This window comes from Gavia stellata, chromosome 16, assembly GCF_030936135.1.
Source record: "Gavia stellata isolate bGavSte3 chromosome 16, bGavSte3.hap2, whole genome shotgun sequence".
NCBI classification, from domain to species: Eukaryota; Metazoa; Chordata; class Aves; order Gaviiformes; family Gaviidae; genus Gavia; species Gavia stellata.
The window spans coordinates 7,043,651-7,162,283 of record NC_082609.1 but is presented as its reverse complement, the minus strand read 5'-3'; the positions used below and the strand labels follow the sequence as shown (position 1 = coordinate 7,162,283).

The window sequence follows — 118,633 nt, the reverse complement described above, 5'->3', positions numbered from 1 at the left end:
TCTTCACTTCATTCCTCTGAAAACCCCCGCCAGGGTTCGTGCCATGGTGTGGATGATGCTTTTATAAACCAGAGATACAAATCGGACTTGATGGCATCCACTCGTCCTCGCATGCGGTTTCCTGTGCTTTCAAGCTGCTGAAGAAGCAGTCAAAAGGCACATGCCATAGAGGCTACACCCCCAAACAGTTTATGTTTGCACTTCCCCCCAGCACTCAGGAGAAAAGAACTGGAATTTCCAAAAGTGGGAAATTCCAGCACTTTCAATTGTTTCCAAGTCGGAACAAAAAGTCTTGAATAACCAAGTCTTCCTCAGAACAGCTGGGTGAGGAAAGCTTCACCTTCAAAATATCAAAGCAGCGTTAGGAATAATAACACAATATTATTGTAACACTTCAAAACCAGCTGAGGTCAAGAAGCAGCAACATGTAGAGACAAACCAGGGAAGCTGAAACAACTCAGCTGGGTGTTATCCCACTGAAAATTCCCTTGATGCCTGCCTGTAAAACATCCCCTTGCAACAAAATCACCTTTCTCAGGGGAAAACAGCCCAGCTGAAACTTTTTCACCCTCTCCCATAGAGATTTGGGCTCTTCCATGTTGCCCCTGTGTGTAAGTAGGAATAGGCATCCCAGTCCTGGTGGGATCTGGTGGGACTGAGCCTGCAGCAGCTCACAGGTCACCTGCTGCAAAGGCTTTGAGCAGATACAGAAGATGTTTTGAAGGGAGGATATAACCCCAATCTTCATCTGCCTGTTTCTTCCTGCGGCTCAATGCTGCAGCTTGCAGCAGAGGCAGAAGGCTGCCGGAGAGCTGGTCACGGCACGGGAACCACAGGGAGCAGAGCCAGTCCCATACAGGGCCACGTCCCCACAGCTGGGAACAGTGCTCTCAGGGACCTAGCTGCAACATCCAAGGACGTTTTGGGGCTCAGGAGACAAACCCCAGCCCAGCATCCTTGGAAGAGCTGGATTTGGGGCAGTGGAGCTCTGCTCCTCCAGAGCAGGGTGGTAAATCTCAGCATTAGCACAGGGCCTCGACACGCGAGCCATCATCCTGCCTCCTTCTTGTTGCCAAAACAGAGGCTCCTGGGGTGCATACAGGGGGTGTATTCCCTGGGCACAGGCGTAAACGCTCCAGTGAATTTTCTGGCCGTACCAGGACTGCTATAATCCTATGACCGATGATTCCGTCACCCACAGCCCAGCTGCCTCGGAGCGGCACAGGATGGCGAGTGAGACCAGGCAGCCCTTTGGGGCCGGTCCCCAGCCCGGCTTGGGGCAATGCCGCCAGCAGGAAGCGCGGCTGACCCCAGCGCACTGGTCCCAAGGCCAGGAATTTCCCTGGCACACGCTGCCAGCTGCTCCTACGATGAGGGCAAGATACCAGAGTCACACAGTGTTTGGGGACAGGGAGGGAGAGCGAGATGGGATTTCCTCCTTGGAGCAACTCCCTCTCCTGCAAAGTCCTGCTGCCAAAAAGCCTTTGTCTTGCCCCAGCGCCATAGTAATCTGTCTCCAACAGCGGTTGCTACAGCTGGAGCAGAAAACAGCCAGCTGCATTTTAATCATTGCAAATACTTAAGCACACTCAATATCCTATTTAAGCACAGGATATTTCAGCATCCTGCCTCCATGCTGCTGGGGTTGGCAGCACACCTGGGGCTGCTCATGGTGGGCTGCCCTACCAGGGAGAAGCACGAATTGGACTGAGCTCAGCAGAGCTGCCCACCCCAAGAGCAATGCCAGGAGGGTGACGGCATCTTGGGAAGCACAAGCATGGCTGTGGGACTCACACTGCACCCGGGACATTTTCTCCCCATTTCTCACCCTGATGCTTTCTTGCAGAGGTTGATGAATTTGCAGCCAGCTCCTGTTTGGAGACCTGCTCCCATCTGGTGTCACGCATCACAGTAAATGTATCTCCCACTGCCAACTGAATGAAACTCCTGCTGCCTTCCCATGCTGGAGAACCCGAGGACTCCACACCAGGCCCAGAGAAGTAAGACACTCTGTTTAAAAGCAGCCGTGAGGAAGGAGTAGGCACTGGGCAGGGGTGTTGCTTTAGAAGGACTCCAAGCGAACCAGGAGGAGCCTGGGGACTGGCAGCACCAAGACAGGCTGTGGACCCTGGGACACAGAGAAGCACAGAGTGGAAGAAACCCAGTAAGAAGCACAGAGAAGTGGCAGCAGAAGGTTACAAGGGACCTGTCACCTTGCCAAAGGATTTGGGACAGAGTGACTATAACCTGCAGTGAAACAAGGAACACTTGAGTCTAGGAAGGGGAAAGAGTATGTTTGGCCCAAGCCAAGCCTGGGGAAGGAAGAACTCTGGTTTTGTTTAATGCCCAAATCACTCACTAGTGATTTGTGTTAACTGACAATAAATTAAATAAAAATTCCCTGAGTGAGGACTGTTTTGCCCACGAAACCCTCTATATGTGGGCAGGTCACAGACCCTTCAGACAAAGCAGCTGCATCCCTGTAGCATCCCGGTCTCTAGAGAAAATGCACTTCATAGCACCGCTTTCCAGGAACACCTCCACTCCATCCGCTGGCTCCAATCAGCCCCATCTGAGGGCAATCAGTGGCAAATCTCATGCCTTGCCTCTGTGATCAACACAAGGCAAGCAGTTCAAGGAAGGCAAGGAAAAGAAAGGGGAGGACAAAATGATGGACACAAAAAAGGGGAAGAATTAGAAAGGCTGTGAGCAGGGCAAGGGCTGGAGGCAGGTCTGTGCTGGCCACCCACGCTTCAGCCTTCAGGGCTGCCGCAGAAAAGCTGCTGCCGGGGTCTGGGATTTACACACCAGCACCCGGCGCATGGCTGTTCTGCACATTGACCAGCAATGCCGGGGGCAAGGGCTCACTTCCAGGCAAAGCCAACGCCAGATTTCACAGGTTGCGACATCCAAAAAACCCCACGAGCCCACTTTTGGTGTGCAGAGGGTTGGACCTCTCCCTCTGAGTCAGCTCCAGGGGCCACTGCAGATCTTTACTACCAGACCCTGAGAGGAGCCACATCTGGTGCAGAGACACAGGACATTGGTCTCAGTCCTTGGCCCAACGCTGCAACATCAGCGAGCCACTTCCATCCCACCCACTGTCCTCCCCTGCCTCCAGAGGTGAGAAAACCAGCCTTGAGTCTTGGGAGCTGGCAGAGGTTTCTTCTTCAGCTCTTCCTCTTCCCAAGCCGAAGGAGGAAGAAGCAGCCTTGCCCCTCACATCCATGTGCCTCTCACTGGACAGCCTGTTCCCCACAGTGAGCTGAGGCTGGGGAAACAGCTCAGCTCGACAAGGCTGCTCTCCCCACACTGTCAACCCTGGAGTCGGCTTTCAGGACATGATGACTGCTGAGAAGCCCTTTTCTCAGGCACTGCAACTGGATGAGACATGGCCTGGTGAGAAAGGAAGAGGGGAAAATCCCCTCTGTGCCTGTTGTTGATCTTGCAAATTTGGACTCTGAATAATTCAAAGCTTAAGGCACGCAAGGAAATCCATTGAGCACTCCCGGACCTGGTTCCCACACCTCTTAGCACATCTGCTGTGGGGCTGCACCAGGTCCCACCATAACCCATCCCCAGCTGACTGTGGAGGAGGGACGGGGAGGATGGTGAAGCTGTGGAGGAAGGCAGGAGGTGGTGATCTTCTCCTGCAAAGCGGGTGACGCTGAGCCTTGCCTCACACGCCAGAGGCAGAGGGAGAAGGGAGCTCTCGTTCAGCAAGAGGGTAAACCCAGCAAAGTGAAAGCAGGCAGGCATCCCTGGAAAGCCACAGTGTGACTCCGACCCCCTGTGAAGACGGGGCACTGCGGGAGGTCTGGGGCGAGCGAGATTGCTCCCCAGCACCTCCCTTCTCCATCCCTCTGCTGATCCCTTGCCTACCCCAATCCCTTCCATGCTCCCTCTTTCCCTCTCCCAGCAGCCTACTCTTCCAGCCTCCCTCTCCTCCCTCTCCCTTGCCCTCCATCCCAGAGCCCTCCCATTCTGCCAGGTTAATTTGAGTTCCTCATTTGCATAGGCAGCAGATCACAATGTTCTGGAAATCCCCTCCTGCGGCCAGAGCTTCCTCCCCACTCTCACAGCGTCACTGTCAGCTTTCTGCTTCCCTTCCCTTGTCAGAGCACTGGGACCCATTCGATCAATGCGGCACAAGCAGCAGCCCCCAGCAAAACCTGCTGCTGATGCCAAGAGGCACCCATCGGTGGCACCCCACAGCCCCCTGCAGAGCTAAGCCCACAAGTGGCCCTGGGATGCTGTGCCAAACCAATTGCACCCGCCGTCTGCTCTGCAGCTGCCCCTCTGCTCCCACCTCGCTCCAGGACCAGCTCCCCAGCATGGCCACCCGTGACAGCCAGGCCCTGGCTGGACCCGTTGCCCCGGTAGAGTTGAAATGTGCTCCGTTTGCCCAGCAGCACTGAGGGCAGGCGGATTTATTGGGTGCCTCGGGCTGCTGGGCCATTTCCACTCGGGATTCACACCACCAGACACCCACAAGGACCACCCTGCTCACCCTTGAGTGGGGTCAACATGAAGGAAGCTAATCCTGAGCTGAAACAAGCAGGAGCAGAGGACAGGAGAGCTCCACCACCCCCACCCACGGCCTGGGCTCCTTCTGGACCCGTTTCCTGCAGCATTGCCACAAACACAGAAGCAATCGGGTGCCTTCACACGAACGAGCCTCTGCTGAAGGTGCTGAACCCAATGCTCCATGCCAAAAAAAAACCCTAGTATGTAAAAGTGTCAGCTATGAACGCATCTTCACAGCCACGCAGGCATGCTCATTAATCATAGCTGCTGCCAGGTGAGTCTTCTCTCCTGGGAGCACGGCAAGACCAAAGGAATGAGGAAGGACCAACGGGACCAACAGCCTTTGGCTTTCATAGTGAAATTCATCCTGGTGTTTGGGCCCGCCCAAGCGGGAGACCTCAGGTAGAAACACAAAGAGCAGCTGGCTAGAGAGGTGCAGAGGCATTGGGTGAGAGCACGCCATCGACTGACCACCTCGTAAGGGAACCTAGGCTGCAGGCAGGCCCCAGACCCCATGGCTCCTCACCCCTCCTGCAAAGCACCCATGCTCCTACACCCAAACCAGCCGGACTAAAGCAAAGCGCTTTTCAGGCCTCGCAGTTCACGCCTGGCGAGTGTAGACCAAGCACCCTGCCAGGTACAACTTTGTGCCTGCTGGCAAGGAGCTGGGGAGCTGGAATCAGCCTCTGTAAAATAGAAACATGTAAATCCTTGGTGTTTATTCCAGCACCAGCTGGCTCCAGCCTTGGTTCTGACCATCAGTCGTCTTAGTGGATGGTTCCCAGGGACCACCTGCAACCCTGGCACACCATCACCTGTCTGGCTCCATCAGCAGAGCCAGCTCTTCCCCACTCCCCCGGGAACACGCACCCTGTTCTGACTCCAGAGATGGACGATAACGGGATGGAAACACTCATGGGACCATGACAATGCCTCTCGCAAGACGATGCAGTTTCCCTGGGGAGAAGCACTATGTGTTTGCAAACCCGGTGAAGTGGCTCAGAAACCAGGCGAGGAGAATGATGTAACCAGGCTCTCCAGCTGTCCAAAAGTGAATCACAGCCTCCACGACAGCCCCCCCTCCTTTTGCTGACTAATACCTGACACAGCTCGGCGGCCCCTGGAAGGAACAGCACAGGAGAGCCCTTTAAGCACTGCCTGGCTCCCTATCAAAACCACACAGAGGCTGTCTGGGACCTCCATCATGGGGAATTCCCCGTCTCCATGCCTAAAAGTAAGCTCAGCTGGGCCAGCCTTCCTGCATTCGGGGATCGCAGCCGGAGAGCGCCTGACCCAAAGCGCTCTGACCCCCCCCAAGACCCTCTACGACCTGGCAGGGTGAGTACAGCGATGCTTTTTTCGGTGCGAGCATGCCAAAGACAGAGCAAGGGGAGGGCAGGCAGCTTTTCAGGTGTCAGCCCAGAGCACTGCAAAACCAAACCATGCCATCCCCTCCTCTCCTCACAGAAATAGACCACGGTTTGGCTATTTTTTGCAGGCTGAGACATTATCTTATAAACAAGATGCTTTCTGGTTCTGCTGGACTGCATTTAGCTTTGAAACCAGGTTTTCTGAGGGTTTACAGAATAGCACTGGGCCTCTGGGGTGAAACAAGCCCTTCGGGGAACAAAAGGGCAGATGTTGCCTGTGCGTGGGGTCCTGCTGTCTCATCCCCACTTGAGACCTCGGACATGAGCACAGCCAAAAAGCATGTTGGGGTCCCAGCACCCGCTGAGCTGTGTCATAACCCAGCCAGGCTGCCAGGGTAATGTCCTGGTCAGAGTGAAGGGCAAGTCAGGGAAAGGAGTTTGGGTTTTTTAATTTTTACAACCCAAAAAAACATCAGATCACCAAGAAGCGGTAGAACTGTCTGAACTGAGCAGAAAGCCAGGACTGGGACAGCTGGAAACAGCACAATCGCCAGTGAAGGACACCTTTACGAGCCCAGTAGCAGTCACCTACAGAAAGGAGGAAATGTTTAGAGTACAGGCACAGAGCAAGCAGCATGCCTGCTTACAGCAGGCTTTCTTTGCTTCTGGTTTGTTGTTTTTATATACATATATAAAAAACCACCTTCCTTGTGGCAAAACCAAAACAAGAAAGAAAATCAGGTAGCTACAGAGCAAGTCCCAAAGAGCTATGTGAAACCAGAAGGCATTCCCTGTGGTTCCTGCTGCTATGGCTGATTTCTGTTGTTCACAAATGCACAATAATCAAAGCAGCAGCAGAGAGGAAAAGGATCCCTGGTAATAAACGCTCCAGCTGTGGGGTGTAATTTCCTCGTGTAACAGAACTTAAGAGACACAGGCTCGGTGCAGAATTCTCCCTGCCTCAGAGGAAAGATCTGGTAAGCCCCAGCAGGCCCGCGGGAGCACACAGGCCTCTTTCCCACAGCACCCGGAGCAGAGGGGAGAGCCTGGAGACCGGCACAGCCCACCTGCCAGAGCGGCAGAGGACCCGGGGTGCCCTCAACACAGCCTCCCAGCACCTATTCCTCCCCACCCCAACCAGGCCGCGCCGGGGGTGCAAGGGGGTTCCTCTACCCCCGGCTGCAAAGCGCCGCGGCTGGGCCCTGCCCTCCCCTCGGCCCCGCCATTTTGTCTCTCGATAAGCCGGGGGAGCCGCTGCTAGGCTCGGGCCTGCCGCACCCCAACGAGAACACTCCCTCCCCCGCCTAGGGCAGAGACAGGCCGGCTCCTTCCGCCCCTCGGGGCCCCACTGTGCCAGGTGGGTCCGCAGGACCCCGCACCGTCCCAGGGAACCACAGGGAACAACGGCACCAACAATCGCTGCCCCATGACAGAGCGCTTCCCTCACCTCGCCCTCCCTTTTTATACACTCCGCTCCGCGCCGATTGGCTGCGGCGCCTGTCCGTCAGGCTGGGAATTTCCCGAGGGTGGAACCGCCGCCCTCCGCTCCGCTTCCTCCCGTGCTGGCGGCGGAGCGGAGCGGTACCGGCGGTGGGACCGGCACCTGCCCCGCCTCGGGGGTGCGCTGGCAGGTGAGCGGGGGGCGGTGGGGGGCCCTGCTGCCCTTGGGGAGACGGGCCCTGCCTGGGGCACCGGGGTCTTACCGGGCACCGGGATGGCGCCTGGGCACCGGGTCGCGCCGCCCTAGCGAAGGGTCCCGCTGGTGGGGGGGCGCTGGCGGAGCTGTGTGTTGGCCGTATCTGGCCGGTTCGCGGGCCCTCGGTCTGCTCGGGCGGTCTTTGTGAAACCCCGGCGGGGGCCGTGGCCGCGCCGTCCCCCCGGGGGTCTGCTCCGGGGCAGGCCCGGGTGCCGCGGGCCAGTCGCGGTAGTCGTACTGCGCCTCAGTCGCCTCTCTCCCGGGGCGGGGCAGGGGCTGCCGGCTCCCCTCGCCGCTCCCCGAGGGGCAGGCTGCTTGCAGCGGAGCCTGCGTTCACCGGCGGCGGCGGAGCCCGGGGGAGGAGAGGAGACAGGCTCGGAGGGTGCCGCTGCGGGGGTCCCTCCGCCCCCCGGCCCGGGCGGACTCCGGGTGCCGGCCCCTTGGGCCGGGCAGCCCCGCACCGCTGCTGTACCCCGGGCCGAACCCCCGGGCTCGCTCCTCCCCTTGCTCTGCCTTACACAACCCCGGCCTTCCCCCGGGCCCGCACATCCGCCGTCTGACTGTTTCTGGGCTTGCGGTCCCCCTCGGGCAGGGCCGGTGCCTGGATCCCGCCCCGGGGGCTGAGCGCGGCCGCGGCTCCACGGAGCCTCCGGTCGATGGAGGAGTCCGCATCGGCTGCGGATCCAGAGGCTGGAATAGCCGGGGTGGGGACGGCAGCCTCCCGCTTCTCCTTAGGGGAGGTGGTGCACAGCTTGCCTCCCCACCTCCCCTCCCTCAATTCCAGGCTAAGGGCCCCGCTGAGGGCGGAGGAAAGATGCTGCTTGTCAGCCCTGCTTCCGAGTGAAAATCGCTCCGGATGGGACTTGGTGGGGACCTGCAGCCTCTTGGAGATCTGGCAGTCCCATTCCTCAGTGCCCTGGGCACAGGTTGCTCCCTCTATCAGGGAGGCAAATGCAACCTTTCCCCCTTAGCTCGTTATTTCCATCTGCTTGGGTAAGTAAGAGCTGTTCTGCTGCCACAAGCTCTTTTGGAGTGCAGGTTTCATTGAGAGCGCTGGCAAAGGCAGCCAAAGCATGCTGGAGCCGGGAGACCGGACTTTGAGCGCTGGAGTGAGTTCTGGCAGCAGGAAAGCTCCAGCCGTGCACGTCCTTGAGAGCTGTCTCTGTGGCGAGGCAAAGTAAGCAATAAGAAAAGAGGAGAGGCTTTTTGCAGCCTTTGGCATCATTCCTGGCTCTGCAAGAAATCCTACGACGCCCTTTCAGCCTGACCTATGCCAAACAGACCTATTTAGCACAGGGTTGTGGGTCGTTGCTTGCCAGCAGCTGGTACAAAACACTTGTGGGTGGAGGAAGCTGAACCACGTACTCCCGTGGCATTGCAGATTTCATTTTAAAGCAACAATTCTTACGCTTTGGGTGACGGAGGTAGCTTTGCTGGTGTAGCTTTGTGGTGCCACTTTTCTGCTGCTTGGTTGTTGCCTGGCTGAAGCGCACCAGGTTGGACAGCAGTAGCCCGGGTTTGTGCTGGAGCTGCGGGGAAAGGGCTAGCTGTGCCTTGCTCTGCTTTCGAGTGCTGTGACAAGCAGCCATGATGTTACTGAGCTCTGCAGGGGGGAAGAAACAGAGCAGGCAGCATGAAGCGGGATGTTCTTGCAGCAGAAAACAGGGTCTTGTGTAAAACACCACTGTGCTGCCCAGGGGAGCACCACCACCAAGTCTGGCTGCCTGTCCTGTCCGTGCCAGAGCTTGGACCTGTGGCAAGGAGCTCTGCAGCTGCATGTGGTTACCCGTGTTTGTAAACCTGGCTCCAAATGGGGAAATGCTTTATTTCCTTGCGAGCAACCTCATCGGAAGCAGGTTGTTTTGTGAAGCCTCTGCGGGAGGTGAGTTTCTCAGGCGAGGGTGGAATTTCTGGCTGGAGCACATCTGTAACATCTGCTGTGTTTCGGATGGGGCTCTTGCCTTTCCCACCTTCTGTCTGCAGCTGCCCAGGCTGGGAAGAAAAATGCTTCAAGCAGAAGTTCAAACCTTTCCCTTTGAGACCGAAGCCTTGCAATGCCTGCTTTCCTCTTCTTTTATTGCTCCCAGCCCAGTGGACTGCAGTGCCCAGAAACTCTCCTTATTACTGCTTTCTCCTAAAGCCAGTTATGCTTTTGCTTCCCTGCAAACAAGACCAGCCCAGCAGCCCGGGAGAGGCTGTTCCTCAGGCTGGGGAGCTGCTGGAGCTCCAGAGAGAAAAAAACTGGGCTGGGGGCTGTGGCATTTTGCTGAATTCTAGTAAAGTGATCAAACAAAAAAAATCCTCCGTAGTGTCTGTCTTGAGTGACTTTTGCTTTTCCTCTGAGGAGGAGGGGTGCTGGGGACCTGGCAGCCCTGGTCATGGGAAAACGATGCTGGCAGCCTGTAGGGATTGACTTTCGCCTTGTGTGATCCTGGCGGGGAGGAGACTTCCTGGGAACGTTGCACACAGGGGTAAGGAAAACCCCATTCTCCTAAGGGCTGGGCTGAGCCCCCACCATGGATTGTGGGATGGGAATTGATGGGCTGCCAAGCCCACGGCTTTGGGAGGCTGGTCTCAACCCCGGGACTCGTGGCCGAAAGCAAACCTCCAGCCGTGCCAGCCCACTCGCTGCGCAGGATTCGCATCCTCCGCCTTTGTGTCTTCAGCTGTTAAGTAATTTTAAAGCAGGAATTGTTTCCTTCTACCGCTTCTATGTGGCTGATGCAACGATGGCTGTGGTGCTGGTGGCCACGGTGGTGATGCACGTCTTCCTGGGTGACAGCAGGGAACAGTCTGGCCATGGCTACGCAGTGCCAGCTTGCTCCCAAGCCGCATCGCAGCTATTTAAATACAACCCTGCTTTGGTCTTCGCCTGGGAGTCTCCCCTGCCCTCTTGCTCTCTCATTCTCTCCTCTTGCTGAGTTGTCATAAAAACTTACTAGTTAAAGGTCTCGGTGCCCCCCTTGAAACCAGCAACAGCCACGGGCGACCGCGGCGTCTGGCAGCCTCTGCCAGTGGCTGCACGGAGCCGGTGAGCTGTACCTGGGCAGCCATGGTCCGTGGCTAGCCCTCAACCCCAGGGGCTGTGAAGTACAGTCAGATTAGCTTAGAAACTGCTGACTGGCAAAAAAAATGTTTTCTGGTAGTTCGGTAGTTCTTCTGGAGTTTGTGGTAGTCATGTTTTCTTTGTGTTTCTAACCATGGTTAGGCACTCATCTATAGTCCTCTCTCTTCTTCCCTGGTGATTTTATTGAAACATGAGATGTTTTTCACTGCAAATCTCACCTTTCAGAAGTCTTAAGAAAAAAAAAAAAGCCAAACCAGGACTGGGAACAGTGACCTGGTCCAGGGTCCTGTCCCCAGGGTGACAGATCAATCCCAGCAGCTCCTTGCAGAAATGGGGCTGTTCCTCCACCCCGGGCAAACCTGCCCTGACCCCAGTGATGGGCTCGGATGCTGTGGAAACCCTCCCCTCTTGCTGGGCTGTCTTTGCTGGTGAATTCGTGGCTGGTCTCTGCTTGTATCATCTGGGGGTCGTTCAATTCCTTTTCCCAGCTGCTGTTTGAAAACAGCTCCTGCGACACCTCTGCTGCTGTCTGCCTGGCAGGATGTAGACCTTGGGTAGAAAAATTCTTGATTAAAACCATGAGAATTGGGAATAGCAGAGGCTTTTCAGTGGCTCCATCCAGCTGGAAGAATATGGGGTTGCCGTGAGTGAGCTCTGCCAGTGGGCGAGGCGGTCAGTGCGGCTTGAGTTCGGGTGTTTGGTGCTGCGTTGCTTTGCGGGCAGGGATGGGCAGGGGACCTCCTGCACGTGTGCCGTGGGGCAAGGCAGAAAACTTCCCATTTTGGGGTCTGGAGTGCAAGAACTGGGGGCTGGTATTCCAGGCTGCTGCAAACCCGCACACGGAAAGACTTCCTTGTGAGAGAGCAGCTTGTCCCCACTTTCCCTGACCTGTACCCGGGTTCATCCCAGTAGAGGACACGGACACCCCACAAGATGCTTGCTGCAAGATCACTTTGCTAACCAGCTCCTCCCGAAGCCACAGGTTTGGATCTGGAGCAGCACACGGTGACCAGGCACTGGTGAAAAACAGCATCAGGTCCCCAGCCTGCCTGTGACACTGTCCCCATCCTGCACCAGGCTGATAGCGTGGCCGCAGGTGACAGCATTTCCCTGCAGTGGAGGTGCTGCCGGGTTCCCAGGCCATGTGCGTGCTGCCGCGCTGGGCTCTGTCCTGCCCACCGGCAGGTCTGCTCCGGGAGTTTTCCCCATCCCGTGGCAAGGCGCTCGGGGGGGATTTCATACCAGCTGTGGCGATGCTGCCTGGCACCGGGACCCTGGCATGGAAACTGCCCTGGTTCTTCTGCAGCTTCCTGTCAGCTGCTGTGGGCTCCAGAAATAGCCGCTGCTCAGCCTGCCCTGCACCGCAGCTGGGCAGATCCCGGTGGTCACCACCTCCAGCTGCTTGGGACAGGGCTGCCGGCTCCCCACGAGGGCCATGGGTGATGGGGGGGCTTGGCAGCACCTGCAGAGCAGGACAGTGAGACCTCATGGGGGACATGGCTCCCAAGGCAGACTGCGGCTGAGGCAGCGCGTAATTACCTGCCGCCAAGGTGGGCGTTAATTGCCGCTCTAGTTGCAGATGCTGCCAGGTGGCAGTTGTCATCTGGAAAGTCCCTGCCGCTCCCTGGCAGGCAGGTCATCTGAATCGGTGATCAGCCTGGATCGTTCGTCATATCAGCATTAGTCTGAGGTAGAGACAGTTTCGAGTATGGGCTTCCCCCCCTTCCTCTTTCAAAATGGTCCCCCCTTGGCCACCTCCTGCTCACGAGCACCCAGCTGCATTGGCTCAGGGGGAGAGCACTTGGGGGTGCCCACGGGTGCTCCCAGGGTGCCCCCCGGCAGCTGACACTGTAGGCAGCACACCAGCTCTGTGGCATCGCCCCCAGGGCCGTCTCTGCTGCAGCACTGCCCCGCTTTGTAGCGAGCTGGCATCAGAATCAGGGGGGAGGGTGGTATTTTTGATAAGTTGGGCCATAATTCACAGCAGCTGCTTTATCACCCCCAGGAGATGGGTGAAACCTGGGGCCGGGATGCTGCCTAGCTGTCCCCAGGACAGACCTCAACAAGAGGGAGGCTTTGGGCCACCCACGGATGCAAGGAATTAAAAAAGCAAATAGCACGCTGCATGCGGGCGTTTCTTCTCCTTGTACTTTGCTCCTGGCCCGGCGCGTGCCTGGCTGTTCCCTGTGCCCCGATTCGGGAAGCCATGCCATTGGCAGCCGGTTTTTCTGGCTGAGCTGGAGGGCAGAGCGGGTCCCTGTGTGGCTGCTGGGGCTCATCTACACCCCCCCCACCCCTGGTGCTGCCCAAACAGCCCACTGACTGTGGGTTAAGGCTTTTGCGGCTGCAGACACTGCACTTCCCCAAACAGCCCCTTGCAACCCTTTCTGACCTCCTGAAAATATCCTGCAGTGAGTGGGATACTTCGGTGACAGTCCCCAGGTCCGCTGGTGTGGGTGGATGCTCCTGGGCTGGACCTCCATCCCCCTGGGGATGCAGGGGCAGGCAGCTGTGACCTCCTTGGGGACTCCGGTGCCGGGGTGAGAGCCGTCCCCAAGCGGGACTGCTGGTGATGCCTCCCCGCATGACACTTCTCATGTCTGTGAGTCACCCCGGCACGTTCACCCCAGGCAGGGCTGGAGGGGGAAGTGCCTTCACCTGGGACACTTCTCCGCTGGCGAGCCGTGAGGCAGACCCTGGACCCCTGCACCGTAGGGACCGGGGGACTGCAGTGCCGTCCGGGGCCAGAGGAAGGTGACGCCGTGTTCTGTTGCCTTGCAGGAATGCCCGGCTGGGAGGTAGGCGACTGAATGGCGGGCATGGAAGGGAGAGGACCCTACCGCATCTATGACCCTGGTGGGAGCACGGAGGAGAATGGATCCACGGCCTTTGAGCGGCTGGTGGAGGAGAACACCCGGCTGAAGGAGAAGATGCAGGGGATCAAGTCTATCGGTAACTGCTGCGTGGCTGGGGGAGGAGGTTTGCCTTTGGGCCCACTGAGCCTGGGGGTTTCTCACCCTAGGAAGGGTGCTATAAGAAACTGGGGGGTCTTGGCACTGGGGCAGTAGCAAAGCTCTCCCTGTCCTGGGGGCTTGGGCAGGATGTCTAGGCTTTTTCACACGTGCAGAGGGAGCAAGGCTTTTGCTGAACTTCTGGGGTGCTTTACGGTGGGATAAATGGCTGAAAAAAAGGCAAGCGATTGAGGAAGGTCAGCTTCCCGGTGTCCTGCAGTGGCAGGTCGCAGATGCCGGGATCTGTTCTGCCTTTGGTGAAAGCCCCCACCTCCCGCAACCCCTGTCAGGTCAGGGGCTTTTCCCGGGTGCTGTTCAAAGACCCTGGCATTGGGTGCTCCCCGCAATGGCAGGGACGTGCCGGCATTGAAACACCCCAGCTGAGTCGTGCCGCCCCCTTTTTCCTCGGCTGCCTTCCCCCACCCGCCCCCAGTTTTGTTTTCGGTCTCGTGACCCAGCTTCCGCTTTCAAGTCCCACTTCTGCAGCCAAATTTCCACCTGCCTCGTGATTCCCGTCGCATTGCCATGCCCCTACCTGGGACCAGGACCCACTGATGTGGGAGCAGCTGCCTGGGGTGGGGAGAGGATTGCATTGCTGGTGCCAGACCCCAAAGTGGGTGGGCTGGACACCTAGGTTCACCATCTAGGCTTAAATTTGGCTCTTCTGGGAAGCAGAGGAGACCTCAGAGATGCAGTGCTGCCCTGCTGCCTCCTGTAACCAGTCCTCTGTGTGTCAGCATGGGGGACTCTGCAGCCAGTGAGCCACGGATATAGCTTTGCCGTTGGATTTGGCCGAGAAAAGTTCTTTCTGGATGAAGAAGGGCCATGCTGGGCACTTCTCCACCCAAGCAGGGGTCTTGGTGCTGGTGGATGGGGCTGCTGCAGGGCAGGCACTTGAGGAAGGAGGGTGAGCATCCTTCTGTTACCCACAACAGGAGAGCTGCTGGAGGAGTCCCAGGTGGAGGCATCCAAGTTGCGGCAGAAGGCGGAGGACCTCGTGAAGGACAACAAAATGCTGATGGCCTCATCCTCTTTGCAGGACCTGGTGGAAACTGGAGGTAGGAGGCGTGAGGCTCGCTGGGGAGGGATGACCTGATGGCTCAGAATTCTGAGCTCAGGGGAAAGGAGAGGAGACTTTCATGAAGGTTTCTTGCAGCCCTGTCATCTCTGGAGTGTATCAAACCACTGCCATCCTCACTTCTCCTGGAGGGAGGTTTCTGTCCTGTCCCCATAGCTGGGGTAGAAAGCCTCCATCAGTGCACAACCTTATGGGGTGTCTGCTGTCTGCATCCCTGCATCAGGCGGGGAAAGGCCCTGCTCTCCAAAAGGCTCATGGCTACATCCTCTCCCCTCTCCGCAGCCGTCGGCCCTGATCCCAACTCCACACGGGCCACCCCAGGCAGCGCCCAGCCGGATACAGAAGCACGGAAATCTCCTCCAAGTGTGAGTCTGCTGAATGCGAGAGCTGGTGCTGGCATGGCTGGAGGGAGAGACTCTCCATCTAGTTAAAGCAAAAGGAGGCAGCCTTTAAGCCTCTAGAAAGGGGGATAAATCTGAAAGGAGGGGTCAACTTCCCTGCTGTGCTCCCATCCCAGCGGTCCCTGCCTCTGTGTGGTGGGCATCCTGGGTTGCCATTCCCTGGGAACCTGACCTGGCTGCCTCCCCTTGCAGGGATCCTCCTCGGAGTTCGAGATCGTTGCTGTTGAAGCACAGGGGTTTCCTCAGGAGACCGGGAGAGCAGTGAGTGGCCCTGGTGCCTGCGGGATTTGGTGGGCAGCGGGTGGAGAGTCGAGCTGGTTGATGCGGTGGTGGTGGTACCAAGGGTGTGGGAGGGTGTGCAGACACGCAGCAATGTGCCCCGGTGGTGTAGCTGCCGACGGGCAGGGCTGGGGGACCCGTGTCAAGGCAGCCCTCAGGCAAACCGCAGAGGAGGGATAAACTGTGCCCAGGCATTTCCAGGGGAGCAGAGCCAGCCCCACGTACAGCCCCCAGGACAGTGCTCATGCTGCAGTCCCTAGCCTCCACCACCGTTGAAGATGAGGGGACCTGGCCGGTCTGTAGGCAAGAGAGAACCACACAGCCCCGTGGCTGGTCCTCCCCATGTCTCGCTGGGGCCGGAGGGCTCGGGAGTGGTGGCAAGGGTGCCCCAGCATATACTGCTCCTCTTGCCTGATCCAGGCGGGGAGAGGGGACAGTGTGCAGGCTGCCCTCCAAGGGCAAGGGCTCCTGAGTACAGGTGGGCTGCCTGGGCATGGGGCCAGCAAAGCAGCCCCAGCCAGATGGGGACACCAGTGTCTCCAGATGCCATGTGACAGTGACAGGAAGGGCTGTGATGACCCAAGGAGCTGTCAGCGATGCTCTGATGCTCACCTCCTGATGCCTGCACTGGGTGGGAGGACCAGGTCTCCAAGCCCTGTCGTTGTTGACAGGGTCTGCCTTAGCCAAGGCACTGCCATGTGCTCTGTTTGCTGCCACCTGAATGTCCTCCTGGCTGGCACAGCCCCGTCCTGTTGTCCTCTGGCTTTTTGTGTGTGCTGGAACGGAGGGGAGGAGGGATGGGGAGCCCAAGCAGGACGAACATCAGCTTACACCCCACGGTGCCAGTAAGGGGACATGCTCTCATTGCACATCCCTGTTTGCATTGGCCAGAGAGGCTCCAGCAGGGGTTGAGTCTCATTGGACCCTCCTAGGGTGCAGCCATGGGGTGATGGAAAGCAGGGTGGCATCCGCTTGGCAATCGGCTGCTGGCACCTGAGTGGAGTGCTAGTCCCAGGCTCACACCTGGGCTCTCCCAATCGCTCCAGCTGGGCTCAGGTCCTCACTGCTTCCCCCTTGCCAGCTGGTGGAAGGAGCTGGCTGTGCTGTGCCCTGCACGCACCCTCCCATGGCAGTTTCAGGGCTGTAAAGGCCGGGGCACTCCTGGCCCCATGTGGTGCTGCCCAGGGCACTCCCATGAGCAGCAGGCTGAGTCAGCAGAGCAGGCAGAGGTGTGCCAGCACGTCCCCACCTCCTCCCCAGCAGTGCCACATGCACTGGGCCAGGCTCTGTTGTGCCCTGGTGTCTCCTAGGCAATGGAGGAGTTAATCAGCCACACCAGGGGAGGACAAGCCTGTTGGGGACACCACTCCTGCATGGGTCGGGTGTGCCCTGACCTGGGCTTTCCCAGCCACCCTTTAAAACCCATGCATCACCATCTTGGCTGCTGCCTGCCAAAGAGCCTAGGTTCCCGGTGCCTGGTGTGCCACAGCAGCAGGGGAGCCACAGTCAGGGGAGCTGCAGAAGGGAGGACAGGAGGAAGGAGAAGCTGGGGACTGGGGTAAGACCACCACGTGGCAAACCTCACTCTTGGCACAGACCAGAGCATACGTGGAAAGGACAGTCTCAGGAGCTGGGATTTCTAGTCTTGGTGCCAACGGGGAGAGAAGGGGGGAGAAGGGACCAGGGGTGGAGATGCCTCCGTTGCTATCAGTGAGCTGGGACCGTGGTCTGCTCAGACTGCTGAGGAGCATGGGGGATCCACGGGCTGGGAGAGCTGCTGCCATGGTGTCCCCCTCCACCTAGGGACTTGGTGTCCCATGTCCAGCAGCTGGGAATTAAACCTTTACAAAGCTGACACAATTTTTCAGTGTACCAAGAGCTGTTGCGGGGTGTTTTGGTGCTGGCCCAGCTCCCCCCCCACAGCCCCGGATGGGAGACCAGGCTCACCTGCCCCGAGAGGGAACTTTGCAATGCTCCTTGAACTGATCTGACTGCTTCATCCTCTCCCCATCCCCAGGACTTGGAGCAGCCACCGAATGAGGATGCCAACCTGCTGCCCCAGCTGCAGCAGCTGGAGAGCACACTGAGCGGCTGTGCCAAGGAGGCCAGCAAGGACCAGGTCTTCGTGCGCATGGGCTACATGGCCTCCGAGCTCAAGCGCCTGGCCTCCAAGGTGCACAAGAACGAGCAGAGAACATCGTTCCTGCAGGTGAGCAAGGGCTGGCTGGGCTCCTCATGGGGATTTTCCCCTTTTCTTTTTTTTTTTTCCACCAAGCCTCTCCTGTCCACCCCGATGTGGACATCCACCCGCATACCAGGGCTTGGTGGGAGGTGGGTGGTCAAGCAGGCTTCTGAGGCTGGCCGCGGTCCTCATGCTGCTGGCATTCACCCCCCAGACGCTGTGTGAGACGCTGCACAGTGAGAACAAGGAGCTGCGAACCAAGCTGGAGCGGGACCTGGAGCAGAGAAACCAGGCACTGGAGAAGCTCAGGTGAGGGTGGGTGGTGGGGAGGGGGACAGGGCTGCCCTGGGTGCTTCTTCCCACTGACCTGGCCGTCCCTGCCCGCAGGTGTGAGAACCAGGAGCTCCGGAGGATGGTGACGCTGAGCAGCCAGGACAGTGGGAAGAGGGAAGCTGCTGAGCAGCAGCAGGTGAGGAGGCAGCATCGCCCTCAGAGAGGGCTGGGAAGGAGGCAGGGAGCCCGCTGACACATCAGCAAATGTGGCCTCATTTTAATCAGGTCCCCAATTTGTCCCGGTATGACCAGCAGGACTTCTCAGGGTCTCAAGGGGATGGGGGAGGCCGTGGGAGGGGAACTGGCTCGTGTTTAGCCAGCCTCGGGCACAGCCTCCACAAAAGCCCTGAGGGTCCCCCCCGTGCGCGTCCAGCAGAGCGGGGTCTCGGTGGAGAAGGCGCCGGGCAGAGGAGAGCTGGAGGCCAAGGAGAAGAAGGTGAAGATCCTGGAGCACCAGCGCAGGGAGGTGAGGACCAGGCTGGGAGGGAGGCACCACCAAGGAGGGGGGGAGCGGGCAGCAGGGGCGTGTGGCTGGGACGGCATGGGGAGACTGGGGCAGGGCTCCAGAGCCACAGGGAAGCACTGCTGGAGCCAGGATCTCCATCCAGCTGGTCCCGGAGGTGCTTTTGCAATGGGAGGCTGCTGGGGACTGCTAGAGCTGGCTCGGGGCAGGGGTTGGGCTCCCATTCAGCCATCCCTCTCTCCCTGCAGCTGCTGGAGGTGAATAAGCAATGGGATCAGCACTTCCGAGCCACAAAGCAGAAGTACGAGCAGAAGGTAGGGCTGGGTGCTCTGGGCTGGGTGCTTGGGGGGGCCTGTCTCTGCTGGGTGCTGGCTGGGGGGACTCAGAGGAGACTGGGTGCAGGGGAAGGTTTTGGGGCTCCCTGCGCCTCCTTTCCCCCACCCCAGCGTGGGTCCTTCCAGGCAGGCCAACGTCCCCGCTCCCTCCTGGCAGGTCACAGACCTGCACCAGGAGCTGGCCGAGGCCCGCAGGGCACTGACCGAGCTGGAGTCGGAGCGGGAGCAAAAGCAAAGGGATTTCGACCGCAAGCTGCTTCTGGCCAAGTCCCGGATCGAAACAGAGGAGGCAAGTCCCTCGGGAAGGGTGGCAGGGAGCTGCCAGCCCTATCGCCCTGCCCTGGCTGATCTCCTCCCCGGGTCCTGCAGGCGGAGAAAGAGAGGCTGGCCATGGAGGTGAGGGACCTGCAGCAGAGGATGCGGTTCCTGCAGGAGCAGCTGGCTCCGGTCACCCGACAGCGAGAATACCAGGAAAAGGAGATCCAGAGGCTGAACAAGGTGGGGGCCAGGGCACAGTCCCTCCCTGAAAAATGCTTTTTATGTTCTCTGGTCTCTTCTCCTCTCTAAAATCTAAAACTGACCCTGATCAACCCCCTCCTGCCCAGCTCCTTGCCCAGGCAGAAGCTCATGTCAGACGATGCCCAGCACATCACTCTAGGCTCCCAGGAAAAGGGGTGTGCGGAGGGCCTGTAGTCCTCTTGCTCTTGCCCAGTTATACCTGCTTCCCGTGCTGGGCACATGCCCATGGCCCTCTGGAGATGTCATGGGCATAGCACCTCGCTCTGACCCCCGTCTGTGCTGCTCCTCTTCCTCTCTAGGCGCTAGAGGAGGCCCTGAATGTCCAGGCCTCCCCACCACCCATCTTCGCCAACACCATGGAGCTGGCAGGGAAGGTGCCGCAGCAGGAGCTGCTGACCCAGAACGAGCTACTCAAGCAGCAGGTAGGGCAGGACACGGACCCACTGGAGGCAGGGAGGGAGCTACATGCCTTGGACCTCCCGGGCAAAGAGGCCGGTGTGGCCAGGAGCAGCCCTGCAGCCCTGGCAGGTGTCTGTTATGGTGCTGGGGAGTGCGGGACTGAACTCAGCATCCTCCAGGCCTTCAGCTGGAAGGACCACAGCCATGGGCTGTGCCAACCCACGTGCCTGAGGCTTGGTGTAGCTGGTGGGGTCAGAGATGGCAACACAGTGATGGGGGGTGCTTGGGGAAGGTGTCTGCCCTCAGCCAGGTGCACCCACATCCCTCCCTTGTGCCAGGTGAAAATTTTTGAGGAGGACTTCCAGCGGGAGCGGAGTGACAGGGAGAGGATGAACGAGGAGAAGGAAGAGCTGAAGCAGCAGCTAGAGAAGCTGCAGAAGCAGTTGGTCCTCTCCAACAACCAGGTGAGCAGCACTGGGTGCCACTGGCAGCACTCTGGGAGCCCTGTGTCCGCTGCGGGTGTGTTAGAGGTGCTCATCCCCAGTGTCACAGCCCCCATACCCGTCACAGAGCAGGGGCTGAGGGGGGGACAGAAAGGCCAGAGAGGTAGTTTTGCTGCTGCTTGTCCCTGACAGAACATCTCCTTTCACTCATCTCTTCCTTCTGCCCCTCTCCTGGGGATCTGATGGAGGGGACTGGTGCAGGCATTCCCACAGGGCATTGTAGCGACCCTCGCCCCATGGACATGGTGGGTGGCAGGGTGGACTCTGCACTAACCTCCCTTGCTCCCAGCTGCGAGCCTCCAAGGACGACTGCCAGAGGGAGAAGGAGGAGAAGGAGAAGCTGAAGAAGCTGCTGAAACAGCACAAACAGGTGGGGATGGGGGAAAAAACCCTTCTTGGGCGGAGGGGCTGGGGGCTGCGGACCTGGCCCCAGCCCCTCGTCTCCCATTGGAGGGGCAGCTCCAAGCCAGATGATGGGTGGTGGTGGTGGGCTGCCCTTGGGGATCTCCCTAGCATCTCCCCTGGCTCCTCGCAGGCTTCCGGAGAGAGGCTGCACCCCGAGCCGCTGCCGGGGCCACTGGCCCCTGCCTGCCCCATGTACCAGTACCAGTACAGTCCCCCCGTGGCTCACCCCATGTACCATGGCTTTGATGAGTGGCAGCAGATCCGATACCCGCCAGCGATGCCAGGCGAGCACACGCCAGGACAAAACTTCCACCATTTTCCCCCGGTGAGTGTCTACCTGTGCCAGCAGGAGGGAGAGCAGAGGGTCCCACACGAGCAGGTCTGGGGCTCGCTGCCGAGCGAGCGGCTCCTCCAGGGCCACCGAGCAGGGAGCTGAGCACACATGTCCTGTGGCATGTGAATCCTCAGCCCTCTTCCTCCCCCTCTTCCTCCTCCTCGCAATCAAACACGGAGCACAGCCTCATGACTCACATCCCTGGTAATTTGCCGTTTCTGTTCCATCTCCTCCTGCAGCCCGAGTACCCGTGGCGCCCACCCTGCGCCATGGCTCGCAGCCAGAACGCCCAAGCAGTGGCTGGGGTGAAACCGGTCCCCAAGGACTTGGGTAAGGCTTGGACCCTTGGCAAGGGGAGCGCCCCTGTCCTTCACCCTGAGACCCTGGGCAGTTGGCTGAACACTTGGGGGAGGGATAGGGGGACAGCTTGCCAGGCAGTGGCCGTTTCCCTTCAGCCCCCGCCTCTGATCAGCCGAGGGGATGATTCTGCTGTGGGCTTGGTCCCTGCTGCATCCCCGCAGCATATGAAGACAGGCGCAAGCCTGAGCCTCAGCAGCCCGTGGGGTTATGGCAGTCGGTGCTCAGGGTTAACAGCCATCCAAAGGCTGGCATCCCTCCCATGGGGCTCGTCTGGGCACGAAGAGCTGTGCTCACCCTATGCCGCCCCTCTTATGTCTCAGAACAGGCAGGTCCCGGATTGCCCTAACGCCAAGGACCAGCTGCGCTGCGATACCAGTGGAAGAGGATTAGGGTGTGTGTGTGTGCCCGTGTGTATATATCTAGGAGCTTCCTCCGGCTGCCTTCCCCCCATGCGCGGACATGCAGTGGACGTAGCCGCACCTATGGCCTGGAGCGGCTCGGCAGCGCATCCCCCAGGGAAGGTGCGAAGGAAGGACTGGAGGTGCCATCACGGTGGTGGCCAGCACAGGGTCAGCCCACCGTGGCCGTCCCCTTCCCCATGAGGTGTCATGCCTGGTGTCACTGTAGACCCGAACCAGGTCCTCAGTGAAGAGGAGCCAGAGTTTCCCAGGAGCTGCCCGTGTCCAGGGGCTTCGCCGTGGGTCTTGGCCCAGTTCAGCCCCTGGAGCAGCAGCTGACGGTGGGGGACTCTCCCAGCGGTGGGAGATCCCATGCTTGCAGGCGGGTGCCTGCCGAAGCCACAGCCCAGGCTGAGGGTGGTTGGTGTCTTTGTATTTATTTAAGGACTGAAGTGTAGCTGAGTCTCTTTGGTTTTATCTTGAAAGCTGCTTCCTCTGGGGGGGCCTGGGAGGGGTGCTAGGGCTGCTGCTCCCCATGTGCTCAGGTGTAGCCGCAGGGCCAGATCGAGTGCAAGGGGAACCCAACCCTGGTGCGGACACCCCAGGATCTATGGCCCCAAGTGCATGCCCTCCCTCTGGCCGCTTGGCTCAGCGCTTCCCCTCTCCTACCCTGCTACCTTTGCCAGGGCTGGGACACCCCTGCTCCCCCCTTCTGCCTTTCCCTGCAGCGCTGGCCTTGGGCCCAGTTTCTCAAATTGCATGGAGCAAATCTTGTTCCAGGAAAACAAGTCTGGAGGGGAGGGAAGCATGTCTGTCACGTGTGTGACAGTAGAAGGCATGGTGCCCTGGCATGCTGCTCGTGGAGGGGCTGGTTTCCACTCTCAGCCCCTTTTGCCCCCCGCCGTGCTCTGCACAGACACCCCACCCCTGCCAAATGCTGGGCTGTGATGATAAATAATGTGTTTGCAGTCCATGTGAAAAAAAATTGAGTTTCTCCGGCTAGGAGCCATCCCTCCCTGCTGGGACCCCCAGGCTGGCCACTGTGCCCCCTACTCTTCCCCCCTACCCCTGGCCAAGACGCAGGGCTGCATGTTTGCTGAGCCTTTATTTGGCGTTTCTATGGCGGGGGGCGAGGGGTTGGCCAGCCCCGGCTGGGAGAGGAGCACGTCTCTGCACCGGGACCACGGGCAGCTTGAATGCACTGAAGAGCTGCTCCGTGCCCGGCAGGATCAGGCCAGGCCCGCCCCACGCCAGGGGCTTTCGGGCCAAGCCTTCATGGAGACGTGATCTTCTGCTCCGGGGGTGGCTGACCCCTGCCTCCCCCCGCTATCCGGCAAGGCAGAATGGCAGAGCGGGGCGGCAAGCTGGTGGCCAGGAGGAGATGTCACTGCTGGGGGTGGAGGTGGGACACGGGGTTATTGGGAAACGTCCTCCTCCCATCGCCGAGGTCTCTGCCACTGTGTTGCCCAGCCCGGTGTCCCAGCTGGAGGCGTGGCAGAGATGGGAGCGATGGAGGGGGCAGCGTCCTGGCTCGGCATTCGGCTCCTGCTGCTGGGGAGCATCCCTGCAACAGTGAGGGGGGTGCGAGCGGGGGTGAGAAGCCATCCTCTAGGCCAGTGTCCCCCGCATCTACTGGCTCTGCTTCTGCCTCATGTAGGTGATGATGTCGTTCTTCACGACGGCGATGTTGGCACGGTGGTACCAGCGCATGACGGGCACGCCATCGGGGCCCACCAGGAACTTCTCGAAGTTCCACTTGATGTCGTGGTTCCGCAGGGGCTCCCAGAAGAGGTTCTTGGGGTTCCCGAACTCTTCCGCCACCGGAGGACAGGCATTCTGCAACAGGGGCCAGCACATCACTGCCTTGCCCCCCTAAAAACACAAGCTGGGTGCTGCCCCCACACCCCCTGCCACCATGGCACCCACCTTCAGGAAGGTGTAGACCTTCTGCTCCTTGGCCCCATTCACATCCCCTTTCTGGAAAAGCTGGAAGTTGGGGACGAAGCCGCCCCCGGGCCGGACATACCTGCAAGGGAGAGGGGGCAGAGCGCCATGCAACGGGCAGCTCTTGGTGCTGGACAGGGGTAGTGGGGGAACCCCAAGCCCCGTGCTTTCGGAGGCCACAGCCCCGGGCTGGGAGCAGGGTCACAGCCAGCAGGAGCTGCAGCCTTTGCACCCACCGCCTGCCTGGGGACCCCAGCCCGGGCAGGGCAGGTGCCCCACAGCCCCTGCCACAGTACTCACTTCAGCGCGGGGAGGATCTCCGAGTTCTGGCCAGGTTCCTGCTTCCCAAATTGGTTGGAGGGGAAGCCCAGGACGACGAGCCCATAGGGCCCCAGCTCATTTTGTAGTGCATTCAGTTCTGCACACAAGCAGAGCCAGGGATGCGTTAGTAGGGGACCGGGCTTACCCCCACACCGGCACCGACCCCCTCGGAGCATCCCCGGCCATGCCAGGTCCTGGGGAGCAGGCGTTACCCCTTCCCCCAGCTCTCCAGGGCAGGTCAGACCTTGGGGACCTGCCAAGGGCTGCATGCCTGGGTGACGCTGCCTGCTACTCGGCTGCCTGCCCTGTCCCTCAGGGTGCCCGTGCCCTCTGGAACCCTTACCGAGGTACTGCAGGGTGAGGCCTCAGTACGTGGCCACGTTGACGAAGAGCACCATCTTCCCTGCGTAATTCCTAAAGGGGATGTACTCGTCCCCATCGATGGTCAGGGCCCCGTAGTCGTAGATGGTGCCCTGCACCGAGCCGTAGCATTTCACCTGTGGGGCAAGGAGCATCCCATGGGACCAGGCTAGGGGCTGCCAGCCACCCCACAGCCACCCACACCCACTGGAGCAGTGGGTCCAGCCCTGGCGCTGGCTGAGATGGCAGCTGCCAGTGTTGTGTATCCTGCCCCAAATGCCACTGGCGGCAGCCAGGCTCTGGCATGTCAAGGTCATGGGACAGACTGGCATGTGCATACACATGCGTGTGCACACATGTGCACGCCCAGCCAGCGGGGCTGGCTGCAGCTGGAGGGATGTTTACCTGCCCAGGATCAAGCAGGAAGGCAAGAGGCTAGAAAGAGCCTGAGCTGCCGTGGGGAGAGCAGCCCCAGCCTCCCCGAGGCTGCGGGCGGGCAGGACCCCACCACCCCTGCACGCACCCCCTCTGGGGAAGGGGCAGCCAGAGCACCCTGGAGCAGCACCGGCGGCTGTGCCATGGCCCAGCCAAAGGAGGGATCGGGGCTGGATCAGACCCGTGCAGGGAAGTGCCGGGGTGGAGCAGCCTCTGCCTGCGGTGCCGCAGGGGTTAACCCAGGGAAGCCGATCTCCTGTTCCCATTAGGGGACCCGGGCTCACCTAAGTGCCACCGAGGGGCTATTTTGGGAGCGGGCAGGAGATAAAGTCACAGGGGCTCTGCCCGGGGAGCTCAGCCTCCATGGGGCCGGGCGGGTCCTGGTGCCTGGGCTCTGCTTCGCCCCCCCCGGGGCGGGGGCCGGGGGTGACAGTCACCCCTGCTCTCTGCCCGCCGGGGCGTGGGGACATAGCGGCCCCCGCACGGTCCAAACACGGGTGCACCCCCCTGGACATTGTGCATGGAACAAAAGCCCTGTGCTCTGCCCCTCTGGGGGACACTGCGGGGGACGACAAGGCTCTGTCCCCAACCCCAGGACAGCGATTCCCCCTTTGCAAAAAACTGGCTCGGGAAAATCCCCCCCCCCCCCCATGATCCAGGCATCGGGACAGGGAGGGGAGAGGGTCACCGTGCCCCACTCCTGCCCCTGGGAGCTCTGCAGCAAGCCTTGGGGACAGGCGGGTCCCCAGAGTGCCACATTCCACACCCCCCCCGCCCCCGCAGCCCCCGTGGGGGGGTCGTGTCCGTGTGTCCCCCCCCCTTACCTTCTCCCTCTCCTGGCTCTGCCCCGGCTGGACAAGCCCAGCCAAGAAAAGGGGTAAAATCCAGGCGCTGCGGGACCAGCCCCCCATGGCCGGGGCGGGTGTGGGGTGCGAGCACCCTCCTCACACCCCCGGGGGAAAGCGCTGGGAGGGGACACACCTCTCCCTGTCGCCTTCTGCCACCTCCGAGCCCGACAGCCGAGAAATAGCTGCTGGGCTGAGCGGGGGGGGGGGAGCCAATCGCCGGGAGGAAGGACGGGCCCAGGGCTGCGTTAACCGTGTGTGCCCTGGGACGGACACCGCGGGGACGGGGGGGACACGGGGGTGGCAGTGCCCCGCTGGCACCTCGGCGCGGCAGGGACGTGGGACACCCGCGGACACACGGGGCAGCCGCATGTGCCCAGGGTTTATACAACGCGTTATATGAGCCACGGACCCGGGGATTAAAACCCGCACGGTGGGATAGGTGCCGGGCTATGTCCCCACCCTGCGCAGGGCACACCGCCGAGGTGACATCCACCCCTAAGCGGGGTGCTGGGACCCGAGGAGAAGGGAGCAAACTGCCCCCGCAGCATCCCCGGGGTTGGGGTCTGGTGTCCTCCCTTCCCATGGCTGTGCTGCCCAGGGCTGGGGAAGGGTTAATCACGCTTCTCTCCTTTGCAGCCCAGCAAATTCGGGTGCTCCTAGAAGCAGTCCTGGAGTAGGGTCCTTCCCGAGGGGGGGCATAGCCCCATGGTGACCCCACTGAGGCCAAGGGCAGGGTACGGCTGTTCCTTAGCCCTTTGTGTCCCCAGGGGCAGGAGTTTCCAGGGCCCTGTTTGCGTACCCGGGGAATGCAAACATTTACCCTGGGCCAGCTCCAAGGGAAATATCCGTGGTGAGGTGTAAATTCCCTGAAATCCCACAAAAGAATTATTGATGGGAGAATTAACTGGCCAGAGCGGTGCTGGAGGGGGGTGCGGTTTGGGGTGGGGGTTGGCCTGGGACAGAGGGCAGGACGGGATGACAGCGGGTGAGCCCCTGGGGGACCATGGGTGCCAGCATGAGGTTTGGCTTTACTAGAAAGCAGGGCTAGTGCTGCCAGAGTGCTGTCACCAAGCCGGCTGCCGGACACACCACCAGGAAAGGGGAGCGGAGCAGTGGGCTTGGGGGAGGCTGGGAGCAATCTCCCATCCCATGTTCTTTGCCGGCAGGAACACCATGTCCTGGGAAAGGCTGATGTCAGGCTCCGAATGCAGACTCAGCTGGCGCAGCAGGGCTGGGGGGTCGGGTACATCCCCCAGGCACTCAGGGAACCCATGGAGAAGGGGACCTGCAAGTCCCTCCATCACAGGCAGTGTTTCCCAAAGCTTTAAACCTGCACTGCTACTGAAGAAGTGGCTTAGCCCTGCCCTGGCACAGGTCCCCGCGTGGTGTGGGGTGCTCCCCCAGGTCCAGGCAACCCCCCAAGATGCTCAGCCACTGCCTGGGGACCGCCCAAAGCCCAACACAATGTGCAAACGGCCGGGCTGGCCACAGGGATGCTCCGGTCACCCCTCACAGATGTGGCCACAGGCGGTGGAGGCGGCTCCTTGCCAAAACCAGGTAGCCTGTGGGAGCCAAAATCGGGGGCTTGACTCTCCCCACCCACTTCCCAGGCTCTGGGCAGATTTGGGGCCACAGGACCACGGCACTGCAGCTCCTGACTGACACGCTGCTTGCACCTTACTGCATGCTGCAGCTGACAGCGATTGGTGCGTGCCTGGTACGGTGCCATGCTCCCCAGCACGGTTCTGTGCTCCCCAGCCAGCTCACACTGCTGACCCCCGGCCAGGGCTTGAGCCACCTCCCAGGACAGAGCTGGGAGAGAGCCAAGGAGCTGCTCGAGCCTGCGCTCCCTGCCTCACTAGTTCCCACCACAGGAACAGCCACCCACTTCTAATCATATCCCCTAATTGCCTGCATTGGGCTTTGGTGGCTTTCTCATGGTTAACAGGGACTTGGGGGCCAGGAGGAGTGGTGCGGCACGCGCACTGGTGGCACAGCGTGGTTGCGTCCCTTCCACATGTCCCTGATCCCCGCCATGCACAGGGAAAGGCTGGACCACTCCTGAACTGTGTTTTCCTAAAACCAAAATAAAAAAAAGGGACCTGTTTCTCCAAGGGCCCTCTCCTTGGGTCCTGGCACCACATTGGCCTCGGTGGAGGTGGTGAACGGGGGAGGATTTAATGAGCCGCAGTCAATGGACCCCATCTCTGCCACTGAGCTTCTGTGGGACCCTGGGCATGTCACCCAGTGTCCTCGCCGTGCCACGCCGGAGGCAGCACGGGAGAGCCGAGGGTGCCGGAGGCTCCAGCAAGACTGTCCAAGGGTTGCGTACCGCTCCACCCTGCCGAATTGGGGTTCCCCACCCCAAATGGCAGGCGTGCTGGGTGGGCTGCCCCTCATGTGAACCTCCCTCCTCGGTTGTTTTTCCACCAGAGTCGGGCTGGAGCTGGCCCCCGCCTGCTCCAGATGTTTGGCAGGAGTCCGGGGGCAGGAGGCCAGGCGCTTCCATCCCCCTGGCCACCATGCCGCTGCTGCCACCAGCCTTCCCGGCTGTCCCCGAGCCATGGGCCAGGGGCTGCAGAGACCTCACGCCAGGCTGCAGGGCCATGGTGAGCACAGGGAATGTGAAACCAGCGGTGGGGACCACTGCTGCTGGCTGGGCTTGTCCCAGAGCCAAGCAAGGAGCTTCTTCCATGCAGAGTGACAGGGACAATGCCAGCAGCGTGCCTGGGACAGTGGTGAGGGGCTCAGGCAACGGCAGGCAGCATCACCTCAGCTGGCAGCGGCACTGCTTTCCGCCGGCAGCCTGGCACGGCATCAATCCCGGGGCAACCTCTGAACTTTTGTTCTAGGTGTGCAATGGGAGGCGAAAGCAAAACAAGCTCTGCCGGGCAAGAGGCCCCCCGCTCCCCCGGCGCCAGGCTTCCTCCACACTGCCGCCTCCACAGCTCACCCAGCCCTCGCCGCCCTGCCCCGGCCCATGTGCTCCCGCAGGCACTGCCCTGGCTCGACAGCAGCCTCCCCGCTGGGCACGGTGCCCAGCATCCTTTGGAGTGGGGACACCCCCTCCCCGAGGGCTCCTGCACCCCCCGGGCTATGGCTGCAGGTGCTGCCCCCTCCAACATCCCCATCCCTTCCTCTCCCAGGCAAAGATTTGCCCCCTGCAAAAATGTCCCTGGCCCATTGCCCCCCCCCCCCCCAAAGGGGACAGGGGCATACAGTGACCCGCTGCTGCTGAGCACGGGAGGGGAGCCGGGTGGCCGCTGAGTGCTGCTGCTCTCCCCTCCAGCATGAGGATTGCCCCCCCCTCCCCAATTGCTCCGACCCCGGGGGATTTGCTCCTCCCTGAGGCTGGGGAAGGATGAGCCCACTGGCCGTGATGCTTGCAATGTGCTCCTGGAGACCCCGCTGCAGCCTGGAGTCCAGAAGGCAGTTTGGGACTCTGTAAGCCTCCCTTTGGGGCCACAGGGCTTGTGTTTGGGTCCTGCATCAGCGGTTGCTCCAGGTGACATTTGCCACGCAGCACCCAAGATACTCAGGCTCGGCTCCTGCTGTTCAATTGCCCCTGGGGCTCCCCACAACCTTCCTGAGGAGCCACAGGGTCCGCGATGCCCTGTCCGGCCGGGATGAGGCAGCTGAGCTGGGTGCTTGCACTCCCAGTGTGGCTCTCATCGCTGCCCAGAGGCGAGGTGAGAGCCAGCATTCTGCATCATCTGGTCCCGGCCAGGGCTCCCAATATCCGCATCCCCCAGCAGCAGTCCCCACAGGCCGGCAGCCGGCTCCCGCTGCGCTCCAGCACCCGCCAGCACTGGCAGGAAAGCATCCTGGCAGATGCTGAATCACCTCGACACCCGCATCATTCCTGCCTGCCGCAGCATCACCGCTGCGGGACCCGCTCCCCAACGGGCAGGAAAAGGCATTTTTTCCTCGGCAAAACGCCACGCAAACGCTGCCACCGAGCTCCAGCACTGTTCAGGCACGGAAGCCAGGGCTGCCGGGGGATTTGCTTATCTTGCTCAGTCCTGGAGGAGGAATTTCCAACTCGACAGTGCACATCAGTTGAAATCCATCCCCCTTGTTGTCATGCTTTAAAAATGTCCTGGCTTCTCCCTGCTCTCCCCCCTACTCCCATTTTGCTCTGCGCGGTTTATTGTTGCCGTGAGCAAACCCGTCTTTCCAAGGCTTTGCAATGCCTTTCCTGGAAATGTTTGCCATGGGCTTGAAACTTCCCAGAAAACTCCTACCATGAAAGGAAACATCTCATAGCCCCCGGCTGCTCATGTCAAGGGGCACGAGGAGGTGGGAACAGCCGCTGTTTGCCTGCTTTTCCTCGGATGTTTTGCTCCAAACCAGGCTTCCTTCTCAAACCACTCCAATATTTGTGGCTTCTTCCCTATTCCTCTTATAGCGAAGCCGCTCAGCTCCAGTTCCTGGTGCCAGATGCTGCTGGCTGTCCCTACACCCGACAGTGTCCCCAGGGAAGGGACACCGGGGTGGAGCACGGGGTGGGGGGGGGAGGCAGAGTGGGGGCTGCTCCCACCCAGCACAGCATAATCTCCTCCAGCTGCCGCCACCATGCCGTGCCAGCGAGGGAGGGGGAGCGGGGGAACAACAGGAAAATAATTCTGGTTATTTGCCTCAAATTCTGCAATTCCAGAGTTGAGAGAGACACAACAGCTCAAAACAGAAATTTGTTTCTGGACCGGACGAGGGATACATATCCGCTCCCTCCCCAGCACAACCGCAGCCTGTGGCTCCAGCGCAGGCGTTTCCGCTCCCCAGGGACTGCATCCCCGTGCTGGCCTCCATCCCTGGGGAGGGAGGCGTTTGCCCAAGGTCCTGCTTCCCTGGGAATCGCCTGCCCCTCCGGCCCCAATGCCAAAAGCAAACCCAACGCCGGCTGTTGCTGATCAAGTTGTGTGGGGACGGGACACAGGGTTTCCAACACTGTGGGGCTGGCTGTTCTTTCCAGCAGAGAAAAAGGGATTTAAACAATTCCCACCAGCATCACCGTAGCATTTCCCCACATCCCAGACAGATTCATCTCATTAATTGTGACCTTTCTCACTATGAGTCACTGGGACGCCGTTTTGGCCCCAGGACTCTTACCACAGGCCAGAGCCCAGCACGAGGCTGGCATGGGGGACCGATGCTGGTCACCCGAGTGGGAGAAAAGCAGCCATAGCTGCTGTCAGAAAGTCCCTGGGGAATCTTTCCCACTCACTGTCTGACTGTCACTGCTGCTATCACAGCCAGATTTGGATTTCCACCACCAGAGCATGGGGCCAGGCTGGCAGCGTGCCTCCCGTGGGGCTCCAGCCACCAGGCTCCAAGGCCAGGCAAGAACCCCAGGGACCTCGAGCCAAGGTGGTGCAGGAGGTCAGCACGGGGAGGGTTTCTGGAGAGGCTGCAAAGTATCTCAGATCCTGCACACAGGCACCCGGACACCATCCATAATGTGGGCAGAGCTGCACGACATGCTCATGTGTAGAATAAAGTCAATTTATTTCACAGCAAGGGGCAACGCAAGAGCTTACATGGTCCCTTGCCACTGCCTGGCCATGAACCCCTCTGCTCCTCCCCCTTTGCCTGCCCAGGTGAGGGGTGCGCAGACGCCTGCAATGGGGCCGGTGTGCCGGGTGAGCAGTGGGGGCCCTCGCCATCGGCAGGAGCACTGAGCACAGCCAGCGTGTGGGCAGGCAGGCTGGCAGGAGCTGCCCACACTCCTCTGCCCCATGAGACCCAGAGGAACCGAGCGCCCCATTGGGTTTTCCTACAATTTCAGCAGATATCCAATAGAGAAGCCAGTGCCAGCTGCACATCTGCTGCGCAGCCAGGATGGGCTCTGTCGCTGATGCTTTTAGCCGAGTCTCTGAATGTACAACCACCACCCATCTTGCTTTGACCCTTCTTTCCCAACCACCCCAACAGCTGTGATTCCAAAGAAGAAATAACTTTGCCAGGCATTTCCACTCCTTGCTGCTTGCCTGGGAGGAGACGGAGTCTCCAGCGAAGGCGAGATCAGCCTGTCTGCCTCATGGGAGCGCGTCATTTCTAGCGGGGCGCATCCGCAAAGTCACACATCTCCTGCTGGTGCCCAGGCCGCCATCTCCCCGACAGTCCCCGTGAGCTCGGTGGGTAAACAGGAGGCAGTGGGTTTACCCAGCGAGAGTCGGGTACAGGGAAAGGCGTCTGGGTGCTGGCTCACCCCGGCTCCTGCCCATCTCTCCCATGCTCTCAGGGTGCCCCATCGGGCTCTGCGGGGTCCTCAGCACAGGGTCCCACGGCTGTGGCCCCCTGCCCGGCAAGCCGCCGTCCCTCGTTGCTTCCACGGCAGCCTCAGACGATGCCATTGCGTGTGGGGTGAGTCCGTACCCGGTAGATGATGACGGCGGTGGCTGGGCAGAGCACCAGGGCCGTCATGATGAGGATAGTGGCCAGGATGATCAAGACGATGACCCAGATGTCCAGGATGTGCTTGGGGAGGGCGGCGGGACCTGCGGGGTCAGGGAGGTCCATCCTGCAAGGGGGAGGCAGAGGGGTGATGGGGCAACCCCCTCCATCCCTCCCATACCCAGAACTGCCCCCCATCACTCTGAGCACCCCGCTGCTCTCTCCAGGGAGAGCCCTGCAGCCACGTCCAGCCCTGGCCTCGGGCTCCGTTGAGAGCAAAGGGCTTTGGTAAAGGCTCCTTCGAGAAGCCCCAGGATTTATAGCGTGCTTTGATGCAGCTGGATAAAAGTCCAGGGAGAAACTTCCCTGTTAATTGCTACTGCTGTTAAAGAGCTGATAAAGCAAAGCCACAACCAGGCATCCTGCTCGTCACTCACGAGTAGGTCACCGGGTGGGGAAACGGGAGGACCAGGGCAGCCGCAGCCCCGCTTGCTTCGGGGGAGCCTCGCACCTCCCGCCCCCCCCGCCCCTGCTGAGTCACAGAGTTACCGCCTTAATGAGCAGGAGGGGCAGGAGGGCTCGGGGCTGAGGGGCCGGGGAGCGGGCACCGCTCCGCACTGCCTTTCCTCCGACCACCCCTCCACGGGGCCCGCATTATGCCCTCCGCCGGGCTGGGGGGGGCCGGCGGCCGGGCAGCCGAGCGACACGACCGAGAGCAGCGGGCTGAGCCCCCCGTCCCGCCCGCAGCCGCCCCAGGCTCCGGCAACCGGGGGGGACACACGAGTCCCCGCCGCGGGGGAGAAGCGGCGGCGGCAGCCGGCTGCCTGCCCTGCCCGTCCTGCCCTGCCCGTCCTGCCCTGCCTGCCCTGCCCTGCCTGCCCTGCCCGTCCTGCCCTGCCCTGCCCGTCCTGCCCGTCCTGCCCTGCCTGCCCTGCCCGTCCTGTCCTGCCCGTACCTGCGGCGCTGCCCGGCTCCGGCTCCGGTTCCGGCGAGAAGCAGCGGCAGGATCCCCGCCGGGGGCGGGAGCCTTCGCCTGGCCCCGCCCGGCCCGCGGGGGGCGGCAGGGGAGGGGAGAGGGGAAGGGAAGAGAAGGGGAAAGGGAGGGAGGGAGGACGAGGGAGGGAGAACAGGGCAAGCAGCGCGTTTTTTCTGCGCCAGGATGAAGCAAGAGCGCGCTCCAGCTCATCCCCCCCCCCAGGATGGGTCCCATCGGGGGAGACCACCTGGAGCCAAACCCGAAGGGCTCAGGTGCCAGGGGGACATTTCACAGCGCAACAGCTTCATGAAGGGCTTTTCCTGCACCCCTCCTGCCTCTCCAACAGCAGAGCTCACATGCACCCACTTGCCTTCGAGGCCCGGGGCAAGAGGGAAAAGCAAAACCACCGAGAGCCTCCATAAAACCCCAGCAGCGAAGCCCCAACCAGCTCCCCCCAGGGCTCCGGGGCAGGGTTGATTTACAGAGGCACGGGCAGAGAGCATCACTGGGGAGGTGCCAGACCTCGGCGCGCCGGCTGGGAACAGCGTTTCCACTGCCCAGTGGAATATTCTGCTCCATCGGCAATGCTCAAGGGCAAAGCCAGCAGCAGCTATTCCCAGCCGGCCCCAGGAAGCAAGGTGGGATGCTCTGATTTTCCTGCTGGGACACAAGCCCAGTGTCACCCGCAGTGGGACTCACGCACTGCACCCTTCACTCCCGCCTTTCCTGGGGAAACCTACCAGATTCCCAGTGGTGGAAACCACTACCATGTGCTCTCAGACACCCCTGGCCTCCGGGCACTTCCCGGGCACGCAGCTCCCCGCTCCCCCAGGAGCAGCGCACAGGCAGCCGGCGGGCAGCCTCCTCCCTGCCTTCCCGACAGCACGTCCCCCTCCAGCTGCTGCTGTCAGATAAAAAGCATGTGGGGTTTTTATCACGAGCGACGGTGGATCCTCGCGAGCAGGGCTTTCCTCTGGAGCCCCACGGGCAGAGTCCAGGGGCCAACACCAGGCACTGCGTGGGGACAGGCGTATCAGGGAACGATGCCGCAGGCCAGGCCGTGAGGGACGCCTGGGTGGCGTGCCTAGGAGCAAACCGGAGGTGGTTTGCTGATTCACGTTTTTCTGCGGATCCCACAACATGGGGATGTTTGGTTTTGTCGGGATCCCATCTTAGCGACCGTGAGACTAAAGAGAAACCACCTTTGGCCTGGCAGCTTCTGGGTTCAGAGGGGAATGTGGGCAGTGAACGAAGGCTCAGGGAAAGGAAATAAGAAGAGCGCAGGAGAACGTGGTACAACAGCTCTGGGATGAGGGAAGCGGCCGGGCTGGCCTCGATCCCCCGTGGTTCCCCCTCCCAGCCCAGAGGAACGGGGGAGCCCATGGGTGCCCTGTGACCGAGCCTACGGCCTCGCGGGGGGACACAGGGGTGCGCCAGGGCCCTGCTGCGGGCAGTGCCGGGGCACGGCTGCTCTCCCTCCCCGCCACGGGCAAGGCCCAGGCGAAGCCCTGCAGAGCGGGTGAAGCACGGCCGCCAGCACCGCCGGCTGCCGCTCGGGCACGGCCACGGGCACGGGCACGGGCACGCCCCGGGCGGTGCCGAGAGCTCAGCTGCACGCAGCAGCCACAGCCCCCCCTGCCCCGCCCGGGGCCGATCGCGGCCCGCGGCGACAGGCCGCCAGCGCGCGCCGCAGGAGGCGGGCGGGAGGCGCTGCAGCCACCGCCCCATCCCGCAGGGGTCACGTGGGCGGGGCGGCGCGGTGACGTATGACGGTGACGGCGCGGCAGCGGCCGCCTCCCTCCCAAGATGGCGTCGCTGCTGCAGTCGGAGCGGGTGCTGTACTTGGTGCGCGGCGAGAAGGAGATGCGGGCGCCGCTGTCGCAGCTGTACTTCTGCCGGTACTGCAGCGAGCTCCGCTCCCTGGAGTGCGTCTCGCACGAGGTAACGGCGGCCCGGCCGCGCCGCTGCCGCAGCCCGGGTGGTACAGGGCGGGACGTTACCCTTTCTGCGCGCACCGATTGGGCGGCTCTCCTGCCGTTCAATCGCTGTCTGCTATGCCATTGGTTGGTGGCGCGGCTAAGGGGTGGGCACAGCGGTGTCTTTATGGAGTGGGTGATTGGCAGCGGATGAAGGAAGGGGCGGTGCCTTGCGTTAGATTGGCTCTGCACGCCCGTCCGTCGGCGGACTTCGAGCTGTGATTGGCTGAGACGCGCGTACCAGGGGTGGGGGCAGCCGCGAGAGGCGGCTTCCCCTCGTACGGGATGTGCCCCCCCACGTAGGGCCCGGCTGGGTGGGAGCGGCCCCTCCACGGGGCCCGACCGGGGCGGACAAGGACCCTCTCCCACGCACACATCCCCCTAGGTCCCGGCCGGGGAGGGGCCGGGACAGCCACCGACGCACACCCCTCCATGGAGCCTGGCCTGGGACGAAGACCGAGCAGGGCCGGGAGCTCCCGCACCGTTCCCGGGCCCGGGCTGGTGCTGTTTGACAGCGGGAGAAGTGCTCTCGGACGGGCCCCAGGTCTTGCCGAGATTTGCTGGATGTGGTGGTGTTCACAGAAAAGTAACAAGACCCACACCTTCTGGCAAGGCGGTGTGCTGAGGCCCGAGAGCATCGTACTTGTTTTGAGAATGAAGTCGGGGTTGAGAGTGTTTGGTATGAGTTTATTTCCACCTGGTCAAGCTTCTCCCCCACCTTATACAGTGGGATTTCTGCTGTGGAGGGTTTGTTCTTTGTCCAGGAATGGCTGGAGCCTTAAGCTGTAGGTTGTCATCAGGCTGGGGCGATAGTCTGCTGGTGCACGGGGGCCTGCCAGGAGCACAGCTTTTGTGCAGAGCAGAACCCGGGTAAGCCTTGATCCTGCGGCTGCTCATGTGACCTCATAGGTCATCATAATAAAATTGGTAAAATTGATTTTGGGTAAGTCTGGGTGAATTAAGAAATTACGTTAGATTTGAAAAGCCTTGAAAGAATGGTGGTGCAACCCAGATCTCAGAAGAGGTATCTCTTCACAAATGTCAAAGCCTCTGAAGAGTAGAAAATAGATTTGTCATCAGGCTGCATCTGTCATGAATTCTTCATAGCGTGATGAGTGCAGTCATTGCACATTTCCATGTTTAACAATAAGTTTGTTTTTCTCTTCGGGAAGGGGACCCCCTTCTTGCTACTGTTGTTTTAACTGATAAAATTAGTTTGTGATAGCAGACAGACACAAAACATTTTCTGAAATGTATGTATATCTGACTACAAGGGAAGGATAAATTTAGACATAAATGGAAAATAGTGTCTTAAAACCTGCTGTTAAAGCTAAAAATGAAATTCTGGTAACCTCAAAAGGTCAATACCCAGTTGTCCTTTTCTCACTTAGTAGGCTGAGTAGTTTAATCTACCCTGATTTAAGAAACCTTCTGACTTACGTTATTAAAGATCAAAATTTGTCTGAGATGCACTAAGATTTCAGATATCAAAAAATGCCCTAAGTCTTCACTGACTTCACCTGTCTGTTGCCAGACACAAAGCCTTGTTAAATCACGCAGCAGAGTGGCAGGCTCCTGCCAGCATGCAGTCTAGACAAACGTGTGCCAGGAAGTGTGATGTGACTGTCTTGTTCATCAGGTGGACTCTCACTACTGCCCCAGCTGCCTGGAAAACATGCCTTCAGCTGAAGCCAAGCTGAAAAAGAATAGGTAAGGTTGCTTTGGCTTTTTTCATCAAGAGTCCCTATTTTAAACAGCTCCTTCCTTAATCAATGCCTGACCGTGTGTATCTGAAACCTGGTTCCAAAATTACATTGCTTCTTGTTACCTTTTAGTCAGTTTTGGGGAATAAGCATCTTTCCTTGATGTATCGTGTGCTGTTCATGTTCTAGTTTTTTTGATACCCGCTCTCATAATACAAAGGGGTTTTTAGTATTGCCCAGTATTTCTCACTGTTGCCATTCTTATGTTGACTCTGAAGCCCTCCTGTTTCTGTTGATAGCTCTGTTGCCCTTTTTCCCTACTGCTGTTGCATAGGATGAAAAGGTCTGTTAGTTTAATCTTGATTTGCTTGTTGAGAGCATTTTCCTCGGCCTGGGATCCTTGTCAGAGGATGTCTTATAGACCTTCCTCTTTACAGGTGTGCGAACTGCTTTGACTGCCCCTGCTGCATGCACACCCTTTCCACCCGGGCCACAAGCATTCCTGCTCCACTGCCTGATGACCCGGCCAAGACTACCATGAAGAAAGCATATTACTTGGCCTGTGGGTTTTGCCGTTGGACTTCCCGGGATGTGGGCATGGCAGACAAGTCTGTTGGTAAGTGACAGTCAAAGACAGAAAACTGAGTAACAGCAGGAGCCCAGAGTGTGTTTCGAAGGTGACAGGTAATAAAAGTAGTTTCTGGCTGTACAATATGCATAATATCTGTCCAGGTTTTGAGTCACAGTTGGAAATTCACAGGAAAATGGTTTGTTGCTGAAGTCTCATCTCAAGAGCTGATTTAGTGGAACATGTGACCCACTTCCATGCTTGTGTTACCTGACTAGTGAGAAAGCTATCAAACGAGGGGCTTTTTTAGTTGGTGCGCATTCCCCACAGTTGAGATCTTGTTTGTGTACCTTCAGAGACTTTGAAGCCGCTCAGTCTGACAGCGTAAACATCTAATTTATTTTCTGTCACTTATATTCACTTAGGCTTATTCCAGAGTTGCTAGTCAGTGTTTGTACTTGTTTTTTTCTCTTCACGACAGCACTGGAACAAAGCTTTGATCTATTTCTTGGTGCATAAGACACGCAGGAAATATCTGCCGGGCTTCAGAAATGGGGCTGAGTAGACCAAGCAGATCCTCTGACTTCCAGTGTTGATGTGACTGAAGACTGGGAGCTGAAGATGCAGGGACATGGGCAGCCAGTAATAAGAGACTGTTCTTGTAAACTCATGTACCTGCTGCTAAAGTGACTCCTAGGTGCTGTCCTGAGTATCTTTCAAACAGCAGTTGTTTAAAAACAGTATAAAGGTGGTGAAGTGCCTTCAGTCCAAACCTGCCTGTGAAAAGTGTTCAGAGGTGTGTATTTGTGCAGGCATGAACTTAAAGAATTGCAATGGTAAGTGTAGCAAAAATAGGAATTGTCATATTTCATGAGTAAAACTGAGATAGTTGGGTGTTAGATGTGATTTCTGCGTGGAGTCTGGAAATCTTCTCCTGAGGACTTTGTTTTTTCTCTTTCTCGTGCAGCTAGTGGTGGCTGGCAGGAGCCGGAGAATCCTCACACACAGAGGGTGAGTGAGGGGGAAAGCCATGCTTAGGCTGAGATGCATCAGTTAGAAAGAGCTGTTAGAGGTGCCAGGCCCTCTCATTCACTTTTTCTACATCTATATAATCCTTCAGATAGCAGTTCCAGTTCCTAATCTCCACCTTGACTGAATTCAATGGAAGGAAGGTCTCTTAGAGGCTCTCCTGTGGATATTGCAATATAAAACCTCCTTTTCAGAAGAAACTCAGTTGAAAACATCGTATCTAATAGTGCTGTTAAAACAACACTGATGAATATGCTGCGTACGTGAACGAAAGCTGTTTTCCGATCAAGAGTGTGTCTAGGTTCTGGAAAACAGAACTGTGCCTTTGCTACCCTTCCCTGTCACCAGTTAGGGCTCTTCACTAGATGTGATCAGCCTTGATGGGGGGAAAGATGCTGTTTGCTCCACTAATCCAAATTGCTCTGTTTCGGCCATATGACATTACTCTGTCCAGTCACAGCAAATGCGTGAACAAAGTCTTGGTTGCCTAACTGCCAAGTGAGAATTGGGCACTGCCCTGCGACAGACATTATTGCCAAAGGAGACTCAGTTTGTCACCTGCAGTGTGGGTTAAGACATGTTAAGACACACAGGCTTCTTTAATGTATATGCTTCAAAATACAGCTAGTACTAGGAACAGAGTGAAACAAGTAGCAGGAACCCCAGCTTGTTCACAAGCAAATAATGAAGCTGATCTGGCATTTGTTCCCCTTTCACTGGGTATCTGTTCCTTTTCATCCCTCCAGATTAACAAACTGGTTGAGTACTACCAGCAGTTGGCTCAGAAAGAGAAGATCGAGCGAGACCGGAAGAAGCTGGTGCGACGCCGAAACTACATGCCCCTGGCCTTTTCGGTGAGCTGGGAGTACAGTGCTCTCAGAGCAGGAAAAGTGATGCACAACCACCTCAGCTTGGAAAATTAGATAGTTGATAGCATGATAAGGCTACTCAGTTATTTTTTACTGAGAACAACATGAAGAAAATGTGCTAGGGCACATGGGTTTCTTTAGGGACGAGTAGTTTTACACCAGTTATTGTGTATTACATTGTCTCTCTCTCTCTAATAGTGCTCTCTGATAATGCCAGAAGTGTTTATACTTCCCGTGCAAAGGAATATGTTATCCAGCCATCAAATGCAGTGTAACTGCAGTCACAATACCAGTGGTAGCTCTTTCTCAGGACAGCTGCATGCCACAGCTCAGTAACAGTTAGATCAGGATTGTCTGGCACTTTTCTGCATGAAGTCTCAACTGAAATTAACCTTAAGACTTGGTTGTGGCCTGAATGACTTGTTTATTTTAACTGGCAGGTAAATGCTTACTTTGTTTAGCTGGGTGACATCTGCATATGCTTGCTACTTCTCAATTAACTGTGCTTGCTCTGTGCTCTTGCTTGTGTCTTATGGCTGCATTTTTTGTCTCCGTTGCTACCTGCTGCTATTTTGGGGGCTCTCCACAGCAACACACTATACACGTAGTGGTAAGTCTTTTCACAGTTTCTGCTGGTGTTAAAGCTCTCGTAGTACCAACTGAAGGGCAGTAACAGATCCTACTCTTCACCTTGCCTCAGGGCCTCTGACTTGGATGTGCCTAGAACAAACGCACATGAAGGCTAGCTAGTTAGAGGGTGACATCTGTTACAAAAAAATATTTTTTGTTAGTTTACAAATAGGGCAGTGTCTTTGGGTCAGTACACTTGAAAAGCAGCCCTTCGCAAAGCTTGGCTGAGATGCAGCCATCTATCTGCCTGAGGCAAATAGCACTGAAGTTAGTCTTCTGCTCCATGAAAAATCACCAGGGTAGGCTGATGCTCAGATTTCTCCTTTGGTCAGAATTCAGATTTTTCGTCCTGCCCAGAAGGAAGATTTCTGCCTCCAAGCACGCTGTCTACAGTTCAGCTGTAGAAAGCTGAGGAGTAGCTCAGCTATTCCTGCCAATTGGTGGTGCCTGGCGAGAGAGATCTGTAGGTAACAAGGTTTATAGGAGGCTGAACCTTCCAGCTGCTTCTAGTAGTGCTACAGAGCATTTCAGATGGATGCATACCCATGTCGACCCAGTTCTTTTGGCAGTTGAGCTCTCATTCTGCACTACTTGACATGCAATTGCTCTGAAGAGAAGATCAGGGGAAAACGTGTCAGTAGTGCAGGCTGGTGATTGAAGGAAAGAGCAAAAGCTTTTTAAGCGGTAGCCACATCTGTCTCTCCCCATCTGCAGTGCAGTGGTAATTGTTTTCTCCTTTCTAACAATTTGAGCAGGAAAAAGTCTTGGGAAGCGTTGAATACCTTTCCCTTTTTGCTTTCCTTTGCTTGTCTCCCTATGCTTGTCATGCAGCTCAAAGGATGAGTTTGCAGTAGGTCTTTTTGTCCTGGCAGGAACCAGACCTGAAGCTGACAGTTCCTTTTTTTTCTTGTAGGACAAATATGGCTTGGGAACCAGGCTTCAACGCCAGAGGCCCGGAGCACCGATCAGTGCCCTCGCTGGACTCTCGTGAGTCTCAGGGTTGGGGTTGTTTTTCTGGGAAGGGTAGGAGGTGTAGACAACCTCCTACAGAACAGTAAAGCAACTTCAGAAAGATGATGAACATATTAGCAGACAGCAGTGAAAGGAGCTTTCTTCTTTGGAGCGTTAGAGATGTCAAACCCTCCAGCATATCTGTGCAGCAGCTCCAGATGTTTTGCTTTCTTCTAATAGAAACAAGTGACTGCTCACCTCCTTGTGCAGTTACTGTTGTCTTGCAATCTCAGCTCTCGCTGCCTTCTGTGTTATAATGTAGTTACTGCAGTTGCTGTCTGTCAGAGCGCACGTGCCATATTTTATGACCAAGTTGTCCCTCACTTTGCTTCAGGCTGAAAGAAGGAGAGGACCAGAAGGAGATCAAGATTGAGCCAGCTGATGCAGTGGAAGAAGTGGAACCTCTTCCTGAGGATTACTACACAAGACCAATCAACCTGACAGAAGGTAACACCTTAATATTCTGTCATTTTTTGCCCTTGCATTTTATAACATGGGCAGTGCCTGGAAACTTGTCCGTGGTGTTCCTAATGGCCCGAGGTTTTAGTACTTTTTCTGCTGGGATTGAAATGGTGGGAAACTGGTGACTTTTTAAATGGTAACTTTGAATGCAGCCTCAGCTTCATGTTGTACATGGAAAGCTCAGAGCCAAATACATCAGGCCTCTTAACGGTTGTTTCATTTTCTTGCTGACCTTAATTTCTCTGCAAGCGAAGTGTCAACTTTTGGATGGAGAGAAGAGTTGACGTCCTTTTTCAAATAATAGCAGGAAATAAGGAAGTAGCTGAGCTACTGTGGAGTTGGAACCTTAGCTGACCTGTTAAGTAACAATTGCGCATTACTTTGACATCAGCTTGGAACAGCTTGCCAGATACTCAGCTGGCTCATGATTTAATCGGCAAATATTCTAAACTGGTCAACAAAACTTGGGACCGAATGGGATAAACCAGCAGGTACAGGAGGCGATGTGGACTTCCTGCTGAGGTGGCTCTAAGTAGGACAGATGTTCTCGGTAGTCCTGCAGGGCTACAAAGTCTGCCAATGTTAATTAATTCATGAAATGTTTATGGAAAGGGCTAGATCATCTTGGTCTCCTTTTCTCATGAGACTGTCAGCATTGTGAGAGTGTGATGCTGGTAAAGAAGACAACTTTCGTGGTTCCCCGCAGTGAGGGAAAGGCTGCCAGGTGGCTCACTGCCTGTTAGACACTGGGAACAGTGAGAAGCCTGTTTTTTGGGAGAAACCCATGGGGAGTTTGGCTGCTGGAGTTCCTTGCCTTGGGAACTATGTAGTCACTAATTCTATGCGTGAGTCTGAGTTATGCAAACTCCTTGCTGAGAAGCTGTATATTGTACTCGTGTAGCACCCAGCTGTGGGGGTAACAAAGCTATGAAAACTGATTTGCCTGTGGGGGGAAAGAACTTATTTTCTAGATGATTACAAAATTCTGTTTCCACACCAGCTGAGCTTTGAATAGAGATCAGGGTCCCTTGTTTCTCCTGGGCTGACACTGATGTTGCTCTAGTGTTAGCATGCCCAGTCAGGGCAGCCCTTTCTACAACTCTTACCTTCCATTCATTCACTGCTAGAAACAGTGATACTTGCCAGTGACTTCTGAGTTATTGGGTGCAGGTGAGGTTAAGTTTCTTAGAGATTGTAGCATGTCTGCACACAGTGCATGGCATACTTCCTCTTAGGCCAGTGCATGTGTACAATCTAGCTTGAGTTTCGGTGCCTGGGTGACACATTAATTTGGTCTTGCTTTCTGATGTGCACCCAGTGACGACTCTGCATCAGCGTCTGCTGCAGCCTGACTTCCAGCCGATCTGTGCTTCCCAGCTCTACCCACGTCATAAGCACCTCCTGATCAAACGTTCGCTGCGCTGTCGGGTAGGTAATTAAATACAAAAAAGTGCTTTTTCTAGGCTCACAGAACTTGGATTGTGGGAAATGGGCTGTGTATTTCTTAAAAGAAATTGCTCAAATGCTTCTGGTTGTTGAAAGTTCTCAACCAGATTACTGGTAACAGCACTAGGAGATGAGGGAGGCTGTTGCATCTCTGACGTGATGAAGATTGTGAAAGGGAGATAACATTGTCAAAGATGCATAAAGATACAAAGGTGGCTTTGCGTAAGCGTCTGTGTGCTCTGCATAGCCAAGGAATCAGAGAAGGCTGCCAGTACAGTAGAATTAAAAGATTTCTGCTGTTACTAATGACAAAAATCAAGTCAGCAAACAAAATACTAGTGACAGGCAGTGCAGAATACTGAAGAGGCCCTTAGAGTGAAGGCAGTAAGAGGATATTTCAGAGAAGAAAAGCAGAGAGCTGGGAAGTGAAGATTGGCAAGAATTAAATCCAAGTTCTGCTGTTGGCTTACTGCATGGTCTTTAAAAAGCTGCTTGCTTTCTCGGTGAAACAGGGATATTTATCTAGCTCCCAGAGTAATAGAGTAAGATTCTTTAAGTATTTAAGATGCAGAATGCTTTGCAAATGCAGAATATTTTTTCAGAAATAAGTAATGTCAGGCTGAGCCTGTGTTTGAAGAGTAGCTTATGAAGAGGTCAGTCTTGAGTTCCAGCTGTTTGTTTTTTTAATGGATTCTGAAGTGTAAGTCAAAGGGCTCGCAGGTGTTTATGCCTTCTTCCTGCTGCAGTCAGTGAGTGTCCAAGTGTTTTTAAGCCTGGTTCCAAATCTCGTGTTTCTGAGATTGCACCGATAGTGCTGGATATGACGTTTTCGGAGTATCAGTAGCTTGACACAGCTATGGCTACACGCACCCCAAGGTAGTTTTTACGTGCACTGTGCTAGAGGCCGGTAATGTCATGGCTAGTGGCACGGTGCTTGCAGCTCTGGTTCTTTGTTGTGTGACTGGACACTGTCTTTTGGTGCTTACTAAAATATCTTTGTGTCTAGAAATGTGAACATAACCTGAGCAAACCAGAATTCAATCCAACATCTATCAAATTCAAGATCCAGCTGGTTGCTGTGTAAGTAAGATACGGGGATTGGGGAGAACAACCTCCTATTCGTGCTTAGTTAATGCCTTCTATTTTAATTTATTTTATACTCTTGATTTGACCTCTTGTATGGTTGTGTCACCTCTTAGAATGGTGTAATCACCTTTTTAAATATATTTAGCTTATCTGTAATAGGTTTGCTTCCTGATCTACTAAAAAGTTTGCTGAAGATTTTAGCAGTTTGAAAAAGGCACTGTATGCTGTGCCAGCGCCACACAGTAGCAGGAGTTTGTAGGTTTAGGCTTATATAGCAAAAGGACACTTCATTTTTCTTTTTAATGTAAGCTAAGCTGTAATAGGATTGAATGAGTTAGGTGGATGTCTGTGAATACATCCCTTTACTTCAAGAGGTAGGTTATAGACAGCAACACAGTCCATCATGGTCATTTGCTTTGTTCTTGTTGTAGTAACTATATCCCTGAAGTGAGAATCATGTCTATTCCCAACCTGCGCTACATGAAGGTGAGTAGTTTTTTCCAGAAATATCGTAGGGTGAGACACGGCTGGGAGGTGTTTGATCTTTTTGGAAGATGACATGATGTGATGAGTGTTCCCTGAGGGCTTCGCTCACTCCATTTAGAGAGGGTGCAGAGTTTAAGGGAGTGGTCAGAATGACACTGCATGTATTTGTTACTCTGCAGGAGTAGATTACCGTGCAGTGTGACATCTGGCATCACAAGCATATGCCAATATCTGAAGAATAAAAGGTGTGGGTTGAGATCTTGGCTAGATTCCAAAGTTGTGTATTTCTTACATTAAGAAAGAGTGCTGCATGACATGGACACCTTTCTTACAGACTGGGGGCGTTCATTATCCATCCCTTGGTGGGTTGGATATGTGATGCAATTTTTGAAGGTGTTGATCAGTCGCAGAAGATGGAGGTGCTAATAGTAACAATGAATTTTAAGAGTAATTGCTTCTTGAACTGTGATTTCTGAATCTTCCCAGGAGAGCCAAGTCCTTCTGACTCTAACCAATCCAGTGGAGAACATCACACATGTCACACTGCTGGAGTGCGAGGAGGGAGACCCTGACAACATCAACAGCACTGCCAAGGTATGGTACCCTCCTGCGGTGCGAGCCCAGGCCTCTTCCAAAGCTTTCCACCCCCATTTATCCTTCCACAGGTCACACTTTTCATATGTTCTTCAGTCCCTGCTGACTGTGTTGCGTTTTCCTCCTTGGAGCTTAAATGACTGTCACCAATGTAAACATCAGCTCATAAAGTATTTTGAAGTTGTGTCTATTCTTTGAGATGCAGAACCCAAGGGTATCCAGCTGGTACCAGAGTGGAGGAAAGCCAAGGATGAATCACTTTTCTGTTAAACCATAGTAAAGCAGCCCTCGGAAGGGGAGGGCTCTCTCCTGCTCACAGCGTAGGTGGTGATCAGTGCTGAAAGGCTTCTTCTCTTTGTGCTCTATTTCAGGTGGCAGTTCCTCCCAAGGAGCTTATTCTGGCTGGCAAGGATGCTGCGGCAGAATATGATGAGCTGGCAGAGCCTCAAGACTTCCAGGATGACCCTGAGTGAGTGTTGTCTGTCCTGTGGGGATCCTTTCCCTTAAAAACTTGGCACTTCAACCAAGTAACTCACTCTCCTCTCTGTCTTCAGCATGTGTTGTGGGTGTTTTTCAAGTTTTCTTGGGGTGGGGTGGTGTTTTTTTGGGGGAGTCGGAGATCAGCAATGCAAATCTTTCTGCTTGTGGTTTGGACTATTCAGGAGACATTTGTTCCCTTTGAGGCAAGGTGTGCTGTTACAGCTGTTATAGGTGGTGGTACTAATTCTCTCCAGGAATACTGTGTAATCCTTTCCTTTGCAAGCAGGGGGTTCAGAGTAGCAGCGAGAACTACACAGTAGGGTGTGTGACAGAGTTGCCTCCAGCTTGCAAAATGGAATATGTGCTGCAGCCTCTTACAAAGCAACTTGAGCTGTGCACTATGGTCCTTCCCTGTTGCACAGCTGGGTTCATAACTCCCATGGCCAAAGCAGGCATGTTCTGTTTGATGGATGTGCCAGCAGCTGTCAGCATAAAAGGGGGTACTGGTGTTTTGATTGTGAGGCAGGAGGGGCTGTGGGACCCCTGCAAAAAGAGCAGCGGGCAGTAAGCTACAAACCAGGGCAGCAAAAAGATTGCTTAATAGCCCGGCATTTGTGTACATCAGACCCTTCCCTTCAGGAGAAGCACTAATGGATGCAAGCAGTGTTTTGTTTGCATTTTGTAATCTAATCAAATCCTGCATATTCAGCCCACAGGCCGTGAACTGAGTGTCCCTCTTATGTGGTGTCAGAATAGATCTCTCAGAACAATTGTTTGAGAACTTGGCTGACCCAGCGTTCTTTTGTTTTCTGCCTTGCAGTGTTATTGCCTTCAGAAAAGCCAATAAGGTAGGAGTTTTCATCAAGGTCACCCCACAGAAAGAAGAGGGCGAAGTGACCGTGAGTTTCAAGATGAAGCACGAGTTTAAAAACCTTGCTGCTCCAATCCGGCCCAGCGAGGAAGGCGATCATACCTCTGAGGTCATCTGGCTCACCCATCATGTGGAGCTCAGCCTCGGTCCAGTGCTCCCATAAACGCTCCCAACGCTTGTGCCCCGACGGCTGGCTGCAGGATGGACTGTCACAGTGAGGAAAGCACCTGGTGAAACGTTCTGCGAGAGCTCCTTTGTGATGTGTGGGTGTGTGCCACGGGCCCCAGCCAGGCCGCGAGGAGGTGGCTGAGGGTGCCGTGGTTTGGGATGGTTTGTTCTCTCTCCTCTTGTCGTAGTGCCCACTAACTACCGCCCTGCTTCCCCACACCGCCATAGGCTAGTTTAACTTGCAGCACGTGTTTCAGCACAGAGAAAGATCTCGCTTTCTCCAGATTTGCACTACGCCTGGCTGAATCTAGTTTTATCAACAGAAAAGAACCCATACTGTTTTTTTTCTTCATGTCAGCCCACAAACCTGATGTTACATACTCAATAGTGAACTAATTCTTTTTCGCACAAAGCTGTGCCCTTCCCGAACAAACGTTTTAAGAGGTGGCCATGTCTGCTGCGTTATTGGCAAGTTATTGGCAGCAGCATGATGCCTTCTTTACTTGTTTTTTTGCTTCCTCGTAGGATACCTCAGCTGTGGGGGATTGGGACGTACAACCCTACCAGTCTAGCATATGTAGCTTGCTTAGCCAAGGTGATAGATCTGTTTTCACAAAGGAAATGATCGGTTTGCCTTTAAACTCAAAACATAGTGTACTGTAGTGTTGATGGATTTGACTGGCAACCGAGCCCAGGGTCAGCCCGCTGTGTTGCAGGTGGATGTGGTAGCATGATGTGTTGCGAGCTGGGAATTTATGCTCTGCTACAGCCCTTGACTGAGGCAGGGATGCTCCAGAGAGGCTGCCTGGCAGTCTTCAGATCAATTAATGTGTGTTAATAGGCGTAGCGATCAGAGTGTGAAACTGGGGGAGTTAAGATTGAGTCTGTTATACATAAAACTACAGAGGTTGTTTGAGTTTATACTCTGTCTTTTTCCAGTTAGGGTGGGTGGGAGGGAGGTATAAAGGTGGAAAGACAGTTACAGGTTAACAAGCAGACAGTGTACCATGAGGTAATTTATCCGGGGCGTAATTTGGCTGTAGTCCAAGCTAAAATCAGTAATTAAGAGCAGTGTATCCAGGATACTGAATTACCAGTAACTGCATAGCTTAGTGCAAGCGGGTGAGATCACTCTTCCTGCTGAGACTTCACTTGCATTCCCCGTTCAGACACTGACCTTCGTTAAACAAACATATCTGATGGGCTTTGCTGTGCTGGGAAAGGCTTCAATGTCAGCCAGCCACGGCTCTGTTGCTAAAGTCACTTGTGCCGTGGTTCTGCCAGCCTGGAGCTGCAAATCCCCTGCACAGGAGGGTAGGATGAGGCTGCCTGCTCTCTGGGGAGGTGGTGGTGCAGCACCCGAAAACGTGTCCTGTTAGTGTGAGAAACCTGCCTTGGTGTGCTGGGGGGACGCGCGCCTTACAGCCTAGATCCTGCAGCGGGTCTCAAAGCGGCGAGGCATCACGTTTACAACGTCGTATAGGTTACACACAGATGTACAGCATGAGTTTAAGACTTGTAGTTCGTAGTTAATGTCTAGTGCTAGCGCCTGCTGTGGCTTTACCTGTCCAGATAACAAAGCACTTAACCTGTGGCCGAGACTTCTCCTCTTCCGTAGCCGAAATAGCTGCTACACTTGCGACACGAATATGGAAAAGAGCCTTCCAGAGCCGAGCTGGCGGCTGGCCGAGGCCTCGAGCTGCCGGCCCGGGTCCCGCTGGGGCTGGCGGCCGCCGTCCCCCCAGCGCTGGGCTGGTGTTGGAGAAGGTGAAGACCTGGTTTCTCACTGAAGACAAAAAAGGTGCATTGATTTATGATGTTCTGAGCGGTCTAATTAGCTCGGTGAGGTTTTTTTCCCCTCCCTGTAGGTGCTTGTAGGCGATAGAAAGGTGTCGGCCTCTCCCTGCCTCCGTCCCCGCTCTCCCTCTCGCCCCTTCCCGACAGGCGACTGTTGCCTTACTGCTTGACGTCGTGTAGTGACCTTCAATAAAGCAAACGTGGCTCTCGGATCCTTTGCGCTGGTTCTTACGCCGCGGTTCACTAGAAAATAATAATTATTTAAAAAAGAAAAAAAAAAAAAGCTAAGCACCACCCCCCTTCCCCCAATGGTCTCGCCCCCCGCTTCGTCCCCCCCGTTCTCGGTGGTTCCGCCCGCCCCGTTAGCTGAGCTCTATGGTTGGCCGTGCCTAGAGCGCCCTCTGTCCTCGCGAGGCGCGGGTGACCTCGCCGTCTCGCCCCGCTCTTTCCCTCCCCGGCACGTCGCTAGCGGAAGTGGTGTCACTTCCGGCTCCCGCCGCCTGCCGGGATCGAGGCGGAGCGGCGCGGGGGCTTCCGGCGGCTGAGGGGAGCGGAGCCGAGGCCCTGACGCCATGTCGACATCGCTGGGCTCCAACACCTACAACCGGCAGAACTGGGAGGACGCGGTGAGCCCGGGGGGCGACTGAGCAGAACCGGGGCGGGCCTTGGCCGGCGCGGCCCTCCGCTCCTGTAAGGGGGCGGGCAGGGCTGTAGGGCGAGGCGGCCCTCGGGCGGCCGGTAGCGCGGCGACCTGCCCGGGGGAGCTGTGTCCCACCGGTCCCCCCGTCCGGGAAGGGGCTGCCGCGGTTGTGGTTACCTAGGCCCTCCTTACGGGCAGCGCTGGCTGGAAAAGGCAGCGTGCTGCTGTGGGCGCCCCCCACCCCCCGGTCTCCCTGCCGGGTTTTGGGGTGTCTGGTAGCTGGGGAGGTTTCCCGGCAGCTGAGGGGGCTGAACTGGACCCGTCGTGTGCCCGAGGCTGCGTTCTTTAGAGTTGAGGCCTTTACTGGGTGGGCCCGGTGCAAACAATAGCTGCTGAGGCATATCGGGAGGGTGGTGTCATCTGCTGCAGTCAGGTCGCTGAATGGTTAAGGTCTCAAGAATATGCTGTTTGTTTTAAGTTTTACTTCAAACTGGAATAGCTAGCAGGTCGTGGTTCTTTCATAATAGGGGCCTTGGGTTGTGGCTTGTAGCTATCCCAGTGTTTCTTTCTGAGCGAGTGTTTTTGCATCTTTCAGACAGTCTGATTAGTTTAACTCAGTTGCGTTACTACAGGGAATAATTTGAATGCTGTTGCGATGATAGAGTTTGTTGCAAATTCCTGATTTTCTTTTTTCTTGCTCTATTCAGGACTTCCCTATTCTGTGCCAGACATGTCTTGGAGAAAACCCGTATATTCGAATGGTATGTGCCTGTTTGACCATGCAGTCCTTTCCTCTCTGTTGGTCCCAGAACTGCTGGGTTTCAGGGACTAAAATAAGCCTGGTTACAGGAGGAGATGCTGAGGTGCACGTGCACTCCTAATTAGTGGGTTCTGCACAACAGGATTTGGTTCCGGCCATTGTTGGTATGTGATGTCATGGCAATAGGTATGCGATTTAAGAATAAATCAGTTAAAAAGGAGAGGAAGATACAGTCCGGTGTCTAGAGTGCAGGAAATACTAGAAAACAAAGCTTTGGTACTGATAAATCATGTGACATGGAAAACAGTGAAACAACTGCTGAAATATTAAATAGCTTAGCACAATTTTTAAAATGTGCAGGACATGCGCCTGTGAAAAATGAGTTAAAACTGTCTCATGAAGGCTGCCTGACCGTAATTTAAATCCTTGTTTGTTTACCTTGGTTTCCTCTGTGCAGGATGAGTCAGTCCCATTATATTGCTTTTCTCTGTGTTCAGTCTGGTTGTGTATGACCTACATTTACATTATCTTTCCTTCACATTTCTATTCCACCAAGTTTGCTGAGAGAGATGATGACACTTTTGTGAAACATAACCCTACTGCCAGTACAGATGATACTTAAAAACCTGCTTATTTTCACGTAACATCATCTTTGCTTAAAGATAGCTATTAATACTCCATTTCATTCTCGCGTTTCGTTAGTATGTGAGGTGGGACTTACAATACTGTGTTTTTAATGGATGTTTCTGAAACAAAACTGGATTGAGAGTTTTCTAGGATTTTTTTTTTTTTTTGTCCTGTTGACCTGCTAAGGTGTAAGCCCAAAACCCAGCGGTGGGTGAGTCTAAATGCAGCATAATTAGAAAAAAACACTGTGCTATAACATCAGTTATATGTTTCATGTTGAATTAATGATATTTCATATTTTCTTTTATTGTTTTTTATTATATTTCAGACCAAAGAAAAATATGGAAAAGAATGCAAGGTATGTTTGTTTTCTTTTGAAGAATGAATGTCTAAATTGGCACACATCTAGGAATATTAAATATTAACGTTAAAAAAGTCCTGTCGGCTTCAAAAAATCTGGGTTAAGAACTTAAAATGTTTATGTAACTGCATACATTTTTAGGTCAGTCTACTGTGCGTTTTGTTAGACAAAGTCTTTAATAAAATTATTGAAGACTGTTCAGACAGACTTAGGATTTGCTCATGTTTATCAGAATTAGGTTTTACTAATATTGTTGTACTATATTTGAAGGTATTTCAGCATTTTAAGTGATCTCATATTTTCTCTTGCAAGTTTGTTTTTACTCGTAAGTGGTGCATAAATAACTGGAGTTTAGGTTTTGCTATGATTATGTTATTCATGGCTAGGTGATGATTTGTGTTAGCTGTCTGAGAAATAAGCCACATGTATTTCTGGGAGAGCAAGAAGTATTTAGTGTGGTCTTGACTGAGGGAAATTAAAGAGGTTTTTTGCCCCTTTTGTCAATTGTCATCTGAGGTAGGGAAAAGGTATGGGTTGAAATCTTGCTTCCCCTCCTTAAACCGTACATGCAGGGGAAGCAGATGCATCATTCCACTGGGTAAGATAGAGACCAGCAGCCGCCTTCTGAACCAGAAGTCTCATAACCTCTCACTGGGCTTGCTGCTATGCTGGTGACCGATTTACAAATAATTGGTAATTTATCTCCAATAGCTCTATACTGACATCTCCTGGAATGAAGAAGAATTTCTTTGAGTAGATCTGCTTTCAGCATTCGGGCTATTGTAATAAATAAAAAAACCCCAACAACAAGAAAAAAACCTTCCTAAAACTTTCTTATGTCAAAGTAAGGCACCAAATAGAAACAAATATTTCTTGAGGTTTGAATCTTAGCACTAAGATGAAGAAGTTGTATTTATGGGTTAAAGAGATTAGATGTGTTTGGACTTCAAGTTTCCTGCAAGAACCAGAACAGTAACTTCATTGCTGTGTGATAGTGATACAAGTGTCAACTTTCTGTGTTTCAGATTTGTGCCAGGCCTTTCACAGTATTCCGCTGGTGCCCTGGTGTTCGTATGCGTTTCAAGAAAACAGAAGTATGCCAGACATGCAGCAAGCTGAAGAACGTCTGTCAAACCTGTCTGCTTGACCTGGAATATGGTACGTACCAAAAAATGTAAACTAACAGAAGAAGCTGGTCTGCTTGCCTCTGAAGTGGAGGTTGGTGGAATGTCTTTAAATGTGTGCATGTAATTGGCACGGTTGTCTCCGGACAGTCTTTGAGAAGAACAAGTATCGATGATCATACCTTTTCTGAGGTTCAGGGGCAGCGTGGTATACCTGAGCAGTAGATGAGTTATCTATGGCTAATGCAGGTTGCAGTAACTATTTGTGCTCTTTCAGCTTGTGCTTCATATGGATTTGTTGAGGTTTTTTTGGTTGTGGTTTTTTTTTTTTTTTTTTGGTTCGTTCTAGGTTTGCCTATTCAAGTCCGGGATGCAGGACTTTCCCTTAAGGATGAAATGCCGAAGTCTGACGTCAATAAAGAGTACTACACCCAGAACATGGAACGAGAGGTAAAAAAGTGTAGTTATAATTGTGCTCTCTGTGTGTGGGTGTGTATAGGGGAGGAATGACCTAGCTTGTCTTAAAATCATTTGCTTGCTCTGATTCTGTGCATTAGTTTTCAATGTTGATATATGCATAATTATTTGTGTTTGAACTACTGTTTAGATATCCAATTCTGATGGCACTAGACCAGTTGGTGCGCTAGGAAAAGCTACTTCTACCAGCGACATGCTGCTGAAGCTGGCTCGGACCACTCCTTACTATAAACGTAACCGTCCTCACATCTGTTCCTTCTGGGTAAAAGGAGAATGCAAGAGAGGAGAAGAGTGTCCCTACAGGTACAGATACAGCTTGAACGGTTAATCTGTTCACTGTGGTCAGATACGGCTCCCCTTGGGGTTTGAAGAACAGGAAATGCTGCAGTGGACAGGAGACGCAACACTGTGACTGGGGTCAGCGTGAAACTTGCATTCAGTTGGCACTCAGCGCCAGTGAATGAATCTTTGTTGTGGCAAGTTCGTTTGTGAGGAATTAGCTGAGTGGTCTTGTCATGTTTTGCTGAAGCAGTGATTGCAGCTCTGCTCTTGCATAGTTCATTTTTTTCCCTTCATGGCATCAGTCCCCTCAATCAGAGATCTTTGTATTTGAACAAGAGGCCATTTGAAATCCAGCTCTTGTATTTTGTAGTGTTGAATGCTGAGCTGTCAGAAGTGCCATTCATTCAGAACTCGAGGCAGTCGTGGCTGCAATTTAAGTTCTCAGGCATTTTTGTTCCATTTTGGCATGTTTATGTGAACAGGGTTAAGGGTATAAGTGACCAGAGGCCTTTAGAAGGGAAGGTAGCAGTTGTAGTCATTTTAATCTGATTCACCTGTGACTGGAGTTATGAAACGCTTTATCTGCTGAACCTTAGACACGAGAAACCTACAGATCCAGACGATCCTCTGGCTGATCAGAACATCAAAGATCGTTACTATGGAATTAATGATCCTGTGGCTGATAAACTTCTGAAACGAGCATCAACCATGCCTCGTCTAGACCCCCCTGATGACAAGACTATTACTACACTGTATGTTGGAGGGCTTGGAGATACTATCACTGAATCAGATCTCAGGTGTGTTGGTGAATTTGTATTGCTCTTGCCTTTTTATTTGATGCTTTGATTACTGCTCATCTTGAAGTGAGGAAGTCTCTCTTGTAAGGGAAAAAAATAAATCTGGTTTTCAGTTTTCCTTAATGGAGAACTGCTTGGTGGGCAAATGCAGAGGAGTGCCAGCTTGCTGGAGAACAGATAAACAGGCACATTTCAAATGCTTTGAGTAAAATTGCTCTCTTTAAAGATGAGTCATCCTTCTGAGCTGTTGGGGATACTGTGTTACGCTTTTTACAAGAAAGTCCCATAGCTTCTCTCTAGCTAGCTGCTGAGAAAAGCTGATGCAGAGTTTTTATTGCTCCATAATTGCACAGCGGGGCAAGAGACTTGATTTCTAACGGTTAGTCTGAACTGGTGATGGAGAAAAGAAAGGATCTGAGTGTATGTATTTCAGCACATTATGAGGTTCTGCGGCTAGGAGGAGTGGGGTTTCATAATAATTTTTTTCCCCCACAGAAATCACTTCTACCAGTTTGGGGAGATTCGGACGATAACTGTAGTGCAGAGGCAACAGTGTGCTTTCATCCAGTTTGCCACTCGGCAAGCTGCAGAAGTGGCTGCTGAGAAATCCTTCAACAAACTGATTGTCAACGGTCGCAGGCTCAATGTCAAATGGGGAAGGTGAGTGTGGGAGGAGGAAGCCTTGTGAATACTGCCACAAGATTCTTCACGCGGTTTATGCAGTCTTGGTGAGCAGGATTGGATATTAAGTTGGAGTAGATACTGGTTTGGTAAATAGTTTGGGTCCTCTTACAGTTTGGTTTTCTTTCAGCAGTGGGATCTGAGTTGGAGATTACACAAATTGCACATATTGTGTAAGGGATTTCCTGGTTGAGAGTTATGGATGAGTTTCTGTAGTTTTGCTTCTAATCCATCTCCTGTAAGCACCGTTTGCACACTTTGTACCAGCTGTCTCTGATGTTCTGTGAATTTTTCATCTTCAACCTGAAACAATGGATCTGGATTAGATAATGTGACGCTATTGTGGTGTGAATATCTGCTTCTCCTGCTTCTTCTTACCCTTGTTCTCAAACTTTTGTCTGGCTTTTAGGTCCCAGGCAGCAAGAGGAAAAGAAAAGGACAAGGAAGGTACTACAGAATCTGGGATAAAGCTGGAGCCAGTTCCAGGACTTCCCGGAGGTAAGGGAGTTGTTTTCATCTCTGAAACACATCATGCTGACCTGCTTCCATGAGAGAGGCTGGTGTTAAACCTCTGAGACCAGTAACAGAGTTCAGGGTGGTAGAGGCACTGGTGAGCCCAGAGCAGGCAGTTACAGTAGGTTTGCAGTGGATCCAACTAGGGTGGGAGGGGAGCTCTGTCTAGAAGAAATTCTTGATGAAAAGAGAATGATGTGATGAGTGAAAAGTTAAAGCTGAGTTAAAGTTACTTAGGTCCGAGATTGGCAATCCATGCTTTTCAAGGCTTGGTTAATCCTCCACTGAGCATTGTATGATGGAAAAAGCAAAGCTGGTTTTGGGTGAAGAAAAATGGTGACTGTTCTGAAGTTTCAGTGCGGTCCTGCTTCTTGCTCCGGTTCAGATGTGTAATAGTAGCAGCAGTTTGCCCTTGTGGAAGAGCTGATTGCGCCTCCTCTCTGAAGGCAGAGACTTCTGCATATCTCGACTGAGAGATTTTCTGTAACCACCGTGTACTTTTTCTGCAGCTCTCCCCCCTCCTCCAGCTGCGGAAGAGGAAGCTTCTGCAAATTACTTCAACCTACCTCCAAGTGGCCCTCCAGCCGTGGTTAACATTGCCTTGCCACCTCCTCCTGGCATCGCTCCACCACCACCTCCAGGTACTTGTGTTTCCCCTGCAAGTGGGGGTGTCTGACTTGGCATTAGACGATGTAGTCCCCCTTGCTCGACTGCGCTGTAGCACTGATGCGTGCCCTGAGTTGATTTTCCTCATCCCTGATCATACAATGTAAACCGATCATCTAAAATGAGCTGTCAGCACAGTTTAATTAAACTGAGCTGCCTGTTGTGGTATGTAGTCACTTGCAAATTCTCGGGCATGTCAGACATCCCTGTTACTGGTACTGAGACCTACTCAGTGCTTTTGTTGGCTGTGTAAATGCCACCTTAACCTGAACTTCGAAGGGTAATTCTGCAGCTGGTTGAATGCCACCCTGTGTTTGGCTGTGTGTATATATCTATCCAGAGACCCTTTTTTTATGGGATGTCAGACTCTTGTGGATGTGTTTTGCTTTGCTCCACGGTTGAGTGGAAAGCATTTAGATTGGCATTACAGTCCCCCCACCAGGTTTTATCTGTGAGTAAGCATGTGTGTTGGGTAAGGATGGCCAGCAGTTGTACTGGAAAGAGGGAGAGGAGTTGGGGGATTTCAGAAATCATGGAGAACGTGCACCTTTTGAAGACACAGCTGTAAGCCAGCTGTTTTCTGTTCCTAGTTTCAAGCAGTAGTACACTTGCATTGGTTGTTCTGTTGTTTTGTCTGAAGCTGCCAACTTTGTTTCTGCAGGTTTTGGACCACATATGTTCCACGCCATGGGCCCCCCACCTCCCTTCATGAGAGCCCCAGGCCCCATTCACTACCCGTCTCAAGATCCCCAGAGGATGGGTGCCCACGCGGGAAAGCACAGCAGCCCCTAGCACGTCGTGCCACCCTCATCATTTAAGTAAATGCTATTTTCTAGTTACCATGGTAGCGCCATATGTTGAGCTGTGGGTGAGCTAGAGAAGCCTTATTTTCCTGCTTGCAGACACTGGGCGAGCTGAGCTTTGTGTCTCCGCTAGCTAATTGGATTGTTGATACATCCCAGATCTTTCATTTAGTGTTGGGGGGTGGGGGGGTGGGGGGTAGACAGAAGGGCTGTTGGGGGCTCTGTGGATCAGGTCTACCAGAATTACAGTGCTATCGGTGTACCCCGTTCACACACTTTTGAAATAAACGTCTGGAAAAACAAAACCAAACCCTTTTAAGCCCATTTGATATCCTCAGTCTGAACACTATGGACTATTTAAATGTAGCCAGAGACTCTTCTCTGTCAGGAAACTAATGACTTATTATTCTAATGAGGTATTAAACCAGGCCTGAATAAGAGCTGAAAAACAAGCTTATCAGATGTGCCAAACCCATGGCTTTGCCTTACTATTGCCACAGAATTTTCCTCCCTCCTTTTTCCTGACTTCTTGCTTAAAAAAAACCCAAAAAACAAAACCTTTTTTGATGCTTCACTTCTAATCCTGCACATCCTGAGCAAGATAAGTGTTACATGCGAGCAGCCCCTGGGTAGTGCAGGCGTGGTGTGGAGTGACCTGTTTTAGCCTGGTGAAGGCCCCCTCGGTGGCCCCCAGAGGCTGGGCTTGTGTTGCTGACAGCTGCAGGGGGAGGACATGGTGCAGCTACAAGCTTGTCCAGGGTATATTTGGACCGTGATTGGGGCTTTCAGGGTCTGTGGATACAGTCTCTTCTTAAACTGTGAGATGGATCCTACTTCATCCTGCTTTGATAAGACATGAAACTTTTCTTTCTGTGCTCCAACTAGAGTGTTTGCCCAGGAGCAACTGTGTCCTGCATGGAGCCTGCCGTTGAGTAAGATGTATGTACACGTGGCTGGAGGATTTTAAGTTTACCTGTATGTCGGCTGCTTTCACATAATGGATCTGTGGACATCTTTCTGTAAAGCAAAACATGATGGGACCTGTTCTGAAGCCTCATTTGCTTGTTTTTTAAAAAAATACATTAAAATATTTGAATTTTTCAACACTTTGCTTAGACCCTGCTTCCTGGAGCACAGTGTCTGAGGGCTTTGAGTTTTATTTGGCTGCTGACAAAGCTAAGGTGCAGAGTGAGCAAGGACAGCGGGTCCGCTTTTAGTTCTATGTGCTGTCCTGTACCAAGCCACAGGGTCCCACTGATGCTGCCAGCCCTGCCAGGCTGTTGGAGGTGGCATAGCACACTTGGCACCAGGGGCACGGCTGGCAGGTAGGTTGGGTTTCTCTGGAGAAAGAGCTGGGCTTTGGGCACAGGTAATTAGTTTAGTTTTCATCAGGTAAGAGCCATCCCAGGGCAGTGTTGGAGGACAGGCAGAGGCCTGCTGGTGGATTGGGGAGGGATGCAGCGTTTGTCACTGCTCTGGCTCTTTGTCTCTGCAGTTGGGGCCTGTTGATGCTGTGCAGACATCTCAAATGCAAGCAGGCTTTACATTATCAGAATTTATTTATTATTTCCAGCCAGGTCCCCAAGGGTTCTTCAGCTGATGGACAAAGGAGGATGGAGGTGGGTTTGGAACAGGACGGCAGCTGAGCATCATAAATTCTTAATGTTTAAGGAACAGACCTTTTTTCTTTCTATTTGGTTGTCCCCTCCTGCTTCTGTGGGAAGAACAGAGCAATGAAAGTTTCCTGCCTGAACGGTGTGTTGTGGCAGCAGAACCCCTGTGTGGGATTTCCTCTGCACATTTGTCTGCACAGCATTACAAATACACTTCGCAAGTGAGGCAGCTGTTAACTGCATTTTTACCACAAAATTTACTTGCCCGGTTTAACCACAGTGGTGGGAAAAGAAACTTTTATCCTGATGCTCCTGCTTTTGCAAGATTAAATAAGGGTAACATTAAGAACGTGACAAAAGCAATTGTAGGAAGTTAGAGATTTTTGTTCGTGGTTAGCAGGGGTTTCCAGATGTTCCGATGACTGTCCTACGGACTGTTGTTAGCTGCATGTCCTACTGTGTGTCACTGCTGAAAACTTCTGTGTACTCAAATCCTCACTGCTGATTTTTGCATTCACAGTGAAGCCCGTGTTTGCTCTAGAGTCAGGTCTGTGCTGCTTTTCCTTCCCACTGATGTTGAAGTTGCCAGAATACCCCAGCAGTATCTTTTGTACTGATGCAATTTTGCGGTGCGGCAGGTCCAGGCGGGGCCTGATTCTTACTGACCAACTACATGAAGCGAATCTGGCACAAGCCAATCGAAGGGCTTAGGTGCTTAAGCAAGGCATGCAAATAGCAGTAGGAAAGGGAAAATAACAGCTGCCAAGTGCTAGCCAGTAGCTTGTGGAAAATAGGGCACAAGTTTCCAACTCCCAGTGTTCCCCTCCCATCTATCCTGGCTGTGCTGTACAGAGGTTGGTAAACAGGCAGATGCCCAGTTCATCGTTCGTTTTTGTTGTCCAGCCAAGCTCAAGGTAACTGCTTTTAACATGCCAATGCCTCTGATAACTTGTTTTGCTCGTGTTCTTCAATTATCACCTCCTCTCGCCATCCTGACTGGAATGACAGGTGTAGAGTTGTCCTGAAGATGGAATTTCTCTGCAAAGGCACCAGCTGTCAGTGAAGAAGCAGCGAGACAGCTTGGTGCGTTGCAGCTGGTGGTCCTGCCATTTTCCGTGAGGCAGGGAAGAAGACAGGCTGTACAGGATGTTTTGTACGGGAGCTTACGGGGATCTGCTTGCATTAACAACGAGAACTTGGCTGGTTAGCTTAGCACTAAATGCCCTTGTGACAATGGCTGGTACGAGGGGGATTCAAAATGATCCCAGACTTGAGCGTGTTCAAATCCCGTTGAAGAAGATGACAACCCGAGACCACTAGCTTAGCTTTCACGAGAAATACTTACTCCCCTCTCCTCTACCGTGCGAAGTATGTTTGAGTCTAGCGAGAAAAGCAGCCGTGGCAATGGGGAAGGGAGCGCACGTACTACAGCTCATCGCTCTCTGGTAGAATCCGCACCCAGCCTTGCGGCACTCTGTTGAAGTTGGGTCTGTGGGAAATCACCTCCAGAGCGCTCAGGTTATCCAGTTCCACGGCAGGCACAGAGAACAGGTCGCTGACCAATGCTCTGTCAAATGGGATGGGATTCCTGTGGGACGAGAAAAAGCAGACTGAGCGTGTTGCAAGGAGAGGTTGTGCATGTAGTAAAGGTGGTGGAAGAAGCAGGTCTGGATTTCCTAACTCTGAGCCCAGCAGCAACCTAGCAATGCCTGTAGCAAATGACAACCCTCCTTTTCCTCCCCAGGATGCCATTAGAGCCTCTGCTAGCCCAGCGAGGTGCTTCTCTTGTACAGAGCCAACCTCAACTCGAGCTTTGGCGGGCCTGGAGAGTCGGGTTTGGTGCCTGAGCGTCAGTGGCTGTGCAGGGGAGGGAGGAAGTGTGCTGTTACCTTTACCGTAGTCTCTCTTGATGGGTTCTGCCAACAGCAGTAGAGATGTGTAGATGAAAGGGGTTAGCTTAAGAGAGCAGGTGATGGTGACAAAGCCCCTGCTCTTTAGAAAGTGAGTTGTCTACAGCTAATATGTTCTGTAGAGTACTGAGGCTGATAGGGCTGCCTCCTGATCACTCTAGCACATGTGCAGGCAAATGTCTTTCTCCTGGCCCTCGCTCCAGTCTGCCTTTTGGGACAGCTTCTCTTGAACTATGACTAACAGGAGGAGCAGTGCGGGGGCAAGAGCTGTCATCCTTTTCTGGAGAAATGTGGAAAGGGACTGGGGAAGAGAGTGCCCGCCCCCGAAAAGCCAAGAATGTTGGTTTTGGAGCAGCACATGGAGGCTGAGCTATCAATGAGGCATAGCTGGGAATGTTTGCTTTGGGAAGCGCTGCTCGCACATGAGTAACGTGGCACTGTTTTGCAACAGAGGAGAAATAAGAGGGGGGAAGGTAAATGAGAGACGTTTGTTCCGGAAACTTTCTCCCTTTTGGGAAAAGACAGTGCCTTTCACAAAGCTTGGTTTTCACTCTCTCTTAAGGCAGCACACCTTAGCAAGGTGGCCAAAGGTCTTTGCATCGTAGCCTGAATGTTTAAAGTTGGGAATAAATGTCTGCTTTAACACAGTTGCTGTTGAGATGGTGAACTTGCCCTTGCCCTGTGACCCGTGTGAGCTGTGCAGGGATTCACCTAGCTTTAGGCAAGACCACTGGCTTCTCGCTAGCTGATTTGTTCCAAAAAGCTTGTTTTTCTGCAGTTTGGTATTTGATGAACTGAGAAGTGATTTAAAAGCCAACAGCTTGGAAGATTGTGAAAAGCCCAGTCAAAAGCAGATTGGCTCTCTGAATCTTCATGCCTCAGTGAAGAATTAGAGGAGGTGGCAAGAGGCTTGGTGTTAAATTAGCATCCATCTGTATTAAGTAACAGTTCAAGACTTTAAATAGAAAGGCAACATGTGAGAGGGGAGAAATGGTACGGGGTAAAGCATTATTCAGAAACATGCCCTTGCTTCAGTCCCTGTCCATAAATAAATGCTGAGGCGGGAACATGGCTAAATGTTGAAAGAAGAGAGCCAAGTGTCTGCAGCAGCTCCTTGTTCTCCCACTACAGCACCTCCTCGGATGTTACTGCTCCAGGAAAGCTCGAGATGGCTGAGTAACTGGGAAGGAGACCCTGAGGGAATGCTAACGCAGCCCCTTTGCTTCTCCACGCTTGTCCGTGGCTGCCCATGGCTTCTTGTCCCTTCTGTTAACCTTGTCTCCCTCAGCTCCGCTCCAGTGCAAAGCAGTGCTCTGCCACGCTTTCACTGGTGTGGAAGGGGAAACACAGGGGGGCTGAGTGTGCAGCAGCCTTGTGCTGTGCACCTTGCCAGGTCCCATGGCAAAGCCCTAGGGCTGAGCGAGAGGAGAGCAGCAAAGGGACGGTGGCAGCATCATCTCAGCTCTGCTGGCGGTGGAGCTGATCTCTGCCCTTTGGGGACACAGTTCCCGTGCAGAGGGGTTGTAGTCCCCTGCAGCCCTTTCTGCCAAGTGTTCAAAGCGCAGCAGTCATCTCCCCTGTGCCTCAAATCCAACCCTGGTGTGGGCTCAGGAAAGCTGCCATCTGCAGAGGCACAGCACCGTGGCAGATGGTCTGATGGGGATCAGTGCTGTGTCCTGGTAGGGAGCACCAGTGGGAGCCTGGCTCCTGGAAGGTGACTTTGGCCAGGCCACTGAGGCTAACATACTTTCATCCTCATGAAAGAGGCTTTCAGTGAGGAGGAGAGCCAGAACCTTGGTTTGTAGATTCCCTGGGATGATGTTCAGCTTCAAAGTTCAGTTCTTACTATTCTACCTTGGGCTGCTGGTGCTTTCCTACCGCCAGATCTCCATCTCCTGAATCCCCACCAAACACCTTTCCAGAGTGAAGATTTTCCTTGGCAGTCTCTGTTCCCAGCCTCGCCCCCAGTGTAATTTGGAGGTGTGCAGGGTGCGGATCTTGCCAGGCTGAGCCACCAGAAATGGGCCTGGAGACTTCAATTTCGAGCAGGTGTTCGGAAGGAATCTGGTGACCTCTTAGCATCTTGTGGGAAGATTAACCTTACACCCCCACCACTTCCAGCAGCTGCTTGGATACCTTAAGGAATTTAGAAGAGAGACTTGGCAGTGTCTGTGCCATTCCTCCACCCAGCCCAGAGCTGAGCATGACTGGGAACAGCAGCGATTCCTTCTCCAGGACCACATGCGTGAGAATTAGTCCTCCCAAATTTCAGCCATCATACCTGAGGCTACCCCGTGAGACCAAGCTGCTTAAGGCTGTGCAAGCCCAGTGGTGGAGCTGAGAGGAGATCTGGGGAGCTGCTGGAGGCAGGAACCTTTGCAGAGGAGCCATGGAGGAGCTCCTGAGCAGGAAAAGAGCAACCTGAGCCCTTGCTGCTCCCCCGTGGTGTAGAAAGAGGGCATGGACCATTGCATTTCCCTGGCACAATGGTAGGTGTTTCTTGAAGCTGAAGGACTTGGCCAAGGGATGGACAGGTTGGTGGTGCCTGCACCTCGGCCAGCATTACCTGTTGAAGCTCCTGAAGTCCCATGGAGAGGGTCTCACGGGCAACTGGTTCTTGCCATGCACAGTGTGGTCCTTGTCACCAAGAGCCTCGTGCCATGGGGAGCAGTAGCCCTTGGGGATGGCGGTGATGTTGAACTTCTCTGGGGGGACTTCTTTGAGGGGGCCCGAGTATCCTGTGGGGGGGAGAGGCGGTGTGGGCTGCTGTGGCTGCAGGTGGGCTGGGGCACCATCCCGAGCAGGGGAGAGGGGGCTGGGAACAGCCCTGCCTTTGTACAGCCACAGAGGACCTGCTGTTGGGGGCATGATTCCACATATATAACATAAATATATGTTATATATTTATATATATAAAAACTTTGGGGAAGGGTTTTGAGGAGGACCCCTCAGCAGGCAGCAGCTCACTGCCTCCAGCCCCACATTAGTGAGATTACAATGGTGTTGGCTTTGGGGTGTAGGCAGCATTTACCTGGGGCCAGAGCATCGGGGTTGAGGACTTTGCTCATCTGCAAGACTTTCTCTGTCTTCTTGGGCACTTCGGGGGGGCCGCCCTGGGGTGATGCTGCCACGTGGAGCTCAGAGTGATAGCTCTGCTGGCCCCCGGCATCCTCCCCTGCCTGTGGAGGGGACAGTCAGCAGGGCGCGGGGGTCTCCCCTGCCCCGGTCGGGACTCGGGAGGCTGTCAAAAGCACCTTGGAGCTTCCTCCACCTACTCACCGTCCACTCGTTTGCCGTTCCTTCTAGGTTGCCTTTCTCGGTGCGGTGTGAGCTACCTGCCCCCAGCCCTGGGAGCTGCAGGAGGTGAGGAGAGGGGTTAGCGGGTGCAGAGGGGGACTGGCACCCTTGCTCTTCGATGAATGCTGAACCTGATGCTTGCCCCTCTACACGCCCAGCCCACCAAGCCATCTCTGCTCTCCCTTTGCCTCAGTATAGCGGGCAGCTGAGCATGGCTGCCCTGCTGAGAGACTCCCAGCCCCACGAGGAATCGCTTCCCTGCAAAGGCTGCGAGAGCTGGGAAAGGGCTGTGCTGCTCAGAGACAGGGGATGAGCCGCAGACCCACCTCCCTATAGTTGCTGGGATGCTCAAAGACGAAGCGCTGCATCCGCCTCTGGCGCTCCTGGAAGAGCTGGGAGCCACGGTTGTTCCGCAGGGAGAGCTCCTCAATCATCAGGTCCTGCGGCGTGCTCACCTTCTTGCCCAGGTCCAGCCGGGGGGCTGGGGAGGCTGGGGGAGAGCACAGCTGCAGCTGAGGCTGCTGCAGCGCTGGGGCCCCCCGTGCCCAGCTCAAGGATGGCGTGTCCCCTCGCTGGGGTCCCTGTCACGCACATTGACCATACGCCCATGCCGGGAGCTGCCCCAGGGACCAGTGTTTCCTTGGTGGGGAACTGTTGGGGAGTTATCTCGGTTCCAGAGGCTCAAACAGCCTCTTCTGCCCCTGTGCATGGACCCCTTCAGCCTTCAACACACAATTGCCACCCCTTGGGGCTGTACTGCAAGAGGGGACCAAGAAAGCAGGCAGCTTGGTCCTGGAGAGCGGGGCCAGTGGCTTCAACCAGAGCTGGGTCTGGGCCCTAGGCAGGGGGGACAGTGCTGCCCTGGGACCGGTGGCACCCCTGGCCCTCCTTACCGTGTTCGGGGCCCGGTCTCATGATGGTCATCACTTGCTGCCACGCTCCTGGGGCAGCTCTGCGGGAGGGGGACGGATCCTGCACAGCTGGAAGAGAGAGGCAGCCCCGGGGTGACACCAAGCATGGGGATGCATCAGCCCCAGGCATGCCACGGGGAGAGGCCAGGCTTCATCTGAGCATCTCCCCTAGGCAGCATCATCCCTGAACACCTCCCCTGGCCAGCATCATCCCTGCACTACTCTCCATTCCCTTCAATAGATGTAGGGAAACATCCAAAGCATGCCACCCCTCAGCCCCTGCTTGTCGTCTTTCCTCTCTGCCTTTCTTTAGGGCAGGAAATGTCCTCAGCTCTGCCCTTGCCTGCAGTGAGCTGGTGTCCTCATGTCCTGAGCACCCACTGCCTGCAACCTGCAGGGCGAGCGGGGGCCCTGGCTGCCCCCCACCAACACCTCCGCCTCAGCAGAGCTATTTTCAGCTGCTGGCCCCAAGGGTGCTGGAGCTGCAGCCCTGACCCTGCCAGGGAGCTGGCAAGCCTGGCCAGCAGTGAGATGGGGTGCAGGGCTGCGGGGCTGGGTTGCTCCTTTGCGGGGAGGCAGCTGGAGACCAGCCCTGGTCTGAACCCCCGGGGCTGCCCACCCGCAGCAGCACCTTTCCATTCGGCCAGGGTGTTCGGATCAGTACATGCGAGGAGCAGGGTGGTGGCTCAGCCCTGTTTGGTGCATCTGGCGTCCCTCAGGTGGGCTGATGCTGTGCAGCTTCCCCTAAGAGCCCTGTAGAGCAGCGGGTCCCCGCGGGGCTGCGGGTGCCTGGCACGCAGCTCCCTGCCAGCTCCAAGTTCAACATCAACCATCCGCACGGCAAGCCTGGGACCTGCGCCCTGTCCTTCCCTCAACCCCCTTCCAGGGAGACCTTACCCTGATCCCCATGGTGGCGATGTCCCTACCACCAAGGCTGGGACATCCCCAACCCCCGTGCACCCCCTCCACCTGCTGACCCCAACATGGGACCTCACCTCCCCTACCTGGCCAGGGGACACCCCAGACGCTGGGGACCGCAGATGCTCTCCTGCTGTGCTGGGGATGACGCCGAAGCCAAGCTGTGGCCACCAGTGCTTGGTGGCCCTGGCTGGCCCTCCGCGGCACCCCTCGGCTCCCTGCCGCTCGCCCCGACCCGTGCTGGGCTCCAGCCCAGATGCCAAAGTCCGGCCGTGGGACAGCAGTTATTTCTGGCTGAGAAAGGGGGCGGAGCAGGGCTGACCCTTAGGGACCAGGACACTGCCACCCCGGCATGGAGCAGGGCTGACTCTTGGGGACAGGGATGCTGTCACCCCGGCACGGAGCAGGGCTGACCCTTAGGGACCAGGACACTGCCACCCCGGCATGGAGCAGGGCTGACCCTTGGGGACCAGGACGCTGTCACCCCGGCATGGAGCAGGGCTGACCCTTGGGGACAGGGATGCTGTCATCCCGGCACGGAGCAGGGCTGACCCTTAGGGACCAGGACGCTGCCACCCCGGCATGGAGCAGGGCTGACCCTTGGGGACAGGGATGCTGTCACCCCAGCACGGAGCAGGGCTGACCCTTGGGGACAGGGATACTGCCACCCCGGCACGGAGCAGGGCTGACCCTTAGGGACCTGGACGCTGCCACCCCGGCACGGAGCAGGGCTGACCCTTGGGGACAGGGATGCTGTCACCCCGGCACGGAGCAGGGCTGACCCTTGGGGACAGGGATACTGCCACCCCGGCACGGAGCAGGGCTGACCCTTAGGGACCGGGACGCTGCCACCCCGGCACGGAGCAGGGCTGACCCTTGGGGACAGGGATACTGTCACCCCGGCACGGAGCAGGGCTGACCCTTGGGGACCGGAATGGTGGCTGTGCAGCAGCAGCAGGAGGTGGCCATGTACCACATGCACCCAGGCCACCTCGGGAACGGATCGGAGCCAGGGAGGCCAGGCTGGGTGGGATAGCGGCAGTTTATTTCTGAGCTGGGTATACAACTGTGTGGCGAAGGCGGGTCGTGGTGGCTGCTGAGTGAGGGGAGGGCTGTGTCCTGGGAAGGGCAGGCTGCAGGGCGGGGGGACGCCGTGGGACAGGGATGGGCTGGCTCCAACAGCGTGTCCCAGGGAAAAGGGCAGGGCTGACAGAAGCTCCCTGAACAGGGAACGTGCCAGAACCCCGACAGCCCAAACGCATCCTCCTTTCTCAGTGCTGGTCTTACCAGCACCAAGGCTGCATCCCCTGGGTGGGCGGCTGCAGTCACTGCCATAGCATCTCCTGGCACCCCAGCCAGCTCCTGCTCACCCCTGGGTGGGGACAAGTGCTTTGGGGACCCATTGCCCTCCTGGGCACCCACTGCTCTCCCCAGGCTCTGCCACATAACTGTGTCCACCCTGATGCCTCCTCTCCCCGTCATCCCCAGAGCCTCCCTCCAACACCGCTGCCCTTGGGGGACCTCTGCCCCCTCCTCCCAGCCCCTTGCAGGGCTCCTCATGGGGACACCGGCTCGTCCTCGAGACACTCCCAGCATTGCCTCCTGCACCAACACCTCCTTCAAACCCTCTGCGACCTGTACCACTTCCTTCGGCCTCCTACAGCCCCCCACCTCCTCCCGCCAGCCCTGGCTGCCACAGCGCCCACCAGTCCCCCTGTGTGCCTCCATCCCATAGGAATGGGGACAGGGATGGGGTGAGTCTGGGGATGGGGACAGTGACACGGTACAGGATGGGGCTGCCCCTCTTTGCCTGGGCAGAGTGGGAGGGCATCTGTAAACAGTCCCCTTGACATGGCAATAAATAACTGGCTCTCTTTTTGGTCACCAGGGAAGGATTTGGGGGAATTTCTTTGAGAAGGGATCAAAAGTAAAAAAAGAAAAAAAAATAGTGAAGAACTGGGGGACTGGAATAAAAAATTAACCTTTCCTCCCCAAAATCCGGTTGCAGTTGAAACCTGCCAGATCTGGAGGCTGGGAAAGGCTGGGAGAGGATGCTCGGCCATGGCACCTGCTTGGCGCTGCCCACCCCTGCCAGGTGTGCCGTGACCCCCCAGGCAGCGGCATCAGCCATGCCACCCAGGAAAGCAGAGCTGTGGGGTGCCGGAGTCTGTGACACCCTGGCGCTGGGGACAGGGGACTTGCAGGGGACCACCGAGCCCGTCTCCATCCCTGCTCTGTGATGCAGGGCTGCGGAGGGAGGGGGAAATGTCGGGGGCTGGATCCCCCCCGCTGCCTGCTCTGCCTGCTCTGCCTGCTGACCACGCAGTCCTGCCCCGAAAGGTTAGGGTGGTAAAAATAGAGCAGGGCCATGGGACTGCAGGCAGGCGGGAGGCACCTGACCCCTGCCAGCATGCCGAGGGGCCGCAGCAGCTCCACCGGGGAGCGGGGACAGCAGTTTTTGGGGACCTCAGCCCCAAGGGTTGGGGTGTTTCCAGTGGGGGGTCAGTGGGTGGCATCACCCAGGCTGGCGGGACTGGGGAGAGGGTGGCCTGGCCAGGGCTGGCTCGTCTAGGAGGTGCAGGGGGCCCCCGAGGGCAGCCCCCCTGGCTTCAGCCGCAGGCTGCCGGTCCAGCCCCGGGGGCAGAGGTTGAAGCTGTGGATGCCCGGGCTCTTGGCCCCCGAGTCTTCGGAGTCAAGGGAGACGTCCGAGTCCGTCGGGGACCGGGAGGTGCAGCGCTTGGCCAGAGACCGCCCGCCCACCACGGGGGATGGCAGGGGGCTCTTGGGGCTGGGGGACAGCCCGGGGACGGGGCAGGAGGACACACCGGGTGGCAGCAGGAGCTGGCGACCCTCTGCCCAGGTGGCTCGGGGCATCCTGGGGGAGGCACAAAATTGGGGGCTGTCCGCCCGGGGCGATCGCAGGGGGCTTTTGTGGGTGGGCGAGGGGCTGCCCAGCACGCTGCTGGCTGCCTGTGGTGCTGGGGCTCTGGAGCTCTCTGGCCGTGCTGGCCTGGGGGACTGGGGGAGGCTGGGGGGGCCAGCGGGGATGGGGGTGAAGGGCCGGGAGCCCTCCGGCCCCACGGCTTTGGGAGAGGAGCTCTTCCTCCGGGCAGCGTTGATGATGTTCCTGGCGAGCCGCGCTTGCATCTGCCGGCTGGCCCGGGGGTCGGCATCCTGCCGCAGCGGGGACAGGGACCTCTCGCTCCACGGAGGGGACGTGGGGGGTCCCTCGTCCAGCTCGGGCACCGAGGCCGGGCTGGCCCAGCCGTCCAGGCTGCCTGGGCACCGCACCAGCCGGGGCATCCAGGTGGGCGAGGCGGGGAGGGACGGCCGCCTTTCCTGGAGGGGGACAGAGAACGGGTTAGTGCTGGCACCGCTCAGGGGGACGAAGGGGACAGAGCAGGGGGACAAGGGCAGGACTGGTGCGGAGGCAAGCTCCATGCTGGCTCAGCCCTGCAGGAACTGGGGACGCATCTTTGTGCATTGCACCCCCTGCAAGGGGTCCCCAAAAATGCATTTGCCTCTGCACCCCCTCACCAGCCAAGGAGGTCGGGGTGGGCTGAGCCTGCAATTAATCATCCTTGCCCAAAATATGACCCAAGACCTCTCACTACCTGCAGCTTCCTAAAGCCTCCCTCCTGGTGATGCACGGAGACCCCCTTGCAGTGCCCAGGGGGTCCATCGCCCGGCAGCTGCTCCCCAGCCGGCAGGAAAGAGAAGAGCCAGGTCTGACAGCGCAGAGAGTGTATTGAGAAAGAGGGGAAAAAAGAAAAATGCAGGAGAAATAACAGCACAGTCGAAAGGCAACTCGTTACCATGGGGAAAGCGGTGGGAGCAAGGGACGGGCAGAGGCACAGCTGGACCACGAGCATTGGGCTGGGCATTGCCCAGCAGCCCTGCCCTCCTCTGCCCAGCACATCCCTTGCTCCGGGTCTTGCCAAGCAGCGCTGCCCATCCCCAGTTCCAGCACCAAGCATGGGGAGGGACAGGGACCCCATGGCATCCCCAGCACCGTGGGGCTCTGCCTTTCCCCCAGGGATGTGGCTCTCCTCCGTGGCACAGAAGCAAACGAGGACAGATCCTGAAGGAGCAGCAAAAGAGACAGGAGCAGGCACAGTGCGGCAGAAAGGCGGTGAGTCCCCTCCGGGTTTGCTTTGGTAGGAGGCCGATAGGAGCCGGCAGGACAGAGGGGCTGCAGGTGAGCGGGCAGAGCCGGCAGCTGCCGGCTACGAGAACTGGAAAGGCAGGAGGCGAGGAAAGAACGGAGCCAGAGATGCGATGCTCCATACAGTTTCCAGGCGAGAGAAGGGAGAAAGTGCCGGCAGTCCCGCGGGACAGGCGGGCTCCCGACAGCTCTTTGGGATCCTGTGGGCTTTACGCCCCCGAGTCCTGCCGCCTCCCCGGGACCCCTCGGCTCCCATTACACCGGGGGCTCAGCAGCAGCTGTTTCACCCACGGTCCCAGCACTGCAGCCTCCCAGCTACTTCTTTTTTCTATTTCCTTCTCTTTTTTCCCCCTTTTTTGTGGTTGGTTCGGCTTTTGGCACACCCGTGAGCAGTTAGGGAGGACTCAGCCGGCGGAGGGAAGCCTAAAACCCATGTGTTTTTCTCTCCGCCACCACTACTTGTAGTAAAAAGAAGGTTTCCACACCTGCGGCTCGATGCCGGCATTCCTGGTGGAGTAGGAGGGCCGCGGCGCCTGGAAGCCCCCCTTTGCTCGAGGCGGCAGCAGGCGGCACGGGGAGGCAAGCAGCACCTCGGTTGGGGCTCCAGGACTGGCACGGCCGCCGTGAGTCAGGGGCAGAGCCCCAGTGGTGCTGGGGAAGGGGCTGGAGGTGGTCTGGCTGGTGCCGGGCACAGCGGGGGGATGCCAAACAGGGGAAGGAGGCAATGGAGAGGTCGGGCAGGAGGTTTGCTGGGGGTAGGGGTAGGCATCGGGAAGAGAGGGTCTGGGTGGAGGCATCTCCCGGGGCATGGACCGTGCTGGCCCCTTGGATGGGGAGAGGATGAAAAGCGAAGACTGGAGCTGGTAGGGCTGGTGCTTGGAGATCTCCAGCTCCTTCTGGGAGACCTCGTTCTCCACCAGGTTGCTGCTGTACAGAGAGGCTGGGGGGGTTTTGGAGGGCCTGGAGGGACTCTTGGAGGGGTGTCTGGAGACCATGGGTGACAGGCAAGCACTGGCGTCGTACTTCCAGGAAGGAGGCAGGGACATGGTGGGCGACGGGGACCGCAGCAGCTCGGGCTGGGAGGGAGCCTCGATGATGAACTTCTCCATTCTGGACTGCCGGCGGGCGAAGAGCTCGGCCCCCTTCCCTCTCGCTTCGCTGAGGTTGTGGCTGGGTTGTGGCTTCGGCTTGGGCTGGATGGTGGGGGACTTGAGGCAGGAGGACCACGCCGGAGCATCGTCGGCCGGTGGGAGATGCTGCCCGCCCCTGGCTGCACTGTTGGGGACAAAGTTGGCGGCTTCAGCCCCAAGGGCGAAGGGCTCGTCCTCGGCACCGGGCTCCCCCTGCTCCTTCTGCTTCTTCCTGCTGTCCGCGCTCTGGACCAGGTCCAGCAGATCGGGGTTGGGGCCCAGCTTTGGCTTCTCAACGAAGGTGAACATGGACTTTTTGCCGGCTCTCCGGGCAGCTGACTCTTCCAGGATCCCTGTTTTGGGCAGGGGGTTCGGTCCGCTCATCCCGCAGCCCAGGGTGGGACCTGGCAGCATCTTCTGCTCCCGAGGAGGGTACAGAGCCGAGTAGGCGGGGGGCGAGCGGACACGTGTGAGTGGTGGGGGGCTGCTCAGGGTCTCCGCATAGGTGGGCGGTGGGGGCAGCTCAGCGGCGGGGGGTCCCTCCACGGGCTGGCCGCTGGCGAGGGATGCCTGGGTGCCGAAGGGTCTGGCCGTCCGGTTCTTCACAGGCTTGGGCTTGGCCAGGGTGAGATGGACTTCATAGTACTGCCGGCCCTGCACCCCGTTCTGCTGCCGGCCGGCTGGGGATGCCGTCCCCGTGGCCGTCCCCACCGGCACGCTGGGCACCTCACCGGGCACCTCGCCATTCTTGCCCTCCTCAGGGCTCTGCGGCAGGGCAAGAGCCACTGTGCTTGGCCCCACAGGGGCTTCTGCATTCCCGAGACCCCCCGTCCCGCTCTCCATCTGACCGGCAGCCAGCTCCTGCACGCTGTTAGTGGCGGCCGATGCCATGTTCTCCTTCAGGTAGACGCTAAGCGGGACCTGCTGGGCTTCGGCAGGTGGCTCCCGGCACGGGGAGGCGTTCGCCCGCAGCTCCTCTCCCGGGGTGCCAGGCTGGCTGGGCTCTGGCTTCGTCCCCTGCCCCTCGCCCTCTTCCATGGCTGCTTGTGAAGGCCGGGGCGCAGGGCTCAGCGGCAGCCCCCCGCCATGCCCGGCCCCAGCGAGCCCATCGACACGCTGCTTGCGGCGGTTGAAGAGCAGGACACCCTTGGAGCTGGGGCTGGGTGCCGTGGTGAGCTGTGCCGCGATCCTCTGGCTCCGCGCCTTTGCCTCCTTCAGCTCCTTCTCGGAGAGGCTGGCGCTGCGGGAGAGACCTGGGCAGAGGGGAGAGGGGGGTTAGAGGGGTTCAGCGGTGACGTGGGATCCCAGCCCTCCCGATCCAGGACCGGCAGCCCTTCCTCCAGGTATCCCTCGGCATCCCAACCCCTTCCCCAGCAGCTGGGGGAAGGCAGGAGGGATGCTCCAGGCTGGGCTATGTTGGGGGGATATCGTAGTCCAGGGGTGATGGGGACCCAGCGCAGCACCCACCAAGACGCTGAGCTGCAGCTCTGCACACTGTGGGGATGGACAGCAAAGCCCAGGGGACACCCAGGGGCACTCAGGACCTTTCCTCCTGTCTGCCCCTCCATGGTGACCGTATGGGAAAGGAATTTCTCCAAGGGATTTGGCAGGTCTCAGGTTGCAGCTCACATGGTTTTGGCTCCCGGCTGGAAGAGGCAGCAGGCACGGAAGGGGCCAACACGTGTACCCCAACCCCGTGCCCCAAATCCCGGCATGCTCAGCCCCGAGCAGGCGGGAAAGCAAACCCTGCATCAGATGGGAGATGCCAGCCCGCCATGGCAAGGCTGGTGGCCAGCCCCATCTGGGGACTGATTTATGGAGCAACACGAGATGGCAGCAGCCAACAGAAGCTGTGCAGATCCCGACCCGCCGGACACAGACACAGCCCGCAGCAAGGCACCAACCTCATGCCTTGGGAGTCTACGCAAGCGCTAAAAGCAAAGTGCTAAAAGCCCAGTGAAAGCCCCGTGGCGACTGACTGGAGTGCTGCTGGGCTTCTCGTGCGCTGGCCAAAAGGTCAGGGCGCCAGCCCTTCCCGAAGGCCAAAAGGATGTGGAGCTGCTGGGAACGCATTTTCTCAGGGTGAGCAATTTCCTATGAGTGCGCCCTGAAGCACCCGCGGGAAGGGCAGCGTCCCCGGCCCCACCGAGGCCATTGCTTGGGGACAGATATGGGTGCAGAGCAGCACCCACCCAAAACAGCTCCATCACCCCAGCACCCACCAAGGGAGCAGCCCCCTCCCAAAGGTGCTGTCAGGATGGCTGTGATGGGGTGTCCCTGCTCCAGCCCTGGCAGGGAGCTGGGTGGCCACTGCCGCCTGCCCCGAGCCCCGCTCCCTGCTCCCCCGGGTGCCGACAGCACCCACTCCCCTTCCCTTCCCATCCCTTCCCTTCTTCCCTTCCTTCATGTGTTTCTCATTTTCTTGCCTTCTGTGCCACTTGGGAGCCTTCCAGGATATTTTCAGCAGTGGCTCAGCCTACCAGCGAGGGAAGGGATGAATGACTAAGCCAAATCCTTCCAGCGAGCCCACAGTGAAGCAGGAAGGCTGCTGCAAGCTGGGCATCTCCTCTTCCTCATCCTTCATCCCTCCCACGTCCCTCAGCACCCAGAAAGTCCCTGCCCTGGCCCCAGCACAGCCAAGGCATGCAGGATGGCCCTGACTCCCCAGACAGGCCAGAGAGGAGGAAGAGGAGGAGGAAGAGGAGGAGGAGGAGGGTGGATGAAGCCTTTGGGCTGCCCGACAGGAGGGTTTTGGCTGGGCACGGGAGAGGAGGCAGAGATGCCAGTGGAAACTCTCTCCTGGAGACGAGAAGCCCATCCACAGCGGTGATGCCGGCGGCCAACATCTCCCCCGGTTAGCGCCCGGCATTGTTTAACGCCCCATTTTTATTTGCTTTGGCGGCCGCACAGAGCGGGGCCGCGGTTTCCTCCGGCCGGGCTGGCTGGAGGGCAGCCAGCACCGCAGCTCCCGCTCCACGGGGTCGCCCTCGCTGCCTTTATCTCCGAAACAGAGGAGAAATACGGCCAAGGAGCCGTTGAGAAATAAGCCACAGGCTCCAGATGTCTGCGAAATTCATGCTCTGAGCCGAGCATCCCTGCTTCCTCAGAGGCCGAGGCCGCCTAAGAAGCCAAGCTCTCGGCGGAGCCATTTCACAGCCTCTCACTCTTGCTACTGCCTCTTAACAGCAACTGAGGGGCCTTGGGGGATCTCTTCCACACTGGAGGGATGACTCAGCTCTTGGCCAGCCCGTTCCTGCTTGGACTAGCCGCCGGATACACTCCTGCATAGCCAGGACCAGCACCGGGATGTGTCCGCGGGGATTTTGCCCCCAGGTATCCCCATCCCTTCCTGCCGCCCAGGCACAGGCATCCCTCCGGGCCAGGGGGTGCTGCCAGGTGGGAGCCCCCCACCTGAAATCCCCCTCCTGGCATCTGCTCCCATCATCGTCTTGCGGCCCCCCATCCCCTACGTGCTTCCAGCAGCCCCTCTGCCCCTGTCCACCTGGTACCTGCCATTCCCAGGCTGCTCCATCCCAGCCCGCTGGAAAATGAATCCCTCAGGATACTAATGGGGATGGGGGCGGGTAATAATTGCTCTTCACATCCAATTTTTATCGCATGGATGGAGAGCACCGAAGCCTCCAGCAGGCCAGAGGAAATTGCACCTTGTACACTGCCCTGCTTGCACAGCTGCACACAGCCCAGCAGACAGACAGACGGACCCTGCAGCCCTGCACCCCAGCTCTGCAGGCACTGCTGCAAATGTGACCCATCATCGCTCAACTCGGGGTGACATCCCATCCCCAGCCGAAGGGCAGGGACCACCTTCCTCCCTCCTCCCCTCCAGTCTGAGCCGTAGGATGAGGTTATTCAACATGGCATGAGAACCCTTCGCCATCTGCCGTGGTGGATGGAGGGACACCCCATCACCCAGGGTGGGTCCTGCACCCCTCGCTTCCCTCCCGGCCACAGGGAACATCCCTTCAGCCTTCCCCACCATCCCCTGCCAGCCGGGGAGCCTTGGGCGTGCTCTGGCTGGGTGCTTCCCCCCGGCCCCAGGCAGGCGGGAGGGAGCTCAATGTGCTGGAAACATCCAGGTGCTGGGGAGGAGGAGGAGGGGTGCAGGGCTGAAGGCAGCCGGAGCAGCGTGGGGAGGAGGCGAAAGCAAAACTATGTGCCGCCGAGGGCGCCCGGGGCTCGTGCAGCACTGGAAATCGGCTTCCGTCCATTAACGGGAGTCCAGTCCAAAATCCAAAGGGTGACCGGCTCTTCTTGCGCTCTTCCACTCTTCCTTCCTTCCTTCCCACGCCACGCAACGGCTTGCCACCACGCTGGCCTTCGGGAAGGAAACGTCTCCCCTCTCCAAATGTCCCAGCTTCTTCCAAGAACAATGAATCCAGCCTCTCCAGCCCTCTCCCTGCCGTGTCCCTGTGTTGGGGGGGAGGGTCCCCTGGCAGCCCCCAGCCCTGTGGTCCAGGGATGCCGGGGAAGGAGATGCTCCCTATGCCCCACAGGATTGCTGGACTCTCAGCGCACATGAGCAGCCAGCCAACAGCCCCCGAGTGCTATTTCAGTGCAATGCACTTCAGCTCCAGCCAGAGGAGCCTATAGATCTCTATCTACGTATTTATATAGGCACTTGGTCCGTAGGTTTCCCGTTGCTCCAGGGGTGACTTCCAGCAACATCCCCCAAGTGCATTAACAGCTTCTTACCAAGCTGTCAGTCATCCTTCCCGCAGCACACACTGTGCTCTCTCCTCCAGAGCGAGGATGACGAAGGTGATGAAAGGCATTTTTGTTGTTCTCCCCTCCTGGCCAGATGGGAAAAAAAAAAAATTCCTTCCAGCTCAGCTTTCCGTGCAAAGGATGGGTCCCCCCACAGAGCACTACTGCAGAGCATCTGAAGTCCAGCCAGCAAAGACTGGAGTCACCATCCAACCCCAAATGACGGCGAAGGATGTATCAGACCCTGCTTGTGGCCTGCCCCGCCCTGACGCGGACTGCGCTGGAATGAGATGAGGATTTGGCCCTAAACTACAGGGAGGGGAGACACCCCAGGGCTCTCTGAGCCGACAGATTCAGTGGAAGTTGCTGGTCTTGACGTGGCCGGGATGTCACATGAAGTAAACCAGCAACTTGGAAGCTGCCACCTTGCAGGTCTGGGTGGCTGCGAGCACTGGGCGTGACGGTGAGAAGTCCTCGTATGGAGAAGCCAAGAGGTACCAGGATCCTAGCAGGGCTGGTGGGATGCAACAGGCCATGTGAAATCTTGGACTCAAGGCTGGCAGGTGACTCCAAAGTCTATCCCTAGCCTGCTCCTGGTTTGGATGCTCATCCATCCCAATGCTGCAGCCCAGCTTGCAGGAGGATGCTCAGGATGTCCCACCGGGCCACCCGCCGGCCCCAGGGCTGTCCAGGGTCAGGCAGAGCACGGACCAGAAACCCCAAATCCACCTTCGCACAGTGCAGCAGCCTCCATCCATAACCAGCAGGCGCTTTTCCTCCTTCCCGAACATTTCCCAGGCTGCTGTGGGTCAACCCAAATGGTGCCTCTTGCTGACAAAATCCCACCGGCAAAACCAAGAATTAAACCGAGACAAACCTCATCTCCAGAGGGACACACACTGCCCCTGTGCCACCTCCCTGCCACGAAACCGAACGCACATCCACATTCGGTGCCGGGGAGGGGAATCCAGTGTTTTCACCCAAACATTGAGGGCTTTGGACACCGAGGAATGTAAGCAGGTTTTTTGGCAGAGAAGCCAACTGGCCTTGTGCCCCAGCTACAGCTGTGCGGGATTTTTTGCAATGCGCACTAACTCTCACACATTTAAGTCTGCGCTTCCCTCCAGCTCCCAGAGTTATCCCAAATAATCTGCTGCTTGGAAAACAAGGAGGGTAGCACAGACAGGCAGTCGAGCTAGCTGGAAACAGATACGATTCAAACAGGGATAAAAATACGACAATTTTCTGTCTTGTTCCCAGCTTTCAACCCTCCTATGCCCCAGATATAAAACCTCCATGAAGTTTTTGTCCATGCTGGCCCTGCAGACCCGAAAAGCCCCGGCTCAAACTGTGATGGGAGCTGAGGTGGTGGTGGTGGGAGCTGATGGGAGCAACCTTGCCTGCCTGGCAGGGCACACCGTGCTGGGCCTCTCCTCTCGGGTGCCTTTGCCAGTGACAAAATCTGGCACAGCGAGAAAATTCGATGCGCTTGCAAGTTTTCCCTGCGCTTTGTTCACAAGGGCTTTGCTGGATTTGGAGCTGTTTGCCTCCCAACGCTCCTCCCGGCTCGCAGCCATGCCCCAGCCTCGCCTGGCACTCAGCACCCAAATCCTGCTGAAAATGGCCCCGCAGACTCCAAGCACCAAGCCCTGGGGCAGCCAACTGCCACCCCGGGGAGGAGAAAAAGCAGCTGAGGGGGTTTTGCTCTTCAATAGGGACTGGCTGCCCCAGCCCCAGTCCCACTTCCCTGGGGCACGCCAAGCCGAGGGGATGCAGGGAGCAGCCCCAGCCCCGCGTGCATCTGCGCTAGGGAAGAGGCTGCTGCTGCTACAGCAAAGTGGAGGCAGCACCTTCCCCCAGCTGGCCAAAAATAAGCTTTTTCTTAGCAAAAGGAGGCTGGAGCCAGGCAGACCTCCTCCAGGCTGCCCTGCCATCCATCCGCCTGGCACGCAGCAGAGCCAGCCCATCCCGTGGCCGGGTACCACGGGGACCCCATCCCACCTGGCAGGTGAGTCCCAGCCCCCTACACCCTGCCAGCCCTTCGACTTGCCGTGACACATCCCGGGCTGCCGGGGCCCCGGTGGCAGCCCCGATGGGCTGGTGCCGTGAGCCAGAGGCGCTGGCCTGGCGAGGGAAGGTCATCTGGCTCAGCTTGGCCCCGTCGGATGGACAGAGCGGGGAGGGGAGCGGGACGAAACGGGGCCTTTGCCTGTCCCTTGCACAACCCATAAGGGATCCATCCCGCTGGCTGCCAAGCCAGAGGGACACAGACCTCATGTCTCCAGCGTGGGGTGGCACAGCCAGGGGAGGGGACACGTCCCCGCTGGGGGGGACGGGGGACATTGCCTGGGAAGACACTCTGCAGAGCTGGGATGTGCAACCTTGCCGAGCCCCGAGGGAGACCCCCACGTCCCCCCACGTCCCCCCGCTGTGCCTCCCATGCCCTGTCCCTGACCCTCGGCTGTGGGCAGAGGGAACCGACACCCACCCAGCTAATTTACCGAGAGAAACCCCGCTCAGCCCTCGTCCCCCCCCGCCCGGGCTGTCTGCGGCTCCGCTCGCCCACCCCTCGCCCACCGCCAGCACCCCACCGGGGTGGGCGAGCACCCGCAGGCCCCCATGCACCCCCGCCCCCCGCCGTGCACTGCCAGTCCCCAGCACCCCTGGACATGCCCAGCACCCCCCTTGCACCCCCGGGCACCCCCCTCTGCGCTCCCACCCACCCCTCCCGCTTCTGCACGGGTCCCCGCCGGTCCCTGCCCCGGCCCCCCCGGCCGGCTGCCCCCCCGCCCCCCCGGCACCCCCAGCCCCGCCCGCGGGCAGCCACCGCCTCCCCAGCCCCGGCCCTACCCGCGGTGCCGGTGCCGGTGCCGCCGCCGCCCCTCGCAGCCCGACTGCACCGGGGAGGAGGCGGCGGGCAGGAAAGTTGCGGCAGCTCCGCCCTCGGAGCGGGCCCCGGGGGGGGCGGCGGGCGGGGGCCGGGGCCGGGGGGTGGTGGGTCCCGCCGGCCCTGCCCCTGCCCGCCCCGCCCGACCGACCGGGCGGGACGGGTCCCCCTCCCCGGCGGCACCGGCAGCCGCCCCGCCTGCCCCCGGCGGCCCTGCCCCGCCGCTTCCCGGCCCGACTGGGTCTGCCCTGAGCCCGCGGCCGGGGTGAGAGCAGCCGGGGCATCCCCGTGCCCAGCCCTGTGCATCCCCTTTTCCCTGCCCTGCGCATCCCCTTACCCCATTTGGGGGCATCCCCCTTACCCATCCCTGTGCATCCCCTTACCCAGCCCTGCACATCCTCCTGCCTCAGCCCTGAGCATCCCCTGTACCCCAGCCCTGCGCATCCCCGTACCCCAGCCCTGAGCACTCCCCGTACCCCAGCCCTGAGCACTCCCCGTACCCCAGCCCTGCACATCCCCTTACCCAGCCCTGAGCATCCCCGTACCCAGCCCTGCGCATCCCCCTACCCCAGCCCTGAGCACCCCCTGTACCCCAGCCCTGCGCATCCCCTTACCCAGCCCTGCGCATCCCCTTACCCCATTCGGGGGCATCCCCCTTACCCAGCCCTGCGCATCCCTTTACCCAGCCCTGCGCATCCCCGTACCCCATCCCTGCGCATCCCCTTACCCAGCCCTGCGCATCCCTGTACCCCAGCCCTGAGCATCCCCCGTACCCCAGCCCCACACCTTTCCCCTCCTCCCAGCACTGCTGAGGACCTGCAGCATGTTACCTGGCAGGGAGCAGGGCCTCCCCTTGCTGCCGTCCCCCCCGTGCCTAAAGAGTTGGGGCACTTGGAGCTGGGCAGAAATCCAGCACCTGTGTCACTGCCCTGGGGACCACCCTCTGCCAGGGGTGGTCTGCTCCCAGTTATGGGGGGGACTACAGTCCCGGGCGAGATGATTCCCGGGGAGCCAACATCACCTCCCACCTCCACCACCGCGCTCCCACTGCAGCTGCAGAGCTGCTGCACGCTGCTGCAGGTGGGACCAGCCTCACCCCCTTCCCGCGCCTGTCCACACCGCAGGATGAGCTCTTGGCCTTATTTTTTGCCTTTCTAATTTCCTTTCTTCCCGTCCCTCTTTGCTTTTTTGTGCTTTTCTGGTTTTTGAGGGAGACTGGCGCTGGCTCGGCAGCCCCGAGGGAGCGAAACCTTCCATTTATTTGCACACCAGACAGAGAAACCAGTCCTGCCTCCTGCATCTCCCGGCCGCTGCCTCTACCCGGGGCTCCTGCACTCCCCAGCCTGCCCTGAGAGGTGCCAACCAGCCTGGGCCGCTGTGCCGGATATTTGGGAGCAGCCAGCCTGGCCTTGGGCAGCTGGATGGGGACCAAAGGGGCACCCAGGACCTGCCTGGGTGGATCTGCACTGCTCGGGGGGCACCCACTTGGCTCCCAGCTCTCAGGGCCACCCCTGCACAATTTTGGGTGCAGACAGATGCAACCCTTTCTCTTGCAGGAGCTGCATGGGTGGGGGTTATTTTACCCCGAGCCAACTAAGGAGAAGAGGAGCTAATCCCTGACAGCTCCTGGGGATGCTCCTGCAAACACCCTGCTGCAGAGGCAGCTCCATTGCCACCTGCATGGGGACCTGCCCTTCCTTCCTCTGCTGCCGGCCGTGCTCTGAACCAAACCTCTTTGCAAATCTGCAGGTTTTTTGCAAGGTCCCGGCACTGCTGCCGGCGCTCAGGACCCTCAGCAACATCCTGCCCAGAGGCTCTGGAAAGTCTGACGGGTCCCGCAGGCAGCGGCTGGTGGTGATCTCACTTGGAGGGGGAGGAAACGGGACAGACAAACTCTTTCCAACAAACCTGTTGAGTTACTTTAAAATTCCAGGCTGGCAGCAAAAGTGCCGGATGGCGGCGCGGGTTAGGAAAATGCTGAGCCTGGACAGAGTTAGTCCTGACCTTTCCCCGCTGCAGCTCTGCCATCCCAGAGCAGAGTGAGAAATGGGAAGACTATTTGGGTCCATCTGGTTTGTGTGCTGAGCCCTGAAACACGACGCCCGTACAGCCGGGAGAGCTGCTGGGGCAGCAGTGAGCCAAAGGGCTTGGCTGAGCTTCCCAGCCCTTGTCCCATCCAGGCAGCTGCTGGTTTTGAGGATGTCCGACACCCCAAAAAGGCGAGAGACAGATTCTGGACACCAAGTTCATGCTGAGTAACCCCAGCCGGTCCCGTCCCTCCCCATCCTTGGGGGCTGCTTTGGGAAAAACAGGCTCTGAGCAGAGCAGCAGCATCCGATAACGCCATCCCATGGGAACAGTGACACACCTGCCCCGGCGCCGCATGGCAGCTGAGATAACAGCTGGGCAGGAGCAAAATAGAAAGAAGGGTGCAAGCAGGGTTTAAAAATGGGTCCAATGCCTGTAAGAGGATGGGTCTAATCCTGTGGGAGCATCTCCCCTGGGTGGGGAGGTCTGGGCACGGGAGTGGCCGTGGTAACCCTAAGTATGTGCCTGTATTTGTGTCACTGTGGCCGAAGGGACAGTCACAGAGAGGAACGACTGCAAAACAGGGCTGTGAAGCCAAGCGATGGCAGAGAGCATTGTAGGAACCAACCAGCCTGAAATAAAGCGCTTAATTTTTAAACCAGGGGCTGAAAGAGAGATGGGTCCAAGCTACGTAATGAATGCTTGGCCATCCCCACCCCGACTGACCAGGGAGAGGTGTCCCTGTCCCTGGCAGTGCCCCAGGAGCTGGTCCTGATCTCCCCCCTTTTGGCAGGGTCCTGTCGAGCCCCGAGGCCAGGGTGAGGGCTGGGAAGCCCACCCTGCTTGTGCCACACTCGGGGTTTGGTTGAGCTCTCGGAGACCGCGGGAACCCACCCACTGCCTTCCCACCCCCCTCCTGAGAAAAGCCACAGATTCCTCCTTATTTTAAGGCCAGAGAGATCATCTCAAGCTAAAAAAGTCCCAGCAGCTCGCTGGGAGCTTGGGACCTCTAACCCGGCAGAGGTCCTGCCCTGGGAAGAGCCAGGCGTTCCCACCGCTGTGCCGGGCAGCGGCAGCCCCAGCACTGGGATCACAGCAGCGCTTTTTGGGGTGTGGGACGGTGGCCAAAGGGGGTTTTGCTTACCTGCTTTCCTCGGCTCACTGGCAGGGTTTATGAGGACCCGTTGGATCTTCACCACTTTCCACTCCTGGCTGGGGTTGGCTGCGGGGCTGGCTGCTGTGGGGGGCAGCTCTGGGGCAGAGCCGGAGCATTTCGGGGGGGCTGCGGGCTCAGCCGCCAAAGCCAGGCTGCCGCCATCCAATGCAAGACCCAGCATGTCCCCGTTGAGCCCCCCGGGCTCCTGCCGGCAGCTCCCGCTCGCCTTCCCTCCCGGTGGCCCCATCCATCCCTCCTGCTCGACTGTCTCAGAGGCAGGAGCATCCCGAAGCTGACAGCACCTCTGTCCCCCTCTGCTCCCCCTCTCCTGCCAACAGCCGGTGTCCCCCTCGGTGTCACCCTCGGCCGTCCTGCAGACACATGGGTTTTGCACAGCCTCGCCGGGTGTGGGGCAGCTGGGCTGGGTTTGCAGGCAGGGCTGCCAGCACCTTGCTTTCAGCATCTTTGCCGCTTTCCTTCACTGACACTCCACGGCCTTTCAAAACCGCTCTGCATGGCCGGGGGGCTGGGTCCTCCCTGGCAGCGTCCCTCAGAGCATGGACAGCATCCGAGAGGGAAGACAGCCACGTGCCGGGCAGGAGCCCAGCTTTACTCCTCTTGCAGGCAGTAGGACCACGGGAGTGGGCAGCTTTCAGAGATCCAGCTGTAGGGATTTGCCTGGAGGACACACGTCACCAAGGAGGATTTTGCAGGAATTTCTCTTGTCCAGGTGGGCAGAGGAGTCGTGTCCAAGGACCTATGTGAAGGGAAGGGAGAGCGTTGAGGGTGCTTATGCATGCACTGATTTCCTCTGGCTGCAGACAGCAGAGCAGCTCCCAGTGTCCCCAGCCTGGGCTCCAGCCCCAGCACCGCTCCCCACAAGGAAGGACCCCCTGAGATGCAAACACTCCTTACCAGCAGCCCTCCCAATGCCATGCTCACCACCCCAACACCCTCGCCTATGCGTCCTGACCCCGGGGGCAGCGCCCAGGGCCGGAGCACCGTGCCCGGCTCCCTTTGCTTTAGCAGCCCAGACGTGGCCACAGAGACCCCCGTTTGTGGCCAGTGCTGTGGGACGGTTGCTGCTCAGGAGGTGGGCGCGTTCAGGGAAGAAGCCCGTTCCCTGCAGATGGGGGTTTGCTCAGGGTTAGCAGGAGCCCTGGCTCCCACCTCCATCCCGATGGAAAACGAAATTCCCAGCATCCAGCTAACAAAGCTGTGTTTAACTATTGAGTGACTCACGCGGCACCGGGACAAGCGCAGACAGACCCGCTTCCCTTCTGCCGAGCATAAATCCTGCTGAGTGACGAACGCACACACCGACGCAGCCGAGAGGCAAGGTATCAGCTGGGAGAGGGGGATGTCATCGCTCCTGGGACAGGATACGGGTTACAGCGTATGGGGGAAATTCCTGTGCCATGAGTCCTCCGCAGCCGCTCAGCGCAGCATCGCCCAGCCCTGCTTGCTGCAAGGCTGGGTCCCAGGGAAGTGCCTGCCGGGCACCGCTGCTGCTGGGAGACCCACAGAGCCCACGGCACACGGACCGTGATGGATTTTCCAGCCTAACAGCCAGCCGAGGAGGACAAGAGGTTTCTGCTCGACCCAAAACTCTCCCTGCGTTATTGCAAGATGTTTCAGTGAAATAAGAAAATGCACCAGGTCAACACCGCCGGTTCAGCTCAGGCAGGAATACGCCCTTGCAGTTTCATCTGGGGCTTGCACAGCTTCTCTGCAAAACTTCTCCCGTCTTTAGCAAGGTTATTTTGGAAACGAAGGCAGGTTTGAAAACAGCCAGTGAAAGCTTTGCTGCCGAACAGGCGCTCGGGCATTTCCCAAATGCAAGGCTGCATTTTTTGAGAATGCCCAAAGGAAATCTTCTGCCCTTTCTGAAATCCTTCCTCCTGCCTTGCTCTGCTGCAATTATTCAACAAGGATTTGCAAAGAGATCCTGGGGGGAAAATTTCAATGTTTCTCTCTGAAAAAAGGAATCTCGCCCTGCTCTTTATGTAATTCGGGGCCCCAATAGTTGCGGGAAGCCACCCACATCTTTCCTTAGAAACACAGCAAGTTGTGGAAGCTGGAGGGTGCTGGCTTATCTCAAATGAGGACAAAGAGAAAGTTGCCAAAAATAGTCCCAGCCCAGCACGGGTCAGCAGAGATCCTCTTGGAGCAGCTCTGCCTCCTCCCCGCTCCCACCCCCTCGCCCCATCCGTAGGAGAAGGTTTTTCAGCCAGCACGATTCCTGCCCATCCTACACCAGAGCTGCATTGACAGTTTGTCGGGCGAGCCTGTACCACCCTGAAACCCATCTTCCAAAGCCGCCCCCTTCCATTTTGGGAGCACTTTCTGCAGATGGGCATATCTCGGGGACGGGCGCCCACAATCCCGGCATTCCCCAGGCAAACCCCTCCTTGGCAGGACCCGAGCGAAGGCATTCCCGGAGGACATGCTGCAGGGACAGGGCGACCCACGCCACCGAAATACCGAGTCACGCGTCTGCTGCCTCGTTGGGGGCCAGTCTGAGCCCAGCATCGCGGCAGGGGAACGGCAACGGAGCTGCTGGTGGAGTAGCTGCCTTCCCCCCAGGACACGGCTCTTGGGCTCTGCAGGCAGCACAGGAAGGGAACGTTTATGGGTAACGTGCATCTCTAGCAAATACTGCAGGGCTGATCCCGTCTCCTAGAAGACCGGATGGGTAGGATGGGGATATATATCCCGGGTGCATCATTGCATCAGAGAAGAGGAGCAGCATCGCCAGCCACGTCCACAAATCCAGGCTAAGAGAACAACCGCCCACATGTGCAGACCCCCACCTGCAAAATGAGGCTGTAAAGGGGTGTGAGGGTCATTTTGGGGACCATTGCAGGGGCACAACACCAAACCGGGGAGCAAGGGTTGCTCAAGTCGGGCACTGGCACCCAGTACAGCCCCAACAAGCCGCTGCTCATCGTGCCCCCCCGGGGAAGCAGCTCACGCTCCCCAGCAGCGGTGAGTCCCTATGAGAAGCTGCAAAATGGTGCCAGGGGAGGGAAGAATTAAAAAAAACATAATAAATCCTTCAGTTCACAAAGTGCTGAAATCTGGCAGCAGGGAGACCTTTTGCTCTGCTATCTTTCCCTGCCCACTCGCTGGCGGGTGATGCATAGCCCCCCGCCTGCCTTTCTCACACCCTGCCACCCCCCACCATTGAAAAAAGGAAAACTAAAGTTAACTTTCCACCTCCCACACAAATATTTTTGGCAGGCGTTGCTGGCATTCAGGCTGCCGAGCCCGAGGGAGACAGCGCCTGCAGAAAGTCTTCGCCTCCGTCTGCTCCCGGCACCCAGCCGGCGGACCTGGGGGACCACGGTGACCTGGGCTGGTCCTGTCCCAGCCACAGCACAGGGGCAGGAGGTGGCATAGCTGTAAAAAAACGGGGTGCACCGCCAGGACAGCCGTGGGGACCGTGGGTAGCCCGAGCACAGGGATGCCATAGAGTGGGGTCCGATTTGCACCCAAGCCTGGGCTCTGTCCCTGGTTTCCCATGTTGTCCCCAGCCACATCACTGCCCAACGCTTGGCTTTCACCATCATTAAATGAGCCGGCATGGGGGTGGGAAGGGGTGCGAAAGCTGTCCCCAGCACAGCGGGGGCTCTCGGGTTTCCCGAGGTCAGGCAGCAGGTCGCTGTCACTCAGGCAGGACCCCGCTGTCCAGACTTGCAGTCCCCAGCTCCGGTCACAAGATCGGCTCCCTCCCTTTCCAAAATAGCCCAGCCGCAACATGTACATCTGGGGATCTTCACACCTTTCCTGTGCCAGCAGCTGAATGTCCCCTCGGGGGAGCTGGGCACCTTCCCCCCCACCCCGTGGCATCTTTCTTCCCCCCGTGGCATCTTCCCCCCGTGGCATCTTTCCCCTGTGGCACCACACCGGGCAAGGAGCCTGGGTCAGCTGCAGCCCTGAAGGGCAACTGTATGTCCGGGGGGGCCCCGTGTTTCTTTAAGGGAGCACTGCCTCCGCAGCTGATACGGGAGATGTCATTGCGGTGTAGCTGTCACCCAGCGGCATTTGGAGCCAGGCCTGAGTCACCCTGTGCCCGGACACTCTCCCATCTGCTGCAATCCAATATCCCCCCCACCGGCTCCCCGGGTACCTGGCTGAGCTGTCTGCAGGGCAACCCCCCCTGCATGAGGACCCCACCACTGAACCGCAAAGCCTTGCAGGGCTGGGGCCAGCTTGGTGTCACCCCATGCCACTCCAACATCCTTCCATGGGAGACCGGGACCACTCCCAGCAGGGAGGAGATGGCAACAGGAGGGACACAGCCAGGCTGTACAGGATGGATGGAGAAAAACCTACTCCGCAGGGGCCAAGGGCTCTCTGCGGGTGTCCAGCACCCAGGGAAGGGGTGCCAGGGAACTGTGATGTGATGTGATTGCTTCCCTGGAAATCCCTGACAGGATGAAAGAGGAGATGCCAGGTCACCTCCCTTGGCATGATAGGTCCCCAGCCTCGCCACGCCAGGACAGACCCTGTCCCCGGAGTGAGCCCTGGGAGTGTGCGCAAGGATGGCCACATCCTGGCTCCTGCCGGCGAGGCAGGGGCTGGGCAGGCACAGCAGCCGGCAGCGTGCTGGGGAAAACAAAAGCTTTTTGCAGTGCTGATTTACTACCAGGATGAAAAAAACAACATTCCTGAGTGCCTGTCCCGGTGCAACCCCTGCTGTCCCCAACGCCCCAGCCTACCTGTGGGGACGTAGGGCTGCGGGTCCCAGCATGTGGGTGCCCACGCTGAGCTGCGCCTTCATCCCCTGCCCACAGCTGTCAGGGAGAAGCAGCAGGAGAAACACCCAAGGACAGCACGGGGGCTGCGGGGCACCAGAGGAATTGTCCTTATTAAGCGGTGAGGAGAGCAAGGGAAGGGGAGGACAGTGGCATGTCGGACAGCTGGACCATGTTCCCTCCCTCCTCCACCCCACTCTGCAAGCAAAGGCTGGACGTGGCTGCAGGGGCTGCTCTGCATCCCTTTGCACTGCTGCACGATGCCTCACGCAGGCCCGGGGCTTGTCCCTCCGCTGTTCGGGGAGGGCAGGGGTTGCCCTGCGGAGCTCACCTCTGTGCTCCCAGGCACCGAGGAGGCTGAGAGCGGGCTGGGGCGGAGGACGGCGGGCTGGGGGGGATGCCGGTCCTTTTTGAAGGGCAGCACGGTGCAGGCTGGGCTGGACTCGGCGTGAAATGCATTTTGTACCCCAGCACAAATATCCCATGCCAAGCGCTGGTGGGTGTTTGCACCTGCTCCACTGCCCCAGCTCCCAGGGGTGCTTTTTGTCGGGTTATGGCACTCAGCAAACTTGTTCCCTTCCTCCCACCATTCAAACCACCTCCCAGCCCCAGGCTGGTGGGGGGCTTCAGCAAACCCCGATGCTCCATGGGGATTTACATCCGTTGAACATCAGCTAGTGCACTCCAGCTGAGCGACACTGACTTTGCTCAGCCCTCCTGGCTGGGAGCTGAGGTCAGTCTACCCTGCACCGCATCATCCCTAATGGGGCCGTCTGACCTGGGGGTCCCATCCAGACCATCCCAGGAGCCACCCATGCCCTGGCTGCACAGCACAGCCCTGAGTGGGGCAGGTCCCAGCCTGTCCTGCCCTTTGCTTATCTTGGACCCTGACTTCAGCTGCAGCCGCTGCGTCCCTGGGGATGAGGACAGCCCCAGCCCGACTGTCACAGCTGCCCTGGGCCCTTCTCGGCACAGTTTTGGGGAGCAAAGCACCGTGTTTGCAGAGCACTGCAAGACCCCAGGTCCCACTGGCTGCAGCCCAGTGCAAGTCCAAGGTGCCACCGAGGTGGGTAGTCATCCCCAGGGACCCCTGGCCACCGCTGCTTGGGTACAGGCAGCTCCCAGCCCTGCTGCTCCACACATCCCTGCCTGCCCCGGACAGCTCGCCTTCGTTATCCATCACGCAGGAACAGCCACGGCTGTGTAGCCCCTGGCTCACTGGTACAGCGGGTCCCACACCCAAATTTCCTCGCAGAGCTCCAGCAGCAGATGCCGGAAGGAGAGCTGGCACGACTGTGCCTTCACACCTTTCCCAAGTGAACCTGCCGAACATTTGCTGGGGGGTGATGATGAATGCTCGCTAATTAAGCGAAGTCCCACTCCTGGAGGCGAGCACAGTGGGGATGGGGTCACCCCCAGCTGTCGGGGTGCCTGTTGTCGGTTGTGCCAAAAGCCTGCCTGGGTGGGGAGGGCAGGGCAGCCTCCTGCAGCAGGGTTGGGACTCACCCTGCAGCGGGGTTGGGGCTCATCCCGCAGCAGGGTTAGGGCTCACCCTGCAACGGGGTTAAGACTCATCCCACAGCCACGTCAGCCCCAGGGAGCTCAGCCTCAGCAGACATAAAACACGACCCATTAACCAAGCAGAAAAACCCACAGGGGCTCGAAAAGCCAGTTTAAGCAACCTCTGTGCATTCGGGGCCACCTGAGCTGGGACGACTGACAACCAGGGCATCTCAGCCCCCCGGGGTCCAGGGGCTGCCAAGCTTCCCCGGCTATCCCGGGGGCCGGCACAGTGTAAGCCGCTGCCTGATTTCACAGCCGTGTTTGCCACTGTTGCAGCCCCCCCAGCTCCCCCCGAGCAGACAAACGAGGGGCCACGACCCGGGGCTGCCGGGATGGCGGCACGCGACCTGCCCACGCGTAGATGCAAGGTCAATGGCAGAGCCGGCAGCTCAGCTGAGGTTTGCTGAGCCCTGGCAGCCCGGTCCTCCCTGCTGTGACCCCCCCACCAGGCACACCTGAAGCCCTAAAGCCTGGAGGAGGTGCTGGGGAACAGGACCGTGCTGCTAAGAGAGGGGGAGCAGCTCCCCACCGGCTCCTGCACCCGCAGACCTGGCCAGTCCCTTGGTCCCCAGCTCTAATCCCAGAGAGGCAGGATGGGACCCAAGAGGGGAGAGGGCACAGAGCCTGGGGACCACCAGGACCAGGATCAAGGATATTTTAGCAGTGCAGGAGAAGACAGGGACTGAGTGCACCCGAGCACAGGGTCTGGCCCTTCTGAGCCCCACGGGCAGCACTTGGGGATGGTCCGTGGGAAACAAAGAGCATCCCAGGGAGGGGGGTGTTTTCTTCCCAGCCCAGGAAAGCAGCCAAACCCCAGCACATGCCCGTTCCCAGGCTTTGGCCCCGGCAGCACAGCGGGCTGGTGGCCTTGGGACACGAGGTTTGCTCCCATCCGGCTCGCCCAACGCCGGGAGCCCGGCGGGGACAGGCAGGGTGGGGGCAGGCGAGGCAGGAGAGCAGCCTTGCTGCTTGGCTGTGCTCCGGGGTCCCCGAGGCTGCGGCACAGCCACCAGCCATTGCTACTCAGAGGGGTCCCCGTGCGATTTGTAACACAGGGGGAAATGGGCAGGAGGTGGAAGAGGAAGGGTGAGACTGGGAAGCATTTTAGGATGGAGCTGTGCATGCGTGAGCAACAGAGGCAGCATATGTGTGTGTGCAGCATGCTCAGCAGTCTGGCTCTCGTTCTGGCAAAAGTGCTTGTGCAGTAGGAATAAACATGCCTAGGACACATCCAAGCCAGTGCAAACAGCCCCTGACCGAGCCGCTCTCTCCCAACCCTCTGTTTTCTTTCTCTGCTTTTCCTCTCCTCTCTTAACCCCTTCGGGAGCCTGGGGGACCAGCGCCGGCAGCCCTGGGAGATGCTGGAGCCAAACCCTGCAGACCCCTGGGGTTCCAGCCACAAGGAAGGGCTGTCCCTGCAAGGGGACACCAAGGGGGTGCCTCGGCCCCCCCAGGGCATGGGGCTGCCTCCCTGGGCTGGCTCTGCTGCCATCAAGCCCCCTGCCCGGTGCTGCTCTCCCTCTTCCCTCGCCTCATCTCTCCCCTCCAGCGCGGTCCTCTCCAGCAGCTCATCCTCTCCCCAGCAGCTCCAGGGGGTCCTGGGGAAAAGGGCTGCTCCCCCCTCCAAATCCCCAGCCCACCCCGGCCAAGGGCAGGCTGGATGCTGGCAGGGAGGCACCCGGTCCCGGGCAGGACCCAGGAGCCAAGAGAGCCCCTGTTGTGGGGAAAACATGCCAGGGGTCTTGGGGAAGCCCACCTCCACCCTCAGCTCTGCCTGGAGGCCCCTCTGTCCTGGAGTTTGCCGATGCTCATGCCAGAGGACCATGTCCTGCGACATCGCTCTGCCTCCAAGAGCTGTCCCTGGCCAGCATTCTGCTGGGACGGTCACAGAGCCCAGGGCAACTCCGGTAAGCCCGGGGATGCTGGTACTCACCACGCTCACCTCTTTCCCCTTCTGTTTTCTCCCGTGGGGAAGCAAAGCTCTCCGCTCTCCATGTGCTCCAGCTGAGCCCGGGGGGGGGTCAAGCCCACGTTCCCCCAGCTGTGCGCGGACCCTGGGGTCCCGGACGGGAGCTGGGGACCAGCAGCGCCCAGGTCTCCTCGCCTGCTCTCCTCCAGCCACGCCGCGCACGGCAGGGTGAACAGGGGGGAGAGGGGCGGGAGGAGGGGAGTGGGGAAATGAAACTTTAATAGCACAGAGCCCCTTTTGTTTCCCAGCATATGGGATATTTCATACATGCTGAAGGCATTAACCACCTATATTCTTCAAGCGCTCGCAGCGGCTCAGAGCACGGCCCCGCGCTCGGCTCCAGGGCACGGTGTCTGTCCCGGGGGTCTGGAGGCGGCAGCAAGTGGCCCCTCTGCCCCGGCACCCCTCCCTGCAGGGGGGGAACCCTTAGTGACAGCCTGGAAAACTGCTCAGCTTCAGTGGGATCACCCCCTGCGTGATTTTGTCCCTCCAAAAGAGCAGCCAACCCCCCCGAACTCGAGGCCAGGAAAGGGGGGGTCCCTGGTTTTGGGACATGCTGTGTGTCCCTGTCATGAATGTGGGGGAAAACAGCCCTGCCATCCCTGGGGGTCTGGGACCCCAAACAGCCCTCCCATCCCTGGGACATGGCAGAGCCCCATGGTCCCATAGAGCTGTGGCTAACAGTGGCAGAGAGGGGTTGGGAAGGGCTGGCGGTGTGTCCCCTCCCTGCTCACACCCTGAGGACATGAGAGCATCCTCGGAAGCAGCGAGCAGGCAAGGTGCTGGCAGGGGAGGACTGGAAAATACCCACGTTGGACAGCCTCATGCTGTTCACCCGTTTCCCCTCTCTGTCTCCCTTCGTGGCGTGTGGGGACAGACCATGATGCCTGTAAAATAGGGTGACACCGCTTTGGCAAGCAGGGAAGGGACACGTCCAGGTCCCTAACACAGAGGGTGGCTGGCACTGCTCCCTGCAGATCCCACCGGCCACCTCAATGTGGGATGGGGACATCTGGGATCCCTGGCATTGCATCCCTCCCTTATTCCCATAGATGAGATGTTGGCTTCAACCTTCTGGGCAGGACAGGACATCAGCTGGTGGCAAACCTCCAAGCGGGGTTTGATATGGAAGGGACCGCTGATGTGCTCTGTTTTCCCCAAATTAGGTAGACCCTTCAGCACTGGGGCCCTTCAGCGAGCCCACCCCGTGCCCCGGCACCCACAGGGGCTCCCAAAGCAGATTCCCCTTCTCCAGCCCTTGTGTTTTCGGCTGGCTGGGGGTGGGGAAGGCATCAGCCCAGCTAGGCTGGAGTGAAGGGACGCGTTGTCCGTCCCGTGGGGCCATAGCTCAGCCTGTCCCTGAGCCCCCAGACCGGTACTACGCAGGGTGCCCGGTAAATCAGTACTTTGTCCAGCGTTTATCCAGTCATACTCTAATTTGAAATAAAAAACGCAGCCAGTAAAAGGTCTTTATAGCTCTTCAGAGCTCATAAACCTGCAGCGCCGGCGGACGGGGGCCAGCTGATTGGGGGCCGCCAGGAAAATTTATTGCAGATTTTGGTAAGCTAAACATTACAGCTCTGTGAGCGCCGGGACTGGTTTGCTGAGCAGCTCCCAGCAGCAGGGATGGAACAAGGGATGCTTTATTGGTGGAGGGAAGGGGAGGGCTTGCAGGTCTCACCCAGACCCACTGTTAACATTAACCCGGTTTTAGACTGGCTCATTTTTAAGGCCAGGCAGGCTTTGGACAGCCTGGATCCAGAAGCCCTGGCATGAGGATGGATCCAGGCTGTATATCCTTTAGACACGGTGCTGCATCACCCCGGGGTGTGGGCAGTCCTCATGAGTATCCCCAGGGCGATGGCGAGCGGGACTGTGCTGGCACCTCCTCATGCCACGGTCTCTGGCTCGGTGGGTGACCTCGCGGCAAGCTCTGCCACGGGGCAGGAAGAGCCGGGACGGGGCGGCTGAACTTGTCGTGGGAGTCAGGAGAATTTGGAGAGAATGAGAGGAAGCGGCTGGGGCGGGGAGCATGCGAGGGAAGGCGGGTAGCGGGAGGGAAGGCATTTTTTCCTTGCCAGTGTCTTGGCTGCTTCGGTGTGAACTGCTATAAATTTGCTCCTTATCTCTCAGGCCATTTAATGTTTTCATGAAAAGAAAATAGTCTGCAGGAAAAAAAACCCGCTGATAAAATATCCCTTTGGCATTGGGAGGAATGTTAAACGTCTCTAATCAGCAGGGTCTGGGGCTCGGGGCGCTCCCGGGGCTGGCAGGGAGCTGGGAAGTTGTGGAGACAGGGCAATGCCTGGAGCAGGCTGGCCCAGCATCCTCCCGGGGGTGGGTGGGGTTGTTGGCATCTGCACCCCTGGGTGCCCCTTGCACCCTGAGAGAGGACAGGGAGAGCTGCACGGGGGACGCGGTGGCCGGTGTGGTATAGCAGTGGCTATAACTGGGATGGCTCCAGCCACGCCGCCCCGCAGGCTCCGACACCTCACCAGGGACAAATTAAACCAAATACTGCCAGAAAGAATAGAAAGTGGGAATCTGGGGGGTAAATTCCATGGGAACAGGGATATGGATCCAAATCCTTCTTGGCTGCTGCCCAGGGACAGTCAGGGCATGCAGGGGCACAGGCTGTGCCAGGGACCCACACGTGGCTTAGCACCTCCGGCACCCACAGCCCTCCCCTGCGTCCGTACCCGCGGAGAGGCTGTGATGGCATTCCAAAAGCCCTGCGTGGCTGGAAGCATCCTTCCCTGGGAGAGCTGGCCTGCGGACAAGCTGCTCTTTTGATTTACAGCTGCAAAAGCGAATCCTGGAGGAGCTTCCCACCACACAACTCTGCTATCATGCCAGGTTGGGCGTGATGGCATGCATCACCCTCGGAGCATTCCCCTGCCCCTGTGCTAACCGACCCCTTGCTCCCGCTGAGGACTGGGATGCAGGGCTGGGGGCACCAGCTCGCGGTCCCCAGGCACAAGCATCCCTTGCTGCAGGACTGGGCACTGTTTAGTTGCACTCCTGTAACATTTGGGCACTGAGCTACATCCATGAGATTTCTTCCTTCCTCCAAACACTGGGCAATGCAACTGCCATCATTCCACACGCTGGTGCATCCCTGGCCAGGAGCATCCCTGGCTGGGAGCATCCCCACAGCGCGGCTCCCCGAAGGCCATCCCCACCTGGGGTCGGCAGAGCCACGGCACAGGGACGTGTGAGCCTCTGAGGCACGGCTTCGCGCTCAGGCTGAAAACCAACCAAGCAAGCAAAAAATGTGACTGCAAAGGGGATTTTTCAGGGTGGGAAGGAACGGTTAGTGCTGATTTTTTCTCCCCCCCCCCCGCCCCCCCGTAGCATTTTGTTTTATATTCCAAGAGACCAGAAAAGCCATTTCAAATGGAAAAATCAAACCCTTCTGTTTCAACACACTCCCCAGCCCAACATCCTCACGTACCAACACACCAACATACCGGCTTTCCTCCCAAACACAGCTCCGGTCCAGCAGAGCCCTTTTCCAAGCAGCGTTTCTGCTGCCCCATATCCGAGCATCCCGCCTCCCCTGCCAGCCCTGCTCCCGACCCCATCCCGCCATCCACATCCCCTCTCTGCAGGCAAACACATTTTCTTGCACATCCATCACGTGGAAATAGGATGTGCATTTCGGTGCCAAAACACGCACGGACAGCCGCGCCAGCAACGCCTGCACGGCTCCACAGAGCTGCTTGTGTTTTGGCGGGTCGCACAGTTTGCTTTTGTGGGCAGGTTTTGGCTGTACCTGGCATGGTGGGGAGGAGCCGGCAGCTGGCACTTGCCATCGACACCGACCTGCAGAAATTGGTGTTGTGCCAGGTCTCTCGCTCTTTGCTTGAACATCTGCCTCTGCGCCCGCTCTCGCCTTTGCATGGAGCATTTTTGTGCCTTTCAGAGCCAAAAAAAAAATAATATTTTGTGAAGCTGGGGGTTGCTTGGTTTGTGGGGTGGACTGGCAGCACTGCCGGCATCATGGTGGCATCACGGGGTGAGGATGGCGGCCGTGCATCGGCCCCGGGCACCCAGCATCCTCCTGCCACCGGGTGTGGGCAACCTGGGGCTGGGGGCACGGGGGTCCCGAGATCTCACCCCTGCAAAGCTCCCAGCAGCAGCTCCCCGGGGGCTCCGGTGCAGCCCCGCCGCCGCCGCTTTTCCTGCCCTCTGGAAGAACCCCCCGTCCTGCCGCCGTCTGCCTCTGACGCAGGCAGCTTCGTTTCCAGACAGGCCATGCTCCCCCCAAGCCCACACCAAAAGAAAGCCCCTTTGTTCGGCTCGGCAAACAGGGCCCACGCTGCCGGCTGACCCCGCTGCCCCACACTGACCTCCACCACCCGAAAACACAGCCCCCACTGTCCCATGGGACGGGGCATGCACGGGGATGGGGACAGGGGCAGCCCCAGTGCTGCCTCTCAGGTCAGGATCAGTGCCCGGGGATGCCAGTATGGGTTGCAGAGGGTGTGTGGGTATGGAGCAGCTCTGCTCTGCTTGGAAGGACGGACAGACAGATGGAGGGATGCTCTACAACTAAATCTCTCATCTCAGGGTTGTTTGAGATGGGCAAACCATCACTGGGAAATACCGGAGCCGCCAACCTCGCCAGGGTGGGACAGGGGAGAGGGGACGGTGCTGAACGAGCTGCTGCTAATGAGAAGCAGGCGGAGAGCCCAGCATCGCCCCCCCACTCCTCTCTCACCTCTTGGGGTCAGCTTGTATTTTCTTAAGTCCTGATTGCCGAGAAATTGGAGGCTTGTGTGCCGCTGAGGTCTGGTCAGCTAACAGCTGGCCCGGGGCAGAGAGCCCCGACGCCGTGGGGCTGGGTGATGTGCTCCAAAGCAAAGGGAGCCAGCCGGGAGCTGCGTTTAAGGTTTGGGAAGGACTAGGGGGGGGACTCTGGCATGTTGCACCCAGGCTGAGCAGGGTATAGGACCCATAGGGTGCTGCCTGCCCCAATCCTGCTCCAGTGGGAGCATCCCAGGTGCATCAGGTTGGGAATGGCAGCAGCCCATCTGACAGCGCTCAACTCAGCCCCAATTTGTACGCGGGAGAAGAGGAACCCCGAGCTGCTGAGCCGGGGAGGAAACGAGAGCAGAAAAATGCGATAAACAGCTGTAAAGCCCAGCCCTGGCTCTGCGCTGCTCCCGCCGTCGCGGGTCGGCCCCTCAGACTGTTTATGGAAAGCCCAGTTTGCCGAGAAATCCATCTCCCGTTTCCTGTTGATCGCTGGAAGCCAAGGTCCGCGCTCAGCCAAGGGCTGCCGCCGCCCGCACACGTCTCTCAGTAACACGGAGGAAGGGCTGAGCCCAACTCAGCTTGCCCGAGCGCCCCAGGGGACGGGGGGTAACCGTCCCAGGGGGCCGGGGGCTGTATCCCCCCGGGAGCAGATTGAAGCTCGTGGGTGAGACGGGGCATCCCCGGCCCCTCTCGGACCCCTGGGCCGGGAGGGGTTGGGTGCTCTCCCCGCGGCTACTCAGCACTGAGCGGGTACGGGTAGGATGCTCGCACCTGCCTGCGGAGATCCGGGGCTGGTAACATCCACCCACTTCCAGCAATGACCCCTTCATCCCTCCGTGCGTGCAGGTGTTCACCAAACGCTTCCAAGCCCCGCAGGTGGGGACAAGCAACGGGTCCCCCCCCCAACTCCCTCCTTGCTTCTCCCTCCTTCTTCTGACCCTGTTCGCTGCCTAAACCAAGCCCCGTCGGGTGCGGAGGGAGCCTGCTGCTCTGCTTAAGCTTGCTCAAGGCCAAGACCATTGTTGCTGAAGCCGTGCTGGGTGGGAGCAGAGCCAAGCGAGCCCGGAGCCGCAGATGCCGCCGCCGTCGACTGTCTGAGTCATCAGCCCGGAGGAGTCGAGCGAGGCAGAGCCGGGTGCTGACCTGAAATCCAGCCGGTTTTTTTCTGTGAATCAGGGCAGGGAGGGAGGGAAAAAGGCTGGGGGAAGGGGGAAGCAATGAGTGGGGTTAGGTTGCTCAAATCTCCCCTCTTTCCAACTGCTCTGGAGGGAGACGGGACCAAGGCAACAGCCCGGGTGATGGAGAAGGGCTGCGGAGAGCCGTGGTAGGGACGGTCACACCAGGGCCTGCAAGGAGAGGAAAGGGACTGAGAGGTGCCAGGGCGGTGCGTGCACACGCTCTCGCCGCACTCATCCCAACTAATGCTCGGAGAAGAAGAAAAGAGGAAAAGAAATGGTGAGAGCTTCCCACACCCTCTGCCGGGTCCCCTCCCTGGGCTGCAGTCCCTGTCAAGGCGGGGATGGGGACGCTCGCCCGGCACATGCCTCTTCCAGCCCCGAGCGCGTGGCCAGATCTGAGACATCCCTCCAGGGACCATCCTGTCCCAGCAGCCCTGGGGATGGGCAGAGCTGGGGGGTGAGGGCGGATCTGGTTCCTGCTGGCCAAGGAGGGGTGGCTGCACCCCAAAAATCACCTCTGAGTGGTCAAATGGGTAAAAGGAGCCCACCCCATAGCCAGCCAGGGCTGTCCCTCCTCCTCCTCTCTCCTTCACCCTCCCCCAGCCTCTTCCCCCATTGCAATGCTGTCTTCCCCAAATCCCTCAGCAATAAGATAACCCCGAGGGCTCCCAGAGTGGGGCTGCATGGGCAGGAAATCAAACTCCCCTCCGAGCCCCCCTCCCCATGCCGTCCCCTCCCCAAACCCCAGCAGCAGTCGCCGTTGCAGGAAATTGGGTCTCTAGCCCTTCCATGGGGCTTCACAGACCCCCCAGCAACCTCGGCACCAGAGCCAGGGGAGGACACCCACCCCCAGACCCCCCCAGTCCCTACCCCTGGGCTGCTCTACATGAGCAGGGAGGGGTCCGTCATCCCAGCCGGGGAGCAGGGGGGGACTGTCACCCATGTGGTCACCAGCTGCTTGGAAATCTTTCCCTGGCTCCGGGTCATAAGTACAGATTTTTATAATTATTAGCCTTGGTAATTTACCGTAAAATATTTATTCTGGCTCATTCCAAGGCATTTGAGTCGTGTTGGGTCTGTGTGGCTTTTGGAGGGGTGTGCATGGGGAGGCACATGGCCGCGCAGGGCTGGATGCTCCGCTCCCATCCTGTATAAATATCCACATGGATGTGTGTGGCCCACAGAAGAGACCCCAGCGGCAGCCTGGAGCGGGGTCCAGCTCGCCATGCCGCTCCTCACCCCCTCCCCACTGCAGCCCCCCCACGAAGGCCTCCATGCACCCATGGACTGCACCCGCCTTCGCACCACGGGGCTCCCTCCCAGCCCACCCTGGCCGATGGGACCCCGTGCCAGGGCCAGAGCGGTCCCCGAGGACATCCTTCTCACCTGCATGGGGGTGCACAGCTGGGACCCCCTCCCGGGGACGTCTGCTCCAAGAGCCAGCAGGTCTCAGCTCCGGCAGTGATAGCACTGCACGCTCCGGTGCACCAGCCAGAGCCGGCGGCTGTGAATCCTTGTCAAGGAGGAGCCCAGCAACTGCTTTCCCTGCGCTGCCAAAATAAGGGGCAGCTTCTGTCACCCCCTGCCCCTGCCAGGCTGGGAGCAGCACCGCGGCAGGGGCAGGAGGTGCCGGGGCTGCACCGGCCGGCGAGCAGGCTGCAGGCAGGAGTGGCCCCACTCTCACCCTCCTTTTTGCTAGGGCTGAGGGAGAGCCGGAGGTTTTTGGGAGCTGCGAGCAGCTGTGAGCTGGGTGCCCGGGCCTCTCCCCAGCACAACATCTGGAGGGGGGCAGGGAGCCAGCCCAGCCCTCACGGCTGCCGGCAGCATCATCCTCCCGCTCGGCTCAGCGGTCCTACCGTGAGCCCCGACGGAAGGACAGGCAGTCAGAGCATCTTCCCAGTGGCCCTGGGGATGGTGTACTGCAGGGGAGCGTGTGTGTGTGTGTGTGGCAGTGGCATTGCACACGGACAGGACCAGTCTGTCCCCTCTCTGCCGCAGGGTCTGGCTGTGGCACTGCTGTCTGGCTGCATGGCACCCGCGTGGCCACCAGCCCTGAGGGACATGGGGCAGGGGAGGATGGAGGCGATGCCCTGCGTGGAAGGGGTGGTGGGGAGAAAGCGTCCCGGCAAACCCCGGGTGAGGGTGGGTGGATGGAGGTGGCAGGGAAGGACAAGGAGCCGGAGCGTCCCGGGGATGGCTGCGGCGAGCCCAGCACAGCTGGGTGGTCGGCAGGGCTGGGCTGCTCACGCCTGGTGCGGAGGAAGGGCTGGAAAGACGGGGGCTGAGGAGGGCTCTCCGCCGTGCTGAGGCCCCTGTGCAAGGGGAGATGTCCCTGAGCACCCTTCCCTGTCTGCCCGGTGCTGGGAGCCATGTCACGGGTATCCAAGTCCCAGTGGCTCTGGCAGCTGCAGCCCCACTGGTGCGCGGGGAGGGATCAGCGGTGAAACTCAACCCAGATGTGCGACAGCAGGAAACCCTTTAACATTTCCCTCCTCTGTACCTAGAGCTGGAAAGCCCCTCTAGCAGCCCTGGCTCCTGAGTTTCTCCTCTCTTGCTCCCCAGGTGCCCTGCAAAGGAGCCGCAGACGTTGTCCCAGGGAGGGACAAGGACAGGGACTCGATGGGGATGCTCCAGCAGCTCTGGGCAGTGCTGAAGCCTTTGGGGAAGGTAGCATCCCTGCCTGGGGCCAGCAGGCAGGGGAGAGGCGAGCTGCCCCCAGCGAGCAGCATCCCAAAAGCAAGCTTTGCACCAGCAAACAAACAGCGCCGAGTCCCCACAGGGTTTAAAAAGAGGAAGGAAAGTATTAAAATGGTTGAAACCTATATATTCTGTAGGTTGAGTTACACCTCAACAGCAGTGCCAGCCCCTGGGTGGTGGGAATGTGCTGGTACCAGTATGGTTTTTGTCACTCCCTGAGCCCAGAGAAGTTACATCTGCATTTACGTGGCTAGAAGCTGGGTTTGCTGAATGAAAAGCTGCCAGGACAGCTAAAGCCATCCACACCTTCTCACCCTTTGCACACCCTCAGTGCCTGGAGCCTCTTTTAATGTCTGCCTTTGCTTTTCTCCAGGGCTCAGCATCACCTCGCAGCCCTTCCTCATCCTAAAGCTGCGCTGAGCCTCCCGAGCCGGCCTCGCTCCGCCTGCCTCCCAGCTGTCCCTTGCATTATTAAACCAGAACCACCTTATCAGCTCCTATCTTTTTCCACGCGTGCAAAACCCGCCTGGTTCTATCTTTGCCAGCCGGCAGCAGTTGCATTAGGAGCCAGAAGACATTGGTACACCCCTTCTGTGCTGACCCCGCTGACTCTGGCTGCAAGAAAGCCACTGAATGCCAGGTCCCTGGGGAGTCCCGTTCCTTGGGGAGCAGGAGCTGCCCCCCCAGCTCATCCCCCCGCAGCCCTCCAGCCCTTCTGCAGGGGGACAACCCGCCACGCCCCCCGGGCTCCGAGCCGCTCCGACACCTGGTTTTAATAATAAACGGCGCGGGAAGGGACAAAGACGTCTTGCGGGAGGGAGGCGGGATGCAGGATGGCGGAGGGGGGCCAGCAGGTGGGGAGGGAGGGGGGACATGGGGCCGGGACAAGGGGGATGCTAAGGGGGAGCTTCGTGGGGCTGGAGGGGTCCAGCTCCCAGCAGAGCCCCGTGGGGTTACAGCCCCAAAATGCCCATCACCACGTCACTCTTTAAAACAAATACCACTCGCAGAACTGGGTTAACTACTGCCACCGGAAAGCTGGGATTAATGGAAATGGGTTATAAGACAATTTTCCCGGATGGAAAAAACATCTTTTTGTCATCTGTCCTTCGACATTTCAAGTCTATTTTACATCTCCAGCATTTTCTGATTTAGGCTGTGACATTTAAATGGGTGATTCGTATTTACAGTCTTAGGCATTGTAAATATCTTATATACAAATGTCTTCTAATGTATAGAAGACATTCTGTACATTTGTATCTTCAAAACAAGACCTATAAATCTTTACAGGAAAACGTAAAAATTCTACAAAAAGATTTCTATCGGCTTTGTAATCCAGGGATAGATGAACATACAATAAAAATACATTGACATTTTTCAGACACCAGAATTTAGTGTTATTCTATCACAAAGTGTAAATACGTCACTTCAAAATCATGCGAGGCATTCGAAGAAATATTTTGCATGGCTCTTATTCAAGGACTTGGTGACTTGCATTGTGTCGTCCCCCCCCGCCTAGGCATCGTCTCCCCTCCGGTCACAGGTCCCACGACAAGGATGCAGTAAGTGCCAGGGCTGGAGAGCCAAGGTCACGTCCCAGCAGCTGCAGGGGTCATGCCAAGGGACACGGCTCTCCAGCGGGGCTGGCACGGCCGCTGTCCCCTCGCATAGAGCACTGCTGGGTGACACTGCACGGGGTCTCAGGAGGCTTTCGGCTGCCCCAAATCTGACCTTCCATAAGGGTCCCATCATCCCAGCAGGAGCCTGACCGCAGCCAGAGCCCCACCAGCAGCACCCTGCCATCTCCCCATCCACGCGGGTCCCGGTGTGTCACACCCGCACCCTAACTCCGTGACAATATCCCCCTGGGAGGAGGTCCCCAGCCTGGAGGAAAGGGCTGTGGAAGAAGGCAAAGCCATCACCGCTTTCACAACCCTGCCGGGGTGTGAAATGTTTGCATCATCTGGTTTTAACCTCCAGCCATCTGCTCTGGGGATGCCTTTCTCAGGGGAGCAAGGGCTCCTCCACGGTCGGTGATCTCTGTTATTTATGGGGTGCAAACCCACCCTTGCTTCTCCCTGTGAGAGAGCAGTTCCCATGGCCCTTCCCGACTCCCTCACTAGGTTTTCAGAGCCAAGGTCTTGGACAGGTTCATGCTTGCTAGACTCGGCCCCTTTCACGTGCCTCTTTGGAAGAGCAGAAATAGGAGGTCGTTAGTTTGGTGGGGAGGGTCACAGCGAGACTTCTCCAACACAAAACCATGGGATAGACATTTTTTGATTGAAACAATTCTAGTTTCTACTAAAATTCTCAATGCAAAGCTTGATTTGAATGTGGAGCTTCAGCAGGCTGTAAAGGCTGGACACAGCACGGAGCGCTCGGAGGAGGAACCCATCCCATCTGAAAACTGCCGAGCACCCCCACCTCCACCCACTTTGGGAAGCCAACACAGGCGATGGCTTTCAAGTCATCCAAGAGGTTTTTTTCCTTGTCCCACCACCCACTCTGTTCAGACAATGGAAGGCACGATGTCCCCCCCGCGAGGGTTTGCATCCCACATGCCCCCAGCACCGGCATGGAGCCGGGGCACCACCAGCAGCGGGGCAGAGGAGCCGGCTGGGGCGTATGTGCACCCCGACTGCCAGCACTTCACTCCAGTCCCCCCCTTTCGGGAGTGGGCTGTTAATGCCCACCCTGCCCAGGGCTGTGCCATACGTGGCTGAGCCGCGCTCTCCAGTAGCAGATGGAGCTGTCGGTGGAGCAGAAGTCTGTAAATCATCTGCCCTTCCAGGCTTATAAACCCCGCAAGTGATCCTGGCAGGAACCTGGGAATCTCTTTGCTTTTCCCTCCTCCTGCAGCTCCCGCTCCCCTGACCCACCTCATGGAGCTCTGGGAGCTGTGCCTCCAGCCCTCCTGCCAAAACCCCCGACCTGCTGCGACCTGTGCGGCAGGAGGGACGGCCACCGGCATGGCAGCCCGGACCTCAGCAGGAGCTGGCCCTCACGGCCCCTGGGGAGGTCAGGGGCTTGGTGTCAATGCTGGCGCGGGTGGCTCTGCGTGGCTGTGGCCTGACGGGGCATCACGCACTGGCTGCATGGGGGAGCAGGACCCCAGTCACCCCACTGCTCTGGGAGGCACCTGGGGGGAGGATCCGGCCCCTGTCCTGTGCAGCTGTACAGGGGACAGGGAGGGGACCGCAGGCTACCTGCATTCACCAGCACATCCCGATAACAAGTTACCCCATTGCCTATGGCCAGTGCTCCCAGCCCCGTGCCCAGCCAGGCGAGCCCTGCGCCCTGCTGCCAGCATCCCCCCCCTGCCTACACCCCTCCCTGCCAGCCCGGCGGGCTGCGGCGTGCCCAGCGTTGCCTGGCCCCATGCGAACAGCAGCCCAGGCACCGCCAGGCTCCACGGTCCCTCCTGCAGCCGTCTGCAGCGGGGATTCACCGGCACATCCCAAGCAGCCGGGGAGGATGTGGGACGTGTTGGGGCACGGACAGGGATATGTCAGGAGGTGGATAAGGGACGTGTCAAGGCACGGCTGCAGGATGAATCGAGGTGCAGAGAGCAGCCCCCCAGCACTGGACCGGACCCCACCGTAGCTCGTCGTGGCCAGGAAAGCCAGCCCTCACCACAGCTACCACCATGGCCCTGCTCTCCGCTCCCACCTGCAAGCTGGGGCTGCGGAGGAAGCGGAGTAGCCTCAGGCTCAGCTCTGAGACCCCCGGGACCCCCAGGAGGCTGCTGCCCCCAACCCACTTCCCCATGCAGCACCCAGCCCCCCGTGCGGTGGCCGGGGGCTCAAAGCCAGGCAGGGGCTGCCTTGGGGTCTCCAGCGAGTTTGCAGGATGAGGCTGGGGAGGGGGAACAGCCCGGGGGTTTGAGCCCTGAGCTGGGACGCTGGCCGGGGCTCCCGCTCTCCCCAGCCCCTGGCCCTTGCCCAGCCCGGCAGGGATTTTGCCAAGTTTGCACATTTTCAGCAGACGCAGAAGCTAGAAAACATCACTGGTGCCAAGGTGGGCCACAGGCGAGGGGGATGTAGCCTTCTCCCCCATGGCTCTCCTGCGACCATGGGAGGGCAGAGCCCTCTTCATCCTCCCAGTCACCCCGGGGCCATCGCATAGGGCTGAGCTGTGCTTCTGGCCCTGTTAATTAACAACAAATTAAGTCAGGGCTAAGCTGGGCAGCAGCTGGTCCCACCTGGGGCAGCCCAGGGCTGAGACGGGCAGGGGGGTTGCACGTCACCCGGGGCTGGATGGGGACGATGGGGGCCAACCCCAGGCACAGCCCCACTGCTCTCTGCTGGGCTCCGGGACACCGGGAAGGGAACCGCGGGTAACGGGCATAGGGTGCACAGCCTGGCTCTGCTCCAGCATGGCCAAAAATTAAAAGCCTCCTTGTCCAGGCAGGCAGCTCCCGGGGTGCAGGCAGGCAGGCAGCCCATGGCTCTCCCTTCGCAGCCCCCACCCCTCCGTCCGGCGGCTCCTGCGGCACCACACATCGTTTGTCACTCCGACAGGTTCAAACAAACCCGGCTGGGATTAATTAGGCTCCGTCTTCGTTTCCTCCAGCGCTTCGCTGGGGCCAGGCTGCGGAAGGTGGTGGGGAGGCAGCAGACAGGCGGGCAGGCTCTGGCAGGCTGGGGCTATCTATCCTTGGGCAGGGGGGAGAAGGCAAGCGGGGACCCCTCCGCCCCCCCCGCAAATCCCTGCCCCAGTGCTAACACAGTCAATGCTGGATGCTGTCCCGGCTGGCTGCGGGCCCCATCCCGGGAACACGAGGCCGCAGGCAGCTGTGCAGCGCAGCCAGATCCAGGACTAGATGGCTGCTGCCACCTCGTGCACAGAAGGCTGCTCCCACACACACCGCCTTCCTCCCCAGATCCCCCCAAAAGATGGGCCCAAAGGCCCCCGGAGGCAGATGGGACCCCCTGGGAGGAGGGCTGGATCCTGCCAGTGAAGACAGAAACAGGCAACGACCAACGAGTAAAACCAGAGCCCCCCGATTTATTAGCGGTTGGTTCAACAGGACCTTACACCAGCACCCGGGAGCCTCTCCCAAAAAAACCCCACGGAGGGGCAGAAGGGAGGAGCAGCCCCCCCCACAGCTACAGGGGCTCCTGCAAAAATAACCCGCTGCCAACAGGGCCCCTCCATCACCCAGGGTGAAACACTGCGTTCTCCCCACCGCTGCCCCGACCCCGCTCTGGAGGCGAGGGCGGCATCCTGGGTACTGGGTATCGCCTCCACCTCCAGCAGCAGCCAAGGCCATCCCGCATCCTGCGGAGCAGCTCCATCGGAGGGGAAATCTGGGCCCTTATCCCGGTAAACCCGTGATGGCTCAGACTCATTTGCCAGCCCCAGCAGCAAAATCCAGGGGACAGGACAGGGTGCGGGGAGGCAGAGCCAGGGCTGCAGCTCTGTATGGCACCACCGGTATAAAGACGCATCTCCGGCTGGGAAACTGTCCCCCGTTTCCCCACAGACCTTTGTCCACGTTACACGTAACAACCAAAGAGACGACGTAAAACTCTCGGGGTTTAGGTACAAATTCTGGCACCGAAGAAAAACAATGCCCTGCAAAATGGGAACCAAACGAACCCTCCCCTCCCTCCCCGCACCCCAACATTATTAAAATACTTTCACTTTTAATATTCAACAAGTTTGAAGTTCTCAGCATCCTTCCAACTGCCATTATCCCAATGTCCGCCCTGTCCCCGAGGTTTGGCTCTCCTCCGTGCTGGGGGACGCCGGGCGCCGCTCGGCTTTACCACAGGAAACACCACGCGTGTACAAGATCGCAACGGGGGCTTTGGGGGGGATGGGAGCGTGCCGGGGAGCGCACCGAGGCCAGCACACCAGGGCCAGCACACCGGGGCCTTCTCCTGCTTGGCCGCAGTCCCACCGCACTGCCCACGGAAGGGGAGGAAGAAGTTGAGGAGCCTGAAAACAAATGGAGATGACAAAGGAAATTGTGCCTGAGTCTTTGAAAGAAAAATGCGCCTTGTTCGCAGCTTTTCCAAGTAGGTGTCGGGAATCCGGCAAACTCTCCTGCTTCCTGCTACAGGGCTGATGGCAGGAGCAGGTCTGGGTCCCTCTGTGCTTTGGGTCTCCACCAGCTCCGTTCCTCTGCTCCAGCTCAGCAAAGTCACCTCCAGTGTGCCTAAAGCAGCTCCTCCGTCCTTGGACTGGGAGGTGAGGGATGGCTCTGCCACTGCCCTCAGGCCCAAGGGAGTCAGGGCACATTTTGGGCAGAGAAAGGGGGAATTTGTGCCACTTTCCCACGTTGGAGCAGGGCAGGAAGGGACCTCGCCAACAGGCCCAAGAATTAAAACGGGAAAAAAATAAAATGAAAGAGAAATGAGTGCAGGGTAGGCAGAGAGGTGGCAGCGTGGGGACCGCAGAGTCAGGCCACCACTCGGACAGCCTCCGGCGCAGCCGTCCGCTCCTGGGGGTCCCCTCCAAGGCAGCCGCCAGGTATTGCTGAGGAAGGTCCCGCCCGGTGCAGGGGTCAGCCCCACTCGGGTATTGCTGTGCAGGCGGCGGGCGACAGCTACCTGGTGCTCTGCAGCTCCTCCCGCAGCCAGGTGGGCAGCGTCTGCCCCATTTTGTACAGGAGCTTGGAGAGCTCTATGTTATGGTCCCTGTAATAGTCCCGCAGGAAGGCGCGTGACTGCAACGGGAGAACAGAGAGGAGGGTCAGGGCAACCAGCCCCGAGCCCACCACCCCACCATGGCCCCCTGGCCCTGCTCGGGACCGTCCCAGCAGGCTTTCTGCATACTCACATCCGAATCCATCTCAGGGTACTTCCTCCCTTTGCTCTTTCCCAAGCATTTCGTTTTCCCTCCATCCAGAAGCTGACACCAGAATCCCTTCTTTGGATCAAACCTGCAAAGGGACAGCTCTGCTTCACCCCTCTCACCCCACCACGCCTGCCGCAGGCAAGCATGCTGCCCGACAAGCCCTGCTGCTGCCCAGCCCTGCACAGGGGCACTTCACCTCTTTTTAATCCACAGCCCAGCTAACATCTCGTTATCAACCCCCTGGTACAAGAGGTTCCCCGTGCAGCCGCACAGTAAGCAGCCCAACAAGGTTCATTCATCACCACATTGCCCTGCTGAGGGAGCACGGGGGCCTACGTGGGTTTAATTATTATTTTCTGCAGCACCTTTGGCCCTGGATGCTCTCAGGAGCCCCATGACACCTGGGTGCAGTCTCAGAGTGTCCATGTATACAAGACAAGCCCAGCGCAAATTACTGTTTTTCTAGGAGCTCTGGAGGCTCCTGCTTCCATGGTGGGCTTTAATGTCTGGAAGGCTGAGAGCACGGTGGCACCCGCAAAGGTGCCACATGGCCAGCAGCAAGAGTCGCTCTCTGCAGCGCATGCAGAAGGAGCTGGGGTGCCGGGGCTCAACATACGTGGCACGAATGCACCCCTGAACTCTGCTCCAGGAGCCCAGAGCTGCTCCTGGGCTGCCCGGGGTGACACCACCATCTCCACCGCAGTGCCTGGATAAGCAAAGCAAAGTGGGGTGCTTGTTGAATGTTATTTCTGATTGCAGCTACCCCAGTGTACGTCAGAGAAACAAGGAGCTGCTGTTCCAGCCTCAGGCAAAACCCTGGTCTCACCAAAACCAGCAGCAGCTCTGCGGTGAGCCCCAGGGCTGGGGGGTGCCCCGGGACAGCGCTGGGTGTCCCCACGGGCAACCCACTGCACCGGGAGCAATGGCAGGTTGAAGGAAGGAGAAGCTCAGGAAGGACTCACGCCAGGGTCTTGTGGTAATCGATGAAGTTGGTCACGCCTAGGAATTTCTGGACCGTCTCCATCACTTTGGCGGGTTCTGTTCGGAGCAGCTTGCCGTCCAGGACCAGGATCTGCAAGGAGCAAGGCAGGGTGGTGAGGTGCTGCTGGCTCCCAGCCCTGCTCTCCTGGGGCATAACGACGCCTTTGCCGCACCTTTTGCCATCTTGGAGCCAAATTTGCCACCAGCCCACGCAGGGTCCCCTTTCGAATGCTAACGTGCCCCGGTGTTCACTTACACTGGGTGCTGGAAAATTAAATGCAAATAAAAGCCGGGGCCAAGATCCATCCAGGACAACATCAAAGCTTCGGCTCAGGGCCACCCAATCCACAGCCAGCCAGGATTGCATTACAGCAATTACGCCAGCAGCAGACAACTAATAGACTTTTTAAGGTTAAACGACGGCAGAAAAATCATTCAGGGACTGAGCCTGTACACCGCCAGCAGCGCTCCACTGCGCGGGTCACAGCAGGGCTGGCATCCAGCCCCCATTTCCCCTGCAGGCAGCTCAAACCATGGGCAGCTTTGCCCGCTATTTTTGTCCTGCTTTGATGCTGTGGTGACACCAGACAGGGCAGCCCCCGGGGTGCTGTGGCTGAGAGTGGTGGGCGAGCAGTGGGTGCCCCTGCAGAGCCACCCACAGCCCTCCACCCCGAGGCCTTTGAACCCTGCTTTGCCAGAGGACCAGCAGAAGGACCTACCTGCCCAGGACTGGCACAAGGGCATCGTTGTGCATCATCCATCATCAACCTCACACTGTAAGTGTTTCCTTCTTGCACAATATCTGCCCTCTGCACCCTCCCCAAGTACTTTTACTCTTCTCCCCGTGGTTATTAAGGTATAAGAAAAGCAGCTCCCATGGGAGCACCCTCACAGCTGACTTGGGACCCAAGCTCTCTTCCCTGCACATCCTTGCTTGGGTGAGGGGGACTCCCCACGGTGCTGCCACTGTAGGATTGGGGTTCTCCCATCCCTACCTGGTTGGCGTGGTAGCTGTTCAGCCAGCGCTCGATGTGGGTGGCGTACCAGCCTGGCACCAGGCAGCGGTTCTGCAGGGTCCGGAGCTTCGGAGCAACCTCGGGTCCTGCCGTGATCACCTCGTGGAAGGTGTATTTCAGGGCGACTGGGTCATCGTGAGCTCGCTGGTGCTGTCAGGCATGAGCAAGGCAGGTTTTCCCCTGGGGCAACCCAAATCCTGGGCTGCCCACGAGGCACCGCAGCTCCCAGGCCACCATGCCATGTCCTCACACATCTTATTCAGCCAAAAAGTGCAGTGCCTGCAGCCACCCCACCTCCCAAACCAAGCTGATGGAGGGAAGTCCCTGGCCCACCGCCCCACGGGGCTGCCCAAGCTGGGGGAGAGGCAGAGGCAGGCAGCTCACCTGATACCAGGAGTAGGCTCGATCTGCAGGGTTGATAAGGATGGTGATGACTTTGGCCTTGGAGAGCAGGGCCGCGGCTCGCCGAGGAGCCACTTCTGAGTCAAAGTAGTTGGCACTTTTCTCGAAGTAGAAGTCAGAGGTGGTGTTGGAGGGGATGGGGAAGAACTCCATGTACCTGGGGGATGCACAGCGTGAGGCAGGCAGATGGGCACCACGAGATGTGTGTCCCCCCCCCACCACCGGTGACATCTCAGACACTCTGTACTACGCACCAACCATGCAGGTTCCCCCCAGGTCGGACACGCTGCCTGGGGCTCCACAATCCCCTCCAGCCATTTTGGAGGGCCAGGCCTCACCAGATTCTCCCGGCAGACCCCGAAACCAGGGGGTAGCAGATGCACACACATGCACACAGCTTCTGCTGAGGGCACTTCTGAGGCCTGGCAAGTGGCCTTTGCCTTCAAGACAACATCTCAGGGATAAACCGTGGTGGTGTGGTGGTCTGAAGGCAGCGCAGCAGCAACCACTGCCAGTGTTGGCTGCACCACAGACCTCCGCAGTAAGGCAAACTCTCTGACCACCCGACAGAGCTGGTGCTGGCATGAGCACACCCTTGCAAAGGGCAGAGCCCACGCAGGATTCATCCCACTTTGTAGCACCCAGGTGCCCTCTGCCAACAGCCCGGTGGCTGTGAGGCTGATGGGAAACCCCACAGCACCGCTGCTCCGGTTCCCAAAGGAACCAGCGCTCCCAGCTCAGCCCCCACGATTGGGAGACCTACCAGTCGATGCCCTTGTGATAGTTGTGTCCGCTGAAGAACTGTATTTCCTCGAAGGTCTCTGAGCTGGGGTAGTTGCTGCTTAGGTCCGGGTGCATCCCCAAGAAGAGATAAAGGGCAGTCGTTCCTTCAGACAGACAGAAAACAAGAGCTGACTTGGGCCAAACCTCCCTCTGAGCTCTGCTTCAGGGCAGGAGGGCTGAGAGAGGCTCTTTGGGGGTGTGTCGGGGACCTGGCAAGCCTCCCAGCATGCTCATGGCACCGAGGGTAAAGGGAAGCACCTGTTTTTTGAGGCCCGATGATGAGAAGCTTTGGGAATCGGTCACAGGTCTTTTCTTTGGACCAAATATCTTTGTGACGCTTGTCTTCACAGGGATCCTGAAACGCAGGGGGAGAGGATTAGAGACAGGGCAGCCTGGACAGGACCACACACCGCTGCTCAGCCCCCTCCAGCCCAAGCAGACGCGCAGGGATGCCACGCTGTTCAGCAGGCAGGGCACAGACTGGTGTTATTTTCAGCTCTACGGGGCAAACTCCTTCCTGGCACCGCCCGCAGAACCACAAAGAGGCGAAACACCTCCTATTCCCCCCATTCCAGGCACGAGGGGTACCTGCCACAGCGGGTCCTTCTCCTCGGAGAAGATCTGGAAGTATTTCTGTGCCAGCTGCACGGGCGGCAATGTCTGCAGCTTCAAGTTGGTCCAGGAGTTGAGGAAGCGGACCAGGTGCTTGAAGGTGTACAAGCCCAGACGGTCATTGCCGTAATTGGACAGATGGGTCATGAAGATGCTGATCTGAAGCACAGAGGACAGAGAAGGGGTTAGTGGAGCCTCACCCAGCAGCCACTCCATGCTAATGGCTCTCACCCTGGCTGAGGACATCAGGGACATCTCCCACAGCGGCGCTGGGGGACAGCTCTGCAAGAGAGGCCTGTCCGTCCATCCCCGGGCAGCCGGACGGCAGTACTCACGGGGTTGAGGAGCACAGTTAGGAACAGTTCACCCCCATTGATGATTTTGTCCAGCTCACTGGAGCCACCGGGGTATTCATTGTAGAAGATGGTGTGCGTGAAGAGGCCGCAGGTTTGCCGGGGGAGTACCTGGGGCAGGAGAAAGATATGGATGGAGCGGGCGGAGGAGCCAGGGCAATGGAACAGCCACACGGCCTCCTCCAGGCATCCAGGGCTGGGTCCCCTTCTCCTCCCAAATGAAAAGGGGGTCCTCAACCCCTCAGAGGTCAGGACCAGCTCCACTGCCCTTCACCCTCGACTTGAATCCCGCTACCCACAAGGGATGGAGGTAGACAGATGGAGAAGCCAAAAATTGTCCTCACACAAGCTTCCCCCATGCAGGATAAGCAGAGGGAACAGCCCCCTCAAATCGAAGCATTCGAGCTGCCCAGAAACCACCTGCCGAGGTTCTGGTTTCGCTGGGGGAGGCAAGAGCAGAGAAGCATCAGAGATAAAGCCTGGCCACCTACCATGATGCCATTGTGGATGAAGCCACGGCGATAGCGAGCGGGTTTCAGGTGGGGGTACTCCTCTGTGCTCGTCACTTTGATTGACCAAACCTGCTTCCAAGCTTCGTACAACTGCACATGGACGGGGTACACGCCCGAGTGGTGGGGGGCCACAGCGTAGCCCATGTCAGTGGGGATGCCATGCTCCTGCAGAGAAGAGAGTGGGGAGTGGGTGACCTCGAGGACCCCAAAACCACAATGTCCCAAACCAATCTCTCCCCAAGGGAATGCCCATTCCGAACTACAGATTCTTTATTCATGCCTCTGGAGAGCAACCAGGGCAGGGCTGCGCCTGTGCATCATCTCCTAACCAGGGCTGTCCCCATGAAAGGGAGCCCAGAAGCAGATGTGCTGGGTGGACACTGGCCCCTCCGCTTCAGGTGGGCCATCCTCATCCCAGCCATTTCTGCTGTCACCAACAAAACAACAGCAGCAAAGATTTTCCGTGGAGAACAAGGAGATACATCTGCACAGGACTGCAAATTGGTTTACATCAGTAGATATAAAACAGCCTGGAAATTCTGAGCTGGACAACTGCCCATCCCAAGTAGGGATGGTCCGGTCTCTCTCTAATTAAGCACCTCTAATTATCAGACAATGAATTCAAGTTAGCCTGAAGATCCCTCTCTTAGGCCATAGAACCAAATTATTATTACTGGGTCTGGCTTTACTGGGTTTGGATTCAAGATAGCTGTGAGCAAACCAGTCAATCACAGCATGATCTGGTCTCAATGATGGCTTTATCCAGGGCAGACAAAGGACAGTCCAAGAGGACGAACAACCCCTCACCAAGCTGAAGGCCAGAGCCTGCCTTTATAAACCAAACATGTCCCCAACAGCTTGGCCTGCGGAGGTAGTTTCCATCAGCAGGAGCCTCCCGGCACATGGCCATGGCTCCAGGATCCTGCATCACTGCCCAGCACAGCATCAAACTGCGCCGGGCTGAGCACCCAACCCTAGGCTCAGTCAAAACCCAGCACATACCAACACAAACAGACTCTTCCTCCTGCAGAGCCGTGCCTCAGACCTCTGTATTCCCCATGGGCTGGAGCCCCGCATCCCCCCAGTGCTGGGCTAGGCAGGCACTGCTGCAATGCACAGATGACATCTCCCCTTGAACAGGCAGCTTGCTGCCTCTTTGCCCCCCTTCTCCCATCCTCCCCCCACCACAAGCACCCCCGCCGGCGGCATCTTACTCACGACAGCGAATTTCTTGTTTAATGTCATCTGCTCAGCGAGAACTGACTGGTTGTGGAAGAGGTGAGGCTGCATGTGGCTCCACATGTGGGGGAACCACCAGAATTCCCTCACGTAGGACAGCAGCAGGTCATCGCCTTCATCCTCGGCATCGGTACCTGCGGGCATGATGTTCACCGTCATCGCCGGGCACGCGGAGCCATGCGCGAGCAGCCGGGGCAGAGGCAGTGGGAACCCCTCTCAGTGACCGGTGATGGGGGACAGCAGGGTGGAATGCCCGAGGACCCTCCTGCAGCCCCAGCTTCGGCCTCTTTGAGCACCAATTTGTGCCTCAACACCAGCCGTATGGCACCGACAGGCAAAGCCATGCCCTTGCCCTCCTCACCCGTGTGGAAGAATTTCCCTGAGTATCCCAGGTTGAAGGTGAAGTTCGGGATGTGGGTGCGCAGCTCATTCTGCGTGTCGAATAGTGCCTGGGAAGGGGGGAGAGAAAACAAGATGTCCTCAGCACGCGGCCACAGGGACGGCTGCCACGCCAGGGCGAAGACCCATGTCCCTGAGAGCTTCGCAGAGGGGCTCCCATGGGGCTAAGGGATGCTCTAGGAGCAGGAAAGCTCATCCCTGGAGCATCCCAGAGCAGGCACAAGCACCCAGTCCCATGCGTCCCCTGCCCACCCAGCCAGGACATCAGAGCCGCACCTTGACATCTTCCACCTTCATGCGCGTGCCCTCCTTGCCCACAAAGATGTCGTCGATGTCCACCAGGATGTAGCGGTCGAGGGGCAGAGAGAGCCTCTTGCCCGTCAGGAAGGAGACAGAGTCCACGAAGACGAGCTTGTGCAGCCAGAAGTTGAGGTTGTTGCCAAAAAGCACCCTCTGGATGCCGTCGTGGAGGCCCAGGTCCTGCATCACAGTGGTGTGCAGCGCTGCGTCCACGCTCATGTGCGGGATGGACTCAGCCGACTTGGTCTTGGCCAGGAGGACTGGCTCATAGGTGGAGTGGTTGGACTGGAAGACAGTCCAGTCCTCGCCGGGGAGCACACCCTTCTCCACCTCACTGGGGCGCGTGATGTACAGCAGGGGCGACTTGGGGTTGATGCTGCAGTCCTTCAGCGCCAGGTTGGAGTGGAGGAAGAGGGGGAAGCCCTTCAGCTGGGCGCTCAGCAGGCTGTTCTCGTTGGCCTGCATGGGGAGAGATGGCAACTGGAGGAGACAAGACGCTGGGGATGGAGGCGTTGAAAGACACGCCAAGAGCCCAGCCTGGCTGTGCAGGCAAGGGTTCACCAGGGGCACCAATGGCCACAGCGAGCGGTTAGGTGGCTCACCACCCCTGGAGATCCAGGTGCTGGGTCCCGCTCCTTCCTCACCTGAGTATGGGGCACCCTTGTCCCCCTTGCGCACCCAATCCTGCTCATGTTCAGTGTACAAAGCTCCCCTGGGCTGCAAGCCCTGGGCAGGAGAAGGACAGGGGGCTGCCAAGCAAAATGCCTGCTCATGCTTTTGGGGAACCCCAGCAAGGGTCACTGCTGGGAAAGGGGATGCTAAAAGCAACTGGACTGATCCCAGAGGTATGGTTTTACCCCCAAAACACCCAGGGGCCGCACAGCCCTTCCATGGGGAGAGGGCTAAGATGGTGCCCTCTGCAAGAAGGCTGCACCCCGTGCCAGGCTGCAGGCTGGCTCTACACCAACTCAGCCTGCTTGCAGAAAGCAAGGGGAGGGCAAAGTCAGTGCAGAGCACTGGGACCCCAGAGCCCCCCGCTCATGGCCAGCCTGGCCACGAGGTCTTGGCTCGCCCCACACACCCCCTTACCTTGAAAAAGCCGATGATGCCCACGCCGTATTCCACACAGTACTTGTCTAGCAGCTCCCGGTTCCAGGCATCCAGGTTGACATACTTGAGGATGTTCTCATAGATGATGAGAGCAAAGCGTCCCCGGTCCTTATCGGTCAGTGTGGGCATGTCCCCCTTCCCCGGGGCAATCTCCGTCCTGTATTTGAAGCGACTCGACTCCAAAATGGCCACGATCTCCTGGCCCAGCTGGGAGTAGAGGCTCTCCACGAAGACCAGCACCAAGGGGTCTGTGCGGGAGGAGTCAGCCACCTTGAGGGTCTTCAGCGGCAGCAGGCGGGAAGGGGAAACCTTGGGCTCGTCGCAGTCCGGCCCCGCCACATCCCCGGAGGGCTCCAAGCCCCTTTTCCACCCATATAAATAATATGCAGAGACGAAAACACTGAGCAGGCAGAAGGCAAAGAGCAGGAGTAACACCACCTGCGGAGAGAACTGCCGGATACCCCGCCGGGCCCTGGCCAGCACAGTCATCCTTGCATCCGCAGGGCGAGGTGGGGCCCCTCTCCCCTGCCCGCCCCCTCCCCTCGCGAGCCCCGGGGAGGGGAAGAAGCAACCAACCAACTGAAAAAAAATAGGTAAAATAAAACTGAATACTACTAATAAATTAAAATACTAGCAGGCCGCCTGTGCAGGCTCTCTCGCCTCCAGCAGTCCGGCGTCCCTCGCTGTCCGCTTCATGTCACCATGGCAGACGCACCGAGAGTCCCCTTGCCAAGCCGAAATCCCTGTAGTGGTGGCAGCGGCAGCAGCAGCCCCATGGCCTCAGTGGGGCGAGTGGGCGGCGGGCGGCCTTGGCACGGCTCGCAGCGGGCGCACGGGCATGGTGGCTCCCCGGGGCGTCCTCGTCCCCCGGCTCTGCGCGGTGCCCTGCGAGAGAGAGACGGGATGAGCGGGCAGGGACGGTGTTGGTACCAACGCCGCCGCTTTTATTTACGCCAGCGCAGCGGCCCTGGCAGATCCCTCGGCAAGCTTGCCAACGTGCCAAGGCTTGCCGCAAGAGTGCCGTGAGCTCCCGACGGCGCTGGGGCGGGAGCACAGCGCGCATGTGTGCCACAGGACCCCAGCTGTGGTCCATGCCTGGGGCATGTAGCACCACCGGGGTGCTATGGGGGGGAGTCCCTGGCCCCCCATGAGTCCCCATCACACCAAGCAGCCAGAGAAGCAGCCCTGCTCCTCCTGTTTGCCAGGCACCCAGTGGGAGCCAGGCTGCAGTGAGTAAAATAGGGTGTGGGGCGTCCGAGCCCCCCATTGCCCAGGCTGGCTGGCAGGGAGGGACGCGGGCAGCCGGCCAGCCAAGCAGCACGAGGCCGAGCCAGGAGCCGCCAGCCAAGGTCACCGAGACGGGCACACAGGAGTGCCCACATGGAGTCAAAGGGACCTTGGGAATATTTTTCCCTTCCCTGTGAAAGGTCCACTTAAAAAAGGAAAAGAAAGAAAAAAATAGGATTGGCCCCACTTGCTGGGAGGTGAAGTCACCCTGGGCAGGGACACTGCTGTGGCCAGTGTGTTTAAGGAAAAAACAAAATCAGTGGCACTGTGGCTTGCAGCACGGTCCCCAAACCCATCGTCGGTGCTGGAGACAAGGGCAGAGGTTCCCACTCCTCCCCGGGGAGAGCTCCCTGTGCCCCACCAGCACCACGACCGAACGCCCACCCTACAGACACCAGCCAGGCACGTAACAGGATTAAACGTGGCCGGCTGAACGGTACTGTGGATTACAGGCTGGGGCTTGGCAGGGTAATCCTGTCATCCCTGCCCTTCCCTGCAGCGAACCGCAGGCTCCACTTCCTAACCCCACCGGCACGGCGCTGCTTCGCCGGGGCCCCCGCAGATGCCACCAGCAGCCAGCCTCCATCACCGTCTCTGCCACCCACCGGCAATCCCTGCTGCCGGCTGTGCTGGGCACAGCGGAGCACCTGGTTTTATTGATTTGTAATTTATCTTTGTGCATGAGGATGATCTCCAGGCAGGACCAAGAGAGGATGCTCCCTCGCTCCCCCCGGGTGTGCCCTGCCCCAACTTACTCCTTCCTCCCCTCCGGCGGGGTTGGACCTTCAGCACCTCCAGAACACCCCAGCCAGGATTTCAGGGCTGGGCTCTTCTCCAGGTCCGAAAGGAGAAGCACACAGGGACGCTGCTTTTAGGAATGCGTCCACATGGAGGGAGGCTCCCCTGCCTGACAACCATCCCTAGGAATGCGGAGAGCCAGGTCTGCATTATCAGGCATCCCAGCCGTGCCATCCCATGCCCTACCCATTTCTCTCATCTTTTAGGAGTGGTGGGTGCTGGCAGCCACATTCCCATGGTGATAGGCAGGCAAGTGACAGCCAGCGGGTTTGATGCCAGCACCAGAGCCGGTGGCTGATGGGCAGGACTGCGTGTCCATCCTCGCACACCCTCCACAAGACAGGGCAGACAGGAACGGGGCCCATGCCCACATCACCTGCCATTTCCAAGGGGGCTTTGTAAGCCCATCCTCTTCTAAGAACTTTTAATTACGGTACTTAATGACAAGGCTTTGGAGACAGCATCTCCAGGCAGATGCCGGCTGACTCTCGCCAGGGAGGGAGGCTGCCACGTCAAAGCACAAAGGCAACGCCTGCCTGGGCAGGGAGCCAGCGCCGGACCCCCGAAGCAGCCAGGTGTGAGCTGGGACCAGGGCGGGCAGCGTCCCAGCCCGTGAACCCACCGCCAAGACAGAGAACAGGCAGGAATCCTGCTCTGCCGGTTCGCTGCTGGAGCAAACCCTCCACAGGAAGGATGCTGAGGGATTTGGGGTGATGAGAGGGGCTGGGGATGCTCCTGATCAGAGCTTTCCCCGTGCAAGTGGGTGCTGGCTGCGCGCTGCCCAGCAAACCCCTGTGCATCCCCAGCAGCAGTGGGAGAGCCGACAGCTCCGCCCTGGAGAAGGAAGCAGGTTTAGGTCCAAGAGCACAAAACAAGTTCTCGAGACCAACAGCTTTTCTAAAACAAAAAGGGAAACACGATGGTAAAATAGAAAAAAACCCACAAGAGCTGGCAAGGTGAAGCCAGAGTCAAACTTCCTTTTAACCTGATTTTTAGAAGCTGCTCAGGTGCCTTTTAAAACCACAGTGGTTATTTAAAAGGCACCAGCTGGAAATGTCAGCCTGAGTCCCACACGCAGACCTCAGGTCCCGAGAAACACTGTACAGCGCTAGCGGGCTCCCATCGCACAGACGGGTGCTCAGCCACAGCCGCACGTCAAGGACCGTAGGAGAAAGAGCCCCAGAAAATGCTGTTTTCTGGTGGGTTTCTGAGCAAAGCCCTGGCCCAGGCTCCGCTGGAGAGGAGGCTCGGCGAGGAGGCTTAGCCACAGTGCTCTTAATCCGTCTGCCCTGACAAACACAATCAGCATCCAAGCGGCTTCCCGGGCACAGCTGGGAGCCCGGAGCACCCTGCGGGGCCAGATCCGACCCTGGGGCAGGCAGGGAGTGCAACCAGTGGTCGGGGAAGCCCTTTACTATCAGCACTTCAAATCTAAGACACCTGCAGGAGGAAGGGGAAAAGGGTTGAAAAGCTTTTCTAAATCCCCCCTGGTGCCATTTGGGGGCTGCGGTTTCCCCCCGGCCAGAGTTATTGGCCACAAAAGCTCCCCAGGGAACCACGGCACCCCTGAAAGGCAAAGGGGCATTGGAGGGGATGAGAGGGGATGAAACCATCTCTGTCAGCAGCTTGCAGTGCTCTCCCTTTAACCTCTGGTGGGATTTTGCAGGGATGCAATGGGAGGATTAAATATAAGCAAGGAAGTGCAAATGGATCCAGAGGAGAGAGAAGGGTCGGCAGTCCTAGCAGACAACCACAGCAGGGTTTGATTTATCAGGGGTGCGGGAGGTCCGGCCGCAGGTGCAAGCAGTGAAGATCAGGCAGTTCACAAGTCCCAGCTGTCAGATAAATCAACTGTCCCAAGCCCACGGCCCAGGGATGGAGATGGGCTCAAAACCACGGGTGTGACACCGCAAGACATCGCTCATGCATCTCCCTCGCACCACTTTGGACAGGGCTGCAGGGGAGGGAGCAAGCGTCGACCTTCCTGGCAGACAGACCCCGAGACCTGCTCCCCACCGCACGGACAAGGACCCCAACCCCTAACTCTGGTAGCTCACAGACCCCCAACATTCAACCCATAGAGACGGGGCCATATCCTAAACACCACAGCCACATGGGTTATCCCACTCCTCTCCCACCTGCACCCTTTGGGTGGGCACCCCTGCCACTCATTCCCCATCGCCACAGGGAGAGTCCCACCGCGCCGGCACCAACGGCTAATCACCTTGCACCGCCACGCCAGCTCCGCTTCCCCACGTAAGCCAGCCCTGGGAGTTAAGCCTGGACGGAGGATTTAGAGGCAGGATGCTAAATTGCATCGCCCAGCTCAGCGATTTGCAATCGCTTCTGCTCACTCCAATGTTTCCCTTCTCACATCCGACCACTGCTTGGCCCCACCGATGCATCTGCTTCATCTCCCACTCGGATGTTTGATGGCAAAAGGCTACTGGAAGGTTTAAATTCGACCAGGCTGGGACCCAGGTCCCCAACGGGGCGACAGTGCTCAGCCCACCATGCCTGCTGTTTCTCCCACGCATCCTCACCAGCATCCTCAGCAATCACTAACTGGTGCCCTGCAGCCCCGGGAATCACGGACTACCTGTAAGAGATCCACAAAAGGCAGCTGAATTATTATTAATAGGTTTAAGTTCCCTCTAGAGGGAATACCCTTCAGTCCACTGGTAATATTTAGAGGGCTGCAGATCTAAAACCACTGAGATAAGCACATCCTTAGAGAGGAGATTAATGCCACCATAATATTCAAGAGACAACCGCGAGCTTAAGACAGGGGAGCTCGCTTTGAAAATGAAAAAGTAACTGGCGTGAAAAACCTGCCTTTAAACAGCTACCTCTGCACCACTGCCTTTATCAACTCTGAACGGCAGTGACCCAAACTGCGACTGGAAATACCTGCAAAGAGTTGGGACTAACTGGCACGGGGGAAGAGTCATCAGAGGGTGGAAAGGACCACTGCCTGTCCCTCTCCCCATCACCTCCCTCCCCAGCCAGGGCCGGATCCACTGCCCAAGAGCAGGCACAATCAGGAGATGAACTCCTTTGCTTCGGCGCACGGTGTCGTGATGATGCATGCAGGTATAAAAGCACGGGATCACAGCTCCCTGCGCATCCCACCTCCGAGGTGCTCCTCGAGCAGGGACCGAAGCCCTGCGCCAGAGGGGACAAAGCCTCAACCCGGCATAAAAGCTTCAACTGCTGTAAAACTGGGGATTTTCCCGGCGATACCCACTTACTGACAGCCCGGGCGAGCCTTTAGGATGGGCCCAAAGAGACACGGATGGAGGGATGAGCTTTATGGACGTCCAGCTAACTCCTGCCAGGCTGCAAACTCAGAGTGTCTAGGCAGGGGAGAGGGATGCGGAGCAGATGGAGAGGGGAAAACGAGCAGAAGGACAGAAATGAGAGAAACGAGCTCGTCCCGGCCTCTCGCCGAGGCCGCCCGTGTGCCACCAGGGCAGTTTTATAATGCCAGATAAGGAGCGTCTTAGCGGTAGATTACACGGGCTGCTTAAGCACTTTGCAAACAGTAGTTACAACACGCCAGGGAGAAAAACACCCTCCCACTGGCAGGGGGACAACCCCAGCGCCACTTTCCTAAGGGCACCGGCGTTTTCCCAGTGCCTGAAAGGTGCAAAATTAAAGAAGGACAACGGCAGCCGCAGGAGCTGCCCTTGGGACAGGCAGGAGCAGGCAGCCACCAATGCTGCTCCCACCCCAAAACCCACCCGGCTCAGCTTCTCTCCGCCGTGCACAGGCTGGATAGGAACAAACACAATGGAATAACAGGAAAATTTATCCCTGATTTTTTCAAGGTCTGGAGTGTTTTCACCCCGAGGGGACTTCAGCAGGAAAATCTTCCCTTTTTCTCAGCACTTTATTTAAGATCTGATTTTTAAGCCTGGCCAGAAATGAGGAGTCGGACCATCCACCTGAACTGCTGCTGGTGAACTAAGTTTACCCTCTGGAAATAAAACTCCATCTCCGACTGCCCACCACCTGCACGCTCCCGCGAGAAAGAAACCAAGATGAGTGATTCGCCCAGCAAAAGCAGTCAAAGATTTTAATGTTAAAAAAGTTATTTTTGGCCAAAGCACCTAGCTCTGGAAGAGATGTTTTTCACCCAGAAAGCCCTGTTAGCACTTCAGTTTTACTGGAAAAGATAAAAGTAACGCTTTCCTCAGGTTTTCTTCAAAAAAACAATCGTGAAAATGTTTCTCTCCCTGCAGAGGGATGGAAAGGCAAGGTTTGGTGTGTGGTGAATCACTGCAAATATTTGATGAATTTTTAGGGGAGAAAAAACCCCAAACAAATGAAAAAAACACCCAAACCCCCAAACAACTGGGTGAGGTTTCTGGAAGCCTGGGATTAAGACATTTTCCATGGCAGAGCAGCTGGCAACCCAACCAGCGGGGCTTTTAAGACCAGCTCTAGCAAACCTCACATCTTAAGGCCACCCCCCAGGTCCTGCCCTTGCTAACCCCATCTCCCAGCCCCTTCCCCAGCCCCA

At 57.8% G+C, this 118,633-nt stretch overlaps 8 protein-coding genes across 11 annotated transcripts; 3 read left to right on the top strand and 5 right to left on the bottom strand.

Moving 5' to 3' along the window:
• The first annotated feature begins 7,477 nt into the window (after positions 1-7,477).
• TNIP1 (TNFAIP3 interacting protein 1) lies at positions 7,478-21,641 on the top strand. The gene is made up of 18 exons (XM_059825149.1): positions 7,478-7,528; positions 13,442-13,612; positions 14,607-14,729; positions 15,032-15,114; positions 15,343-15,411; positions 17,447-17,638; positions 17,826-17,920; positions 17,999-18,080; positions 18,318-18,410; positions 18,656-18,721; positions 18,900-19,031; positions 19,112-19,240; positions 19,561-19,683; positions 19,999-20,124; positions 20,453-20,533; positions 20,699-20,893; positions 21,142-21,232; positions 21,583-21,641. Exons 2-18 carry the CDS (start codon positions 13,471-13,473, stop codon positions 21,606-21,608), a joined length of 1,848 nt encoding a protein of 615 aa, XP_059681132.1. The 5' UTR covers positions 7,478-7,528; positions 13,442-13,470; the 3' UTR covers positions 21,609-21,641.
• A 1,105-nt stretch (positions 21,642-22,746) lies between these two features.
• Positions 22,747-25,738, bottom strand: GPX3 (glutathione peroxidase 3). Its single transcript, XM_059825151.1, has 5 exons — positions 25,545-25,738; positions 24,269-24,422; positions 23,905-24,022; positions 23,587-23,686; positions 22,747-23,496 (listed from the first exon to the last, which is right to left on the bottom strand). Exons 1-5 carry the CDS (start codon positions 25,629-25,631, stop codon positions 23,290-23,292), a joined length of 666 nt encoding a protein of 221 aa, XP_059681134.1. The 5' UTR covers positions 25,632-25,738; the 3' UTR covers positions 22,747-23,289.
• Positions 25,739-31,127: 5,389 nt separating this feature from the next.
• On the bottom strand, positions 31,128-32,944 carry SMIM3 (small integral membrane protein 3). The gene is made up of 2 exons (XM_059825491.1): positions 32,917-32,944; positions 31,128-32,088 (listed from the first exon to the last, which is right to left on the bottom strand). Exon 2 carries the CDS (start codon positions 32,085-32,087, stop codon positions 31,908-31,910), a length of 180 nt encoding a protein of 59 aa, XP_059681474.1. The 5' UTR covers position 32,088; positions 32,917-32,944; the 3' UTR covers positions 31,128-31,907.
• Positions 32,945-34,737: 1,793 nt separating this feature from the next.
• Positions 34,738-47,227, top strand: DCTN4 (dynactin subunit 4). Of its 2 annotated transcripts, XM_059825255.1 has the most exons (14): positions 34,738-34,878; positions 36,553-36,623; positions 37,054-37,232; positions 38,152-38,195; positions 38,960-39,067; positions 39,672-39,692; positions 40,626-40,699; positions 41,058-41,170; positions 42,504-42,613; positions 43,638-43,711; positions 44,149-44,203; positions 44,690-44,797; positions 45,169-45,266; positions 46,098-47,227. In XM_059825255.1, the coding sequence occupies exons 1-14, from the start codon at positions 34,744-34,746 to the stop codon at positions 46,309-46,311; spliced, it is 1,404 nt and encodes a 467-aa protein (XP_059681238.1). In that variant the 5' UTR covers positions 34,738-34,743; the 3' UTR covers positions 46,312-47,227. The 2 variants fall into 2 exon arrangements, with proteins under 2 accessions (XP_059681238.1, XP_059681237.1); XM_059825254.1 differs by lacking the exon at positions 39,672-39,692.
• A 1,423-nt stretch (positions 47,228-48,650) lies between these two features.
• Positions 48,651-56,890, top strand: RBM22 (RNA binding motif protein 22). 2 transcript variants are annotated; one of them, XM_059825327.1, is made up of 12 exons: positions 48,651-48,739; positions 49,461-49,514; positions 50,469-50,498; positions 51,527-51,659; positions 51,975-52,075; positions 52,233-52,405; positions 52,981-53,181; positions 53,677-53,841; positions 54,272-54,360; positions 54,885-55,016; positions 55,703-55,859; positions 56,730-56,890. In XM_059825327.1, the coding sequence occupies exons 1-11, from the start codon at positions 48,686-48,688 to the stop codon at positions 55,831-55,833; spliced, it is 1,263 nt and encodes a 420-aa protein (XP_059681310.1). In that variant the 5' UTR covers positions 48,651-48,685; the 3' UTR covers positions 55,834-55,859; positions 56,730-56,890. The 2 variants fall into 2 exon arrangements, with proteins under 2 accessions (XP_059681310.1, XP_059681309.1); XM_059825326.1 differs by lacking the exon at positions 56,730-56,890 and having other exon boundaries at positions 55,703-55,998.
• Positions 56,891-58,882: 1,992 nt separating this feature from the next.
• On the bottom strand, positions 58,883-63,588 carry MYOZ3 (myozenin 3). Its single transcript, XM_059825552.1, has 6 exons — positions 63,558-63,588; positions 62,991-63,154; positions 62,647-62,721; positions 62,399-62,546; positions 61,934-62,105; positions 58,883-59,045 (listed from the first exon to the last, which is right to left on the bottom strand). Exons 1-6 carry the CDS (start codon positions 63,586-63,588, stop codon positions 58,883-58,885), a joined length of 753 nt encoding a protein of 250 aa, XP_059681535.1.
• A 3,473-nt stretch (positions 63,589-67,061) lies between these two features.
• Positions 67,062-80,765, bottom strand: SYNPO (synaptopodin). The gene is made up of 3 exons (XM_059825577.1): positions 80,573-80,765; positions 69,144-71,041; positions 67,062-67,832 (listed from the first exon to the last, which is right to left on the bottom strand). Exons 1-3 carry the CDS (start codon positions 80,763-80,765, stop codon positions 67,062-67,064), a joined length of 2,862 nt encoding a protein of 953 aa, XP_059681560.1.
• A 21,734-nt stretch (positions 80,766-102,499) lies between these two features.
• On the bottom strand, positions 102,500-112,831 carry NDST1 (N-deacetylase and N-sulfotransferase 1). Of its 2 annotated transcripts, XM_059825240.1 has the most exons (14): positions 112,003-112,831; positions 110,890-111,372; positions 110,576-110,663; positions 110,194-110,348; positions 108,955-109,140; positions 108,446-108,574; positions 108,087-108,269; positions 107,757-107,853; positions 107,479-107,602; positions 106,698-106,872; positions 106,293-106,463; positions 105,279-105,388; positions 104,299-104,401; positions 102,500-104,185 (listed from the first exon to the last, which is right to left on the bottom strand). In XM_059825240.1, the coding sequence occupies exons 1-14, from the start codon at positions 112,510-112,512 to the stop codon at positions 104,066-104,068; spliced, it is 2,634 nt and encodes an 877-aa protein (XP_059681223.1). In that variant the 5' UTR covers positions 112,513-112,831; the 3' UTR covers positions 102,500-104,065. The 2 variants fall into 2 exon arrangements, with proteins under 2 accessions (XP_059681223.1, XP_059681225.1); XM_059825242.1 differs by lacking the exon at positions 106,293-106,463.
• Between the last annotated feature and the right edge of the window lie 5,802 nt (positions 112,832-118,633).

Excerpts from the sequence above, each read along its gene's own strand:
- TNIP1 (XM_059825149.1), top strand. The coding sequence starts at position 13,471 with ATGGCGGGCATGGAAGGGAGAGGACCCTACCGCATCTATGACCCTGGT. Across the intron at positions 15,412-17,446 it reads CTCAGGAGACCGGGAGAGCA|GACTTGGAGCAGCCACCGAA; the intron begins GTGAGTGGCCCT and ends CCCCATCCCCAG. Across the intron at positions 17,921-17,998 it reads CAGGCACTGGAGAAGCTCAG|GTGTGAGAACCAGGAGCTCC; the intron begins GTGAGGGTGGGT and ends CCCTGCCCGCAG.
- SMIM3 (XM_059825491.1), bottom strand. The coding sequence starts at position 32,087 with ATGGACCTCCCTGACCCCGCAGGTCCCGCCGCCCTCCCCAAGCACATC.
- DCTN4 (XM_059825255.1), top strand. The coding sequence starts at position 34,744 with ATGGCGTCGCTGCTGCAGTCGGAGCGGGTGCTGTACTTGGTGCGCGGC. Across the intron at positions 37,233-38,151 it reads CATGGCAGACAAGTCTGTTG|CTAGTGGTGGCTGGCAGGAG; the intron begins GTAAGTGACAGT and ends TTTCTCGTGCAG. Across the intron at positions 44,204-44,689 it reads CCAACCTGCGCTACATGAAG|GAGAGCCAAGTCCTTCTGAC; the intron begins GTGAGTAGTTTT and ends GAATCTTCCCAG.
- RBM22 (XM_059825327.1), top strand. The coding sequence starts at position 48,686 with ATGTCGACATCGCTGGGCTCCAACACCTACAACCGGCAGAACTGGGAG. Across the intron at positions 48,740-49,460 it reads GGCAGAACTGGGAGGACGCG|GACTTCCCTATTCTGTGCCA; the intron begins GTGAGCCCGGGG and ends TGCTCTATTCAG. Across the intron at positions 53,182-53,676 it reads ATCACTGAATCAGATCTCAG|AAATCACTTCTACCAGTTTG; the intron begins GTGTGTTGGTGA and ends TTTCCCCCACAG.
- MYOZ3 (XM_059825552.1), bottom strand. The coding sequence starts at position 63,588 with ATGACCATCATGAGACCGGGCCCCGAACACG. Across the intron at positions 62,722-62,990 it reads ATCCCAGCAACTATAGGGAG|CTCCCAGGGCTGGGGGCAGG; the intron begins GTGGGTCTGCGG and ends CACCTCCTGCAG. Across the intron at positions 62,106-62,398 it reads CCCCGATGCTCTGGCCCCAG|GATACTCGGGCCCCCTCAAA; the intron begins GTAAATGCTGCC and ends TCCCCCCCACAG.
- SYNPO (XM_059825577.1), bottom strand. The coding sequence starts at position 80,765 with ATGCTGGGTCTTGCATTGGATGGCGGCAGCCTGGCTTTGGCGGCTGAG. Across the intron at positions 71,042-80,572 it reads CAGTGAGCCGAGGAAAGCAG|GTCTCTCCCGCAGCGCCAGC; the intron begins GTAAGCAAAACC and ends CCCTCTGCCCAG. Across the intron at positions 67,833-69,143 it reads ATGCCGGCATCGAGCCGCAG|GAAAGGCGGCCGTCCCTCCC; the intron begins GTGTGGAAACCT and ends GTCCCCCTCCAG.
- NDST1 (XM_059825240.1), bottom strand. The coding sequence starts at position 112,512 with ATGACTGTGCTGGCCAGGGCCCGGCGGGGTATCCGGCAGTTCTCTCCG. Across the intron at positions 110,349-110,575 it reads AGGGAAATTCTTCCACACGG|GTACCGATGCCGAGGATGAA; the intron begins GTGAGGAGGGCA and ends TCATGCCCGCAG. Across the intron at positions 109,141-110,193 it reads TAAACAAGAAATTCGCTGTC|GAGCATGGCATCCCCACTGA; the intron begins GTGAGTAAGATG and ends TCTTCTCTGCAG.